The sequence below is a fragment of the Taurulus bubalis genome, assembly GCF_910589615.1.
Source record: "Taurulus bubalis genome assembly, chromosome: 1".
Classification (NCBI taxonomy): domain Eukaryota; kingdom Metazoa; phylum Chordata; class Actinopteri; order Perciformes; family Cottidae; genus Taurulus; species Taurulus bubalis.
Genome location: NC_136589.1, coordinates 14,706,544 through 14,850,722, shown reverse-complemented (window position 1 = coordinate 14,850,722; position 144,179 = coordinate 14,706,544). Strand labels below are relative to the sequence as shown.

General features: G+C 42.9%; 3 protein-coding genes across 3 annotated transcripts; 2 read left to right on the top strand and 1 right to left on the bottom strand.

Moving 5' to 3' along the window:
* Nucleotides 1-12,966: 12,966 nt before the first annotated feature.
* slc7a14a (solute carrier family 7 member 14a) lies at nucleotides 12,967-20,451 on the top strand (the record flags this gene model as incomplete). Its single annotated transcript, XM_079224589.1, has 9 exons — nucleotides 12,967-13,273; nucleotides 13,605-13,841; nucleotides 15,736-15,953; nucleotides 16,091-16,237; nucleotides 17,856-18,064; nucleotides 18,177-18,324; nucleotides 18,786-19,281; nucleotides 19,368-19,604; nucleotides 20,156-20,451. The coding sequence occupies 9 exons, from the start codon at nucleotides 12,967-12,969 to the stop codon at nucleotides 20,449-20,451; spliced, it is 2,295 nt and encodes a 764-aa protein (XP_079080715.1).
* Nucleotides 20,452-29,051: 8,600 nt separating this feature from the next.
* Nucleotides 29,052-31,687, bottom strand: cldn11a (claudin 11a; the record flags this gene model as incomplete). The annotated part of the gene is made up of 3 exons (XM_079222666.1): nucleotides 29,052-29,317; nucleotides 31,072-31,236; nucleotides 31,462-31,687. The coding sequence occupies 3 exons, from the start codon at nucleotides 31,685-31,687 to the stop codon at nucleotides 29,052-29,054; spliced, it is 657 nt and encodes a 218-aa protein (XP_079078792.1).
* A 35,679-nt stretch (nucleotides 31,688-67,366) lies between these two features.
* Nucleotides 67,367-134,864, top strand: LOC306733493 (glutamate receptor ionotropic, NMDA 3B-like; the record flags this gene model as incomplete). The annotated part of the gene is made up of 12 exons (XM_079214741.1): nucleotides 67,367-67,900; nucleotides 104,132-104,832; nucleotides 111,397-111,893; nucleotides 112,778-113,049; nucleotides 113,658-113,894; nucleotides 116,528-116,674; nucleotides 116,940-117,085; nucleotides 122,673-122,788; nucleotides 129,859-130,010; nucleotides 131,249-131,413; nucleotides 132,783-132,850; nucleotides 133,895-134,864. 12 exons carry the CDS (start codon nucleotides 67,367-67,369, stop codon nucleotides 134,862-134,864), a joined length of 4,005 nt encoding a protein of 1,334 aa, XP_079070867.1.
* Between the last annotated feature and the right edge of the window lie 9,315 nt (nucleotides 134,865-144,179).

The following is a 144,179-nucleotide window of genomic DNA, read 5'->3' as shown; positions in this document are numbered from 1 at the left end:
GTAGATAAAAACAAGCCCAAAGAGTATCTAATTGATATGAATTAGTATCCAGTATGCTTATGAGGATATATGTACTGTATGCGCATATGTATCATGTATGATGTATGTGTAGATTACCATACAACTAGGAGTTTGAATATGTGTATAGGCGGATCAGTATGTAAGTATTATTCATAGTCAGAAATTCAGTCAATTGAAGCAGTGAAAATAAATTGTGTGTGGTTCTCTGTATTCTTATCATGAGTCCACCTTAATCAATTTCTACAATATAATGGTGTACTAATAACACTGTCATATACTTATGAGTGCTTTCAACACATCCTACGTTTTTTTAAGCGCTAAATAAACTTTACGAACAACACGGCCTGCAGCGGCTTTCCCGATGTTCTCTGCATCGCCGACACTGTACAAACATGTAAAACTCGCCAAAAAGCGCAAGGCTGTGATCCAGGCTGTGATCCAGTGTATGCATAAAGTATGTGAGATGGCCAATGGTGGCCAATGGTGGCGCTGTGTGTTCAATGTACGGCTCGAGAAGGTCTCGTAAATAAGTGATTCCTTGTCAGCAGAATAGATAGCGCTCGTACAGGAAGTCTTTATGACGTGAGAACGGATCTTGGTGATCTGGAAGATCTCTCTCCCTATAAAACTAATATAACTAATATCGCTCCTTCATCAATGAGGAAGGGAGCTGCCTTTTTTGTCCGGTGGGAGTGGCCAGCTTATCCAGTAAATTTTAGTTAGCCAGCGCTGGAGCAGGTTAAGGGATATGGATGTGTTGCTATGGTGATTTTTCGAAACTTGCTTTGTGGAGCCGAAAAGCCTGACCTGCCTCATCCGGCTAACTCACTAAGCCAGCTACGAGGAATAGGGCCAAGGTCTCAGAGGACTCTGAGTCCCATGAAGGGCAACACCACTGGGGCAGTTTGAGGTGTGGTGACTTGCACCTTGCTCAAGGGCACTTCAGCCGTGACAGTACACACAAATAGCATTGGCTGCTGTGTTCTTTTTTTTTTTTTTTACATTAGCTAGTAAAGTTTCAGAATGAACAGAAAATTACACATTTTTAAAACAGGTAGAGAAGATGGAGAGATGGAAAGTGAGGGAGAAAGATGAAGGAGGATGAGACAAAGGTCCCCAGCTGGATTTGAAGCAGGAAGTGGTCTGTGTTTTTAACTCATAAACAATCTTTTAAAGGTTGAATACATGCACAAACAAAGCTAAATATATATAATCTCATGATGTAATACATAACATTTTTTACTAAAAGTACCTGTTTTTATTATGTGATCCATATTTTTCTTTAACTCCTATTGCTCAGCGTCACAGTTCAAATATTTAGAAACAATGTCCACTCTTCATCGCTCGCCTTTGTTACTTTTGCTGAATTGTGGCTACAAGTTATTACGGAATAATAACAAATGCTCAAATTTATTCGAGATGGGTTACAAAGCACACAATCTGACTTTTTGCTATTTAGCACGTCAATGTAAACATAAGTTAACTTTAGTCAGCAGGAGCTAACCGGTCATACCAGACCAAGTAAGGCTGTAATGGTATAGTAAAGGAAGCAAGGGTTCTTTTTAAAGAGGACATATTATGAAAAACAATATTTTTCAGCACTTTTGCACATACATTTAGGTATCTGAAGTGCCCATTAACCCATGAACTGTGAAGTTAGACAATCCAGTCGGCTTCAGCCAAGATAAAAAAATATGTAATTCAATAAGCCATTCAGATTGGTCTCTCCCTATGTCACATGAAGGATAATTGGATTATACCGCCCCCATCTGGGTACCTCCACCCATGGGTGAGGTGTATGATGAGAATAATAATATGTTTTTTGAACATGAAAGCTTGTGAACATTATCCAGGAGGAACCCTAAATACAAGTATGAACACGAACATGAGTGTGGTATGTCCTCTTTAATGCTTATGAAGTTTAACTTTTTAAAGGAATGGATGTTGCTTCTTTCAAAAGTCATATACTGTAGTCTACCTTTTAAACTCGCAAACACTGTTTGGGATGTTTTTGGGCCACATGGGGCAACGGAAGCAAGTTGTGAATCCGACGTTGACACATCACCTTTTCAGGAAAACTTGTAATCAAACAAATATATGTTTACACATCCAGCAGAGTTACAGGACAGAGCAATATTTGCATTTTATTTTGCCTGTGCTTTTAAGCCAATATTAGCTCATTTAGCTCTGTTTTTGGTTCTTGACCAACTGCTGAGGGAAATATCTGTCTCTTTAGCCATTTAATGCTCTGCTGTGTTCACTGGATAACAGTCTGTCTGTAAACCACCTGGTTAGCACCAACCAGCAGAGGCTTTTTAGAGCATTTTCACTGAAAACAGCTGCCTGGCCCCGAAAAATGACACTATGAGAGCAGTGAGAACTAAATCAGTAGATTTGTAGCCCGGACAGCTGAACAATGAGCTGAAACTCACTGTAGAGGAACTCACTCAAGTGATAATTCTCTGCAGCTTCATCACAAAGAAAAGTAAAAAAAAAGAAGACAATAGAGCACAAATAAAGGCCTCATTGAGACGGTGATGTTTATGTTCCTCTTTGGCAGATAAATACTTAACATGTAGTGATGTGACGAGTACCCTCTTACTGTACAATATAGATGTGATTCATGCAGCACAAATGCACAAACATACATGCATACACAGCAATATGCCTTTTTTTTTTTACCTTTATGAATGGCTGACCGGCCCCCACCATTCTTTCTGCATCAGATGCTGCTCAGCACTGACGTCAGTAAACCTGCCTGCGCATAAAGGCTAATATAATCAGGACCACACACACACACACACACACATACACACATACACACACACACACACACACACACACACACACACACACACACACACACACACACACACACACACACACACACACACACTTCTGGTTATTGGCTCAATAGGACCTAAAGGGAGAGAAAATGGAAGGAGAGACAAACAACAGAGACGGAAGGAGACTAGAGGGCTGGTGTGTGGGAGGTAGGCGGCCGTGATCGTTATCATTACAATGTTATCCGATCACTGATATAAATTTGCAACTGCAGTTTCTTCCCTTCAGGTTTATCAGTATTGTTCTCTGCTACTTTTTTTGCCTCCATCTTTTGTCATTGTGTTATTAAACAAGATGACACTTTATTAAATTGAGATTTGGGGTCAGACAAATTGGAAAAGCGAACTTATTTTTTGAGCTGTCGAAATATATATTTTTCTTCCTCCTAAAGAGCAGATGGTTGTTATGGATGGTAGGTTTACCTTTGTTCCCTTGCCATCTACTGTGTTTATGAAAGGCCTGCACTAGTTGGTTTTCAATAGTCATTGTTATAAGCATCCTGTTTCATGGACAAACACTGTCCATTATTTTTGCACACAGTAGTGGTCAAAGTGATTGAGAGAAAATCGTTGTATGTCTCGGAGGCTTTGTCCCAATTATGCCCCTATAGGCCTCCTTCCCCTCATTTCAGTGTTGCCCTCAGTCAAAATAAGACTAACTCACTAATGGGAGGCAAGGAACCTCTCATAAAACAGGAATAAAGAAATTAAAACACACATAAATGGTCATCAATGTGGCTGGAGAAGATACAATTACACTAGTATTCTCCTTTCTTTTGGAGTTGATTGTGACACTTCATCCAGTTAAAAGCTCATAAAAGAAATGCAATCATTTGGAATGTGTTTATGTCCCACTTCTACATTTTTGAAACTAATGGACTCTCTTAAAGAATTACATTAGTGTCTGTAAAAGAGTGGACAGAAAACACAGTTCTGCAAACCAACAGTGGTCAGTATGAGGTTCTTCTTTTCCCAAAAAGGTGGCACCTTTATACTCTTACTGATCAATCCTCATAAAGAAAATACATTTTGCATCCACATTTGATGAATTTAAAGACTCCCAACTTGATTGAATATCATACTTCAAAATAGATCTGCGATGATAGACTAATAAATCTCACCATTAGCTTTAACAAGAAAAAAGAAAAAAAGCACAGACTGTCGGTCCTCATGTGCAGATGATGCTCATCTCAAATGGCAAACTTGTTGGATTGAAAAAAAAGCGTCGGTGCACAAACAATTGGAATTCGGGAAATTTTTCGACTGTGTTGCCATGGCACAGCGTAAAGAGCGCCGAGCCCCAGCCTCTGAGAAGAGACAGAGAAGAGGTCAGAGAGGGAAGGGGAGGAAGTGCCCTCGAGAATTTAGAGAGGTTCACAGGTGAAGGTGGAAAAGAAAGCAGACTTTATGAACATAGTGAGCAGTGCACACAACAGGAACCACACTAATATGTAGGCAAGCTGACAAACAGGTATCTGCGCTGACTGGGAGGAACTAAGAAGACACCAGACAGGAAGTGGCGAGGTTAGAGAGAGCAATGACAGAGAGAGATAGATGCTGTATGCGGCTCTCATGGTGGCATGCACGTTTCCCGGTTTGTCCTACATTATGTTTACTGGATAGGAAATTTGAAGCGGTTTCCTACAAAAGACATATTGTTTTGCTGGGATGCCTCTCAGCGAAAAAATTAATAATCTTGATGAAATTTAAAATGTAAAAACTGTCCTGCTTTGAGAGAACTTGCACTGCACTGCACATACATCACAACTTTTACTGTTGGCTTTCTTTTTATTGTTGTATTCTAATACTGTTGTTCCATTACGTTACTCCACCAAGCCTTTTTTTAACCCATTGAAAACTGGAGCCCATAAGGGCTCTATTGCAGATATTGCTATATCAACTGTATAATTCACTTCTTCCTTTACTCATAACCAGTAACATATAGACTGATATGTACACATCTGAACACACAACTCACACATACTCTTTTATTATAACACAAACATTATTCAAATAGCCTAGTGGTTGCAGAGATATACCTTTTATAGTTTTCAAGCAGAGGCCTAAAAATAGTTTTAAAAGCCAAACAGATAGCTACTGATATCTCTATCATAAAAGACCAAGCAAATGTATGTTTTATGCAGTGACATCCTCTAGAAAAAGCCCTTTTGGACACTGCAGAAGCACAACTGCAGAGAGGATGGGGATTAGCAAATTGGATCGAAAGAGGCCATACTGTGGGAAGAAATGTCTCTTGGCAACCACTGGCAATATTTCCTTTCTCCATTTTCTCTGATTGTCTCCATATATGTCAAGGTGTTGGAGTTCCTTGTCGAAGGATTAGTCAGGAGGATATTGATTAGCCAGTTTTTAAGCCGTCTCTAAGTCTAAACATCTGCAATTTAGGTTTATCCTTGTGCATTGAGTTAGGTGTGGTTCAGTGTCTTGAGTGTGAAATGACCCGATTGCTTTTTAGTGCTTGAAGGCCACACAGACGGGGAGATATAAGCATCGTGGCTGGTTAGCCAGAGGAAGAGATGCCGTTGTTTTTATTTATCTTGCAGTCTGGAGCCAGACTCACTGCTTCAAGCTTCAGGCTCCCACTGTGGAGCATTAGGGCAAAGATAGATGGGGATGGGGCCGGCCAAATTGTGAGTGAACTGGGCTGTCTGACGGGGTCAGTCATGCAGAGCAATTTGTCTGTAGCTTTGGCATCAGCAGCACCACTTTCCACTTTGGAAACTGGAAACACATAGGGGCAATACATCGGACAGACATGAGTAATATTTCTTCTTCACGATGCTACGAATATAGATATTAATGGTAAAAATCAAGTGAATCAGAGTCATTAGCAAGCCAGAATATGAGCCAGATATGTAGAGAGTACATGGCCATACAGCCAACCGAGTGGAGCAGAGGGACATTGTGTTTATATTGGTCTGGTGGCGGCCAACACATTACACTAAATGTTTCGGGATGACACGCTTGATCAGTGCTCAGCCATTAATTTGTTTATGCCAAATGTAGACTTTCTTGGACCAATTTCTTTCTGTTTTTTCCCTCATCTACTGGCACATTGATCATCGGCACTGTGTAGTTGTTGCTTTGACATAGTTCATGTTCCAAGGCCACTGAGCCGTCTGCTGGGATTCATTTAATTGAAAGGGACATAATCATGTTCATTTTCAGGTCTCTACTAGAACATGTTTCTGTGCTTTACTGTTCATTATAATACGGGTAGATCAAATCAAGCATTCTGATTGGTTGAGAGTGAGTCACAGGTTGTACTTTATTCAGCCATAAAGTACTGTACAGCCTGTTTACATTTAGAACGTTCCATATCAGTGCGCACTTAAAATAACAGGTAGATTTAAATTGTGCGACCGTTAGTTGTCATTTCTAGCTTAACAGTTACCAAACATGTTTTGTGTAAACTTTTATATTTTAGGGCGAATGACTTTTGATGAGAATGAGAGCAGACTAGTTAGTGGGGAGCAAGTGCATAAAACTGGAAACTAAGATGAGGAATGAAAAGGGTTTGATCACAAAATCGTGATAATTTCCAGTGCGAGATAATTACGTCGGTAATTTCCCGACGCGAGGCAAGTTCTCTAAACATCATGGAGGAGAAAAATGACGGAGAAAAGACGGACAGAAGCAGCGAGAGCACTTCTTTACATCGGTGGCTGAGCGTCATCCTCCACCCTGCTTTCAACCGGCCTGGTCAGTAAAGTCAGTTTTATAGTCCCGTATGTGTATGGCGGTTGCTATACGGGACTATAAAACTGACTATAAACTGACTTACATTATTGACGATACAGTACTGCCTCTCGTACCTTATTGCTTTAACAAAACACACTATTTTTCTCCTACTGTCTGTCTCAATATACCTGTATTCACCGTCGTTCAGAAACCCTCTGTTTTAGTACCTGTCTCTTTAAGAAAAAAAGCCCAGTCTGCTCTGATTAGCTGGCGAGAAAAATGATGGTGCACCTTTGCAAAGGTAATTCCCAAGCCTTGGGCGGTATATTCTAACGAGCCTCCATGTGAAGGGGAGTCAAATCTGAATGGCTGGTTTTATGATCCAGGTAGCCCACAAAAAAACTGACTGGCTTGTATTATTTCCCAGCTGGGGTTGGTAGGCACTCGAATGTATGTGCACAAGCACTGTAAAATAGTCCACTTACATTACACTACTCAAAATATAAACACACAATGTGCTTAATACCAATGAGCCATATCTTAATAATGGTGACTTGCCAGGTCATTGCTTTACAACTTCCTCTTTGATGGATGGCTGAATCTTTTTTTGCATCTCCTCATCAACAAAGGGGAGCTCCCTTTCTCATGTTCTTCTGAAAGAAGAGTGACTTCGTGGCCGTAGATGAGCAGAACATTACATTATGTGACTCAGGCAGACATGGCGGGATCACTAGGATCCTCCTAGTGGCTCCGATAGATTCAATCTCAACACAAACACATAAAACAAATTGTGTGTTTCAACTATTTTCTATGATCACATTAACACATTTTTACGCATTTCAACTTTGTACAATAATGTTGACAAAGAAAGCTTAGACACAGATTTCTTTATATCTTTAAATTAAAGATCTGCACTTGGGTGGGCGTCATGTGATTACCGTAATCATGCCCCCCCCCCCCCCCCAAACCCCCTCCCCCTCTCATTCGCACATAAAGAGGTTCCACCTGCTTGGTTGTTGCCGCTTGGCTCTGCCATGAAGATGGTTTGACATGAGTAGAAGAAACAAATAATCTTTCAGTAAATTACAGAGGCAGTTGTGCAGCCATCTCAGTGAAACCGATGGGAACGTCAGCTTTTCTTATTTAATGTTCAGCCTCTGAACACCAGACAGACAGGGATAGTTGTGTGTGTGTGTGTGTGTGTGTGTGTGTGTGTGTGTGTGTGTGTGTGTGTGTGTGTGTGTGTGTGACTGATGAGTCAGGCGGTGAAATCAACCTGGCAGGAGGCAATTTCTCTTTTGTGTCAAATGAGGAATCAGATTCATTAGGCTTGTCAGGCGGGGAGACTGTGGCCAGTCAACCACAGCACTGAATCAGCCAGACAGCCACCTAGTCAGTGGAGCAGAGGGAAATAAATGCAGGACTCCACATCGCCATGTAACAGCCAATTACTGCTGATATCCATAAGCCTCCTCAACCGGATCATGTATTTATTTTCACGGTTTTCTGTATCGTAAATGTGCTGCGTTGAAGAAAATGACAATAAATATTTTTCATGTTTATTTCTTTAATATTAACACAATAATAATGTCACGCCTTTTGCCTTTTAAAGAACACAATGTTAAAAATCTAGTCTGTTTCATACAGCGCCAGACGACATTTGATGTTAAGGTCTAATGAAAAGGACGGGATTAACTGAGAGTGGATATAATATGAATCGATAGCCATGCATTATCATGTTGTGGACATTAGGCTGTAGACTGCATGGTGCTCTGTGCAGCATAGAGGCGGGCCTCGTAAATCTTAACACTGAGAGGCAAGTAGAGCTGTGCACACTGACATGAATTATGCACTGTCGCTTTTCCTTTTTTTGACACGACTAGGGCTGTCCTACAAAAAAAGAAAATCTTTGTTGGCAATACAATTTTTTATTTAATTCGATAAATCTGTATTACTTTTTTTCCACAAAGAGTCACACCCAAGGTTCTTCTTGGTCTAACTGCATTAAAAAGCAGAAAAAAGAGGTGCTGTCAACCAACAAACAGCTCGATCAACATGCTGTTTGTTGGTTGAAAGCACCTCTTTTTTTTTATGCCGCACTATGACTCCCTATGGGCTAAAATGCAAACGTTAAGCAGTTCAAATATTCAGCACGTTCCACATCTAAGTTTAGCATGTTGGATATTCTCTTTTTCTCACTCTTTTTCTCAAAGAGTGAGAAAAAGAGGATAACAAATCAAGTGATTAAGTGAGAAAAATGTCCTTGCCTCGACGATGAGTCGGCTCCTTCCTGTCCCGTCTATTGGACATGTGAACTAGGGCATTTTGCCAGATTTAGATTTTCACAAAGGTCGGGTACAACGCGAGCCGGTTGCCAGGTTGGTTCTGAGTGAATCAGAAGGAGCTCTCAGCCTTATTAAACCGGTGCAGCACTTACTGTAAAAGCAATGAGAGCTCAATCAAGCTATTCATCCATTAATTCAGACGCTGGCAGGGGCGGACACAGAGACGGACTTTGTCACGGCTGATTAGACGCCAGGACGGATGTTCTGACAGCTCTCTCATCTGGAGAGGAAACACTAAAACGGAGAAGCTAGAGGTGGTGGTGATGATTATGATGACAGGGATTCAACTATTGATCTTTAAACAGCGGCACTAAGCAGATAGGGGGGGGGGTTGTTTAGTGATGTGATATTGAAGAAAGGTCTTGTTCGGGAATTCTATTACACTGCTTGTGTGTATGAAACATGGCTGCTGTAAACACAACAGCAGCTCACATGCTGGGAGATAACATTTACCAATTCTCTTTTTTATTTTGCCGTGTGTTTTTCTCCCTTCGTGCTGTTCTGTTCACAAATACGCTCGTATTTCAAACGTCTCTCTCTCTCTCTTGTAATGAAATGGCAGGAGCAATATGAGTAATTCCTTTCGCTCAATGTTTAAATATAAAATGTATTGCCCCTCGCCCACACTGTATTAAATAATTCAGTAGCTAACGGCGCTACTGGCACTTCCTCCATTTGAAGCTCAAAAGAACAAAACTGTGCACCATGCAGATGTTCCTATTGAATAAGTAGCACCTGCCACCGCACACACTTTGTGTGTTATGAGTCTAGAATGGGTTTGTGAAAGAGAGAGAGATGAAACTCGACCAGAGTGCAGTGATTTGGCATTTAGAAATGTTCCGACACCATTTCCTGACAGCGATTCCTATTCTAGTGCAGTTAAAAAAACAAAAAAACATGAATGATAATAGAGATCCCCAATCATGGACCGTACTGATTGTTTTTATGGTTGTTTTGTTTTAGCAGCTGGTAAGGCTCCATCACAAACAATAATTCCAATCATCCAGAAATTCAAAATGTTATCCTTTTATTTTGTTATTGTAATGTATTTGCATAAAAACCCACAATGTAAATGCGGGACAAGGGCGCATGAGAATATTGAACCACAGGTGCGTTGTGCTAGTTTTCACATGTGCGGTATACCAATCAGGGGTTGCATGCATGCAGCCGCTTTTTAAAATAAACTTTAAATATCAGTTCACTTAGTTTTTAGGTTTGTTGATGAGGTTCAGGCAGCAAAAGTACTCGGTTGGGCCGAGGAAAAGAAAACGGGTTGGAAATGTTTACTCTGCTGCAACAAGAAGAGGCCAAGCTTAATGAAATAGTTTGACTTTTTGGGAAACATTTGCTTTCATAGTAGTTTATTGATCCTCTTATCGAACTTGGCAAGAGGAGCAAAGCGTTTTTTTCCAAAATGTCCAAAAGTATAGAAGGTTGTCTGCACCAGCATCCGCAACATTACTCGTAATATTACATTTTATTATTGGAAATTATAAAAGTTAAATCTGGATGATGATTTAAATTGAAAAACATACAGTCACAAAACATCATGGGATTCGTTTTGTTTCCTCTGGTAACTGAAGTAGTTGATGAGAATATGATGTATACCTGGCTGTGGGTCTTGATCCGTACTGGATAGTTCAGAGTGCTGCAGCTCCTGACGACTGTAATACTGACCTCTTAATATTATTAGTTAGGCAATTTACATTTTTGTCCTTTTTCGTCCTTTCAATTTTATTTACAGTAAAACACGTTGGCTTTTTAGGTGTTTATTTATTATCAATTTAATAAAAAATGTTATTTAGTTTCAATCATTTAACTTTTGAAAAGTCCCTTTATAGGTCTTGTGTTCTCTAAATGTTAAATGCTCTTATACACACCTTTATCCCAGGGGAAAGACGGTCAGTAAAACGCAGTCATTTTCACAGTCAGGTGGAGCACCTGCTGCTTTGTGCAGCTCCGTTTTGTTGATCTACGACTATTCAAATAGCTTGCACTCCACACCGAGCAGGTGGTGATCACTGTCAATGAAAACTGCCAGAGAATATTAAAATGTCATAGATGTATTGGAAAAGACAAGCTGCTCGCATGCTTTGATTTGTGATATGGATTGATGACAGATCTCTGTGCGTGCAGTGCTTAATAGATATATAACAATAACATAACAATCTCAAAACGGAGACTATTTGGTCCCAAGCTGCCATTTTTTTGTTTGTTTGCAGAGTGTGATTGGATACGTGCGTAGGTGTCAGTTTCTTCAATTAAAGCTGTTGGTTTGGCACACACACACACACACACACACACACACACACACACACACACACACACACACACACACACACACACACACACAGACAAAGCCCAACTGGATGACAGTGTAGTGTAGTCCGTTTATAGCATATAACATTAGCTTTTTAATTCTCTGTTACTTCTTAAAATGTGGTTTGTTTGTCAAGATGATCTTACTGATAAATACATGTGAGTTATGTTCTGTCACTTTCTGCAATAATATATTATATATTTTATTTTCAATAAACCAGTAAAGACATTTTGTCTTCAAGTCAAATTAGTTATAAAAGCACGGGTGGAATTGAACCCACTGCTGATGGCTGCATCCCATTTCGGGTGGCCCCGGCTCTCGTGCACGCTCACTCACCGGCACGTTTCTGCTGATTCGTGAATTTGATTTCATCTCGCTGCAGTTAGGATGCCTGTGAGTTGGCCTCGTGACAGGTTAATAGCCCTTTGCCCAACCTCACGCTCGCCAGCACACACAAATTAAATCACCTTTTTGAGCTCCTTCTATCTCTGCACGTGCTTCCCACTCCCGCTAAGTGCAGAGACAACAGTGCCCCGGGCCCACTCTGGTTCAACAGCTGGGTAATTGCAGCCGTCATTTGAGTGGCTCATATTATAGCTGAGAGGCCGTGGCAGTGTGTGTTTGTTCAGCAACTTGCGCCTGTTGTTCAAAGTGGATGAATGGTGAGTGTTAGAGAGAGAGGGAGGGAGAGAGAGAGAGAGAGAGAGCTGTAATTGATGACTACAATAGCTCTTTTTTCAATAGCAGTTGCTCATATGACATCAGAGAAAAGTACAATAAAGCCTCTGCAGTTTGAGTATGTTCTATTGTTAAGAAAGAATACATCATTGTTGTAGTTGTGCAAAAGGTATTCAGATTTGAATTGTTTCACTGATTACCTAATATTCCTATTCAGCTACATGTTTTTTTTCCAACAGTGTGCTTCTTACTTATTTGGGCACACAACGCATTTTCGAGTGGTTGATTTCACTGTCATGATATGAGCTGATGAGATATTTAAAAAAGTGAAGAAACAGTTTAGTGGCTTTTTTGCATTGCAGCTACAATATGATATTACACAGTAGGAGACAAACCACCTGGTTAGTTGTTCTTATTTCGGACAATTTTGGTTTACATTTTACTTATGTATTGTTCAAAATTACCAGGATAAGTGTTTAATTTAAAAACCTGTGCTCAAATAAACTTTGCAGTTATGTGACGGTTCAGTAGACCTGCAAGTACATACAGTATGATTACACATATTGCAGAGAGGGAATCAAAAAAAAAGAAGAATTCAGCTCTATTGTCATCCACTAATGAGTTTGGCTACTATAGCAACAGGGCTGCAGGGAGAGGACTGATAATTAGCTGCTTCCTCATTCAGGTAGTATGCGTAATGCATCTCCACCGCCGGGCTCCTGTGTCTCGGCATGTGAAAACGCTGCAAAAATAAATCACACCACCCTTTTTGTTGTTGTTTTTCAGATAACTTTCTCTCTCGCCATGTGGGGAACAACTGAGACGGCGTTCCACTGAACCAGGACAAACGAGATAGAGACAAAGAACCCCAATCTTCTTCTGAATCTATACACCCGGATGAAGAACATCTCTTCTTCCACAGTGGCGTACACGATTGTTTTCACAAGAAAACAGTAAAAAAGTACAAAAGGAAAAAGTACAAAAGAAAGAACTTCCCACTCTTCCTTGTGAAATTCTTCCCGTTTCGACTCTTGACCCTTGACCTTTGGCTCTTAGCATGACCAGTCTGGTCGGGAAGCTCGACCCTCGGAGGGTACAATGGCGCTCGACGTGGAACACCTTCACGTCCCGCGTCCTGCGGACCAAACCCGTGGAGTCCATGTTGGATTCGTCCGTGTCGGGCACCAGCGCCCACGGGACCAGGCTGGCGCGCGTCCTGTCCACGGTGGACCTGGTGTCGCTGGGCGTGGGCAGCTGCGTCGGCACTGGGATGTACGTGGTCTCGGGGCTGGTCGCCAAGGAGATGGCCGGCCCGGGGGTCATCGTGTCCTTCATCATCGCTGCCGTGGCCTCCATACTGTCAGGTGAGCCGCTAAGCTCTCTCTTACGGTCTCTCTCTCTGGCACAAGGCTGATTATAACATTGTATAAGGCCACGGTATAAAGGTTGCTGTTGTACGGATCCCCATTACACTGATGCAGTATGATTTCTATGAACAGCCTTTTAATCTATGCATTTAGAACAAGGGCAAATACATTATACGGGCAAAGCTGCAATATAAAAAGCACTCAGGGGATATTTGAGCACCGTCTTCATGTGCCTATCAATACTTTCACGCAGCCTTTCATGCATGATGCTACAGCCTCATCAATGTGATGGACGCGTGTCTTGTTTTCTGTCTCCTCCGTCCCACAGGAGTGTGTTACGCAGAGTTTGGCGTGCGGGTGCCTAAGACCACGGGTTCAGCCTACACGTACAGCTACGTGACCGTGGGCGAGTGCGTGGCGTTTTTCATCGGCTGGAACTTGATCCTGGAGTATCTGATCGGCACGGCGGCTGGGGCGTCGGCTCTCAGCAGCATGGCGGACTCGCTGGCCAATCACAGCATCAGCAACTTTATGATTTCGCACATTGGGACGCTGAGGGGCCTGGGTGAGTCGGGGAGGACGTGTGGCAGCTGGAGTTTTACTTGGATAATGATTGCGATTTTCTCTTGATTTTGAAACCGTTAATTAAACAGGATTAATATGAGAGGGATGTAATGTGCTGTCAGTAATAGAGTAGGGATGGTCTTAGGAACTCATGCTGTTTCATAATTGATAGTCAGCAACTAAAGCTCAGCAAATTTACTATTTTCTGTGTTGCCTGCTGGGGGAAAAACCTAAAATACCTTGGAAATAGCTGACTTATAGCATATGGGCAGCAGTTTACAGCGAATAGAAGGTGTTTCTATCAACAGGGAAGAATATGACCTCAGCACATCTTTTATTTTGCTTGCTGTAGAATAATAATTGGAGCCTTTGACTTCATTTTTCTCCGCTTTTTTATCTACAGCTTCTATATCAGACAAAGTAAACTGTCGAGCAAAGCTCGCTTTAAAAACTCTAAAGAGACATTCAGCGACCTCTAGAAAGATAGGATCCCTTTTACTCACCCACCCTTCACAAGAGGGTCACAGATAGTTAAAATACTTTTTTTTTCTCGGTATCCTGAGTTCTCCTGGGTTGACTGACAGCTCTGTTGACCCAAAATAACCAGATTTAATAAACTCTTATCTTTGCCGTCGGCCCGTATTCTTGCAGTAATGATTGTAATGCTTGTCCTCAGTGTCATAAATTGACTGTATTTGAATGACAGCTCATGTTATAAAAAAATAAAGTAACATCATCTGGGAAATGAGCCAACCAGTATCAAACGGTATCAGTTTTTTTCCTTCCATGGAGCATCGAAACAACGTTTCACTGCTTATCTTGGAAATCACGTCGTTATGGAAAGTAAGAGCGGATGTCGCGTCTTGTATTTCTAAATAATTCAAACCGACAGTTTTCCAGGTCATAAAACCGAACCATAAGGGGAATGGCCGCTAATGTGGTGAAACACTATATCTGATTTGTGTGCCAGCTGTGTCTATCTGGGTGACACCGCCCTGACAGTCTCTTTCCTGTTGGACGCTGTCGAAGCGGTGGTCGCGGTCACATGATGAGCAGCTGTTCCACGCCATAATGGAAAGTTCCCTTTTCCTGCTAGAGATAAACGTCAGTTTCTCCACACAACGGGGGAACGTGTGGAATTTAACTCAAAATATGTCTCGTTAGTGTGTGTGAGTGTGTTTTTATGAAGACTGAGTTACTGTGCACGGTTGAGCCTGGCAGTATAATTATGTAATAATTCAATCTAATTCTTTAGTGTGGTTGAAAGTTTACTGTACCTGACAAAAATAGTTTTGTTGATGTTGCAAATATAAGTGTAGGTAAGGCTGAGACAAACCAAACAAATTCTTAGAAGTAAACACCACATTTTGAGAAACAGCTAACTTTTAAATACCAAACTTTTGCAAATTATCCATTTCTGCTGACTCTTATGCATACACTGGGTTAGTGACTGGACACTGGAAAAATGGCCACAAAAATAAATGAACAAACAAAGAATACGAGTGTGTTTTATGTCCATCCCAACAATGGAACAAGTCAAAATTCTCTGAAAAATTCTGAAATAAGATGTAGCATTTAGGCCTGTCAGGATAAACGGAGATCTGGGAAACAAGCTCAAAAGTAGGATTTATTTTTTCACAACAAAATATATTCAAGATGCATGTTGTGTCTTATACTAATAATAATTTGTTATTAGATATTTATAAGAGTAATCCGACAAATATACTTTTACAATTTGCTCAATTAACCTCCAACTAGCTAACTGAGCGGCTGCATTTACTGAGAAAAGGAGGGCGACACAAAGCCTTTAAAACTTGCATCGCCCACAACCACCAAGGTGCTTAGATTTCCCAGGTACAATGTGTCCAACTATAATATCTGTATTATATCTGTAGGTAAAGGGGAGCAGTCGTACCCGGACCTGCTGGCGCTGCTGATCGCACTGCTGGTGACGGTGATCGTCGCTCTGGGCGTGAAGAACTCGGTGGGGTTCAACAATGTGCTGAACGTCATCAACCTCATCGTGTGGGTGTTCATGATGATCGCCGGGCTGTTCTTTGTCAGCGGGGAGAACTGGGACGATGGAAGGTTCCTGCCCTTTGGCTGGTCGGGGGTACGCACACACACACACACACACACACACACACACACACACACACACACACACACACACACACACACACACACACACACATGTAAGGGAGGTTTGTGTCAGACATCTTTATTCCTTGTGCTTCTGCTCTGTTCCAGGTGATGCAGGGTGCGGCCACCTGCTTCTATGCCTTCATTGGATTTGACATCATTGCCACAACAGGAGAGGAGGCCAAGAGTCCCAACACCTCCATCCCCTACGCCATCACTGCCTCACTCATCACCTGCCTCACTGCCTATGTCTCTGTGAGTCTTTGCACAAACATGAATGATTATTGCTACATTTTGTTTCCCCTTTGTTCCGCATTCCGTGGCATGAGACTGCAAAAATTTATGCTCAAAGAATCACTACAGCTGCCATACACAGTTTTCATGGCTGATTTGAATGTTTTTTGCTGTGCACGCTGTGGTAATGAGGTGAGAGAATGACTTGGCAAAATTTTTGGAAAATACAATTGTTTTTATTTCACAGTTGAATGTGATTACATTGATTGTGGGAAGACAGCAGGCTACAATTACAGTTTGTAATTCTACACCTGCGTAGGGAAAGTTACATTGAATTCAACTGCATTTGAGTATATGTTTTGGTAATTTTCATACTAATTTAAAAAATGTTTTACTTTAACAATCTGCGTGTAACCCCAACATTTGGAGAAGTGTCGACACAAAAAGATCCTCCCCCCTTGCACTCCAACTGTGTGGGCGTGTTTCTCACAACTAATCTTTACATATTCAGCTCGCACAGTCTACCAGATTATTTGACTTTGACACGTTTGTGCTGGATGGTTGTTGCTATGGGTACAGTGTAGCAGCGGCCTATCGGGAGGGAGAGTTTTTCAACATTGCCTGGGGGCCAAAGCTTGCACCAAAACTTCAAAACTCTCCTAGTCTTTGAACGCCTCGTCTTTCTCGGTCTCTTTCCCTCCCAGTTACTTCTATTTCTTCAAATAACCCTTCTCTTGTGCTACAAAATCTAAGCTTCTCTTAATCTCCATCTTCCTTTGAACTGACTCACTCTTAAGGCATCTTCTGCAGTTTACGATCCAGGGTTACTTTAATCATGACGCACATTACACGTCACACACTTTCTCTAGTTGCGTTGGTTTAAAACAGTGGATTGAGAGAGCGTCACTTCAACCGAAATCAACAAAACGAGACCTTCCTCCAGGGTTTCCTTTAGCGCTTTTTCCATGTCGAATTCCCTCACATCCATGCTGTCGGCCTTAGGACATGATATTCTCTCAAGAGGGCAGTGAGGTTGGTGCTTTTGGAAAATCCCCATTCGCGTTGGGGAGCAACACGAATGTGCAAGCGGAAAATGAGCTGATGGCGAGCTAAAATGGGCCCCGTGGGATGCAGTTTTGAATCAGGATTGGTTTTAGGATTCCCCTTTTTAGCTTAGTACAGTCCCCTTTGACAAAGGGTTAAAGATCACCAGGCCACTACAGCAGGAGGAACATGATCTGTATAATTTCCTCTTTGTGAGGGTAAGCCTTTTTCTTTTTTCTTTTTTTTACTCCTCTCTTTTTCTGCAATCTGTTCAAGCAAAGCCCTCGCTTTTGCAGCACAGTATCCGTGACAGATGGCCCTGCATGACTTCACACGTCAGATGCAAGGATCAGAAATTACACACATGCACACATGTACACACATGCACACACACATGCACACACATTCACACACATGGACACACATGCTCACACAGACGGAGGGAAGCAGCACGAATGAACACTTTGCATGTGATGCTGAATGTGTTGCAATATCTCAGGCTGAACACAAGGTTCCCTTTTTTATATTGTTATATTGCAACAAATAACTCTTTATTATTGAACAAACTCTTTCTATCCAACCCTCTTCCGTCCAGGTTTCTGTGATCCTGACTCTGATGGTGCCATACAATGAGATCGATGCGGACGCCCCGCTCATGGAGATGTTTGCCGTGCATGGCTGCATGTTCGCAAAGTATATCGTGGCGGTGGGCTCCATAGCCGGACTCACTGTTTCCCTCCTGGGGTCCCTGTTCCCCTTGCCCCGGGTCATCTATGCCATGGCGGGGGACGGCCTGCTGTTTAAGTCAGTCCACACAGTTATTGAGTGCTCATTCATTTTCATGTCAATCTAAATGGCGTGTGCAACTGAGTCTCAATCAACTCTCTTGTGTGTGTGTGTGTGTGTGTGTGTTTAGGTTCCTGGCCAATGTGTCTTCCTACACAGAGACCCCTGCTGTGGCCTGTGTGGTGTCAGGCTTCCTTGCCGCCCTGCTGTCCCTCCTGGTCAGCCTCAGAGACCTCATAGAGATGATGTCCATAGGAACCCTGCTGGCCTACACCCTGGTGAGTTGATGATGATGATGATGATGATGATGATGATGATGATGATGATGATGATGTACACAGCTACATACGTGCAGACTATACGTGCAGGGTGCGGTGCAACTAAGTATCAAAGTATTAAAGACATTTTTTCTGAAATAAATCAATTCCTTCTTAAGATTTGGCGAAAAATGGCTCTGCTCTTTGAAGGAGCTTTTAATTATTGTGCACAGCAACAGGGAATGCTGGGAAAAACTAATCCCTCCAACACAATAATCGTACAGACTTCTGCTGATTGCTGTAAACGTACATAAAAAGCGGGGCTCAGCTGAGATGCCAAGAAAAACTAATGGATACTAAGAAAAGCACTTTCTGCTCTGAATACATATATGTATATATACATATATATATGTATATATATGTATATATATATACATATATATACATATATATATATATATTTACCCCCTCCTGGTCTGCAGGTAAGCCTGTGTGTACTCCTGCTGCGTTACCAACCTGAAGGCGACATCCACGGCTTCGTGAACTTCCTGTCCGAGGAGCAGAACAACAAGAAAAAGGAGGGCGTTCTGGCAGAGTGCGAGAAAGACGCCTGCTCACCAACCAGTGAGGCAGATGAGTACGGAGGCCCGGCCACCAACACCTGCGGAGCCAAAAACCTGCCGTCGCTGGACGACAACGAGATGCTGATAGGTAAACCGGATAAAACCGTCTACGCCGCCAGCCACCCGAACTACGGCACGGTGGACTTGACGTCTGGCATTGAAGCGGAGGAGTCAGAGGGCGGGCTGTCCCGGCGGTTGAAGAAGCTTCTTGGACCACGCTACTACACCTTGAGGATCCGATTGGGCCTCCCGGGGAAGATGGACAGGCCGACTCCGGCCACGGGGAAAACCGTGACCATGTGCGTGCTGCTCCTCTTCATTTCCGACTTTGCTTTCTGCTCCTTCATCATTTTTGGTGAGCACACTTGGACACATTTAGGTATTCACTGTAAAATGTAACCAGAAATTAATTGTTTCCTTTTTTTTTCTGTGTTTCCTCAGGAGCGAGCAGTATTGGGGAGGGTCGCTGGTGGGCTTTGCTGCTATTAATCTTCTTCGTCGTCTTCCTTGCCTCGCTCGTCATCATCATCCTCCAGCAGCCAGAGAATCCGAAGCGGCTTCCCTACATGGCCCCCTGTGTGCCCTTCGTACCCGCTTCAGCCATGCTCGTCAACATCTACCTCATGCTTAAACTGTCTGCCATCACGTGGATACGATTCTCAATCTGGTGCATTGTGGGTAAGCCACCACTTCACTGAAGGATAGTTTGTCTTGCGTTTATGCTTATGTGTCTTTTATTGCGATATTTTAAGATGGGCTTTAAGTCCTTACAGATGGGAACTTAAACCGTTTTTTTTCATTGGTTCTGAGTCAGTCAAATCTAATGTCTGTCTCAATTACTCACTGTTTTTTATTTATTTTTATAAAAAGTCTCATTTTTACTTTTATTTCCTGCCTCTATTTGTACATCTGTATTTGTCTCTGTGTGAGTAAATGCTCCGAGCACGCAGTTTATCTTACCATTTTGTCAATTCTTTATCGTTTTTATTGCTTATATAACGACAGAGTGAGTGTCCGGCAGAGCTGGTGGGCATCTGTAAAAAAATAAATAATAATTATGAGTAGGATTGCAGTATTCTTCTGACTCACTCAGAGAGGGATGAAGTGTGTTTTAAGATGACAGAGAGTTTATTCCTTTTAAATACGTAGTTGAGCTCTTGAAATAGCGCAGTCAGCTCTGGTTATGTGTGTCTATTTGTTGATGTTGATATTTGTCTGCGTCCCTTCAGGCGTGATCATCTATTTTGGCTACGGCATGTGGCACAGCACGCTGGAGATCACGGCCAGAGAGAACGAGGTGCACGCCTCCACCTACCAGCGCTACGACCAAGGTGTGGACGAGGGCTTCTGCGGCTTCGACGACGATTTCTACCCTCCCAACACCACTGACACCTGGGCGAAGCCGCATGGGGGCTCGGGGCGAGCCCCGCCGGCCAAACCTGAAAGCGACGGGGCGCCATCGAAAGGTGGAGGCAGGACCATTGCCAATCACGGCCTCGCGGAGGAGGATCCGATGGATTTCTGAAGGGACTGACTCTGTGTTACCCTGAATGTACTGCCTTGTCTGCTGCCTGCTGGGGAATGGGAAGGAAGGGGGGTGGGGGGCGGGGGGGGTGGGGGGGGGGGAGTGTGTGTGCATGAGTGATTGTGTGTGTGTGTGTGTGTGTGTGTGTGTGTGTGTGTGTGTGTGCATGCCTGCATGTGTGTGTGTACTTGTCTGTTCGTCTAACCCTTGGGCTAGATAGTTTCTTGGCAGTGGAGTGGCTTTTCATTCACCTAAACTCTAACAAGCTCGGCTTCCTTCAGCTCACACGCCAAACAAGGACATCAAGGTCAAGCGTCATAGTCACAGTCACTTGTTATTCACTTACTGGACTCCACATCCCACACAAACAACGACCAGATAGAAAAATGCGGACGTAGCAAGAGATGAAAATGTTCAATGTGGTTCACTGCACTGTGAAAAAATGAAACATTATTTATTGAGCAATCCGTTAACTGTTTTACGGGAGGAGGAGAAGGTGACGAGCGAGGGGACAGATGAATCAGCACCTCTCATCCTGTGTCAACGTAGACAGACAGGAAAGTGAGATGACAGCATGCCAAGCCTAAGCTATTTCCTATGTACAGGTCAGACTCTCTGCTGATACTCATTTTCTTTTCAGCAGATATGAAAAAATTGCTTTGAGTCTTTCTTTAAACATTCCCCCTGACCCCTAACATCTAGCCCAAGGGTTTCAGGACTGCATTGGGAAAAGGGTGTTGATGTTGTCTGTCACAAATAGTACTTGGACTTTGCTTGCAATAGTGCCTTCATCTACTGTACGTGTATGTGAGTTTACAGTCTGTTTTCTACTTTAATTTTGCCTGTTAGTGTGTGTGTGTGTGTGTGTGCGCGCGCAAGGATGTACTGTATATGCAATCAAACTCCACCTTTTACATTGATACTCATATCTGTGTGTGTGTAGATATACAGTGTGTTCTTTGGGTTGTTTTAATATGTACATGTAGGTATTTGTTTAGTTTTTTTGCCCCAGCATGAAGCTAAAAAAAATCAATCCGTCCGCAACAAAGCAGCTTGTGGTGCAACGCAACACATGCCACCTAAAAAGAGGAAAGAGTGGAAAGAGAGAGAGAGCGAGAGAGAACAGGTTGAATCCTAATGGACAACCTGCATGGTTTATTGTGGTGAATGTCATATTTTCTGTGTGCTGGTCTTTCTACTGATGCAGCTCACGCTGTTTAGGGAAGGAATTCATTTTCAGTTCATTCAATTCAGGAAATGGAGTAGCTTTTTCTCTCCTGGAGATGAAAACAAAATAAAAAAAAATATTATTATTGAGGAATGGGGGTAAGAATAGTAGCAGGATTTTATATTTCTTGCTGAAAGAACAGTAGTCTGACCTTTTTTGGATCATTTAATATATCTTTTTTTTCTTTGCAAAATAAGTTATTAGTTACTTATTATTTACCAAAATTATTTTAAGATATTGTGGGTGGCTATGTCAGGTTTTGTGCAAATCAAAAGGAAGGTCCAAATGAAGCATTAATAATGCTGTGGATGGCTTTTTCTGGTTTCAATAACCTTTGTACAGTCTCTAACTGAGAACAACTGTGCTGTAAACAAGTTGTTGAGTTGTACACATTGAGTGAACTGAAATACAATCCCTCCTCTTCCATCTCTCTCATTCTCTCCCTTCTTTTGCTTTTGCTATCTTTCTTTACATTTAGTTTATTCTCTACTTCCACCTCTCCTTTGCTCTTCAAGCCCGACTCTTCCCTCATCTGTTTCCCGCCTCACCACTCGGTGGATATTCATCTCTCGGTGTCAGCAGGGAGTCGCCTCTCTTCAATCACAACTCAGTCAGGATTTGAAACAAGCAATCTGCTCGCGGCCTGACGATACATCAGCCCCCGTTTCACCTCAGGGTGTCGGCTATCTCCCTTTTCTGATTCGTCACCGGCGCATTTAGCCGTCTCCCTGTGTGGTTCCACTCCAACCAGAGAAAAACAACCTCCCTATTGCCCCTACCTCTTTATGTAGCTACAGTGTTGAAGCCCCACTCTTTACATGATATTTACCCTGCTGCTGCACCCCGAAGAAACATTGTGAAAATCAATCAATCTGTAGAGCTCAGTGTGCAGGACGTGTGAGCTATGATGCTGCCGGAGGTTTAAAGGTTTGATTCTATACTAAGAATGTATGCACTCATGTTACACACACCAAATAGCACACTGTTATGCTGTTATGTTTAAGGTGGGGGTCACTTCTACAATAGCTGCTGCTGTATATGCCCCGGTGGTCCTGAGCTGTACCTTTTCCTCTTGCCCATCTGTTGCTGCATCTGTCCCTTCCAGGGAAGCCTTATTTGTCTAATGCACTAAATCTAAGGATGCCACGCTAAACCCTCCACCCTACCTCTGCTCCTCCCACATGTGTCCAAACTCCTTTGATGTCGTCCAGTGAAATGATTTTGATACCGTCCCCAAATAACACACAGCCCGCTATTGTGAGAAATTGTGCTTTTGGATGATTCTGCAGCTTGCCGAGGTGTAGTGGAACAAAAGGTTGTGGCCCATCCTTCCCATCAGAGACCAGCCATGGCCGTAGTTAACCTTTGAGGTCATGTCCTCTGTGTCTTTTCTGGAAACCCGGGTGGTATAGCAACAAATAGTGTATATTTTACAAGCTGATTCCAGTATTTTTAAACTCCATATATTTCAATTTGAAAACCCTTTGGCCAACAAAAAAAAAGATGTTATTTAATTCATTTCATGCAAAGACTTTGATGGCGCAAAATAAACATGTATGGAATATATCACAAGAAAAAAAGCCCTGAAACCAACAAATTTGTTGCCTTTATTTTTTACTGTAACTGTGATCTTTCCTATTTGTTTCAGTTGCCTCATTAACCAAAATTCAGTCAGCCGCCTCACACGGAGGAAGGGATTCCAGTGTGAATGTAAAATATGTTTGGCACAAAGAAATAACCAACAACGTAAGATGATCTTAAACCAAATAAAGTTGCTTTGAATGGGTGCCGCAGAAATAGATATTTAAATTTTTTTTTGCCATTAAATGTAATTGGAGGTTTTGCAGAATTGTCAAATATCAGCGGAGAACATGGTTGTGGGAAGAAAAAAAAACCCCAGCACATCCTAAAACGTTTGCACTTTAAATCTCACACACATCCAGACATATATATTCCATTGTATTACGAAACAGCCAAAATACCCCTCGTCACCCGGGTCCCCTCCCGACTCAGCCAAAAGAATCCAGCCGTTCTGCATTCAAAGCTCAGCCAAACCAAGATTCTGAATTCTCTGCCACTGGACTGTACAGTCAATTTACTATATAATCTGCTCTATGTGTGTATGCATACAATGTGTGAGTGCATGTGCAGTATGTGTGTGTGTGTGTGTGTGTGTGTGTGTGTGTGTGTGTGTGTGTGTATGTGTGTGTGTGTGTGTGTGTGTGTGTGTGTGCGTGTGTGTGTGTGTGTGTGGTCCATGCCTGCGCCTCAATGTGACCGTCTGGTGAATGTGCTGCATGCCCTCATGCACGAGGTCCAGACTGTAAATGTTGTATTGCATGTGGTGATTGATCGCTAAGAGACATAATAGAACACTGAACCAAACATCAGGCTTAGTTATTACACCTGTGAGCGTCGGCCTCTGTGCTCTGAGAGGATTTAACAGGTGTATTACAACCCAATCGGCTTTAAAAAAAAAAGTAATTGTTCCGGATCCTAACCAGTGAATTGAACCAAAAAGCTATTACGTTCACTGCAGACTTCGACCGTTTCTATTCAGATTCAAACCCAAAACTTTCTTATATTTTACAAAACTCTATAATATGTTAAGTGTGAAGTGAATTCTTTGAGCTAACGGAAGATGATTTGCTGGATCCTCTCCTGTATTTGTAGCATCATACCGTAATCTCCCCCACCCGAGTGGGAACCATGGGCTCCGTTGGAGAAGGGAGTAGAGCATGTAGCAAACACCCAGGATGACTCCTCTCTCATCCTCCCTCAGCCACTTACAGTGTGCCTACTTCCTGTCCATCCCTTCGCTCAACCACGACCTCTGCAAGCCAAAGTCTACGATGTTTGTTTACTTCTCACACACAGGAGACTGTACAGTTTCTACAGATAAACACTTAACAACAGAGCTAACCAATTTTTCTTGGGAGTCTGCTAATGAGCTACTAATGTTAGTTTATCCCAAGGAGACAGATTTTAATTTCGCTTTAGTCAACAGTGCAATGCTAATTTAAAAAAATCCAAATTGCAAAGTATTTCCTTGAAAGTATTAGTCTAGACATCATTGACTATAGCAGTTTGTCCGGCAGTGAAAAAGTACAATATTAAAAGGAAAAAAAAGTATTTTTCTACAGCTGTCTCCCAACCGTGGGTCCTCCTCGGGTAGGCATGCACAAAGGAGCTGGGCGGAGTTATCACAAAAGAGGCCCGGGAGAAACTGCTAAAATATATTTTTAACAACTGTAGTCTCTAGAACGATAACGCTCATTTATACACCTTAATCCTTTCCTTTTGAAGGATTTCAAAATGGTTGCTCTATAGACGTCAATAGGACCGTAGAAGGTCTAGGAGTAGGAGTACGACAGAAAAACGTGCAGAAACTATTTTAATACAATTCTATAAAGGGTGAACTACAAGCATAATCAAATATTGCCACTATTGCTTTTGAAGTCAGCTACTATTTGTTTCTTTAGTCTCGGAGAAGGCGTGTTCTCTGTGCTCTGTGTTCGCTGTGGCCAAGTGTCCAGTCAGTGTGTGTCTGACTCGTTAAAATTGGCTTCTCTCGCAAACAACTATAGATATTCCTTTTTCTCTTCTGTATATTTTGGCACAAAGCTGTACAATGTAGTTGTTTTTTATGTTTGATTTTGTTTTAATGGTTTCTTCCATATGTGTGGTTATTTATGTCTTTTTGCTGAGTTGTTGATATTGCTTCCATGCAACAATGAAAGCTATTTATTGCAAATACTACAAAGAGGCTTGCTCATTTTTGTTGGAAAGTGTCCTGCTCTGACTCCTACAATGAATATCATACATTAGGTCCAGTCACATTTACATACTACCCTGGTCCAATTTAATAGAAGTTAATGATAAAATGACTCTACTTCTCACTTGATTTATTACCGCCGTTAACAATGTAAACATGAGTTTATGGTCTCAATCGCCAATATCAGCCAATATCAAGTCGTCTTCAATACAGCAATTTATTAAATCATTGTCCCGTTTCGGTTAAAATGCTTTAGGGTGTTGCTGCTTTGTGAGTGACAGGTCGCTTTAACAGCAATGTCCAGTCTTATAACTTTTACCCTTTCACAGTGTATTTTCACCTTTTCGGTTGCCTAAAAATGACTAATTTGGTGTTCAGTGGTACTTAGCTCCACTCTCTCATGTCACCTCCGGTTGCAAAACAAAAACGAAATGGCCCATTTCCACTAGTACAATCAAATGGAAAGTATGGCTTTTCACCAGATAACAAGAAAAAGAAGAAAAAGCAAATGCACACATACTATCTCATAATTTTGACTTTCTATCTCATAATTATTACTTTTTATCTCATAATTTCCCTTTTTTCTTCTTCTTTTACTGCCGGAAATGGGCTTCCATACACAAAACGACCTTGAGGCTTCAAAACATCAGTCCGCAAACCTTCGTCTTCTTCTTCAGTCAATGGTTGCATCATCCACTTTGGCTCCCTAGCTTGGAGAGACGTTGTTACTAACGAGCCCAAGCAGAGTCATAGTTTGCCAAATATCCCACCAAGTTATGTTATGTTTCCAGGTCAAATTATAACCCAAAGATCAATTATACAGTAAATTGTACAACATCATCTTGACACATGTCAGCACATTTACAATGCTGTTCACAGAAAGTTCAAGAACCAGAGAACGGTTTTCTGTTGCATCTTTACAATGCAGGGATGATCTGAGGGAGTTCGTACAGCAGCAGTGCAGCTTCAATAAACCGGGTCACAACTCAGCCACGAGCAAATTGTGTTTTGATCAGGGGGCTCAACTGTAACTCAGTGTATTGCTCGAACGTTATTGCTGAAATTTATGTTCTCCCCTCCTATGCAGAAACACACACAGGCAGGAAAGGAAAAAGGGGTCACAAGGGTTTCTGGGTGTTGCTGAATGGTATTCTGGGAAATAAACCGGACATTTCCATGGAAGTAGAAACTGACAAGCCGGGTCGATGCGCGGTGGGTATGAATAAATACTTCATCGAAAAATAATTGCTTCAAGGATTGAATATCGCAGAGTATTAGTGTTGTTGTGTGATAATGTTCTGGAGCAGAAAACTTCCTCTTAGTCTAAAAAATTATTTTTATTGTCAGATAAAAAAAACGTAAGAACATCATACTGCAACACCACCAGTCTCTCACAGTAATAAAGGACAGTTTGGTTGGCCACGCCTCTCCCACTGGCCTCCTGTGAACTGGACGGCTTTGGCCTGGAATCACATTTCAGGGAATGATCACACACACACACACACACACCTGTACACAGACGTGGCAGGAAGTACACATCACATAATAATGTGTTAAAACCCGCGCATAAGGTTGTGTATGACTGCGTGTGTGTTAAGCTGAGGACAATGAGATAGCACCTGTTGTTTCCAAAGTATCATGTAATATCTATGATGTGGCTCTGTGACCTTGATAGAGGAGCACACAGTCAGCCACACACTAGACACAGTTATGCTACTTTGTTGCTTATATGTGTGTGTGTGTGTGTGTGTGTGTGTGTGTGTGTGTGTGTGTGTGTGTGTGTGTGTGTGTGTGTGTGTGTGTGTGTTCTGCAGGGGAGGACCGGTACAGTGTGTGGCTTTAAGTGTCTTGGAGACAGGATGCTCTGTGCTGACCTAACTCAAGGTCATTGTGTCAGATTTCAGATATAATTCATTAAAAACAACTTGTGTTTTCTCATTGTTCGCAGTTTATATTCACACACACGGAGACATTCCCCACACACAGATACACAATGTGTGTGTCACACACTTAAACTTTCTGTCTCAATCAAATGTAAGTGATGCGTGAGTTGAGATCATCTTATCGACTGAAGGCAATGGCACTTTTCATTATTTTGTCTTTATTACAGAAACTTCAAACAACAGCACATCAGTGACACAATAAATAACCAGCTAATATTGCTTCTATGTGGATCCGAGTTGGAAATTTCCATCTGTGGTCAGAGCACTTTTGAGATATTGAACATTCAAGTCATCGCGTTCTTGTAAGAGAAGCTATAATCTAAATAATACTGTGCTTTTTTTTTGTGCACGCTTGTAGAAACACAATTTCAGCTACAGAACTGTTGTATATGAAGAACTTAGACTAAGATGTTTAGAAGAAATGTATAATTCCACAGTTACAGGAAAAGATGCTTAAAGTTAGTCACATGAAATGAGTTTGATGAGGAAATGTTACTATTAGATCAGTGAGAAGTGAACAAAAGAGTAAGGGCGTGTACGTGTTTTTTGCCTAGTCAGTGCACACACTCAGGCTTGAATACAGACTGTAACTGCTGGTTAAATCTCCCCTGTGAAATATATGTTCCCATCATCCTGCAGTGGCTGGGAAAAAAAAAAAAACTGTGCTGTGTTTTTTAATCAAGTCCATCACTCAGGAGGCAAATGCACCAGAGAGTTGAACAATATACTGTCAAGTAAAAAAATCAATGTACATAAACAATGTTAATGAACATAATTCCAAATATAATACTGTCATACCCTGCTCTAATCAAAACAACAGATCACCGTATTATACAATTAAAATAACAACAACAGATTCATCAACAAAGGCACTCATAAGATGTCATCTGTAAGAGCATCTAAATAGAAAAATAGAAGTTATATAGAGGATCGGTCCACAGGCCTCTGCAGCAGCAGGTCCACCGAGTCCGACACCAGGAGGCTGGAAGATGAGCTCTGTGATACACTCAAAAAAGTGATGTTTTCAACTAACTTAATAAAATCATGGAAAGGATTTCCACACGATTAAACTGCTTTCTTTAAGCAATAAGCAATTATGTTGGTCCAATATAATTTACTTGTGCCGGATCAACTTAATTTATTAGGGTTAGTCAAACCTAATTTACTTGCGCTGGATTACATTAATTCATTTGAGTTGGTTCAAATTAATTGACTAATGTTTTTTTTTACTAATGTAGAATTTGTTTAGCCAACCCTATTAAGTTAAGTTGGACACAACCCTAGTGAATGCAACCCTAGTAAATTAAGTTGATCCCACTCAAGTACTTTAAGTTGGATCAAGATAATTGCTTAAAGAAAGCATTTTAATCATGTGGAAATTCTTTCCATGATTTTATTAAGTTAGTTGAAAGCGAGACGATCCATCGGCGGCGGAAAAAAAAGAGCTCCAACAAAAACAGTCTCTGTGTGTTTGGGTGTGTGAAAGTCTCTTTTATGTATGTTTGTGTGCTTGTTCAAGGACTGTATTTTTCTTGAACATGTGTTTACGTGTCTCCCTCTCCTCCGTGATTGGACGTGTGTGTGTGTGTGTGTGAGTGTCTCTATATACAAGTTTTAAGTTCCCGACACATCGGCTTCAAGAATCTCTCCTCGCTCAGACGTGGGCACTCTTGGCGTGATTGGTGGAGGGGGCGGCTGGCGGGTTCCCGCTTCCCTGCTTGGAGTAGTAGAAGCGGTTGTTGTCCTGGTAGGGGCGAGACGAGGAGGACTCCGAGGAGCAGCAGGTGAGAATGCACCCGCCCATTAGGGAGAAGATGCTGCCCAGCCATCCAGTGTAGAGGGAGAAGCCGAACGACATGAGGCCGCGCTCATGGTGAGCGCCGATGGGAAACCAGACCGTAGACACCATACCGCACATTGCTGGGAAGAAACCGGGAGAAGGGTTACATTGGGATCATAAAGCGGTGCCTCTGAAAGCAACATATGCACACATAAAGGCAGCTTTGAAGAAAAAGAAACCCCAGACTGATTTGATTCAATGTGCAATTCAATTGGGAATTGACTGATTGTATTACCACACAGTGTTAGGTTAGACTGGCAAATTACATAATACAACTGGGGATGCAAAGTTGTGTAAATTAAGGCAATGCAAGCGATGCAAATCAGACTCAAAAGTAAACTAAATTTGGAATGCAAAATGGTGCGAATAAATTAATAACAACACACCAAAGTGGTGTACCATGACACAGAGCTTTAAAAGACACATTACATAATAAAACAGGGAATGCAAAAGGGTGCAAAATGAAAGCAACCTGTACAAAAACACTCTCAAGCTAAATTAGAAACCTATATGTAAAAAACTTGAGTAAAATGGAAGTAAAAGGGAATACAAAATGATGTTGCCGAATATTATACCTACACACACACACACAGTACAGCTTAGCTTAGCATAGCACAAACAGTGCTATCTCTGAAGGAAAATAACACAACAAAGAGGGAGGCAACATGGTGCACATAAATCTTGCCCCTGTGCCAAAGAGTGCCAAAGAGACCAGATAACAGACAGTAAGATGGACACCTCACGGTGAGGATAGATGAATGGTTGTATTGTTTTTTTTAAGGATTTGTTCCTCAACAGGACACAAAGGGATGACAGAGTGGAAGAAAGAATGTGTGCAATAATATTATTTAGCAGCCAGACTTAATGGTGTTATATACGCTTTCCCTTGAACTGGAGGGAAGAGGCCTGATCTGAGACTTATACAAATACTGAAATCCCTATACAGCTGACATGCACACATTTGGTATATGTTGGGTTTGTGCCAGTATACACTCATGGTTAACACAGAGCAACTGCATGAAATCCTTTAACTACGAGTACAGTTTGAATATACTTCACTAGAAAGGCCAATAACCAAATCCAAAAATAATGTGTGGACTGAAAGTTTCCCAGCTGATGCTTCAGAGGACACAGTTGGCAAAAATAATTCAAACTTGGATTAAAACTAATTGCTACTGGGACGATTCCAGTGCCACACTAGCAGTGGAATCGTCACAGTAGCAATTAGTTTACTGCAGGCAATGTGAGGAATTCATTTGTATTCTGCTGTGCAACAAGCATGCAAACACACAAACAAATCAAAAATAGACAATATATTAACTCAAAGCATAAACTTATTCATATGGAAGTAATGGGGCTGCACGGAACATGTTGGGAATAGTTTCGCTGTGAAAAACGTGGGCAGTGGAAAAGTCAAACGACGGACACAAGTATTCAAATTTCATTTTAGGGACACATGCTTTGGAAAATACAAAAATATCCATTAGCACAGTAGACTGGACATATCAGGGAGTGAGTTTCCATGCAGCCCGGGACACAGGGAAGGTGTGGATGAGAGTAGGCGGAGGAGAGGAATGTTATGGGATCTGGTGGGAAGGAGTCAGTGGAACAGGCACACTATATATGAGTGTGTGCATATGTGTGCACCCTCTGGGAGGAAGACAGTCATATTCAACATCCTTCTCTCAGAGCAGCTTGTATATGCATTTGAGGAGGGATTAAAAGCTGTCACGGTCAGGAAGGTTGGAAAGGGACTATGACTATGACATTCAGTTTTTCTCCTCTAATTCATTACAGTTGCATTGAGCGAACAGGTTAAAGTTGAGTCTCTTACCGACTATGAGTATGAGCACTCCTCCCAAGATGATGCGCTTGTTCTTGGAGCTCTCGGGTTCGCTGCCACAGCTGATGCAGGGCATGGACATGAGGATCATCGCCACTGCGGGGAGACCGAGGATGGAACCCGTGATCATCAGGGCACGAGTCGTCTGGATGTAGGCTACGGAAGCACACAATGAAACATAATATGATGTTACTGCAAACTAATCAAACGTTGTGGGTGTTTCTCACGAAAAGGGTGATTAAATATAAAACCCAGCTGGATTCAGAAAAGTGATATGGAAATAGCATCCTGTAGGTGGGAAGTTGGGGTGAGAAGTTCAACTTAACTGTGTCTAAAGAAGACAACAACAGTGCGGGTGCAGGGATGCACACAGGACAGTACCTGGCAGTTCCAGGATCTGCGTTAGGGCGTAACAGTGGTAGATTCCCGTGGAGATGACGCATTCCGCCCAGGGTCCCTTGGCTTCCAGCTCATCCATCTTCTTGCATGTGTTCAAGCCGTATTTGCACATAATCACCCAATCGTTAGTGGATATCGCGATCACGATGCCCAGCCAGCCGACGCAGCTGACGAGGAAGCCGCTCAGTTGAAGACACGAGTTGGCCATGGCTCAAACTGTGTGTAAAGTCCTCTGATTCAGAAAACCGTTAAAAACCTGAGCACTTCAGTTAAGAGTGATTAAAAAAAATTGACAAATTTTAATTGTATAACTGATATTCCACCGTGCAAATTAATCCAGTGTTAGTTGACTTGTCCCCCGCAATTCGGTAAGTCCATCAATTGAGCCGTGTTGCACAAAAGAATGAAGCTTTCTCCTCATCACAGGTTTTATAGGGGAAAGTTCAGTCAGGGAAACAAAAAACTACTCTAAAAGTGACGACCAATCAGAAACTTAGATTCGGACAAAAAAAAGAAGGTAAAAAGGGAGAAAACAACACATCCCACTTTTATTGTCTCTCCCAAAAACTGCTGTGCACTGCCCCTTCCTTGCACCCAATGATAAAACACAGTGCAGTGATGAATGCTAACCACACATCTGCCGCCATCTACTGGCCAGATTGTATTTCATGAATCCTTTCTACAAAACACAGTCTGTTAACAGCAAAAGCGTCGCACAACAACGCAATAGAATGAAGGATAATGGGTCATTTTACCATTCGGCATATAAGTGAAAAAAAGGGGTTGCGTCTCCTTCGTTTACGCTACTGATTTCACACATGCGCAGCTGGCATACTCAGTGACTCAAATCAAACAAATCCACGAGGCTACAGGCGCGCGCTTGAGAGCTGACATGCGGTGAGGTGACTAACTTACTGCACGTGCACCGTCCACGAGGTGCTGAGCCACTCTGCCTTCTGCTGTTTGTGACAATAATCCCTGAGAGACATGTGACTCAGACAGTTTGAAGAGCTCAGTGGCCTTCTTTGCTTTCTTTATTTAATTGTTGTTGTTTTTGTATTTTATTGTACTTTCTTGTTGTAATGTTCTGGCCCCAGTTATAGTCACTTTATTTGTTATTAATTCATGGTTTTTTTTCGACTCCTGCAGCACTTTGTGACCTTTGTCTGTGGAAATGCTATAAATAAACTTATATACTTACTTACTTACGTTGAGAACGGATAAGATAACCCTGAAGCAGATTATTGAGAAGTTGGCCAATGGAAACAACTCCATGCAGCAGGTGATTACAACAACACACAACTAAAAAAAAACTTTGCTTTCATTAATGTGTGTTTGGGGGCTGCAGCTGCTGTGTTGGCTGCTTTTGATTGTTTTATTCTGACTGTTATGTGTTAGGTTAATTCTTAGATGTTAGATGCTTAATAATGTTTGTTGCACCCGCCACGGTTTGTTTATAGTTGATCATTATTTTGTGTATGTTTTGTACTCTTTTTGGTTCATTCTTGGAAGGATGCAGTTAGGAAGGTGATTATTTTGCTCCTAACTGCTAAACTGTTGCACAGGCTGCAAATGTCTGTCATATTTGTAGTTGTGCTCCCTAAAGAAATGTAAATTTGGGACTCCTCTATATTCCAAATGATCAACAGAGGGCGACATTGCACAGTGGTCCACAGTTGACATTCAGCTGTTACAGGACATCATGTTTCCTTCTTCCTGTCCTTGCTGGATGGAGTTAAGCAAGTCCTCCATCACTCACATCAGTCCAGTGATGTGGCAGCAGCAGAGCGATCCGTCTGAAAGGAGGACAGAGAGCAACACTTCAGATAGTTCCACAAGGTCACACTGACTGTACCGGCACGCTTGGCCCAATTCTTCCTCTCATGTTCTGCCCGTTGCTCTGCATGGTTTCCGGCTGTTAGCCTGGTCATAAATGCAACGATTACACTGACTGGTGAAAGTGACAATGGGATTTAAATGGGATTCAGATCAGGAACGTCTTATGAATATTTAAACATGTGAAAGCGTGTGATCTAGTGTTTTCAGTCATGTTGACAGACACAAATCTATGAGAATCGGATATCTAAAAAGGCAATATTGTTCTGAATGCATCGAGCAGACACATCTTTGCAATAGCTTGGAGTGCCCTTCATTTCTTCCCACTTCAGTAGTGTATCCCAAAATGGAACCTTGTCTACCTATCAAAATGTACCAGGCTGACTAATATATATATTATTCAACCAGCCGCACAAAGTAGAAAAAAAAAAAAAACTAAAGCAAAAGACTGCAATGTATCAGCGGGAGAGAAAGCTGCTGAAAACCCAAAAGTTGCAGCCAGCAGATTGGTGGTAACGACACAAGTATCTCGTTAAAAACATGCTCAGTATTTCCTGCAGCAGCTTCACAGTGAAAGCCTCACTGAAGAGTATCACTTGTGACTCTTACTGTGGATCCGTTGCGGGTGGTATACTGAGTTCAGCGTAGCCTCATTATGTCTTTAGACAGAAGATGAGTTGTATTCAAGTTGGCTGCTTAGATGGAGAGCTGCGGGCCCTAACTGGAGTTTAGGCAATTAGAAAGCTCTAACACACCATCTACAAGCTCCTGCCACGGCTCTGGTCAGCCCTCAGGCCCTGACGCCGGCCCCAGCTGACACTCCAGCATGGATGTTCATTATCTGTGTGCTTGTGGTCACTGATGGCTGTGTCTACTGTTTGTTCATGTAGGCATGCGGGGGTGTCAAGTGTCCACAAAGTAAATAAATAAATATATATATATAAAAAGTATATATCTCATTAATATTTGTACAAATTCTCATTAATATATAAATACATAGCTAATAGCGAGAAAGTCATAAGAAGACCTAGACTGAGCGTGAGCAGGGCATATCCCACTATGATCCCACTATGATTCCCAGAGCAGTTTTTCTGATACAGGAGGAGTGAGGCGGCAAGGGAATGGGAACATTATGCTAACTGAAGGGTGGGGGACTGCAACAGCGACGCTGACATAGAAGGATGATGGGATGTTAGACCTCCTGGGGTTAGAGAGAGGAGACGATGAGGGAATGTAAGTGTGTGTGTGTGTGTGTTTGTGGGGGGCATGGATGAGGCAAAGTTTAAAACCTTGTGGCGTGGGAGACGGAGGAAGCCCGGCGGACGGCCTTTCCTCTCCCACCCCTTCCTGTCAGAGCTGTCTGTCAGACATCTGAAAGAGATGAGGAGCAATGACATGCCCCTTTGTCTTGGCAAGGCAGAACCAGTGGTCCAGTTCAGAGGTGAGGTGAGGGCGGGTCGTCGAACAGACTGAGTCACAAGCGATGAAGGTGAAGAGGAGCGATGATAAAGTGATTTGGAGGGAGAAGAAAGGAACCTTTTTTTTTTTCAGGCCAGCCCACTGTGATGGAGTGGCAGCCATACTGGATGAGTCATCCTGGGCCTCGGGAATGATGGGTACTTTTTCAAATAGTTGTCAAGTCACATTCTGTGATTAACAAGAGGCAGGCGCCGAGAAGAGGAGGATCAGTTTATGATACAGTGCAACGGGGACGTGACTTGAACTAATGAGGTTTCTGCCGAAGCACGGCAGTTGATCCGTTGAGAGAGAATAAGAAATGTGTTTATTCAACGCGTAATTCGGAAGAACGCTTAAGATCAGCAGGCACTTCTTTTAAGTACTTGGTGTCTGATTTAGGGACACAGCAGAACGTGTACCTGCAGTTGCCATTAGTGTTTCTCGTAATGTGAAACAAAAATCAATTCAACTTGCAGGTTTTTCTTTTTTGTCCACATGAGGCTGTCTCTGTTGGGTCTGCTGGACATTCGACAGCATGTAGTTCACAAAGAAACAGCCTGTCAGTCATTTCTCTCGGGTAAAACTGGAAGCTGCATATTAGAGGGACGTTGGCATGGTTTTTGCTTACATTTCCATATTTGAATGTGAGGCCATGTCCCACATTAAAGAGTCAAAGGGAGCAAATTAAATCCTCTCTTCGCTCAGAGTTTTTCCCCAAAATTTCGGTTGCTTTCTTGGTGAAAATTATTTGGCATCCCTCGCTCTGTGTCTGTCTCGTGTTAACATGCGTCTCCTGTCTGGATTTTGTAAAGACACAATTTAAGATGGATTACACCATCTTTCGTGCAATATGCATATGAATTATATCGTTCACGTCACTTCCTGTGGCGATGTTGCTTGTACGTGAAACTTTGCACGTCATCTTATTTTTCCGGGGAGGAAACTTTTTTTAGATGATACCCTGCATCTTTTTGTTGTTGTTGTGCTTTTACTTCTGAAACTGTGGGTGCATCTCAGTTTCCCACAATAACAGAGCCAATACTCAAGAGTTAATTTAATTTGAGTAATCATTTAGTTTTTTAGCAATTAGGTTGTCAAACTGTGGATGTCCTAATTTAGAATAAAAGCCTCCAGCAAGGCAGCGAACTGGTGGCCGAGGTGCTGCTTTATGGACACACACACACACACACACCCACACACACACACCCACACACGCACACACGACAGAGCAGAAGGAGCGTGTTGCTGCAGTGGAAGCCGAGTTGCAACTTGATTTGTGTTCAATCCTCCAGTGTCTCTGCAGCGAAGCAGCCATCACTCACCGCTAACCGTGTTAGCCATTAGTATCAATTAATCTCAACAAACACTGTCGGCCATTACGCTCAATACATCACCACAGGCTCTGCTAACTACGCACCGCACAGAACACAACAGTCGCACGGCCCTGTTGCACTGTGGGAGAGAATGAGAGATCCATGTGTCATTCCCCATATGGCTAAGTGAGAGAAGGAGAGTTACAAGCAGGAAGCAGCGAGACAGACGGAGGCAAGGGGAGAAGAGTGAAAAAAGAAAGGTGATACATAACTCACTGTGGTTTCTCCAGGGACTGAGGAGTGTAGCCTCTGTCAACACGGTAAATATACTCTCAGCAATCGTAATAGTTCATTACTGCTGGGGAGAGATTTATGCAGGTAGCAGGGGTGAGAAGAGTGTATTAGGAAAAGAGGCATTTTGTTTTCCAAAATACATGTCCTAAAACGTGTTTTTTTCTTCCATAAACGTATTTCAAAACTTCCGACAGTTGGCACCTTACCACATACACTTACTTCCATTAAGCCCCCCCCTCTCTTATTCTCTCTATTTCTTCATCCCTCTCTTATTCTCTCTCCAGCAATTTCAAACTGCTTAAATTAGCCTCATCATTCTGCTCTTTATAATCCTCCTTCACTCCCCCTTTCTCCTCTGTTGTCACCAAGAATAGAATAATCTATTGCTCTTTACATGGCGGTCTGTGCATTATCTAATACAGGAGATTGGAATGTGTCGGGCAGAGAGAGAGAGAGAGAGAGAGAGAGAGAGAGAGAAAGAAAGGGAGAGAGAGAGAGAGAAAGAGAGAGATGGAGTTGCGTCATGACTTGTATATCATCTCGATGAGAGGCTCTGCAGCACTGGACCGAGTTTAACTTGGGCCATGTGTGCAAGACTGATATCAACCTCATGTCTATGTCGGGGTAACGCCGAAAATAAAAACAAAAATGCCTCTACAGCCACATCTCTAAAGCTTATTTAGACACCTGATCATGTTTTTTTTTAAGCCATAAATAAAAATAAACATACAATTTTTTGTTACATCTTTGGCTGTGCCACAGGTTGCCAGACGCGATGAGCACAATTTTCTGTTGTCGTCTCTGTATGAGCATGATGATCCCAAACCTGGCAACTTTACTGTCTAACTAATCCGAAAATCTTAAATCATCTATATCTATTGTTTATCTATCGGATATAAAAAACAAGACAAAATACTTACATGTGTCAGTTTTAGAGGCCAGTGGCCCCGTCTGCCTGCTTTCTTTATGCTAAGCTAAGCTCAAGACAGACTCCTTTAGCTAGGTAATTCTTACACATCTCATCTCGGAGAGCAAACAAGTGCAGGACTCTCTCCTTTAAATATTTGAACTCTTTCAATTAATATTTTCATGTTAACAATGGTTCATGGGATTATATAATGTGGAAGGTGATGAACCCACGAAGAATATAATTTAGCTCTGCGGTTCCCTTCTGCTCTATGAAGTGTTAGGTGTCTTTCAGCTCATTGCTCTGGTTTTATGGCTCACACCTTTACTGTTTGGTTCTCTCTCGCTGCTCCCATCAATCTCATTTCCAGTTGCAGCAGATAAAGTCACCGTGCGCTGAAATCCCTGCACCAAACAGTCAGGCGTGCGATAGCCAAACGTGTGCTACGGTCACTGTGGGTCTGCTGGGTGGTTTGAAAAAAGATAATAATACACTTTATGTGTAATATGCCTTTTTACATGCAGAACAAAGTGCTTTACAAGAAGGAAAGATAGACATAGAATGAACTTGAAAACCAACTTCAGTGGAGGTCATCTGAGGCTTATTAGAAGTTAACTCTGAAAGTTTGATGCCTTGTGCACAATAAATATTCGATACCTTGGCGTCTGAGTCCAGACGAACTTGAAAAGAAACTTCAGTGGAGGTCATTTGAGGCTTATTGAAAGTTAACTCCGAAAGTTTTACGTCTGGTGCACAATAAATATTCGGTACCTATATAGGCATCCGAGTCCAGAGGTAAACACAGACCCTCTCAAATTTCCCGCTGGACATAAATTCACGACAGGAGTGTAACCTCACAACAGGTCTTCTGTGTGTTGCGTACAGACGGAAAAGCGCCCAGTGTGGCGCTGTGGGTGGGGGTTCCCCAAGCTCACACAGCAGTCTTCAACACCCATATTTGTCGCAATCACATATGGATTCATAAAATCAAGTAAAATACAGCATTTAAAAAAGAATAGCTGCAGTGAAAATCACATTTAAATCACAGCGAGCTAGCGGGCTAGCCATAGAATAATCAATAATATATAGCTATGTGCCACAAACTATGGAACACTTGTGCCACTGACAGGCATGGCCCCCTAGCACCATCATATTAATGTTCTTTATCACTTTGTGTTGTGTCCATTTCCCTTTTCTGTTGAGAAGATAACTGAGACTTCTGCTAGCTTTGAGGCACTGCTTATAAATGCTGTGATAAGCATAGAGAGTCTTCACTTTAGATTAGGTCACAGAACATACTTAACTAATACTTAACTAACGAGTAGTAACTACCAGAATTAATCATGAATTGCAGCATTTTTCAGCATTTTTTTTATCATTTACTAACACTTTACAAACAATCTTATTAATCATCTATAAGTCCTTAATACTTAATTTACAAATGGGGAATCCATCATTTATAAAGTATGAAAACCCAAGCTTATAATCAGGAATTACACATTTATAACTGTGTTTATGAATTACATATTAATGCGTTACGTTGTTGGAATAATGCTTTATAAATGACGAATTCAGCGTTTATTCATGCTTTACTAATGCTAAATAGTGTGTACTTATTAAAAAGTGCTACCTTATTATTATTTTAATTTAATTTTAAATGTATGTCATTTTTATATTTTATTATTATTATTTATTTTTTATTGGGTATCCTTAACAAAATGGCATTCTGCGAGAAAACATTTTATTTTTGTATTCTCAAAAAAGTGCATTCTTCTGATAGGACGTTTTGCTCTTCGGCCAGTGTTTAGACTTTATTCCGCAATGCAAAAAGAACTCAGGGAGCAGTGCTTTGAAGACAGACAGGAGGCTGACGAACAGATTCCTCGGTCACTCATTCTCTCACAGCAGCTGTGCCCGGTCTGTGGGAATCAACTGGCTTTTGCTGCCTTTTTAAGACACTTCTTAGAACGAGTGCTGACACATTGGCAAGAGCGCTGATCCGTCGCCGGATCGCCTCATAGGTGAATTTCATTATTTATTTTTCACATTAGATTAACTATAATGGACGGAGGTCAATGACCCAAGAAGATCATTACTTATCCACTGACTCAGGCGCCGTCCTATAGCTTGCTATTCCTCAATTACCAGCTGACAGACAGTGCACGTTGGAAACCGGGTCACGCCAAAGCCCCAGCCTCCCCACGTATATTAGGCAAAATCTCTTTCCTTCTCACCCCGCTACCCTTCTCTCCCTCCCTGGGACTCTCCGGGGAACGTGGACGAGATTGAGTGCTCCATTGTTTCAGCTAATGCGGTTTAGCTGCCTGTCAACGAGGCAGTTGGGAACCGTTTTCTTTACCACCAGCTTGTGTCTCTCACTGGAGAGTGTGTGCCTGTGTGTGTGCGCCTCTGTGTGTGTGTGTGTGTGTGTGTGTGTGTGTTTCCTACATGTTACTGTAATGTGCTTGAGCTGTTTCTGTTAAATTACTTGCAAATATTTATTTTACCGCCAACCTTCTTATCATGGTTTACTCGTGGTGCTTTTCTATGTTCCTCTGCCTCCTTTTATCCTTCTTTGCTTAACAACTTGCATGTATTCCATATGTATGCTTCACCGTAGAAATGCATTTAAATGTATTTACCCCCTATCTGCCTTTGCTCCCTGACTGCCAACCCTGCTTTCCCCCTCTTAAATAAACCAATTTAATCATGGAGGCTTCTTTGCCCTTGTGCATTTCTGTATGTGTGTGGGTTTGTGTGTGTGTGTATGTGTGTATACGTGTGTGTGTGTGTGTGTGTGAGTTTGCTTGTTTTTGCCTAGAAGTGACTGTGTGAGCGAGACTGAGAGAGAGAGAGAGAGAGAGAGAGACAGAGAGAGAGAGAGAGAGAGAGAGAGAGAGATATCCCCACAGGCCTGTGTGTGTGTGTGTGTGTGTTTGCAAGTGTGCACGTGCATCCTCCTTTTCCTGTCAGCGGTGGGTTCAGTGATGCCTGGCATCCTCATCCAAAATCTGTGTGACCTTGCCAGTCAGCCAGTCAGTCAGCCGTGGCGGGGCATCTCGTACACCTGCCCTCTTCTGCCGTTTGTGTGCGTGCGTGAGTGCATACAGTGTGTGCACGTGCGGATGCATTTTCCTCCTCCTTCATTGTCTTATTTGTCGAGCTCTGACTGTTACAGGCAAACAAGACCTCCGCTTTGTCCCCCATGATCAGCTGATTAGCATCTGATTGGGCCTTTAATCCTAATGACTTTTTCCACCACACGCTTTAAGATCAGACTGCCTTTGCCGCCCAGCTCCAGCCAATAAAATCACGCTCCCTTCAGGCCCGTTCTAGGGTGACTGCGGTGATTGCGTAATGTCACATTTTGGACGTGTTTGAATTCGGAGAGTCGCCACTTAAGATTGCGAGACGAGCCGGGATACCCAGGCGACAAAAATGGAGAAAAAAAAAATGTATATGCTCTCCTTTCCCATCACAGCTACTATATTAAAAAAGTCCTGAAGCGTTTGTCAGGTGTGTGTTTGACAGTTTATAACTGTAATTGTTCTTGAAAATGCTTCGATGGGAATGTTTTAACTAGCTATAGAAATGTGAAGCATGAGGGCTACCGCAAAAAAGAGCCTGAGTGCTGAGCAAACCTTCCCTGGATAAATGGAGATTAGACACACACACACACACACACACACACACACACACACACACACAAGATACACCAGGCTCGGAGGCGAATCCCAAACAATGCAGCACGGAGCTGCTCTACTGTCATTTCAGGACAGGCCTGAGTAATTCAGCCAAAGGAAATCCTGATCGAGCATCTCATCAATCATTTCCGTGCGAACAGCAGCACTTGTGTGTGTGTGTGTGTGTGTGTGTGTGTGTGTTTTCATTCTGTTCACTTCTGTTAACTTCCTGTCTCCTGTGTAGAGACGTTGAGCTTAATTCATTCCTCTAAAGAAGCAATCTGGCTCCGGGCCGCGAAGTAGAAAACCGGCGTCTCCATCATCTTAATATCAAAATGGCCTCCAATCCCTCCCCTTCTGCCCCTTATGGCCCCGGGGCCATTTGTCACTTGAAGGCAAGGTTGTCAGTTATCTGACGCATTTCACTACACCGTTACATAATTGTGGAGGCTTGTCCGTCAAACAACCTGCAGAGAGGAGGAGTGAGTGAAAACCCAGTGGGTCAAGGCAGGGACGGAAGGAGTGATGATGTTTTACGATCCTTCATTTCCTCTTTTTCTCGGCACTTCACTTTGCCGCCAACATCCTCCCTCTCTTCATTTTTTTTTTTGGTCTTCGGAATATGCCGATCGAAGTATGACTAGTTCCCTGTTGGCTCAAAACCCATTTGATATGGAGGCTGGACGTGTCCCCGGATAAGACATCAGAGTTGATATTTCATTCTCTAATCTTGAAATTACACTTGGCGAACTAAAACACTAGTGGAGCATTTTTATAAACCGATGACCTCTGATGTTTTTATCAGGTAACAGGCTTGTCAAAAACTACCGATCCATACTTTTGGGATCCCTGCAGCGTCTTGGTTTGCTATTTTATTTTTTTATTTTTCGTGTATGGTGCCAATGCAGTATAGAAACCTGAGGAATCAGCATCACCGTCCTGGTGGCAGCTGACATATTTTGATATTATATTATAGAAATTATGTTTTCTTTCTTTCGCCTTTGGATTTTCTTCTTCGTCCCTCCTGCAGCCTGAGATACATGTTGGGAGGTGATTTAGTATCAGAGGAGCTGGTGATGGGGAAGAAAAGGAGTGAAAAGGGGGAGGTGCTTAAAGGGGAGTAATAGATGGATCATGAGGGGAAACAGGGCCGAATCGTCTGAATCAGGGTTTCTCAAGGACCTTTGTAATTCACAGCTTGATCTTGGCCAGGGTGGAAACAAATGAAGTAAATGTGGAGGGGAGCAAAAGGAGGGATGTGGAAGAAAAGAAGGAAAAGGAGGAAGGCCCTCTTACATGGGGCCGAAGAAGGAGAGAGAACAAGCTGGAGTTTTTAGGAAGGGGAGATGGATTGTTATCTGATGGAGGGCAACTCCGATGACAAATGGGCCCTGTTGTTTTCAGAACCACGGAAAGCAGCCAGGGTGATATTTGGTGCTCCTCTGTTATAAAAGTGTGTGGGGAGGTGGCCTTTGCTGACAATTAATGAGACAAGGGGGACTGTCCAACAAGGGAGATTAATGTTGGATATTCAGGCTCACGGTGGATAAATCAAGCCTCAAGCTGCCGGTTTGGAAGCACATAAATTACTGTTGGATAAATTCACGATTTAGTAAGAACACCTCAATTGTTTCTTGGCAAACCTGTTTCAAAAGCACTCGTTTAAGTGGCCACAGTGACAACAGGTGACCCGTCATCATACTAATTCAATAGGATTCTCTGTGCCGCAGCAACTTTATTGATTGTAAAACAACACATCACTAATTGTCTCTTCAATTTGGAATGCATTTAAGTCTGGAGAGGACCGCGTCCTTATCAGCGCCGAGCCAGGCACCGGGAAACAGGCGTTGGAGAAGCACACACAGAAGCATACACTCCGATGGGGTGTGTACATGCATATTAATGCACGTGGGCGTGCACGCGTGTTCACACAAGTGCATTCATATGCAGTATGGGCACACAGGAAGACATGCATGATCACACACACATGCAACCCTATACCTGCAAGGCAGATCGCCCCAGAGGCCGCTTCATCCATCCAGCCATGTTTGTGTGTGTGTGTGTGTGTGTGTGTTTGAATACCTCAAAGACGCCGTAGCCCGCCACTCCGCTCGCTCTGCAGCCCTAAGCCGCGGGGGGGTAGAAAAAGAAAAAAAGGATTTGCCAGTTCACCACCGGCTGCTGCAATGACTGCGATGCTTTGGCGAGTTCCGCCTGTGTGGGATTTAAGTGGCTGAGAAATTCGTGGACAGTTTTTACTCCTCCTGATTCAATCCACTGACTGATCTGTCTTTGGCAAACTTAATGCACAAATGTAAGATTTAAAAAGCTCAGGGGCCGAAAGAAGCCCCTTGACTACTTCCTTTTTCAGCAGGTTGTAATAAAAAGTGCCATTGTGAGGGGAAACACTCTCCATGGCCCCGAGGGTGCAATTTGCAATATATTTGAATATCACAAACCGTGCACATGCGGCCAAAACTCATCTCGAAACCGCAAATGTGTAACACTATGTGTTTACGAGGCAACTATATTATAGGTTGTGAAATAGCAGAGTTAATCATTTATGGTTGCAAAAGTTGTATATTACAGTTTTTTTCTCTCCCTAAATCTATCCAAAGTGTCAGTTCCAGTGGTTTCCTTTTGCTTATCCTTAAGCCAGGGCCGGCTTATACTGATAAGGGAAGCTAGCCGAGGGTCATCAGCTGCTTAGCCTGGACATGCCTGTGTGTGTGTGTGTGTGTGTGTGTGTGTGTGTGTGTGTGTGTGTGTGTGTGTGTCCATGGGCGCATCCTTTCATTTCAATATGATGCAGTATGTGCATGTTTGGGTGTGTGCATGTGCATGTATGTCGACATTCATTATGAGTCGACATTCATTATATGCCAGCATGTGCAAGAACATTGTGTGCTTTGTCAGCGGTGCTGATGTGGGCCGTGCATATGCAGAGGTATTCAGACAGGCCTGGGATCTGCTTTATCTCAGCTCTGTATGAGAAATCCCCCCCACATCCGGGGGTCAGTCATATACACTGCTTCTGCACCTGCACCAAGATATGGTCACACAGCTAAATGATACTATGGCTGTGAAAGTATCCTGGAATGTACTGCTGCGTGCACTCCTCCATATTACTCTAATTGTATTCTGCTCTTTAAGACCTGCTTAACTGTACTTTTAATTCTACTTACTTAAGTTTCCTTATTCCACTGTTTTATTATACTATAATAAATTATTCTGTATTCTAATCAAGTTGAATCTAATCTTGTCGTTAGTACTTCAGTCTGCTCTGTTTATTGTAACAAAATTCAATCAGTGTGTAACAAGATGATGTGGATGACAAGAAAACCGTGACCAACGTGGTGAAAACATCTCTAAAGTGTTGAGAATGGCCACACAGTGGCAATTACGACCAAATGCAATACTTTCATTTGGTGTATTTATTGCTCGGAGACACCAGATTTGATTTTGTTTGCGGTCGGGATATAGTTAATAACCATACAAGTTAGTTAGAAAAAGGGCAGAGACACAGTTGGCTGTCTTGATTCCACAACATTACCATTATGTGAGGAGGAAATTGCTTCTTTTTTTTTTTTTTTTGCACAGTGGAACTAGTGTCCAGCAATGCAGTAGCTTATTAACTTAGAGCCAATCAAATGGCTGCACGAGGCCTCATTATCCTTTTTGTTGTTTCTTTTGTCACCAAACATTTGTTTCAATATAATGATCAAATGATAATCATGAAGAATGTTCTCTTTGACTTAAATCAGCCTCAATCCCTTTCTCATAATTAATGTGAGGGAACAACTTGAAAAGGCTGAGATGGTTACTAATGTGCATGAACAGCCTGTGACCTGAAGCTGTAAGTACTGTAAATGTTTCTTTAAGGGGGTAAAGACACAAAGCTGCACTGTGACCTGCTCGATAGCGCTCCATTTAGCTTTACATTAGTCTGGTAAATGTTGTACAACACCCGCCTGAGCAAATAGAGGAGTAAAACATCGCGGTATCCATGTTTTAAGCAATGTGTACTTTTCAAATAATAAATATTTAAAAATGTGGCTGCTCATTGTAGCATTAGGGTTATTCCCGAACGTAATTTGTGTTGACAAAAAATTTGTGTTGACAAAAAAATAAGAATTGTTGTGTTTTTGTTCCCTTAGAATGAGCATTTTATGCCTTCATACGAGCTGCACTGGCATGTTTCTGCTTAGATGGGACCATGTGTGTTTGTGCACCAGCCACATACACAGGAGAGGTTTCAGTTTGTTTCAATCTGCAACCTCACTGCTATATATGCCGGCAAAATCGTACACACCGGAGCTTTAAAAGTTGTTTTCCACTCGTTGTGCAGAGCGGTAACCGGCTGCTTCATATTTACCGTCCAGACATGAGAGTATTAGTCAGCTAATCGACTCTCTGCAAGGCAGCCCACAAGAGTATTTCTGGAAATGTCGAACTAAAAGGGATTTTAGGAGATAATTTTGTTCTCTATTTTACTTGGAAGAGACGAGAGGAGAGGGCCTAATAATCTAATGAAGAGCAGGGACCGCAAGAGAAGGCGAAGCTGCAGTGGTCGTAAGGGAATTATATGGCTTTTAGATGATTTATAGTTCTCTTTTTTATAGTATTGCAGGACAATCGGATCTCGTGTAAAGGTTGTTTACAACACACTTGTAAATGTTGTTCCTTTTGTATTTTCAGATAATTTACTGTGCAAAATCATCCAAGACTCGAGTTTCATTCTGGAAAGGATTAATATGAAGGTGTTACGAGTGATGAGCTAACTTCCCTGTTAGCCGGGCTAACCTGCTGTTTGGTAGCACCGGGCATAAATAACATCTATTGTGATGTCCTCGGGGGCACAAAACACGCCGGCGTTAAGCCACACGCGAGGGTTTAATAGTGGAAGTTTATGCCCGTGGTTAATGAAGCAAGTCTCAAAGTGGCTGCAACTATTTCTGAACTGCAAGAATTAATTGGATTGCTGCAAAATAGTTAAAGTGCACGTCAGCCAGAGATCTACTTAATGATCTTTACAGTTGGACAAACGTTTGCCTTTGATGTAAGAATTTCCATGGCGAGATTATTGATTCCCTTTAACTCTTTAATGTGAATGGGGGTCCAGCGTGGAGGGAGACTCATGAATGAAATATATGGAGAACTTTTCAATGCATACAACTCAATCTCCTGATTTTCAAGCAAGCCAGAATTTCCCAAATTAGATTCACCGGGAAGGAATCACGTTTCTCATTACAAGCAACTTTTATCAATCAGGATCAGTTTTTTATTCCTGATTGTCTGACAGAGTGAGTTCACACCAGCGGATCAATACAGGCCTCTGTTTTACTGTGCGAAACAAACATACCCAGCAGGCCATTATTCCGTCCCTCAGCGTGATAGTAAAAAATACATCATAAACATCTTCCAGCTGGCCTGGTGCCTTGAAATTGATTATTGCTTCATTGTAGCATGTCATAGCGATGGTAACGATACAAGGATTATTAGGTCCTCTCACAACAGCCAACCATCTGTTTTCAGATGCTTGACCGTGACTTGCATGTGGACAGTATGGTCACAGCTGACAGAGAGTGTGGACTATTTTTTTTTCCTCCCGTGAGATCAATATCCATTACTTGTCAGTTTATAGCTTAATTGTGAATGGTTCTAATTTATGTTTTGCGTGTATGATGGATGGTTGTCATTGTGTGTGTGTGCGGCGGCATCTCGTGGCTATCCCTGTGACCCCAGTGCATATTCTGCCTTCTGCAGACTGCTAATCAATTATCTAAATTGTCTTATATAAAAGGAATGATGCAGCGGTGCCTGAAGGAGATGCATCATAAGTGGAGCTTGCCAATGAAAGTTTGTGTATCTTTTTTTGTAATTGATTTATTTCCAAATTCAGATATTCTTTATTGGCAGGACCATAAGAGAGTTGTGTATGAGGAGATATTTCAGGCATACGGGGCACTTCATAGGGGTGAATGTGCGTTAAAATATATGATATTATTTACCCAAATAAAAGGTATACTTCTGTAGTACTTCTGGTCCAATTACTGAAAATGTTCCAGCCTCATCTTGTGACATTAGAGGATGGAGTCGGATGATGGAGGTTTTTCCATTGTTATCAAGTGATCCAAGTAAGATGTCTGGATTTCTATATTATTACTCCTGTCTCTGTTCAAGCATATAGACTAAAAATGCAAAGGTACAAGCTTGTGTCCTAAATAAGTCACCTGGAAGCATTACAGTTAGAAAGATTACTTTGCGGAAACTTGCCGTCACATTCAGACGTCTGCATCATTTCCCTTTAAGATTCTGGGTCTCTGTTGCAACTCTATTAAATACCATAACGCCAAAGCAAGTTGTACAAGGTTGACAAATGCTAGAAAGAACCACAGTAGAAAAAAGATGAAATACAAAGAATAAGGAAGGGGACTGGACGCTATGATGCCTTCATGTTCGTTTTGCCCGAGTTCCGATCCCAACAAGCGTTGAAGGGAAAACAAAAAACATTAACCTCCTCCAAGTGTGCCTCTTGACCAAGTATGTGGAAGGCAGGCTGTAACTTTGAGAGGTAAACAAGTTAATGGGGTGACATGGGACCAGCACCCAGGGGGGTGTTGGTTCAATTCAGGTATTTCGTGCTCTCCACTCATTCCACTTTTTTTAGCATTTGACTCAAATCTCCTGCAGCTCCAGCACAAAGCAGACCTGAAATCCTATTTGTCTACAAAACGTGGACAAAGTGTGTGTGTGTGTGTGTGTGTGTGTGTGTGTGTGTGTGTGTGTGTGTGTGTGTGTGTGTGTGTGTGTGTGTGTGCGCGTGTGTGTGTGTGTGTTTCTCCAACATGTTGCTTCGCTTATAGGATAATTGTCCTGGGAGGTTTCTGATCTATTTGGGTTAAATGGAAGCGCTGGTCTTCAAATGAACACTGGCCGTTTGGTTTATTCTTCCATCTCAGTAAGTTATCAGTCCCCATCAGCTGTCCCTAGAGCACTGTGGCGGGGTGGAGAGGTTTCATTTGGTGTGTGTGTGTGTGTGTGTGTGTGTGTGTGTGTGTGTGTGTGTGTGTGTGGTTATTGACACAAGCGGAAGGACAAAAACACCCCCGGGTTATAAGAGGATGTAGCATTCTCTGATTTATTTTCATTTCTAGACCATACCTCATAGGAGTACCTCACAAACACTCAGATTCATTTACAAAGACGGCCACACACGCGTGCACAACACACACATGCACATGCACAGCTTCGCGAAAATCCCAGGATTAAAAGCTTCTGTTTGGTCACAAATTAAACGTGTGTGCCTTCCTGCGTGCGCGCTTGCGTGTTATTAGTGTATGATCAGAGAGAGGGGGGGAGGGGATTTTTGGCAGTGTGCTGAGCAGAGAGAAGGTTCAAAGCTGTGGGCTTTTTTTCTTTTTTTTGCCGTCTCCCTGCTTCAGCATGAGCGCCACCAATGACCTCAATTAGCTCTGCGTCTGATAGACACACACAGAGAGCATCCTTAGATCACACACACACACACACACACACACACACACACACACACACACACACACACACACACACACACACACACACACACACACACAGGGATATAGTTTAGAAAGAGAGGGGACAGCAGTGGGATTAGTGGAAGAAGAACATTTACATTTGCTGCTCAAACATACTCTTGGACTCCATTTTTATCATGAAAGGTAAACTTTGGCTGTCTCCCGGTCTTCAATAGAAGGATTGTGACACAGAGGGAGAAAAGTGACAGAAGAAGAGGAAGACGGAGAATCACAGACCCTATCTACAAGGAGAGGGCCGAGACAGTGAGGAGAAGTTGGCTCCAGATCAAAGAGAAGCTGTAAAAACAGAGAGGAGACAGAGGTGAGACTCACACAGGCAAAAAAGAAAACTAGAAAAAGCAAAGGGAGTTCTGGTTCAAAGAAAAAAAGAAGGAATAATAGCACAGAGGAAGAGGACGGAGGAGAACTTAAATGCAGGGAGGAAATTGGAAGACGAATGAATGAAAGGGAAGCAGCGAGCAGAATGAATGAAAACCATGAAGCAAGACATGAAAGTGTGAAGAAGGGGAGCGGGAGGAAGCGGGTCGTGCACAGATGTAGGTGGAGGAAGCGAGGATCTGTCAACCGGCAGGCGCGCTGAGAAACTGTGCTCTGACCTTCACGAGACAAGCTGCTGCCACCGACAAGAATTTACGCATGCTCCCACTTTGTATTATTGGCTTAGAACGGAGAGAGCGTGTATATATATATATATATATATATATATATATATATATGTATGTGTGTGTGTGTGTGTGTGTGTGTGTGTGTGTGTGTGTGTGTGTGTGTGTGTGCACAGCCATGCAGGCACGCGTGGCCATATGCGTGTGATGGAAACTTAGTGTGTGAGTGAACACGAGTGTGAATGTGTGTGTGGGCGTATGCCAGCCACAGTGGGAATAAGGTGTGAGAGATTGAGAGCTTTCACCTTCTCTCTCTCTCTCTCTCTCTCTCTCTCTCTATCTCTATCTCTCTCTCTTGGAACTCCATTAGACCTTGCACTATGTTATCTTATCCTGGAAAAATAGCCAAACCGCCTGCGGTTCAGAGCAATTATTGTACTCCATATCTCAGGAGGTGTTACAAATTAAACATGGCTTGGGTCATGCACGTGTTTTATTTAGCTTTAAGCAAACGTTCATACCACCTACACCGCATCACCCAGAATCATAAGTATCCGATCCCAACGGTTGTGCCCACTTCCCTCCTAAGAAATGTTTCGATTCGTCATTCAAGCAGGAAGTTGTCAGCGCCTGAGGTGTAGCGTGTAAGAAAAGGTCATCCTATAATGTTAATGGAGTTACAAAGAAGCCAATCATGCATCATCATGGACGAGAGGTATTGTTAATATAAACTAAAGATTAGCGGGTGAGGCGTTTAGGAAATGCTGTTAGTGAGTGAATAATATTTTACTCAACACTTCAAAACCGTTAGACAGTATATCCATTCTCTTGCGTCACTTCTGGTTCCCAAAAAAAAATCAAAGATGGCGACGGCCAAAATGCCAAACTCAAGGCTTCAAAATGTCCAAAAGTAGAATGGGTGACGTCATTCAGATCAACTTCTCAGACAAAACATCAATCACTCTTCTACTGTCTAACGGTTCTAAGTGTTGAGTAGATTGATTTTTGAGCATTTTGAAGCCTTGAGTTCGCCATTTTGGCCGTCGCAGCACTACATCCGAATGCTGAATACAACATTTTTAGGCGACCAAAAAAGGCATTTTTAGGCGACCAAAATGTTTCACAAATTAAGTTTTATGAACTGAAAACTCACTGTGAAAGTGTTCAATTAACCCTGAGTAACCACGCCTTAAATCATTTACTGTTTTATGATCTATTTTTACTCTAAATAGATGATAATTTACTAAATGAACATGCTGTATTAAAGAAGTCTTGAAACTAACTATTGAGACCATACACATCTTGCAAACATATTTGCTGAGGTAAAAAAAGTGAGAAATAATTTTCTCATTGACTTCCAAACAATCGGTCCTCTTTTAGCAACCATATCATGTGAACTCATCTCATACATATTTTTTTAAATAAAGATAAGGCTGACACATTACAGAAATAAATAAGGATCTTCTCTCCATTAACAAGTGGCTCACATGTTGTGAAAGCTAATCAGTGAACCAGTCTTCCAAGGTATTTGGGAACCGATCATGCATTGTGAATACTTATTTCTTTCCGTGTATTAAATTGTGCGGTATTCTTGTTCTTAATTTGTCGTGTGAAATGAGAGGCATTCTTTCAAGCTTATTCAGCTTTTTCCTTGCGTGTTTTCAATGGCTTTCAAGGTTTATGGACAGATACTTTTCCAGCTCAACATTACATAACTGAATTAAATGCGGCCGTTGGGGATGAATACAGATGAGGTGGGAAAGACGTATTTCGACTGCTGTACTTACGGGGTGAATGCTGTAGCCAAAACAAATTGCTTCCTTGTAGCTATCCTGCAGTACTAATGCGGGATAGCTGCACGCAGGGCGGAAATTCTACAATAGCCACTGCTGCAGGTTCATTTTCATAGAATTTAATAAATATATGTTGTGCAGCTCAAAATGTCAGGGAATTTAAATAAATGTACACCAAGGAAGCAAAAAAAAAAAGTTTGCAGACTCTGCTTTCTTGTATTTGTTTATTCCCTCTCCTGGTATCTTTTCTGATCCGAGTGCGCACGTGTGTGTGTGTGTGTGTGTGTGTGTGTGTGTGTGTGTGTGTGTGTGTGTGTGTGTGTGTGTGTGTGTGTGTGTGTGTATGGGACTCGGGGTGTGTTATGCAGATTGCAGGAAGCACGCGCTAGCAATCTGGCTACTTGAGAAGCGACTGCAGTTATGACGGCAGTCGTCCACCTGTTGTTCAAGCCAACAGTACAGAAGGCTTTCCAATATTTTGGAGAGAGGGGAGGGGGAGGGATTATCACAAACACAGACTGATAGCTTCTGATGTCTGGCCATGAAGCCAGTTGGAGGCTCATGGCCACGCCCCAACATGAGACTGGCTCAGTTAGAGGACACAACTTTTAGCCTCTTTTAACTTCTTCTAAACTCTAATGAAAATTCACACACACCCACACACACACACACACACACACACACACACACACACACGCACACACGCACACACACACACACACACACACACACACACACACACACAAATAGGCCAAAGGCTGTTTTCTGACGTGATTGTCGAAGACTCCTAAAAGTTAAACTGGCCTGTGGTTACACACACACACACACACACACACACACACACACACACACACACACACACACACACACACACACACACACACACACAGACACACACACACACACACACAAGTTAAAGAGGTTTTTCTGCCCTGTGGTTGTCCTTGGGCAATATCATCACAGAGAGAATCAATAGAGCCATCGCTCAGAGTGAATGGACGGAAGGAAAGAGAGAGAGAGAGAGAGAGAGAGAGAGACAGAGAGACATTGGGAAATATATAGGAATGGGGGGTGTGCAGAGAGAAGTGGGAGAGAGGGAGAATAATAGATGTGAGGCAGTGGATGTCAGGGAGAGCCGGAGCAAGGAGGGGAAAGAAAAGCCAGACAAGTGAGTAAAAGAGTGCATCATTAGAGGGAGTGAGAGCAGGAGCGCATCACAGAGGGATAAGAGGAGGAGTGGAGTAAGCAGCTGGCACGGTGTTTGAGGCAAAGGAGTACAAAAGGAAGCCGAAGTCAAAGTGACAAGGATGGATGGAGGAAGCAAGTGAAAGTAGAACAGATGGAGAGAGAGAGAGGGAATAGAAGAGGGAGGGAGAAAAGGCACGAGTGAGTAAGCAAAGCATGCGAGTGAAGGAAAGATGGAAGGATGCAAGAGCAGAAAGTCCGTCTGCGATATTCAGTAAGCAGAGAGGCGTGAGGATGTAGGGAGAGTGGATAAAGAAAGGAAATCAAAGTCAAGGTGGAGTGACTGAATCTGAGTGGGTAAATAAAGATGGAAGAAGACCGGAGGGGGAAAAAGAGATGATAGAAGTGAAGAGCGTTTGTCTGAGCCAGTGATTAAGTGAGACAAAGAGTGACCCTGCGATCAAGTTTTGTCAGACTTACGACGTACTGGACATGAATGACACTTTATTATGACGGCCGATGATCAAATTGTCACGTAATCGCTCTCGTCAACATGGCCGATCAAAGCGCCGGGGAAGCAATACATTCTATACAATAAAAAAACTGAAAGTGAAAACCTGCAGCCGTGAGTTTGGTGTGGAGCTTTCATCACACGCTGAAGTCATGAAACATTCAATTCCTTGTGTTATTAATCTTTTAAAGCTGCTCTTATCGATAAATATGTTTTTCTTCATATGAACAATGGATTGAATGTGTAATGTTGAAAGGGGTCACTCTCAAGGACCAACACTGAATTATTATCACTCTCGACCCACAGTTCTCCTCTACAGAGCATGTGTTCTTGGTTCCTGGCTCTGGTTTACTGTTTCCTGGTTCCTGTTTACTGTTTCCTGGTTCCTGTTTACTGTTTCTTGGTTCCTGGTTCCTGGCAGGTGTTTTCAGCAACAACAACAAAACCTGCATCAACTAGTTGGCGAGCATATAGCGACACATTTCAGGCTGTTCTCGTACACTGTCCGTAGCTGTGCCTATGGAAAATTATTCATATATAACTCAAAAATCAAAATCCATTTCGATGTAATCCATGTAATTGTGTACCAGGAACTATAAAGAGTGACAAACTGCATGAGGAGGAAGTTGGGGACCTTGACGCTACTTCCATACTTATTTTATTTTTTAATATTTTATTTAACAAATTTCCCCATCTATCTATCTATATATTTTGACCAAGTTCAAACCAAGTTAAGCCTAAACCTAATCTATACCTGTGAAGATTATTCTGAAAAAGGCTGTTTAAGCATGTAACAAGCGGGAATTGACACGTATTGCTGTACATTCGAAGGAGAAACTCCACAAAAACTTTTCAGAAGATTTCAAGATACAAAATATCTTTTGAAGCTGCGCATTCAGCACGTAGAGACCAGGAAGTTTCTCTCAGGAGTTAGTTGAAGACTCGAACAGAGATACAATGAGAGTGGAAGCAGTGTTTCACTTCGTTCTCTTGTTGAACTCAACTCTCACCTAGCAGTGATGTACGTGTCTGGGTTCTGGAGTTCACCTGCACATCATGCAGCAAGGTGGTCGCTGGAGGGCAGGAAGAGTAAAAGCCTTCAGGAGATGTTAAGTTACTCTTTAAAGGTCCTAAAAAAGCCAAAGATGGCTGATTATACAGGAACGTGTGCTATAGGCTGCTATTACTGGCCAACGACTGGCTTTTTTTCACTCATAGCTGACCTTAAAACACAGGACTGTGAAAAAATCTGTGGTCTGAAAAAGAGTTTCGAGGAGGAGGAGTGGCTGGACAGAGTGGATGGACTTCTGTGAAGGCATAATTACATCAGACTGGTCCCGGCAGCCTGTCTGTCGTCAACTTCATTAGCCGGTCCCATGTTAATGCATTGACAAATGGCCTACATAGGGAAGAGGCTGATTAGATTGGAGTAGATCATAGAAGACACAGATTAGCTCATATTAGCCTCATACAGGACCTCTCATTATTCCCCAGCTGGCCTGTGCTCCTGCTCGGAGGTGAGCTCCCCCACACCCCACCCTCCTCCACTCTCCACATTGCAAAGTGCTGTGAACGCTTAGGGAGAGGCATAGTGGCCTATATTAATGTAATCTCCTGCACCCAAGTACTGCCGACTCAGCACAGTGCAGCCTCCTCGACGACAATGGGGAGTAATGGGTAGTACGGCTCCGACGTATTATCGCCGCTCACTTTTAGCCAGGGAGACATTAACCTGTGGAACTCAACATGTACATCTTTCTAACCATGACAGTCTGCTGCAGCCTGATTCATTATTTATTTTTTCAAGCTCAGCATGACGAAACTGATCCAGGATTGTTTAATGTGGGCTGCATCTTTGCTGCTGTTCCAAGAGAAGTAGTACTGGGTAGATTTATTTCCCAGCAGCAAAGAAAAATGTGGTTGAAAAACAGTTGCGATGTTGAGCTAATCTTTTTACTCTGTAATTTAACAAAAATGTAATTAACCCACACATCCCTCAGGCGTGCAATGAAGCACACACACTTAGTTAACACGTATCAGGTTGATCGAGGACATTTTGTTTGCTCCGATCTTAAAGATACAAGTCCCCTCCACTGAAACAGTCTTAAAGCTTAACTTTAACTTGCTCAATCAATCTGCAAAGATTGTATGGAAATGTGCAAATATTGGACGGATCAAAGGCTTCAATGCAGTGATGAAATGAAGAGTCTGATGTTGAAATTAAGAAATTAAGCTTATTCAGAAATATAAGGCAAGTACTCAAGTCAGCCAAACATTTTTTTTTTAGAAAGATGAAACTTGAGGAATTTTAGACCAAGTGGACTCATCACAAAATGATAAAAACATTTTCTGGACTGTATCTTACACACTTTACAGATGCTGCATGAGGAACAAACGTTAAAGAGTGTGAAGTAACTCTGAAGCACTGCTGTAAATCATTACCCACACAAATGAAATCACGGTTGAGAGGATCGCTGTAGACTCCGTCTCTTTGCTGCTAGTCTTGTTGCTGCTCGTGCTTCTCTAAATTAACATCACGTTTTACGTAAACCTCATTACTTACTGCAGCAAAGCGGCGTTGCGACTTCTTACTCCTCCTCTTGCCTGCACATTTCTTTTTTTAATGTTTTACTTAAGAGGATACATATGTTGGATGTGATTCTTAAGCTTTTCATTCATTCTGCATCGGCCATCTCGTGAAACTCTGAAGACTTTAATTAAGCGTCAGCCTCTTTTTAGTTATGTGCTGTAGAATAAGTTGTCTGTCAATCTGACCCAATGACACTTATAATGAAACAATGTTCTTGCACATGTTCCTTATTTTCAAGACAGTAAGTCTAATTTCTAAAATGTCCTGTCTTATATACACGTGTGATATCAAAAAAATCTGTTTGGATCGCTATCCAGAGACGTGAAGAAAAAAGATCAGACAATGTTGCTTTTTTAATTGTATTATTCATGCAGGGGGACCTTATGCATGATGGTTACCTTATTTAAGATTGTTTGTTTTCACTAAAAATGATGTTCACTTAAAAAAAAAAAAAGAAGATGTCCCTGTGATGCAACACAAATGTCAGGTAAAGTGATTCAGGTATTTTTGTGTGCCATTTTAACCTTTTAAGCCATCCAGGCAAGGGAGCGAACCCTCCTTATTCAGGTGTTGCGTCTTTATAGCTGCCTGTCCCGCCAGGCTCAAGTGTGCATACTCAGCTGACGATGCACAGCCTGAAAGACAAACACAGCAAACAGGACCCAGACCGCCAGTGGAAGGGAGGGGTCGTCACACACCTGAAACAGACCTGGAGCAACATTTGCACTAATTAGGAGTCCAAAAGAGACCAAAACAAGCTCAAGAAGGCTCATATGCTCTGTAGTGGTGAAGTGACCTGCAATCATTTGATCAATCATAGTCATAAAAAAAATATTGAATATAGTAGTTTTAAAAAGAGCTTTAAAATCACAACTGAAATATCCTTGATTTAATGAATGAAACACGTGAAATCCCTGTTTGCCTTGTAAATGTTGCATTTGTGTGTGAATTGAACTGTAAATTATTCAGTAGCTGTCATTCAATCCCCACCAGCAATGTCATGATTAAAAAACAACGATTAATTCCATCTGAGCTACAGTTTTCATAATGCGGTGGAGTGCGATTGTCAGAAACTGGAGCCGCCGTGGGAATTTATCAATTCAGTAGCCAATAAAATTGGGTTTATGACAAAAGTATGGAGGAATACAATAGATGTCAACTGCTGTGATGTCAGTGCTGTGCCCCGAACAATCTCTGTGTCATATTACTGATGACACAAAACATGTCCCTACTTTGACAAGAAGCTTAGTTGTTTTGTTTTATTTACATATTTTTTGACATCTAGCTTTCTCCGCAGATACAAAAGCATTTTCAACATTTCCATCCGTTTTTCCGGCACCACATAATCTGTTCCTTCTGTGAAATTACAGAACAAACAAGCTGTTCAAGAACAGGCTCCGTACCACGAACAGCATCTGTTTGTTTCTCACCGACCTTTGTTTTACATCAGCGACAGGTGTCCCGTGCATGTGTCGACGGAGATAAAAGGCAGAGGAAGGCGTGCAGATGTCAGCCGCCAAGCGTGCGTCTCTTCGCTGTTGCTCGCGATTAGCACCAGTTCCTAATGAGTGCTGTGCCCCCGAATGCGACGATGAAAGAAAGAGCTTAAAGAGGAAGAAACACAGCGAGAGAGCCTCAGGCAAAGCCCAAACTTCCACCATGGGAAAGTTTAAATGATTAAGAGGCTCACAGAGTAGCCTGGCTCATTATGCGCCGTGTCCCACTATTGGACCTCATCATTTTCTATAATTGCCCCCATTGGCCGGGCTCTTATCTGGCCTATTTTGTCCCATTCTGCTGAGAAATTAAGGCATTCCTCCAGCGACCCTGACCTGTCCCAGGCCCTGTCGTGTGACTGGCAGCCCATTAGAGGACCATTGATTGGTGGAATCTTGGAATGTGTGAGCCAACCTAATTAGGGCCGAGTCCCTCCTCTCCTTGCTGAATGTCAATTGAGACCCTTGTAGGAAACAAATGAGGCCTTTCTAATCCTCTGGATGGACGCTGTTGTTTTTACTTAACAAGAATCAGTGTAATTTACAGTATAGAAAAGCCTCAAAGAGCATGCTATTGGATATTCAAAAGAATGCAGGCACAGTTCAATATAATATGCACATATTAATCAGTCATGTCCAAGCATGCGAGTAAGCAAATGTACACTCCCTTGGGTGTTGACTGTATCGTAGCACTTAATGCACATATATTCACAGAAACATTGCCAGGGGTTGTGATTAACGGGTTCACCCCAGTCACCTGCACACACCTACAATGTCTCACAGGGAGGTGATTCAGCAGGCACGCACGCATTTGTATGCATACACTCACAGAGGAATTGAAACTTTCTGTCTCTTCTTTTCTTCTTGCAAACACAGCCGCTCTGTTTGAACACACACACGTACATGCTAAGACACAGCCGGCTCACTGAGATGGGGTACGTGCTTGCAGCTGTTTTTTTCCTGCAGCACGCTTGGAGACTGTTTGGGCTAATCAGGGCAGTGCTCCCCCACAGATGGTCCTTGACTGGATATACTACCGTCACGACATCTCGCCTCCTCTTTATCCACGCAACAACAACAATGTATTACACCCGAACCCTTATACCTTGGTGTTTTAATGGGTTTGGGAATTCAATCATGAAATCGGAAACCACTTGTGTGGTCACAGGAGTGCTCAAGAGACATTTTTTTTTACTCCAGGCGAGATACTAATGAGATGTGTTGTTGATGTTTTTTAATTTTTTTTTATGAAAAATGGGTGCGAGTGTAAATGAGTTAAATATGAAAATATATCAACTTACTGTATAGTTCTAGTATATCTCTGGTCGTGTTGCAATGGTAAGACTACGTGTGGCAGCTCTTTGTATCGAGCTACATCTGAATGTTTTTGTTTTGTTTTGTGTCTGCAGGTCCAAGGTCTTTTTAAGGACACCAACTTAACTCAATTTGCAGATCAGCCACAGTTCTCCCCGGCAACACAGGGAAAGATTAGAGCAACGACTGATCAGAAAGAAGAAAGAAAGAATGCGGACAAGGGCGTTGGTAAAAAAGTACCGATTCGACTTTTTCAGTCCCAATACCGCTACCTGGGGGTTGGTATGGTCAGTGTTATAAGTGTGTAATAAGCTGTATGCCTCACTGTGTGGAATATTTCCCAACAAAATAAAATGGCATAAGCGCATGTCCGTGAATGGTACATTGTGTCAGTAATGTGACACAATTCTCGAGTGGCATAAAATATTCACCCCCCCAATTAAAAAAAATACATAAATATGAAGACTAAAATGCATCATTGGCCAACTCTACTCTGAATATTTCAGCATCATATTCAATTGTTAAGAGCTTTTTATGTGAAATAATTTACTGCCTAAAAGGATTTCTTTGTTCTGATCGTCAGAATAATTTTAGTATCCCGTGGTTGAACTGCTGCAAAAGCTTTTTCTGTCCCGCCAGCGGAACAAAAACAGCAAATAAAGCTAATTTAGTTTAACTGGGGATGTTGTTGCTGTGTGGTTGGTGTTGCTGTTGCTAGGGATGAATGTGAAGGTCATCATGCTAACATGCTAACAGTGACTATACAAACACGCTAATGTTTAGCTGAATGTTTACAATAATGTTCACCATTTCAGTGTTAGCGTGCTAACCGTTGGTAATTAACACCTCACAGAAAGTGCTGCTGAGGTGGAGAGGAATGCAATGTGCAGATATTTGAACCTCATGGTGGCACAAGATAAAAACAAGTGATTGGCAAAGCTAAAAGGAACATTAATTACAACTCTGTCTACACTCAAAATCACAAATGTCAACCTCATGGTTGCCCTTGAAAGGAAAAGTCAGCAAAGTTAGGATACGTCATCTGGGATCCATGAATTCTTTTTTTTTAATCAAATGTTGTGCCCATCTATCCAGTAGATATTGAGATATTTTACTGGATGACTGACTGAAACTTTGATCTGCTGATGCATGTACAACATTTCATGACAATCCATCCAATAGTCAGTATAAAGTATTGGATTCTGGACCAAAGTTGTGGACAAATCAACCAACAGACTGACAATGCCATAGATGTAAAAGATAGCTTCCATTGTTTTCAGCTGCTTTGTGATTGACAGGTCGGTTCCACCGCATTGTCTGGTCTGGAAGTTTTTGTGTTTCAACTTTAAATCTTTCAACAGTGTGTTTTCAATTCATGATATTGCCATGTTATTGTACTCTGCTCCACCATCTCATATCACTTCTCCACCCTCTCGCATCACTTCTGGTCCGAGTACGGCAACGGCCCAAAAGCAAGACGGCAACGGCCCAAAAAACAAAGAAAGCAACGGCCAAAGACCAAAGAAGGCAACGGATGAAAACCAAGACGGCAACGGACGAAAACCAAGAAGGCAACGGCCAAAAACAAAGACGGCAATGGCCAAAAAAACAAATAAGGCAACGGACGAAAACCAAGACCGCAACGGACAAAAACCAAGAAGGCAACGTCCAAAAACAAAGACGGCAACGGCCAAAGACCAAAGAAAGCAGCCAAAATGCAGAAACTCAAGGCTTTCAAATCCTAGCCCACAAACCATTGGGTGACATCACGGTGACCATGTCCACTTCTTGTATACACTTCTTAAAGACTATGATAACACCACGAATGAGAGTGTTTTTAAACAGCCTTCACAAATATGATAATGAAACCTGTAACCACCCGGGTGCCACATGAGCAGTGGCTGGAAAACAAAACAAGGAAATCTTGGCAGAAAATGGACCACACACACACACACACACACACACACACACACACACACACACACACACACACACACACACACACACACACACACACAAGCCCTCACAATGCGTGCACTTTGCCACACACATGTGCAGTCACAGACAACACATATAGACCTCACACACATATGCAGAGTGCTGCTGTTGCTTCCAGATAAGTCTCTCTCCATAGACCAGTGTCTTTGTACATCAGGGGGAGCAGAGGGTGAAAAGAATTGCGAGGAATGAACTCATGTTGTTAATTTGTTTTAACTCCGAAGACAGAACACACGCCAACGCCGGATCTTCCCCAAACATTTTCACTTCTCACAACCCTTTCCAGCTTTGCTGCACGTGATTATTATTTATCCGTCTTTCTTCTTTCCTTTCCTTTTCTTTCCTTTCCTTCCTTGCTCTGTGTCTTTCTTTCTCGCTGCCCTGTGTCTTACCCTTGTTAGCGAGCATTGTGCTAAAAGATGATATTAGTGCCTTTAGGGCTGTGCCAGGAATACTAACTCACAGCTCCCTGGCATTTCAACAGCCTCTGTGCTACCTGGGTTTGCACTGCCAGATTATTTAGGATTACATTCACACACACACACACACACACACACACACACACACACACACACACACACACACACACACACACACACACACACACACACACACATGCATCGACACAGAGTACAGAGTAGCACGCACCGTTACTCAAATTGGCAGTTGTTGTTGGCTCACCCCTCAGCTGAACCTCTATGTTCTCCAGTAGTCTTCCACCAATGTAATTGCGGTTTCGGCTCAGGAATTAATCACTGATGTGGTTTTAAAAGGTGTGTGTTTTGTATTTTGGGGGCAAATGGGGAATGTTGTTGTCGACCCTCAAAGAGGCACAAAATATAGAAGATGGAGTGGGGGAAAAAGATCAGAGGAAACAGGGGATGAAGGTGAAGGCATGGACCAAGGGGGTGGAGCCGAGGAGATAAATGGAAAAAAAGGGGAAACGGTTGAAGAGCAGACGTGTGCATATTTAAAATGCGAAGACTGAAGGCAGGTAGAGAGCGGTATGCAAGAAACAGAGGGCAGGAGGTGACGAGCGAACAGGAGGAGGGATCTCGCACAGTGATACTGAGACGCGGCCCCCGCTAGCAGAGATGAAGGGCTACTTTAATTAGGTTTCTGATGCCTGCTTAATCCCATTCTCCATATTAATCCCTTACAATGTACATAATCAAAACAAACGCATCCATGGGGACGAGGCCGTTAATAAGGAAACAGTATTACAGATATTGTGTGCATGCGGGACACCTGTACACAACCTTTGGGGACAAACATGACGTGGCCCAGCCATCACTCTCCCCGTGCGGCGATCGGAAGCCAAAGAGGGTTTTTGCGATCACACTCGAGAGACTTTATTATCATCATCATCATCATCATCATCATCATCATCATCATCATCATCATCATCATCATCATCATCATCCTCCTCCTCCTGGAATGTGCTGCTGCAATGCAACCGAACACTCCATCTATTCCTGAACACGGCTTGATCTCCATCCAGGCATGAGAGCAACAAGTGGAAACAAGTCACCTTGCCCAAAAATAAATATTACTTCTGGGTCTATTTTTTTCTCTCAGTTCTGTTTATACTTATACTGCTGAAGAAAATATATTCCCAGTGCTCCCAGTGTTTCAATTCGTCATACAGCCACTTACCAGCCTCTCGAGTTGTTTTAGTGTCTATACTTAACAATGCATATAATTCATTTCACAGCTAATTCACAGCTAACTCTCATGGTGGATTTGATTTGGAATGCTTTCTGTAAGCAAGCCAAGCTCAATGACTTTTAATAATTTTAGAGCGGTATATGTGCATTGTGATGGCTATCTATAAATACATAAACAAATATGAGGGGTTTGAGTGTGATTTCAGTATACAATGTTAACTCTCTTGTTTATATTGCTTATATTGTTTGTCTTTATCATGGAAAGTGTCTTGAGTAACTTTTAAAGCGCTATACAAATAAAATATATTATTGTTATTATTAACATACACAATACTCAGAGCTTAGCGTAGCCACTGTAAAAGGGGCATCTTGCCCTGTGAGTCATTTTGATTTTAGATGTCTATAGATTTTATAATTTAAATAATAAATGCCATCTAATGAAGATAATTGCTTTATTGATTTCTCCTTTACAGAGTGAAATAAATTGTTTTTAAAAGGTCATGTTCATTTAGATGGGCTACTTTAGAGTTAAGGCATCAGATATAAACAAACACAATAACAAACAATATTTAAATTGTGTCACCAAATCGCTATTTTAAAGAGAGGTCAGCGTCTAAAGTATGGTTTATTCTTCAATGATCTTTTATTTTTTTAAACCTATTGGAGTTTATAGTATAGGGGTATAATAGGGTTTTCCTTTTGAGCAAACAAGCTTTCCATTGAAACACGATATAATGATGATTATATCCTTGTTATTTACCCTCAGGCATGTTTCTATGTTCTTTGAGACCTTGCAAGGCCGAATCTCTATAGTAATAATAGTTTAATCTGCACTTAAAGTGACACACTGCATTTAGCATAATGTATAATCATTCTGTTATTGACAAACAGCCAAAAAGTAAATCTGAGCCCTTTTTTTTTTTTTAAAGTGCCTTCTAGATAATAATATAATGTGACCCCAAATGTGATTATACAGTAAGACAAGAAACAGTTCCGGTATCATTTGATTATGGGCATTTTCTGGTCTTTGTGGCTACAATGTGACATCTTGGATATAGAAAATGGCTTCAGCAGCCTGGTACAGTCAAACATGTGCTTATATTTTGTATAAGGCACCATGTGATAAACTTGACTTGACCCAACAACCGTCACCGTGTACGACATATGCAGAGAATAATACATTTGGAAACACTTAGTTGGTTCTTGTTCCTGCCCGGCTTCAACAGGTACCTGAGGGAGAATGTGTGAGGAGCCATGCAAGTTTAATGTTGCTGGTTTCTGCAGCAGAACAAAGCCCAAAGTGTTGGTTTTCATCTTTGCTCTATGTGGAGCAACTCGAGCATGAGCAGAAAGAGGAAAGGTAGGAAAACACTCAGATTTGTCAGTAAACCGTATACCGATATCACACCGGGTCACCCAGTAGGGTGTGAAATGACTTGTTGATCCTGGGGAATGTGTGTGTGTGTGTGTGTGTGTGTGTGTGTGTGTGTGTGTGTGTGTGTGTGTGTGTGTGTGTGTGTGTGTGTGTGTGTGTGAGGCAGCGAGGGGCAGTGATAGCTTTATCTGCAGGTACGTTTCATGTCAGACCTCACACTGAAATGGCCCTGCAGCTTTCGCTGCAGGGAGCGAGAAAAAGAAAAACAGCGGCGGCAGAAGAACGGCGGGCCAGACATTTGAAGCATCAGCGGTGTCTTGACAAACAAGGAGTTATCAGAAAAAGAGAGTGTCGGGACCCCCAAGGGCCACACACCACTGTCCAGATTTCTGCTCGACATATACTGAATGTTCTGCTCGAACAATTGCAAATTAGACGGGGGCAAAGAGAAGTGGGTGCAGAATGAATGGCTGGAGGGAGGACTGAGTGCTGTCCCCTTGCATGAAGGCAAATTAGCATGCACAGTAGATCTCTTTTATGGCATTGGCGCTGTCCGTGGTCCTGAAAAGATATGGTTACACAACGGATAATGTTCCGCTTGGAAGGCAGAAAGGAAGTGCGAATAAATCTCTGAGGAAAATTGAGATTTCAGCAAGCTATTAGTTTTATGCTGGCCAACCTGGCAGGGACATGGTGGTCAGAGCTGCAAAGGTGCGTATAAGTGTCCCATTACCTCACAAAACAAATGGCCACCATTTATAACATCATCTAATTCTCTCCCCACATTTTTTGGGAGAGAATTTCTTTTCTTTTTTTTTTTTTTTTACTTTCAGCATACTTCTTCTGGTCTCAATGTGTTTGCTTTTAGAAAGATATGTGCAGGGTAAAGTTGTATACTTTAAGAATATTGAGGTATTGGTAGATAATGTGTTTATTCAATTCTGGGACATGTGGGTGAGATACATAAAAGAGCGTATTTTGTGGAATACTTAATAAATGACCATGTCGCCTTGCTTTAGCTGAGTAAACCATATTGACCTCAACCACACTCTCTCAAGTCCCCCTCCTTCTTATGTGTTTTGTGCAGTGGCGGGCCGTGGATTTGGTACCCACTCAATACACGGCACGTTCATACAGTCCACCATGTGTGGAAAGCAGACACCCACTCCGCGACACGGCACCACCACGAGCATGGAGAGAGGTCACACGGGCGTGGGGACCGACCAGTGGAGCTCCACCACTTTGACAGAAAAAAAAAAGAGACGGCCGACGCTCCCGTTCAGCAATAAGCTTTTACAGAGTGCCATTCTGGACTCGGGGAAAGCTCACATGGGGCACGTGGACCGACCCACGAAGCCACTTCAACCACCAGTGGACACCCCCGCCAGGGGTTATAGCCGAATTCCGGTCACAGTAAACAATGGCGACCAAGTTGGAGCGGCTGCATTTGGAGTTGGAGCTCATCAATATTGAAGAGCAAATGTTTATATTGCAAATGTTGAAGCGCAGGCGACAGAGAAGACGTTTGGTGGTCTATACGACCACTAAACCGGTCAAGGCTGGGAAAAAGCAACTGCTGGAAATTACGTTCTGTAGCGTAGCTACGGCGTAGGTATGCCGTCGACCTGACGGAGAACCATAAATTAGGCTTTACGCAGCGCCTCTCGGTCGGACTCCTCTGACCTCTCCTCTGCGATGTTGTGCGTCCTGACTGACACACCTGACCAGCCAACCCCGTAAAAACAGCACCATAGACACATCAACACAATGCCACCGCAGATGAAAAAACACAAAAAGCAGGAAACTTACCAGATGCTGTTCATTAGAGACAAAGTCCATCCGCTCTCCTTAAAAAAAGTTCAGTGGCGCGGTTGTACAGTTTATCGGTACACTTCAGTTCCAGTAACAGGTGGCCATGTACTCCCACTGAGTGTGTACTGACACACTGACCAATCACAGCACACGTTAATGGTCACGCGGGCTGTGACGAATCACAACGTCCATCATGCTAGCAGATATTAATGCTAGCTAGCTGGCCGTTAGCATGTTGTTTAACGCACTAGTCTTGCATAGAGAAAGAAAAAGTGAAATCTGATTGGCTGATGAGCTATACTTAACCAGCTGTCAAACAAGCAGTTCTGCTGACCTGGGCCATATTCTTCATAGCTAGCTTACAGAGTTAGCTGGCTAATTTGCAGGATAAGATGACGTAGGTCAGGCTTTTCGGTTCCTCAAAGCAAGTTTAGAAAAATCACCATAGCAACACAGCCAAAAATGTAAACCTGCTCCCACAGGCTTACTGAAATTCATTGGATAAACTGGCCACTCCCACCGGACAAAAAAAGCACCTCCTTTCCTCATTGATGAAGGAGCGATATTAGTTATTTTAGTTTTATAGGGAGAGAGTTCTTCCAGATCGCCAAGATCTATTCTCACATCATCATGACTTCCTGCAAGATGCGCTATTGATTCTGTTGACAAGGAATCATTTATTTACAAGACCTTCTCGAGCCGCGGACATTGATCACCCCTCGCCCATTGCCCGTCTCACAGACATAGACTATCACCCGCTGCATGCCGAGCTGTACTTAAGTTTATTTAGCGCTTAAGAAACTTATGGATGTGTTGAAAGCATAATTATATGGCAGTGCTATTAGTACACCATACATATCATTATTGTAGAAAATCATTAAGGTGGACTCGTGATAAGAAGAATACAGATAATCACACACAATTTATTTTCACTGCTTCAATTAATTGAATTTCTGATTATGAATAATACATACAAACTGATCCGCCCATACACATATTCAAACTCCTAGTTCTATGGTAATCTACACATACATGTATATACACATATATAGTACATGATACATACGCACATAGAGTACATATATCCTCATAAGTATATATTTATTCGTATACTGCCAGCAGGCACATTTAAAGAAATATAATCTGACTAGGGTGATGAGGCACTTAAAATTAGGATACATTTTCCCAAAACTGACGCATTTTACTTGTCTGATATATTTGCAACGCTTATGCGGTGCTAAGATGCGTTCACACCAACAACGTTGCAAAAACCTTGTGAATTGTTTGCTGTGAATGCAGCATTAGATATTGCCATGATTAAGGTATTGAATTCCTCATATGCGTTCATGATCATCTCCTGTTTCTCAGTGGAGAAATAAAAAGAGGTTCCTCTGAGTTTATTTGCCATTGTACTGTTAGAACTGTTAGCGCTTGTGCAATACGAAAGCTAATAGGGGAAAATAATTATAATACATAGTGTCTTTGTGAAAAACAATTAAATTATAAAATAGCTGTGATTCTGTTTAGGCCAGCAGAGAAGGCTTAGCTGGCCCTGTCGGCCAGCCACTGGTTTTGTGTGTTTTTGTGTTTATGTGCACTCTCCCGAAACTCTTGTACAAAGTTACCGAACTTTGAAAAACTGTGGATGCCATATATGCTGGTACGAATGTATACTTTGTAACCAAAGCTACTGTCCAAAAATAATTAAAAAGAAGAATATTGAGGTAATTGTGAAATTATCTTCCACTTAAATGCAAAAAATACCAGACTCTGGTTCCTCCCGAGGATGCAGACTCATTTCTATATTGGATTGTCTTTCATGCAAGGAGAGTCATCACATAATCATAAGGACACATCTTTGATGGCTCGTAGTTTCAATTCTGAATGAAAATATTAAGTGCAAATTCTCTGTGGGACCCGAAGACGCGAAAGGAAATGTTACCCGACGAATTTTCATTAAAATTCAACAAGAGGCAGTCTCCGTGAGAGGTTAGTTTATTGGCCGACAGGCGCATGGACACACACACACACACACACACACACACACACACACACACACACACACACACACACACACACACACACGCGCGTTCTCTCTCTCTCTCTCTCTCTCTCTCTCTCTCTCTCTCTCTCTCTCTCTCTCTCTCTCTCTCTCTCTCCTCACAGCTGGTGCGCCTTCCTCCAGCAGAGACTGACAGAAGCTGGGTGACCGCTCTAAGCTGCGCGCTCATATCTCGTCTCCTTCCCCAGCGCGTCTTTTACTGTTGACATAAAAACTTTGAAGAGGTGAGATCCGACACGTCCGAACGCCGACAAATCTCAGTCGACAGCGCGCACCTCAAAATAAGGAGAGGAGAGGGAAAGAAAAGAAGCATTAAGTCTGAGGAAAAGCGTTGGAGCCGGGAGAAAGAGGGAGCTATGCCATCTCGCGCCGCGCGGAGCCCAGTCCTCCTCTGTTGCGTGTCGGAGCTGCAGCATGGTGTCTCTCTCTGGACTCTGGACCTACTGCCTCGCCCCCGGGAGACCTCATCTCCTCTTCCTATCCGCCAGGCCGCTCCTGCTGCTTCTTTTATTGGCCGTCCTCTGCTCCCCGGAGTCCTGCCTCCCGCACCCTCAGCCTTGCCACATCCTCGCCCGGATAGGACACACCGTGCGCCTCGGTGCGCTCTTGCCGACCCGCCAGCCGGCCCGGATACAAAACGCGCTCAACCGCGCCTTGGCTAGCCTCCGGCACCAGAGCACAGGGGCAGACTCCGCCACGACTGCCTCCCAGACACCCCCTCTGATGCCCTACAACCTGAGCCTGGAGATGGTGGCTCGGTCGCCCGCGGGAGGGGACCCGGAGTCGCTGTCCCGCAGCGCCTGCCAGGACCTGGTGGTCAGGGGGGTGTCCGCCGTGCTCGCCTTTCCCCGCTCCAGGGAGGAGCTGATCCAGGTGGAGTTCCTCTCGTCATTCCTGGAGATCCCCTTCATCTCCATCCTGGAGGACACAGAGCCTCTTGTGACTAAGGTATGCATAGTGTGTTGGTGTGTGTGTGTGTTCGTGTGTGTGTGTGTGTGTGTGTGTGTGTGTGTGTGTGTGTGTGTGTGTGTGTGTGTGTGTGTGTGTGTGTGTGTGTTTGTTGTGTGCTGTCCCCAATGCACCTGTAGCAGTCATCTTTAAAGGAGCAGAAAACACTGAAGGTTATTTGGGCACATGTGGTTGTTTTCATGCATTCTGCACCTTGCACTTCAATCAGCTGCAACCTCTGGCCAAACATATTTTCGTTTGGACCTTTATCGCAGAATTGACACTAGTGGATGAACCTTAGCCTGCCATCGCCTGTGGCAAGGATTTTGGTGTCTGAGCCGGAGCAAAACTCATCTCAGCAGTCAGATTTTTAAGTCGGGCTAAAGGCAAAGGAATAGTGCAAGAAAATATAATTGTAAAAGGGATAAAAAGATCAATTATTCCTAAGAATAATTAGAATAATACAATTAGTAACAGTATAACTGCATAATATGGATCATCTGAGGAGTATAAAGGAGCATTTAGGGTTCCAGACTCTAAAATTGCACCAATAAGTGTCTTCTCACTGCAAAGGCTGATGTTTAGATTGATCTCCGATTGAGCTCTAGTGGGTGAACCTGCAGGCCCTCCACATGCATGTTTAATATCTGTAGCTCAGTATCTGCTGAACACTTGAGCCCCCGAGCAGCAGAGATTTACAGTTCTTTTTTCTTCTCTTTTTAAGCCCTCTTCTTGTGTATGTGTGTGTGTGTGTGTGTGTGTGTGTGTGTGTGAGAGTGTGTGTATGTGTGAGTGTGTGTGTGTGTGTGTGTGTGTGTGTGCGTTAACAGTGTGTGTATGTGTGTGTTAGTGTTAACAGAGTGAGTTTGTGTAATTACGTGCACAGGAATGGGAGTGTGTGCATGTATGATTGAAGACAGCTGTGTTTTGGCACCTTTCAGACTGAATCATTCCAACAGTTGAGATACTGATAGATGGATTCTGTGGAGAGGTGTGGTCGTGTGTGTGTCGCTTGATGTGTGTGCACATTTGTAGGTAGCAATAAGCATGAGTGTGTGTGTGTGTGTGCGTGTGTGTGTGTGTGTGTGTGTGTGTGTGTGTGTGTCTCCGAGTTTGTTAGTCATGTTAGTATTCCCAGCAGCAGTCGAGCTGCTTGCCAATCGGTCAATCCAGCTCCAGTCATATCCGCCTCTATCCCACTGAGCAGCCAACTGCATCTCACAAACACACACACACACACACATACACACACACACACACACACACACACCACACACACACACACACACACACACACACACACACACACACGCACATAAAGAGGGTTTCAACTTTCACACATGGTTCATCTAAAACACACTTTAACACACAGGCTGTACTAAGAGGCGATGTTAGGGAGACAGGGAGGGGAGAGAGAGATGGAGAGTGCAGGGGAGGGGAAACATAGAGAGAGGGAGACAGGGAGGAGAGAGAGAGACAGGTAAGCGACACAGAGAGGGTAGAGAGGAACATATAGAGAGGGAGACAGGGAGGGGAGAGAGATGGTGAGAGGGGAGATATAGAGACATTTAGAGAGGGAGTCAGGGAGGGGAGAGAGACAGGGAGGAGAGAGACAGAGAGAGGGTAGAGAGGGACATAGAGAGAGGGAGACAGGGAGGGGAGAGAGAGACAGGGAGGAGAGAGAAGATGGAGAGAGGGGACATATAGAGACATAGAGAGAGAGAGAGAGAGAGAGAGAGAGACAGACAGAGAGGGAGACATGCAGGGAGGGAAGAGAGAGAAAAAGATGGAGGAAAAGATCTATAGTTTAAGTCTGAAATCTTGGTCCTGTCGCATCTCTTTGTCAACAATGGATCGTTTATTCGATTTCAATAAAGCGTGCATGAATGAGAAGTCACGCCACTTGACGAATGTGTCGGCAATGCAAAGAGATAAGCAGGGGAGAACAGAAGGAAAGGGAGAGAGGAAGGAGAGGGAGAGCAGAAGGAAAGGAAGAGCAGAAGGAAAGGGAGAGAGGAAGGATAGGGAGAGGAATGGCCGGGAAGGAGGAGAGGGCTTCTTCTTTTTAGCTGTGGGAGGCCTTTGAGCTCTTCAGAACTGTGCCAAGCAGTCAGTGGGCAAAAGAGAAGCAACCATCACTCTCCTTCTCTGTCTCCCTCTGTTTTCTCAATGTTTTTTAGCAATAATTTTCAGCATTTTCAGTTTGGTGGTTAGCTTTGCTGTTTAAGCGACAACAAAGTGCTTCAGCCTTATATTAAATTCATGCACTACGTTTTTTTCCTCAGTGTCGGGCTAGTCTTTCATGCAGAAGGTGACATGTTCTTGGTGTCTGGCAGCAGCAGCAACATCTGTTTGTAAGCCGCAGAGGAAAAACAGGGCAGGCCCGGTAGCACACGTGTAAAAGACAAGGGGCAGAAACCCATAATTAAAAATGGTTGATGATGCCACAGCACTGATTGCAGTTTGTGAGCAAGGAGAATGGATCTTTAGGAGAAAGAAGTGCCGAAAAATGGGTCGCACTTTATAATAACTACACACTATATAGTATAAGTAACTACCTGAATTAATCAGTATTAAAACACGTTTATAAAGCACATGTTAACCATTAGTGCATCATCTATAAGCCCTTAATAATTGGTTTGCAATTTATATTACTTAATTTACAAATGGGGAATCCATCATTTATAAAGTATGAAAACCCAATCATGAAACGCATAATAGTCAAGCTTATTAATCAAGAATAAAACATTTATAACTGTGAGGAATTACATACTAATGAGTTACATGTTGAAACAATGCTTTATAAATGATTAAGTAAGTGTTTACTCATGCTTTACTAATGCTAAATAGTGTGCAGTTATTATACAGTCCCACCCAAAAATGTAATAAAATACAAAAGGCATAAGACACTTGAATAGACTCTTGCATAATACAGTATAACATATCAAGAATCTGCTGCGTCTGTTCTTGAAATTGTGCATGTTATTGCTGGTAAACAATATACATCTGAAACTTGTTGGATTAATTGATTAATCAATCAGAAGAAAATAATAAACAACAAAAAGGCTAATTGTCCTTTATTAATGAAAGATGTCAAATTGTGTTTCCATAATCTCATATTTAAGAATTTGCAGTCTTTCTCCATTTATTAAGATCATAGCATTGTAAATTAGACATTTTTTATTAAAAAAAGTAGAACATATAGTTAAAAATGTGTTTTCTCACGATTATGTTGTCAAAGGCAAAAAAAAAAAGTATTTTTAGCCCTCAAACGATATGATTTTTTGGTAAATGGCCAGTGAAGGACCGTATTGCAGTCTCTCCCCAGGGTGCACCTCCAAAGACGGGGAGCACTGTGACAAACACACTGCAGGGAGGCTGGTGGGAGGCGGGACGGGATCTTCACACACACAGAGAGGGCCTTGCCGAGTGGGTTGGGTCAACAGAAGACAAATTATTACCCTGTGCAAACAGTGAACAGTACACTGGTTTATCCACTGATAGCAAAATACACAAACACAAGATATAATTCTAATTAAAATTGCTATATTTACATTGTATCATCAGTGGGTGGGATGGGGAGGAGTACTCCTGAGATGGGGGAAGGAGGGCTGGAGAAATGCAGAGACAAAACAAACGCCTCTGCCAAAAATTTGCCGGATCCGTCACAGATTGATCCAAATGGATGTTTTTTATTTTGAGTGTTTGTCTATGGAAGGAAAGCTTCCTCCCCGGAGTTTTTTTAAATTGTGGAGATATTTCTGCAGGGCATTGGAAATGGAGCCCATGTTTTTTTCTTCTGGTAAAAACAGATCCCTTCTCTGGACATCAGAAAAAGGTAAACATGAAGAGAGAGAAAGTGTGTGTGTGTGTGTGTGTGTGTGTGTGTGTGTGTGTGTGTGTGTGTGTGTGTGTGAGTGTGTGCGTGTGTGTGTGTTTGTGTGTGTGTGTGAGTGAGCGAGCGAGAGAGAGAGAGCAAACACTTGCTTTGCCTCCCTCCCAACTGTCAAGTACATTTTTACACATTTAAAAAATACACAAAACACAAAAGTTACTTGTTGATGGTGTTTCTATCCCAGGCCAAATAGACTATACTTCAAGGTCCAAAGAACATGCCCTTGAGAAAAGAACACAGTCTTTTCCAGGGATTAATTAAAATTGGGCTCTGTATTATTTTCCTGTTTCCTGCTCGGCAGAGGCATGAAGCGGGATGTCAAAGACAGCATTCGTGACATTTCTTGGAGGTTCGGATGATAGACGTTTCCTAGACTACTGTTCAGTCACCCCCCCAAAAAAACAACCCTGCTGAAGGGTGTCATCATTAAGCACTTGACGAGTGTATTTCTTCTCATTATCACAAGTTCGCTTCGCTGTTGTCAAAAACATGTGCTGGAATAGTGGGGAAAACTTCAGCACCGGTGGGAGACACGAAAGGACGAGGGACCGACAGGAGGACAGAGAGGCAGACGGATACAGAGGTCGGCTGTCTGCCTCTCCATCTCCCCCTCCCCTCCCCTCCCCCCTCCTCTACCCTCTCTCTCTGCTTAGTCAGACCGAGTTGTGGGACTCTGTGGTGCGTCCCAGCGAGGAAGTGCTTATTCCTCCCAACCTACTTAAGCTAATTAGAACCAGTGTGTGACCCCAAGCTGTAAATCTCTTCTGTTCATCTACGGCAAGGAGGATGGGGAGGAGAGGAGAAAAGAAAGAGAGGGAACCAGAGGGAGGAGGGGAAAGTAAACGGAAATGGCCTTTCTAATTCCCATCAGTGCCATTACGGCCATTTGGGCAGGTGATTTGTTCATCAGTAGCTTCCTCGCGGAGCGAGGGAAGGAAGGAAATGAAATCGAGGATATTTGATGTTTAAGTGAAGAAATTCAGAAGTAACCTTAATTAACCCCGAAAAATGAATGATCTGCAGGTTTTTTTAAATTGATGTTCTGCCAGGATGTGTTTGGTGGCGGCGTATAGTCATTATGGAAGGAAATAATTTAGTTTGCAAGCAAATTTAATTGAAAAAGAAAAAAAGAACATCTACGCAATCTCGGTCCATTACGAACGCAGCCGGCCTTTTTAAAAGCGCGGTCTTGCCAAACAATTCTAGATTCACTGATTTCTATCGTAGAAATTATTTCGTGGATCGTGATTTCTCTGCCGGAAATGTATTAGCAGAGAGAGAGAGAGAGCGAGAGAGAGAGAGTGAGAGAGAGAGAGCTGAAGGGAATGGTTTTGCTGATTCCTGAATGTGATTATGTGAGAGGGGTGGTACGGTGTGAATTCAGTATTTGTCATTCTTCACAGTGGAAGCTGTGTTTCATGCAGCTCAGGTTCTGTCATTTTACTCCCAGCTACTCATTTTTTTTTGCTGGAAATTCGTCCCATAAAGCACAATATGTACATAATTGTATTTCACAGAGTCTGATTCTGAACACCTTTGTAGTTCAGTTGGCTCCATTATTTCCACTTAAAAGTTCTTTCATAACACTCCCTACAAAAGAGTAGAGTGTTTTATTCGTATTTCACATATTACTGTTATTTTTTATAACAAGACCTTGATCATATCTGCTCATTATGAATACAACGGCATATTTGTTTGAATCCCCTTCACCTATCCATGTGCTGCTTTATTAGTAATGATGATATTTGATTTGAAACTATTTATAATTGAGCCTATTGTTCTGCTGCAGTCTGAGTCCCTCTGAATCACAGCATTTGCTGAGTACCAACACTGCAAATGTTGATGCCATTGTCATTAGCCTTATTCCCTAAACCATAATCACTACAATACACATTCAACAGTCATGAAGTTTTTTACTGTTTATGATTTGGAATAACCTTTATCGTCCGCGTGGGGAACTGCTTTCCCCTCTGCAATCTATATCCATCCTGCATTCTTTCATGAAGTCACTCCTTCTTTTTTCTTTTTTTTAATGACATACCTCGTACTGCTTAGTAAAATGAAGATTAGTACAGTAAAAAACCCAATTTGCGACTTTGAATGAAATTACATTTTAATCCAGGGACCCTGCTGAATAAGACGTATTGTAGCTCTGAGCTAGCCCCGCTCTCAGAGGACACACACACACACACACACACACACACACACACACATACACACACACACACACACACACACACACACACACACACACACATAACTACGCAGACACACTGTATTCAGAGAAGCACAAGCCACACACACACACACACACACACTCTCACACACACATACACACACACACACACACACACACACACACACACACCAATGTATACCTGCATATATGCTTCCCACTCATGCAGTGTCTACTCTGTGCCCACTAAAGGTTATTAAGCCTAATGAGGCTTTACAAGGCCATGCGGCCTTTAGTGTTTTCTTTCAGACGATGAGGGGATTTGTGCTGCAGTCCACAGTGGAATAAATGAGTGGAAAAGAGAGTGGGACAAAAACTAGTGCCGAGCCAGAGCCGCGGGCAAACTGACAGTTTCGAGACAAGCGGGCCACTTAATGCAAACAGCTCAAAGCTTTTTCTTTATTAGTGTTATGATGACAGTTCAGCGCGGTCTCTACTGAGCCAGATTAATTGAGCAGAGCAGAAACAGCAGAGCGTGTATTACCAAAAGGATTGTGAGCTGCTCAGTGTGGCATTTGAGTTTGTGTTCTAATGTTCGCCTTGTGTTTTTGCCTCTGGTAAAACAAATGTTACCAGTGACTCCACACCAGTTTCTAAATAATACAACAAAAACAATGTGTTAGTAGACCAGCGATGAAGATAGGCAGAATGGAAATGACGGGCTGCATGTATCAGAGCGAGAGGGAGGTGTGGTTGTCATTACGGAGAGTTGATTGAGGGATTGAGGGAGGTTTGTATGAGATCAAGGAATGAGGGATCAAGGAAGAAAGTGGGAATCAGTTGCCAGGGAATACTAAAAGGAGGGAGGAGGGAGAAGGGGGGAAGAAGAGAAGCAAAAAATTGGAGGAATCCAGCAGTTCGGTATAAGGTAACAAGGATGGACAGGAAGACATTCGATGCAGAATTGGGGAAGAATAAATTTTAAAAAAAAGAGGGATTTATATACAGAAGTGGGGAATGATGGGAGGAGGAAGGGAGGGGGAACTGAGGGAGTGGAAAACTAGGGAAGGAGGGATCTTGGGGAGAAGGAAGAGGAATCCAGTTGTACATGGGAGGTCGAAACATTAATATGCTGGTATTGAACAAGGTAAAAATCAAGAAAGAAATCAAGTAAAATAGGTGATAGGAAAGAAGGGACAGGGGAGAAAGGGATGAAGTGGATGTGAAAGAAAAAGGGGGGTCGTGGATAGTAGGGAAGGAGAGCAAAATGAAGAAAGAAACGGGTCAGATAATTAACATGGAAAGGGAGAAATAACGGGACGAATCAGGTAAGGCGGGGAATCAAGGAAGGATGAAAGAGTGACATCATCGCTGTAAATCTGGTGTGGAATGGGTGACGAAGGGATCAACAGAGGAAAGGATAGACCGAAAGGTTACAGGAATGGAAAATGCGATGATGGTGGGTGGGAGGGGATGAGGGGATGACAGGAGGCCTCGTGCTTTCCCTTCCATGGAGGAGTTTGATGGAGGCAGTTTTATCTAAACTGTGCCGGTTCATTAGAGGATTAGTGAGTGATAACTTCGTGCTATCTGTGATTGAAAAACAGCCCACACACCTACACGCACACTCCCACACAGATAAGTGAAGGCACACACACACACACACACACACACACACATACTCATCCAAACTTATTTAAAACACATGCATACACGGATGAAAAGACACATGTTGGCATACTTTCAAACTTATCACATCCTCGTAAAGTTACTCTCATCTTTCTCTTCCATAGAACTAATGTTGTCAACTGTGAGGCAGTTGTTTGTGTGTGTGAGTGTGTGTGAGTGTGTGTGTGTGTGTGTGTGTGTGTGTGTGTGTGTGTGTGTGTGTGTGTGTGTGTGTGTGTGTGTGTGTGTGTTTTGTGTTACTTAATGTAGCAACTGAGGCAGAACACCAGGAATCTAGGCCAGGTGGGCTTCAGCGATAACGGTAGACTTGGAGGCAACACACAAACACACACACACACACACACATATATATATATATATATATATATATATATATATATATATATATATATATATATATATATATATATATATATATATATATATATATATATATATATATAACCTTTATAGAAGCTTCCATAGGTCACAGGTGAAAGGCAGGCAGACGGGAGAGGCAGACAGGAGGCAAGACAGGTGAGACAAGGTGAGAGAGACATGTGCTGATTTGAGATTAAACAGATGCTGACAGATGGCGATGGGACACGGCTGAACGAGTGCCAAAGCGACAGGTTAGCCAAACACCCGCGGGTGAAGACAAAGAAAGTGGGGAAAACGACCAGAAAGGGCGAAGACAAAATGAAGGAACAAAGGATAAAGAGTAAGCAAGAGAGAGAGAGAGAGAGAGCTACAGAATGAAACAGGCTTAGAGAGACAGAGTGAGCGATTCAGACAAGTTGAGAGAAAACAAAAATTGAAACATAGACAGCAAAGTAAAGTGAGCAAGCTTAAGAGATAAAAGCAGGGAAAAAAAGGAGACCAGGAGGTGACAAAGAAAATGTGACAAAGTGTGAAGTTGCCAAAGATGAAGTTATTTGAGAGGCGGCCGAGGAGCAGACAGCGGGATTGAGAGATGGTTCGACCCCACGGTAACTTCTGTGTTCCTTCGGGGATATTTATGTTGGGAGTTGGCAAGAAAACAGGGATGATTTAGAGCCCATCTGGATGGGCATCAACACCACCTGCCCGCAGAGGGAAAGGCTGCCTGTAAGGAGACACATGCCGGTGCACCGTGCGCACTCACACACCGCGCCGCACCGTTTACATGAGTTACATGTGTAGAGACGCAGCCATTTCGCACAGTTTGGCTTTACTCCAGCTCGTTGGATTCAACATGAAATAATCACGCTACGGTTGAACTGTCGGCTTTTTTACGACAACGCGCCGGAGCATCGATCCCAGACACGCAGAGCGGGAAACCAACAGAGTTTAAAGGCTAAAGAGTGGAATAGACAGAGGGCAGAAGGACGTTTAGGACAGGGCTGACCACCTCACCAAGGAATAAACAAGGTGTCTATTCCTCACTTATTGTGGAAGTAAGCATAAACTATAATCATAGATCATACATCTGGTGTAGCTTTCCCTTCTTTTCCTTTTTTAAAAGAGGAAAAAACAAACTCAAAGTACTCGAAACTGCTTCTGTGGTAGTTCCTGCTCGCGTCTGTCTTCAGGACCACATTTTGCCAAGATGAGAGTTTGTCACCCTTATTATTATTCCTCGTCTTATTTGATTTGGGAGATAATCATGCTCAAATGTCTGGTACTGCAGTTCCAATAGTGGATGATGTTATCAAAAGAAAATGTGATGTTGCCATGGAGTCGGTTAGTAAGCTGTGGGCTACAACTAAAGCCGCCTTTCTTTGGCCTTTTCTTTTTTGAAACTGGCATCATTATCTGCCGAATTAGCAGATTCTGTTTGCAACATAGATGCACCGACAACTCTCTAGAAAACTTTGATCTTCAGGAAAACTTTCCAACAGGGAAAGTTCTCTGGAGTGTTCTGGGGTTATAAGGAGCGTCCTCTTTGCTATGGTTTCTAAATTGATGGATGATTATTCCCAAAAGAATATCACCACCTGCTTTCCCGAAACACTCCACACATTTTCCCATAGATAAATGCACACATGACAATGTAGAAACTATAGATTTATAATGATTTTCTATGCCTTACACTGTAAATAAAGAATGTCCATGTGTAAAATATGATACTTAAGAAAGAATATAAACAATAAGGGCGAGTGAACTTATGAAATTGTGTATTGTATCATGTGGAAAGTCACAGTTAGTTTAGTTAGTGTGTTCACATAGGAGATGTTGTAGGTAGGCCAGGAATGTGAAATGAAGATGAGCTCATAGTTCTCCTCAAAATGGGTGCCGTGCCAGGTACCCCCAGTACTGAAAAACAGCTTCTCCAGGGGAGGGAGCTTGTGCTCAGTTACAGAGTTACAGACGTAACTGAGCACAAGCTCAGAGAGCTTGAGATGACGTCAAGAACCAGGAAGCAAAGCGTGTTGAGGTACCACCTTTGAACCAACCCGAATGCTGCCTCCACCTCTGTTAAACTTATAACCAATTGCACGTTGTAATATTAAGTCAATGAGCGATGACGACGCCCATTATATTGATCTATAATATCAAATGTTTTACACCGATCGTGGTGCATCATTTTAAAGCTAGACAGTTAACTGCCGTTAGATATTCGGTGGTCTGTGGACGCTGTGTTTTTGTGCATCCTCGTGTACACTGTACCATCAACTTTTTATTAAATCCATTTTATTATAACTTACTGAATCCAGAACCTTTTCTTCGAATCTACCACCCAAAGATTATTGAACATAACAAAACACGCACGGCTTATCTCTTGTAACTGCCATATACCACGTAGACATATTGCTGTAGACGCGTTCACAGACACACAAACTTGGACCTGTCTGCAAAACGCAACAAAACACACTCTTAGACACACTCAGACGTGACAGTCACAGCTCCACCCAACACATGCATGGATGCTCATGCTCAGTCCGATTGTATGGGAGCATCCATCAAACACATAAGCAGTTGTCATTTGTAGGGAAGTCTTGTTTCCGTTCTGTGTTTCTCTCTTCCTTCCTCTCTCTGTCTCTCTCTTTCTTCCCCAGCTATCTTTCTGTATTGACCTCTGTGTTCGAGCTTCCTGCATAAAGCAGAACAGAGTGGAACGATAGATAAATCCTAAGTGATATCCCGGGCTGAATGCTGCTGCAGGGGGAAACATAAAGACAAACTGATATTCATATGCACAACAGCTAACATATAAACACTATTTATGGGCTTGAAGGAGACGTGCAGACACGGTACCACTGATGGAGAGTCACTGAGAGACACAGGCGAGCAGGGAGAGAGATTTGAAGGAGAGAGGATTGAAGGCAGCGGATGGGTGAATTAGGCAAGGAGACAATAAATGAGAGCATAAGGGTGTGGTGACACAAGGCGAAAAGAAGAGACAGAAGTAAAGGGTAAAAAAAAAGAGTGGGATAGAGAGACAAGAAATGGGATGTGATAAATTTTCCTTCCTCATCGCCCTTCATACTGAGGACGGACCGTCCTCCAGATAGCGCTAAAGCAGCTTCCATGTCGCACAAACCTCATGCCAAGTCACGCAACAGAGCGGAGCAATATTTCACTATAATTCAGGTCAGCAGCATTCATACATCCCATTCACTCTGCTTTTTCTTACCGTAAAATTAAAATTATTTATAACACTTTTGGAGATTTATTCTACGACCAAGATCCGCACTATTTGGAAAGAAGAAGGCGTCTAAGACAAATAGCACGGGACAGTAACAAATCTCTTTTTGTCTCAGAGGAGAGCGTAATGTCTTCATGGCTGAATGCCTGCAAGTCTGGGCTGTATTGAGTTAACTTCTTAGTTGGGTTCTTGGGGATGTCGATACCATATTGGATGAGGAACACAAATGGAGTGTTCCTGGCGTTGTAAAGACGCTGTTGCAGCAGGAAATGGTTCAGAAATGAGATGGATCAATAATTTCTGAACCACCTCAGACGAGGAAAACAGTGGTGAAGATTTTTGTTTAATTGAGAGGAAAAAGGGAACAGACAAGCACAGGATTCTTTATTTTAATAACATGTCTGGGAGGCAATGTGTGTGTTATTTCTCTGTTCATGAGCAGTCGAGTGGACTAACAAGGGTGAGACAGGTTGATGCTGTGGTTTTCCAGTCATGACACACTGGCTGAGGTGACCGGCCTTGAGGCACTCAGGTGGAATGGTTTGGTTGAAAGGTCCTTTTCAAGCAGGACAGCTTGGCAAAATGGTTGGACGGAGACGTCTTGTTCATGCCGCTCGCTGCATGGTGAGGGCTGCTGAGAGAGAGAGAGTTGTCAGCTATGAAATTGAACTATGGAGGAGATATCTCAATTTTGGTCACAGACTGGGGGATTCAAATCTATACTTTTTAACAGTGGGACGTCTTGTAAGAGGGTTGCCGTACAGCGTGTGATAATGTAACTGCTGCACAGTCTCACAAGTGTGGCTTCTTCCTTCACCCGGCTGTCGACATCAAGAAAAGGCATTCAGAACAGTAGTTTAAAACATATTTTAATCCATCCGATTCCGTGCTAGGTTTTGGTGAAGAAAGTATAAAAACTAAACATTTTTCAGCCTTCAGCGAATGCATCTTAGCACTTTTTCGATGTGGAGAAATGTTCTGTAGAAGGGAATACAATGCACACCTCTGTCCATGTCCAAAAGGGCCACCGTGCTGGGATATTATCAGTGATCAATAAATATAAATCGAATGATATTAGTAGTTACGCGTGTGCAGCAAGCAGTAAACTCATTATGGGAAAGTGCCCAATTTATATCTTGACTATGCTCCATTGGGAACAACACATTCGTCATCATAGAAATTAAGAAAAGAAACATTGCTGTCAAAAAGAAAAGATTATCCACTGACGAGTCCTTAGTATTCTGACCCTCTGAGCATTTATCTCGTGTGGAGAAGATTCTGTATTCATATTCCCAATCATCACAATCAAGGTTTCACACTTGATATTGGTAAATGAACTCATTGGTCACTGATTGATGCCGTGATCTTGATGCCCCAGTTTGAAATGAACATCTTCACCAGCAGCTGCCATTTTTATTTATTGTCTGTGTATATTTCTCACTCATATCCTAAGGAAAGGAAACTTTTAAACTATTTAATTTATACAGTAGCTTATTTAAGTTTCTGTGGATTGAGTCACTTTTAAAGGTTCTTTTTAGATTCTGGAAAATATATATATAATTATACATATTACAAAATGTTGATTTGAATATAAATACAGTGTTGATATTTGTCAAAAAAAAGATTGGGGACCCACACAAATGACCACCCTTGGGTTGAATATCTATCATCATCACTGTAAGTCAGTCGCATGCTTGAAGTTACCAAAATGCTAAACTACTATGAAACAGTGTTGCTGTGCCGAGGTTACATAAGGCATTATGCATTTATTACGAGGTAGCTTAAACGTTGAATACTTATACCATTTCTCCAGCTGGCATTTGAAGAGATTCAAAATTAAAATATTATTTCATGCTTTAAATTATTGTTACAACTGAATAAATACTTGGGTTCTCACATGCAAGTCAACTGTGGAGACTGGGGAGTTCCTCTCATCCGGCCACTGGTGTACATGGTTGTACAGTTATGCTGTGATTTATTTTGGCAGAAGCTTATGACTCAGCCAAGCAATCATTGTTTTGGACATTCTAGCGGCAGTCACTCCCAGACTTTTAATAGTGCTAATATTCAAAATGGAAGCGTATTACAGTTGACAGGCATTCATTGACCGCCTTGTCGGCTTTGGTTAAAGGACGCCTGGTAAACTGTGATGTGTTCAGTTCTCTGTTCATTCTTTGTCTCAATTGGACCATCTGACTGCAGCAGTGCTGAGCTGAGCAGGGACGGCCAAGGCTTTCCCAGCAGCGGTGGTGCTCTGCCAATGTTACTGTTCGTGAGCATGTGAGTCTTTTGTCATAATATTGGATGTGAAAAAATTCTTGGAGAGGTCCGTGTGTGTGTTCCAGTCGCGTCTCCCATCTGTCGTGCAAAAGTTGGGCTCGGACCTTGATCCAAGTTGGGAAAATACTTTGTTGAGTTATTTGAATGTTAAATTACAATTTTTGTTTTTTTGGCTGCAACATCAGCGTTCATCTTGTGTTTTTGAAAGTCCATTAGAGACAATGATTCTCTGTGGGATTTTCCACGATTGACATTGCATTTTATTCTAAACTATAATTTATTTCTAACTGTAGAACACAGTTAGTTAAATTTGTTGAAAGCAAAAGCCCTTAATATATTTCATAAAGGATTGAAAGCATTCGCATTTGATAATCCAATTGAGGTCTGCATTGGGGACCAGGTCTGGTTGAGAGTATGTACAGGTCCAAGTACACTATGAGGAGTGCCGGTCAGTTGTAATTCCTTGCCGGCACTTAAAGGATGAGATATTGATCCCAGCACACGCCACAACTTATTTTCCCGCTTCACGTAAATCACTTTGTGATTGACAGGTCCCAGGACCCGGAGCTGTCAGTCCCACTGACTGTTGATTCCATCAGCATACCAAAACCTCCGTTCTACATGGAAACCTTGTGGGTCATCCCTGCTTTCAAATAAGCATCAGCTGCTTCTCCGGCAGCTTGTATTAACAGTGGATATTTTCCAAAACCAAACAATATTGCTGGTTGTCTCTCTATAGCGTGCCTGAGATTGCACGGGCCTAAGTGATTAGTTTTGCAGCGGCACTAATGGCTTCGAGGTAGATTGTCAGCGGAGAGTGCCGGAGTGTCCTCGGGAGGAAAGCATTCAGCCCTCCGGCTATTTAATTATGAGGGCGGCAGACCCCTCGGTGCACGGCTTCATTCTCTCACAACAGTGGCTCGCTAACAAACTCCATTGAGTGCCTTTGATTGATCTGAAGCCATTTGGTGTGGTGGCCGTGGAAAGACAAAAAGGCAGCGACAGAAGGAGGGAAGGGTAGATAAGGGGGTAGAAAGAGGGCAGGGAGGTTGGGGGGAAGAAAGATGGAAGGAAGAAGAAGGGGACATGGTAGCGAGATGTCTGCAGGGAGATGCAGAGTGAGGGATGAAGGGGAGCGAGGCGTGGATGGATGACTGGAGGGATGGCCAGAGAGAGAGGGAGGGGTGGGGAGAACGAGAGAAAGAGGGAGGGAGAGTGAGAGAGGGAGGGTGAGAGACAGGGAGTGGGAGGGAGAGAGAGAGTGATAGAGAGTCTTGGCACAGCACTTTCCTGCTCACACAACTACACACGGACCTGTGGGTTGCATTGAGCCGAGCGCACATAGACGTAGAAACATTTACGCACACAAAAAAACACACTTGGTTAAAATGTTGTTAGAGCTTTCACATTATCAGGGGAGTAGTGATGTGGAGTATTTGCATAAGTGGGTATTATACTCCGAGCCAGTGGACAGTAGCGATGGCTAAAGTAGATGAGATAAAGCTTTCATTCTCTCGGCCTCTCCCTCTCCCTCCCTTCACCCTGTTGACACACACAAACTCTCCATTTACTGCTTACTCGCTTCTTTTTTTTCTTCTTTTCTTTTCCCCTCTCCATCTTTCACTCAGGACAGAAACCGTCTCTCTTCCAGCGTTCCACTCCTCCGTTAACACTGCCACCGACCCAACACATTCTTCCGGTATATTTGTTGTGCAACCGACATCCAGCTTCTGCCTCCTTATCTGCTCCACGGGAATCCCATCGTGAGAACTTTTTCAATTATCCCTGCCTCTACTTCTGTGGGTTAGGGACGCAGGCACTGTTTTGGCAGGATAAAGCGTCCGCAGGGGAAGGAGGGAGAGGTTTTTAGGGGAAGGGAGGGAGGGGATGTGAAGTTGAGGGAGAGATTCCGCAGTGACTCCGTTCCAACAAGTCATCTTTCATTTTTATGACTCCAATCAAGTGTCCTTGAAGCCTAAATATACTCAGATCATGCACTCTCATCCTGGCTCGAAGGCCGGGATACATTTAAGTATAATATAATACCTGCACTGTTCATTATGTGCACAGATTTTAACGACTGTCGCTCTGATGTTGTCATTTATTAGCAAACAATGTCCTGTCACACACTTTCCTCTCTCCGCCCTCTTGGTCATTCTCTATCTCTCTCTCTCTCTCTCTCTCTCTCTCTCTCTATCTATCTCTCTCTCTCTATCTCTCTCTTGTATCCCCTTCCACACCTTTCATTTTTCACCTCTCTTTCTCACACTCTCTCTCTCTCACACACACAGTCTCGAGCTTTCCCTTGGCAGGAAACCACTGCAGTTTGTCACACACTGTGCAATTTGGTGCAGATTGCAATCACTAAAAGAGTATTTCTATTTCTCTCCGTTTCTCTCTGTCCGACTTTCTGTGTGTGTTGTGTGAGTGTGTGTGTGTGTGTGTGAGAGAGAGAGAGAGAGAGGAAAAAAAGTGTAAACTTGCTGAGGAAGTAACCTTGCTCAGAGAACTCTTGCTGCAGAAGTCAACTGTCATCTGTGTGTGTGTTTCAGGACAGTTAGTTAAAGGAGTGTGTGATTCCATCTGCCAGAGTCTCGTTCACTGGGATGTGTGTGTGTGTGTGTGTGTGTGTGTGTGTGTGTGTGTGTGTGTGTGTGTGTGTGTGTGTGTGTGTGTGTGTGTGTGTGTGTGTGTGTGTGTGCATCAAAGAGCGCACACGCAGCAGGACCACCTCCTGTTCCTTCAGCCATTCCTGTCCCTTGTCCCATGCATCCTTCTTTTTCTCATTAAGACTTGTCCTCTCTCCTGTGCCTGTCTATATTTCCTCTCCCCTCCTCCGCCTCCACTTCTTGGTGTATTGGGCTCCCCAAACTCTCCATGTTTGTTTCTCTCTCTCTCTCTCTTTCTCTCTCTCTCTCTCTCTCTCTCTCCCTCTCTCCCTCTCCCTCTTATCGCTTTCCTTCCCTCTCTTCTCCTCCGACTCATTTTCCACCTGCACGGGATTGCTGTTCAGAGCCAGCGCGTGTAATACCCTGACCAGAGTTATTTAGCCTCGTTATGACAGGTAGGGAAATGAAATCACCACTCGGCTGTGTGCGTGTTTTTCTTCTCGTTCCCCTTTACAGTTTCTCCTTCCCATTTATGAGACCTGCTGCAGGGCTATTTTTAGTCGGCTGCCACCTTCTCACTGGCTTGTAAAACCCGACTACCAGAAGTTCACTTAGGCAGAAATTCTCTCTCGTGATTGCGGGATTGATGAATGATATCGTTATCTGCAGTTGTGTTTTGGCATGAATACAAATAAAATAAAAACATCTCCTGCATGGTCTGTAACATTTTATAACAACTTCAGAGAAGGACTCCAAACTTCAGTAAACCTGAGCAGACTTCCTGCTTTTGGCTGATGATAAATTGATCCGTTTGTTGATCTTCTAGGTCACTCACATGCATGTTAACGTGTTATTTATGTGTGTTTTTAGCCGTCGTTGCAGCTTGGCTCTGGGGGACGGCAATGTCCATCTGTCCGTCCACGGCTACTTTGATCCAAACAGTTATACAAACATTAATGTTCCCCAGATAATGATTCCCACTTTGGCGATCCCCTGACACTCACTCTACCCTGGGCATGAAGTTGACACTGAAATATCTTCACTAATATTGGATTTATTGCCATGAAAAAAACTGCTCCCCACCCCTTTTTTCCCTCTAGAATATTTACATAAAAATTTGCCTAAATTTGGCTTGCTGCCAAATACTAATTACATTCCCATCAGCCTCAGCTGTACTTTGTATTTAATTGAGGTAATTTGCAAATGTTAAACTGAAACACAGAGAACATGGTGAACATTATACCTGCTGATGTTACCATACAACTCACAGCTCACAGCACCACAGCGCCTGCAGGTACGGAGCTCGTTGATCAGCACCGATTGTTCTGGAGGGTATGTGAAAATAGTCCAAGGACATGCGTACCTAAATCTAATTCAAATAATGAGTTTTTAAGGTTTATGAACCACACAATAGTACACAGACTAACTCTATAACAATCCACATCTTTGTTTGCTCAAACAGCCTGAGGTCTGTGGCAACAGTTGTCTGTGGGCTGTTGTTATACAGCTCTTTCCAACCAGAAAACTACGCCTCTGATTGGATCGTACTCACTGAGTTATCCGAAAAAATTAAGTGGGATACGAGGGGAGACGAGGCACAGTTCTTGATCAATATAAAATGTGTCCAAAATGACATCAGATCAGCCAGAGGAGTAGCTTTTGTGGGCGCAGCCAAAGGCCGGATTCTTCATTCTCATGTGCAGCGTCTTGCACACAGTTTGTGTAATGATGGTCAGCCCAACCTTAAAACTGAAAATGCTGGATTATCACTCCGTTTTTTGTCCTAAAACAGAAAATGAAGCAGTGGTGGTGTTCTCATATTTCATTCAAAACCTTTCACACCCCTCTGATAAGGGGCTCATATCGGTCACAGTGCCATTAAACGTCAATGTGGATCGGTTTATCCACGCTTCCGTAAAGAAGTGGTTGTAGTAGCCTAAAGGTTGGAGAGAAGCAAGTGAGGATGTCATGGTCGCTGCTGGGAAAATGTGGGGAGGGTACACTGTAAGGTTCTTTTTAAGCAAAGTGGTGGAGGATGGAAGAGGAAAGTGCCAAACTCTGAATGTGAGCCAGGGCGAATGTGACAAAGCGCGTGCATGGTCGTTTGATATTCCCCTGGCAAAATTTACAGTTGAAAAGAAAGAAACTTTTCTGAAATGGCATCTTTTTTTTTTTGCGGGAACAAAAATACTCTTTGCTTTTTCTCTGAGATGGAAAAGAGCGCACCATTTCCATCTGCATGTGTGTGTTTTTTTCAAGCTCAGGGGCCCAGCTTAGGTGACATATCGGTCCCGAGGAAAAAGACAGACCGTCTGATGTTTGAGAACGGAAGACGTATGAAGTTCTGATCCGTAAATGTCATTTTATCTCTTGGCAAACTTTCAAAAAAGCATTCACTCTGTATCTCTCTTAAGGGTGTAGTTTTCCACACACACACACACACACACACACACACACACACACACACACACACACACACACACACACACACACACACACACACACATACACGTTTTCTCTATACTCTCTCATCTGTCAGATGCCTAATCTGATATTAAAAGTACTCCCAAATGCTACACTACCCTTCAAAGCTCCCATTTACCTCTGAGACACGGGCATATATCTGCCAATGACACTCCCTCTTCTTGCAGTCTTTCCCAAACACGGACACACCCGCGGGGACATTGATTTGACTCTCTGATTGATTTTCTTCCCCCACCTTTTCTCTCTCACACACACACCACACTCCCTTTGAGCAGCCGCCCTACAAATGTCAGGTGGGGTCGGTGTGCAGGTGAGGGAAGGAGGAGGATGGATGGGAATTGAGTGGGGAATGCACACACCAGACACAAGGAGGATTTCACATTTGCGTGAAATCATGTTATCAGACCGGCACAGAGGGTACGCCAGCTGGGAGAAGGAAGCATGAGGAGGAGAGGCAGGGAGACAGAATGGGAGAGGAGGGGGGAAGAAATGTTAGACACTGTCGGCTTTCATATCCAGGCTCCCGAAAATTAATACACATTGAAAAGCAGGGAATATTTATTGATGAATTATTACTAGAAAGGCTCTCAATCTGTGCCTGGGACTGTTTTAAGTGTTGCGTGTGGATGTGGATGTGGACCGGCCAACGGGATTGGGTGTCAATTTCATGGTTACTTTGTCTTGTACACCAACCTATAAGCTTCAAAGAAATGTCTTAGATAGAAAGAGGAGCGTATAATCGCCGACATAATATGCGCTCACAGATGCTCATGCATACTATACACAGTGTTGGCATAATCTCCCCTGCTTTGGCACGTGGATGTGCACACCCAGGAGTGCTCACACTTTTATTCTATAGGCATCGTATTAGACGGAGCGCTTCAGTGCTTTGCCGCACACACCCACATGTGCAATATGGGAAGCGGAGACATTTTTAAGAAGAAGAATGCACACACACACACACACACACACACACAATCTCAAACCTACTGTGCGCACAAAAAACTCACACATTCTGCACTGTGCTATTTTTTATTTTGTTATTCTTCATCTTGTATGGGTAATATTAATTATTCATCGCCCCAAATATCATCCCAGGAGATTAATATGAAATGCATCTGTCCTACTTCCTCACACACTTGCACCCTAGCTGCACCTGACACTGAGCAAAAAAAGCCTGTTTGCTATGCGGGGGAACTTCTGTGGAGCACAAGACCTAAAGTTGAGTTAATTAAACAATAGGCATTAATCAAAATGAGATAATTAATCTCGACACGATTATCTGTGATATTTTGTAAATTATGTTGTTGCTCCTCGGGCATACTGAGTGGATGGGGAGCTGTTGCTGTTGCTGTTGCTGTTGCTGAGTGGATCTGGCATGCACACAGTCTGACAAACGTATATACACACAGCACAGACGGTTTACATAGCCCAATGTGTGCGTACGTGTGTGCGTGTGCATGCGTGCGTGTGTGCATCAGCGCTCATTGCTCTTTGATGCCCTTTACATGTTTCAATCAACATCAATCAACGCTTGCAATGCAGCTCTTCACATTAATTGAGACTGAAAAATGCAGCTGCAGAGAGGGGGGGATCCACAGATCAGTGAATATTGCTTTCATTCAGATAGAACATAATGGGGTCAAATGCCAGCGTAAACCACAGTAGCTTTGCTGACCTATGCACATCACACGCACATCACACACACACACACACACACACACACACACACACACACACACACACACACACACACACACACATCTTACTCACATCTGCTCCCTCCTAATTGAAAGATCACACATTTAGGAGGTGTTTGCCAGCTAAGGAAATTAAGTTTGGCTTCTGAAAGTCCCACTACTTAGGAAGATCTGACGCATGCAATCTTTTTATGAATCTAAATTGGAGGTGACTTTGTCGAGTGTTAAACTCTGAGCTGGCATTTACAGAAGGATTATTGCTTTCTCTATTTTTCCCTCTTTTTTTCTGTTGCTGCTCTTCAGCTTTGAGCGGCCGAGTTGGAGTTATCACTGGGTTTATTTTGTCAAGAGGGGGAACTGGGACTCTGGCTCCGAGGCCAGTCTGGGTCTTATCGCTGGCTGAGTTTGTTTCTGGATACGTCTGTTGCCATTCGGTGTACAATAAAATTGCACACAGAGTGTTGACGCTTTTTCATACAGTCACACAGACATCAAAGGCCCTGTGTTTTATCATACGCACATGGACACCCTGCCACATTACTTCACACACACAAAGTCTTACACTGTGTACATTCAACACCCAACTAAGTTAAGTACCCCTACATTTTGATCTAAGCTGACAACGGCTGCTTCGCTCCAAGTGGGCCACCCTCGCGCCTTTGTTGATGCCAACACCAAGTTATTTTCCACGACTGTGAAGCGCTCCAATTACACCCCCTGGCTAGAAGCACTAATGGCAGATAAGTGATTAGGACCGAGTGCAGAGATATGCCCCATTTACTTGATGCAGCAATTAATACTGAAACTGAGGTAGCAGAGAGCCAGATAAGAGACTTATTTTTTTCTGCAGCCCAAAAGTGAAGAGGCCAAATGCCCAACAATGGTATAGTGATTACATTTGTCAACAAAGTGGGGGGTCTTAAAGTCCTGTTGGCTTCGACTGGGGTAGATTCTGCCAGAAAGTTCTCTTCTGTGTTTTCTAGACTCTGCATCCAACGCAATGCAGCCTTTCGAAACCGTAACCGTAAAAAAAGAGAGAAACTGCAAAAGCAACTGGACTATACCGCACAACATCTCATCAGAAAATAAGCTTATTGGCTAAAACCTCCGGGGTTTCCAATTGCCCCAGGAAACCGTTTGTAGATTACATCGTTTTTGGCAATTTCACTGATGACAAATTTGCACGACTAAACAACATTATAAAATGTAAAAGTCATAAAGCGGCTTCTGAATTTGTATTAGTTTTGAGGCCCTTTTTTTGTTCCGTACCTTTATTGATTACGCTAATATTCTGCTTCCATGGGGGTGTTTCTAAATACATGTGTGGTTTAGATAAACAACCAAAAACACACAACAAACCAGGTAGTACAAGGGAATATAGCTGGTTTATGGGGTTCAATGTTCCTTGATGATGATTGACTGAGAAACACATTTTGGGTTTGGTTACAGTTTTGTTAAAGTTACACTGTGGAGAGTTTCACCTCAGTTAGCACTATGTATTTCTTTTACGAGCGAGTCCCCATTTTGTTTGTCACATGCACACGCACAAGGACGCATATATATATATATATATATATATATATATATATATATATATATATATATATATATATATATATATATATATACACTTTATTATAGCAATGCAGTAACAAAGAGAGGGAAGAACAAGACTGCAACAAACATGGATATGAAGAAAGAAGGTTCAAAAAGTTCAAAAAGTCTGATTTGTTATACGCTCAACACGTTTGTTAGACCTCAATGTGTATAATAATTATATTATATATATAATATTATAATATTAAATATATATAGAAATATTATACTATATATAATATATTATAATAATCATTGACTGAGAATATATATATATATATATATATATATATATATATATATAATATTATAATAATAGTTGTCTGAGAAGCGACCAGTGGTCTCTTGTTTGAAAGGCTGATGTTTTGTTGACCTTTCTAACCTCCCCGACCTCCTTTCCTCCCTCTGTGGCCGCGATACAAGTCTTGTCACTTGAACGCAAACACATTTCCTTTCGGGGTGTTTGCTGAAACAATTTCTCGGAGGAGAGTCTTTCTCTCTGTGTACCTGTGGTTCAAAACGGGCCCACAGCTCATTGTTGCCCAGAGGCCCAGAGGGCTTTATCCATGATGAGTGTCTCCCTCAGTGCCAATGTAAAAACAGTTTTACTGTAGGTGTATGTGTTTGATTCTGGTGTTATGAATGGAGATGAAACAATAGTATGTTTTTGTCAAAAAACCCTCTTTATGTGTTTATGGTAAAGGTTATGTCTGAAGGGAGAGGTTGCTTCATAATTAGACCTCTATATGGAGGTTGAGTCATCAGAATGACTAATGGCATATTTATCAGGGAGAAAGGGGCTCAGGGGCTATGTTAAGTGCAAAGTTCTTGTAACATTACTTGCGTTTAAAAAAAATCTGTATCATCCCCAGAGTACACCACTTAAACCCTGGAAGAAAAATAAAATCCTTGTTTATTTAATGGGTTTCTTAAGTGAGTAGAGCAACAGCGTATTATCCTGTTGAACACATCGGGTACATTCCCCATTTATACATTTAGATGGTGCACAAATCTGGTGTGACTTACTGGAATAACTGAACATGAGTAGGCAGGGATTCACTGCTCTGCTCTTGACAGGAAGGAGGATAAGTGCACAAAAAAAAGGAAATGATGTCCTTTATTCATCTCATAGTATCTGTAACTATTGGTGCAACTATGCTATTACAGCAACAGCAAGTGTAATGTTGCTGCTTAACAACATCACACGGCTTACATAGCATGTGGGTGAACCTTATTCTTCAGAGGTTTGACCCCTGAGATTAACATAAGCCATGAGTGAACTGCACTCCTCCCTGTGTTTGGATGAATAATCAAGCAACCTGCAAAACATATGACAGTTTACTATTATCCAAGGAAGGGAAAGGGGACGAAGTAATTTCCTCCTGAGAGTCATTTACCGCATTTTGAAATCTGCATTTGACAGCTGTGCTGCTGTTGTTTATGTTTCACAGTTTAGGCTCTGATGAAAAACATAGTGTGTGAGGCGTGCATAATCATAATCAAGTAGCTTACAGGCCAAACAGCTGGCAGCCAAGGTCAATGTTTGAATCCTACAATATGTGTGAATGCACACTTTCCCGACCCTAATAATTGTCCACTTGGACAAGGCACTTACTCCTGTCAAGGTTATTAGGATGCACTGCGCAGCTCTGACTGTGTGTAAATGTATAGCTGTTTATCAACCAGTGTGTTGCTGTAAAAGAACATGCATGCTCAGCAAGTCATGCCTTTAATAAAGGTTTAAATATAGATAGTGCAATGGTGGCTGTTGTAGAAAAAAGTGTTTACATCTATCTTGAGTTAGTGCTGCAGCAGCAACTATAAGTAATCCTCTCTTGAAAGGTACTAATTAGAACGACATTAGCCCAGTTTATTGGCAGACTGAGCTGATGACAGGCCCAGATGCACCACATGTATGTGGGCATATGCCTTATGTTTTCCTGTGAATGGAAGGGAAAGCCAAAGGAGAGCCTAATCACCAAACCTCGGTCGATCATAGGTATTCAACCAACTGCTCTCCAAACCTTAAAACAAAACAATTGGTTGGGTTAAACTGGATTTGGGTATAAACCAGTGGCGGGCCGTCAGGGCTTGCTAAGCCTTCTCTGCTGGCCTAAACAGAACCACAAAGTTTACATTTAAATTTAAATGTTGTATATATATATATATATATATATATATATATATATATATATATATATATATATATATATATACACACATATATATATATATATATATATATATATATATATATATATATATATATATATATACATATATATATATATATACACACATATATATATATATATATATATATTTTTTTTTTTATAACTAAAAGTTATAGCTATTTTATAATTCACAAATACACTACATGTATTATAATTATTTTCCCTATTAGCTAATTTTCTCATTGCCCAGCTCCTGTATTGCTCTGTTGTCTGCCTTCTCTTCAGCCTTCAGAAGCCTTCAGAAACCTTCAGCCTGCTGTGTGGCACAGCGCCGCTGCTTGTCATCCAATCACATTTCACCTCTGTTTCTCTATGCAATCGAGAGCTGGATAAACTATATGGAGAGGCCTGCTAGCATTATGAAACGTATGTTTGGCCACAGGGCCCGTGTGACCATTAACGTGCATTGTAATTGGCCACAAGGAACTCCTCAGGGACCGCCAAAATCTCACCAACACCACGAATGAATATGGCCAGTTGAGCAATATCTCTAGTAATGTCAGTCCCCCAAACCGTTCTGACTGTTGGCTCAATGGTTAGCATGCCTCTCTCTCAATCAGAGGATTGGTGGTTTAAACCCTGGTTTTGCTACCCTTTTTGTGTGTGGCTTTTCTGTAATGTTAACAGTAGGTGGCGGTAATGCACTTTGTGTTGGATAAATCTGCATTTAAAAAGAAGAAGAAGAAGAAGAAGAAGAAGAAGCAGCTAGAAGCTAGGAGCTGAGCTGAGAAACGGATTAGCTTGTGGCTGATTTATTATGTGGTGAGTGGACCGCATGAGACACGCAGCAGCTCATTTGGAGGAGACAATAAGGAGGACGTGACTCTGCGCCGGTGTGCCGGTTAGACAGCAGGCGTACGTCCAAAACAGCCCGCCACTGGTATAAACAGATCTCAGTCATTACTTTGGAGAGTATTTACCCCTTGCTAAGCCCTGTCGCCGCTTCTATAGGTCCACACTGTCACTAACGGCACTCCCGGAAGATCATTTTTTGATAAATAAAAAGGCAATTTCAGAGAGAACCAGACAGAAGGGTCTACAATATGCATTTTTAGCGGCAGAAAACGGGTTAAAAAGATAAATATAGTAGCTAAAGCCTACAAAGCATAGTGTAAAAGTGAACCACCACATCAACTGGCGATATAGACAGAAGACAATGAAAATATGGAACAACATTGTTCCTGTAAAATAGTTATTTATTCACGTTACAATAATTAAAAAAGCAAAAGCAGCACTTGTTTTACATTCCGTATACTTCAGTAAGCTAGTGTAGCATAGAAGTGCTAACGCTCGTTAATGATGTGCTAACGTACTCTGCAAGTGTTTGCTCAGGTTTTTACATATAAATGTACATCTCCTTCTAACCTGTAACAAGTATCACCATTACAAAACCTTTAAACGTGACTATCCCAGAATTCACAAAACCAGCCTGAAGATGAAGAAAATCTGAAATGACTACATTAGCGTCTTTGGAGCACGGTGGGATAGTTGTAAGACCCTGGCTTGAGCTGGCCGATGCTACGCTACGATTGCATCATAAATAATTGGCCAAACTACCAAAACAAGACCCAGGTTGTAATAAGCTGTGATTCTCCTTCTAACGCTCCTTTTGTGGGATCTTAGTGCAGCCATACTGCTTGCCTCTGTATGTATCTATGTCCTTGTTCCCGCTTTTCTAATACAGAGCTCATGTCCGTTTTAAAATTACCTCCTGAGCCATTTCCTTGAGTCTTAAACCAAAAAACAAAGTTGCCGCTGAGAACAAATCAGAAATCTCAAAGCAATTCCCCTGAGGGAGATGAGTGGGTTACAGTACACAGGACAGAGGATTGGGTTGATACAGCCACTGCAGACCACAAGGGCATTTTACTGCTGCATTTCATCTCCTGCAAAATGCTATATATTCATCTGGTAAGCGAAACAATTTGCTAAAAGGTATTTAGATGACTCATGTCGATGATGATACTAATCTAAAATGGGCCTCATGCTGATGCCTGGCATCATTCTTTCTTTTTAAGTATGCCACTGTGGAAGGAAACTCTTCCTTTCTACATATTTTGCTCACATCCTCACCAGAAGTGGGCTCAGGCCAAGCAACATGTTCATCTCTGCCCCAAATCAACTCACCCCGAATGGTTCCCGAATCGACTGGCAGTCACATCCACATCCACATGCACTTCTGGCGTGGACAGGGTGTCGTTTGTCACACATATTACCCCAGATTCCGATTGGAGTCTAATAGTCTTTTTTTGTTCACTTCTTCTGTCTCTGTCGCTCTTGTTCCCAATTTTTTTTTCTCCCTTGTCTCTAATTAGCCCCTTTATGCTCGCTCTTGCACTTGAAATCGTTCACTCTCTTCTGTGCATTTCCATCTCCTCGGTCTCTCTCGGCCGGCCTTTTCCCCGTCGCTCCGTCATCTCTCTCTGATAGAGATGGATGAAAGGGGATATCGGCGAGTCTGGGTGGAGAGCTCAGCTGATAGGCTAAATCAAGGCAGGTCATTTACTCACCGCGAGCCCATCCATCCTTAAGCCCTCACACCCCCACGTCCTCGACTCGACACACACATTCCTCGCACAAACACACGCCGGCCCGAAATGACTTCCATCTCTCTCGGTGCATTATTTTACTCCTGGGAAGTCTGCTCTGAGATTCAGTATTCAGCACCACCGAAGCACAGAGATCTTTTCCATTAGGGAAGTTGTTCGGTCACACATCCGAGCGGACGCGCTCACTAAAACAAACACGCCCAAAAAAATGCACACACACTCCGAGACTAAGAAATATCACACGTATACTCAGACACGCACCCGGGTGCCCAAAGCTCTAGACACCTCATTACTGGCATGGGGTGCTTTCACCGCTGGGGTGTTGTGAATAAATGTGTCCCCCCCGAAGTTGTTTCTGTTTGCGCCTGTGCTCCCTGTGGGCTGACTGTTAATGACATCACGCCACTCTGCATCTGCACTGAGGGAACTGTCGCTATATCGTTCCATCGGTAATTAAATAATGTTGGCGTCTCATTGGTCCAGCTGCCTGTTGGTGGAATTACAACCCAGCGAGAGGCCATTTTCTACCTAGACAGCCCTCCGCGCCACCCAAAACAGCTTGTTTTACCGCCAACGTGATGGCATGATTACTGCAAACGCTTGACGACACCTCCAGCAGGTTAGCAAGCCAGCTAGGGAGGAAGATAAAACCGGGTTGAGGGGAAAGAGAGAGAGAGAGCGAGAGTTATGATCGAGAAAATCATGGTGATGGAAAACCAAAGGAAGGTGTTCAAGAAAGGAAACAGGCACACGTCGCCGCTCCGCCGTGCAGCGTTCGTGTTTGACAGATGTGCGGCGTAATCAGAATACGCCGCCATGTATGTCCTACCGCGGGGTGGATGGATGAGTCAAAGGGAGAAAATGCGATTACAGCGGCAATCATAACTCAGATTAGTCTTCCGCTGTACCTCTCTCTACTGTTCAACACGGGGATCAATCACCATCACATTCAGTGCACCGCCTCATATCGCACACGGGGCCACACCGAGAGGACAAATATTGTTCTCTCCGGTGGGAAAAAACAACATTGTCTATTGAGCAAGGACGACAATCACTCTCTTTAATAAGTAACGGCAGCTATTTATGATCATAAATAGTGAGGGGGGGCCAGAGGCTGTGTGTAGGAGGGGAGGATGGTACATGAACCCATTCAGCATATTCCTGCTGTGGGCCTGTATCTCTGCAGCGGAGGGGATCAAAGAAACTCCTGACAAAAGAGGCGCCGATGCAGCGTGCTGAGATGACAGCCTTCACCCATGCTAGCAGTGCACTCAGCACTAACATTGGCTGACTAGAGACCTGACTACCCAGTCCAGAACAGCACATTCAGTCCCCCCTGCTGTTTCCTCTATCTGATTATTAGTGATGACATCAGGACATTCGCAGGCCCGCGGAGGCTCATTAAATCAGATGTCAACTGATAATGAAAGTGAACACTCTGCACTGGATTACTACATTTACTCCACACTACAGAGTCGCGGGGAAGCGCACTTTGATACGCATTCGCATTTCATCAATTCCCTCCAGATTGCCATTTGATTGTGACTTGAAATTGTGGAGCAAATACTTCCTCATAATGTACAAAAGCCCAAAGCACTTGGCTGGTTTGAGTATGTGATCAGTCAGTGTGTGTGCGTGTGTGTGTGTGCGTGTGTGTGTGTGTGTGTGTGTGTGTGTGTGTGTGTGTGTGTAGTTATCTGGTTCTCTCTGTTCTGCAGTTGCTTGTAATGCTGCAGGCGGGAAAACGCTGGTGTGCTCTGTGTCTTGATCGTTCAAATTAATTTGAAGCCATGCTGAGAACAATATTCCATCAAATGGTTTGTAAATCACAGACATCCACATTTACACTATCTCACACTCACACTCTCACACACACACACACACACACACACACACACACACATACACAGCACACAGATGCTCTAGCGGACAAATACTTTGTAAAAGTGCACGTTTGCCTTCGCACAGCTACACAAACAGATCCACCTCGTTACCTTTGGGTTCGACGCCGATGTACAAAATGAGCTAAATCCCATTTTCTCTCAGCCTTTTATTCCCATTCGGAATGGACCCCATAAACTCCGAGCCTGGAGGAAAAGGGGAGCCGTGGCCCGTTGAGTCGTTTATGGCTTTTCCCACAATCGCTCAGCCTTTACGATGTTACTGTACACCCACCCCTCTCTCCTCTCCTCTCCTACCCCGCCACACCACCAGGGAAACTAACACGGTCATTATGTTTCATGGACTCCACACACTCGTACCTCCGGCAGTCACCTCACCAAATTGACACAGCTTCGAGGGGCATAACCAACAAGCCACGATTTCCTTCCAATCAAAGCCTAATTGGGAGTGTGCTACACATATATATATGTATATGCCTGCAATTTCATGCATACTTTTCCACTCAATCATTTGCTGGGAGTTGGTGGGCGGAATGGGTTTGAGTCAAGGTATTTGCATACGTAATTTAGCGGTGACAATCGGAGACACGTGGCTCCGACTCCATCAACTGTTAACTGTGAAACAAGATTCAGCCCTATCTTTTCAATCTGTGGCCGGTCCTGCGGCGGCGCCTAATAGTGTGTATCTTAACTACTTATCACTCTGTTTCTCTGAGCCAACAGGCTGTTATGCTTAGATAACCACAGTCATTTGCAGTGTTAAGTGGCTGATTGCTCCGCAGTTGTGTTTTTGCGTGCATGAGGCGAGTGTGCGGTATACTTTCTTGCATGTGTGAGCACGTAAATGTAATTTTCTGCCCCTGCCCGTGTGTTTATTGCAGTTTTGGTGTCTATTTGTGTGTGTGTGTGTGTGTATGTGTGTGTGCAGCACATGTGTTTACCAGCAGCAGCCTATTTCTCCCACAAAGCTTAGCTGCAGTCCCTGGCAGCATGGCTGAGTAAGATTAAAGTCACCCACATTACACTTAGCGCCAGGAGACGTGGGGGAAATTGGGAGAAAATTAAACAATGCTATTTGCATACAATTACACAGCACGGCAAACAGCTTGGTGAGGCTTGCGTCTGGTCAGTGTTGCTTTCTTTTCTTATGCAAACAACTCTGGGAGGCCGAATTCAATCACAGCTGTTTATTTGGGGAAATCAGATGACGCACGTTCAACAGTTTCTTTATTCAAGGGTGTTTGTATGTTTTACTCCTTTTGACAGAAGCCTGTTTTGCACTGCAGGTTGCATCAAATTGCTCAGTCTGGATTTAGATCACTGCGAGCGTGCACGTGAGCCCACATCCACCGTGACATTTCAGTCTGACATTCAGGTTACGACAGGCTCAGTTTTCATCTCAGGTGTTTGAAATACAAGACTTGCACCCTGCTGAGGAAATCATTCTCTGTCTTCCTCAAGACACGAGCGCACCGCCATCACCGCCTCTCTTCCTCCTTTCCGGCTACATTCAGATGCAAACCATCCCCTTTCGCCTCTGTCCACAAATACGGATATTAAACCACATATCAATTTCTCCCTTCATCTTTCATCTCAAACATATATTCACATTCACTCCGTCTGTTTCTCTTCCTATCTCGCCCGGCATCCTCCCAATTCACCTGGTGAAATATTAATGTGTTCAGTGAAGTGTTCTTGTTTTGGAGCGCTGCCCTGGCCATGAGCTTTGTTCCTGGAGCCGAATAGGAAGCTCGGCAGCCACTCAGAGGCTCGGGCGGAGGTCTGGATGCAACAGCGAGGACCAACTCGAGGCATTGCCCTCGCCGTCTCCACCGACACTTTACTTGATGCAAACGATTCATGAGTGCAATAGTGAGCCCGACCGGGGCGACGGGGGGCTTTCGCAATGAGTCAAGCTGCAGCCTGTTAGAGAGATCCCTCGCCTGAAGCTGTGGAGGACGGACGTGAGGAGATACCCGATCATTCAGCTACTAAATTTTAGGCCAGCTTCCCTCAACCACCCAAACACACACAGGGACACACAAGTCCCGCCTCTTTATTTTTTGCTCCAACTTGCTTTTAATAAGCTCTGAAACTGCAGGTGCTGTTGTTTTCTCTGTGCCCCCTTCTTTGTACGGGGAAATCTTTTTTCTTCTTCTTTTTTGGCATCGTGCATTCGGTTGCACACCTTCCAAGTGTTGATGCTTTTCTTTTGGAGGCCTAAATAAGCAATGAGCTCAGGAACTGGGAACTGCTCCCTCCTGTTCTGATTCAACCCACTCCTGTCGGTTTGCTTACTCCACATTGCTCACAGATCCCTCTGGGTTTATGCTTGAGTATTCACACCATGGGGTATTTGTACTGTCGTCGCGTGTATTTGCACCGGTGACGACTGCATGCGTGTCTGCCTGCTGTCTGCGCGTGGGACCTACGGTGCATGTACTGTGCATGCGCACATGCAGTTTATTTGAAGACCTGAAAATCTTCGGGGGCCAGAACATCAAACGGCACTACAGATTTGAATAGTAGAGGCAGAGGTTCAGTTCAAGGCTCCTAATTTGCAGATGTGTGAGAAGAGGTATGGATTTTTATATTTCATACTGGAATAATGCTGACGGTCCTTTTAGCCATGCTTATCTTGCATCCTTAGTTCAGAGTCTTATATAAACCCGTGCTTACGGATAGAGCTTTTACCTGGGAAAAGAAAAAAGATAAGAGCATACAAACAAACAAACAAAACACACACACACACACACACACACACACACACACACACACACACACACACTGGAGGTCCTTACGGGGTTGAAAATGCCTCGCTGCTCAGAGAAAACATCAGTTATGTTTCTAACCAAGCCTGAAAAAGACCTGTGTAAAAGATCAAGCTGGGCCTGGATTGACCTGAGCAGCAGCGCTGGACTCAGACAGCCTCTTTGTGTCCAGCTAGTCCCTGAATACTGAAAAGAGACTTCTGTGTTTCAGAGGAAACTGTCAACAGTCTGTAAACTTTCCAGTTCCAGACAGCCCAGCTGCCCTTTATCTTGTCTAGACTGTGACATCTTAAAAAAAAAGCATTCCTCTAGAGAGCAAAACTGGACTCCGGTGCCCTTAGGTCCGCTAAAAAACATAAAACTACATTTTAAATTAAAATGGCGGGTAACCCTTACCGCTAAATTGAACCTGACCCGGACCCAATGCGAAAACACAGGATGTAGAAAAAACAAACAGACAGCCTCAGTGGACCTGAAGATCTGTTATAAGTATCCTCGCAAGTATGCAGACACATATTCCTACATTACACACAATATATAGTGTTTCACAGGGATAAAACACTGACACTGCCAGTTTATTCTTTAAAACATGCTAGATTAAGCTGGAGAGATGACTGGCAGGGATTTCATTGTTGTTGTTACTCTGAAATATTCAAGGATGCTAAATGTAGGATTTTGTCATTGTTTGAATAGAAATCATTTCAGTCCGTTTTGAGAATTACACTAGATTGACACTTTTATCCAAAGCAACTTACATGTTTTGTTCTATACACGGTAGACACAGCAACGGGGAGCAATTAGGGGTTAAGTGTCTTGCTCAAGTTCAAATCGACATGGGCTAGCCGAGCCGGGGCTCGAACCACCGATCCTCCGATTGAAATACGGGAATGCTAACCACTGAGCCACTGTCGCCAGAATGAATGGCAAACTAGAAATGACATGCCATTAGGAAGTGAGCACGCTCAGTTTGTGATTAGTCCGTAATGTAACGATCTTGAGATTATCCACTTAAAGGTACAGTGTGTAGCATTTAGCGGGATCTATTGTCAGAAATGGAATGTAATGTATTTTATTTAGTGTGCAATCACCTGAAAGATAGAATCATTGTGTTTTAGTTACCTTTATAAATAACACAATTAGCGTTATTTGTATCCATGTTTTCTACAGAAACACAGAAAGGTCAAACCAAACACTTGGCTCTAGATTGGGCCTTTCACCTACATGATTAGCACCAGAGGCAGGCCAGCAGGGCCTGATAAGCCTTCTCTGCTGGCCTAAACAGAATCACAAAGTTTAAATTTAAATTTTTTAAATATTTTTTATAGTTAAAAGTTATAGCTATTTTATAGTTTAATTGTTTTTCACAAATGCACTACATGTATTATATGAATTGTTGCCTAGCTTATTGTGTCATTGCACAGCTCCTGTGTTCCTCTGTTGCTCTGCTTCCAGACTTCAGCCTTCAGCCTGCTACATGGCGCGGTGGCCGCTGTTTAAGGATCTCCTCATCAATCACATTTCACTTCTGTTTTTCTATTGAATCGAGAGCTGAGAGAAGGCCTTCTATTGTTCTGGACGTTTGTTTCGCCCGCGTGACCATTAACGTGCGCTGTGATTTGGTCAGTGTGTCAGTACACACTCAGTGGGAGTACATGGCCACCTGTTACTGGAACTGAAGTGCACCGATAAACTGTACAACTGCGTCCCTGAACTTTCTTTTAAGGAGAGCTGATGGACTTTGTCTTTAATGAACAGCATCTGGTAAGTTTCCTGCTTTTTGTGGGGGGTTTTCATCTGCGGTGGCATTGTGTTGATGTGTCTATGGTGCTGTTTTTACGGGGTTGGCTGTGTCAGTCAGGACGCACAACATCGCAGAGGAGAGGTCGGAGGAAGTTCCAGTTGGTTTGTGATCTGTAACCTCACCAAATCCTACACACTGCACCTTTAAGCATGCATTCAGACAAAAAACAGCCCCACAAACAAACTCTGGGTTGCGTTGATGGCAGCTTGTTAAAGGCGTATCAGCTGCCTAAAGCACGCTGCAGCACATTATAAAACTGTGAACGTGAACTTGGAAAGAATTCAGAAAAGTTATCATGCCAGCAATCGGCCAGCAAGTTCAACTTTTTTGACTCACCACTTTGTGTTAAAGCCCTTCTAGCGTTGGCATCCCTGGCGCTGCATCACAGAAGTGGCCTCATTTAGATGAACAATACAAGTGGTACAGTTGCAGGCTCTCTCTCAGCTCAACTCAATATGAGCCTAATATTAAACTTAACACAAGTTGGAAGGTAGCCAGATCATTTCCCATGTTTACTCTGAAACATTTTTGTAATTTTTCCTATTTGGAGTTATTATTATTTATTTTTTTAGAAAGTATGTCACTTGTACCACTTGTACTGTATAAGCACAGGAAAAAAAGTTATTGCTCTAATACATCACTGGAATTAATTGTGCCAAAAACATTCAAATGCAGTCAAGAAGGGGACTCCAGTTGTAATAGGCAATAACTCCAGGGCTTTTTTTTCATTTGGGTCCACTTTGGTGCTTGTCACGTTCGATTGCCCACAGAATTTCTGAAAAAGTCCATCCTCCCCCAAAATAGCAGAGCGCTTCGCGGCCTTATGTGCTGGAACTCATGCCTTTACGAAAATCACCTTATCTCTTCCGCATCGCATCGCGGCTCCCACATCTCCCTGCTACATTCACTCTAATTTGCTTCATCTCCTAACAGCAGCAAGAACAAATACAACATCTATAATGCTCTTATTATTATTTTCCTCACGTCCCCGCTCTTGAAGTAATTCAACCATCATGCTCGTTGTGAGTCGCCCCGGGTAGAAGACGCCGGCTAAACGCCTCCAATGTAAATACAATTGTAAAAAATAATCTCTCTAAAAGTCAATCAAGTTTGCAGTCATTGTCGGTGCAAGAGAAATAATGAATTATCATTATTACATTAATTTGACAAAGATATATATGTTTTAAGATTCTCTTCTAACAAGCTGTATTCACTAGCATCATGATTTACAACTTGTTGTCCGTGACTCACACTCATCTGCTGTTTAGACCTGTCACGATGTCTCATTTTTGTGGCTTTATTTTTAATGCATGCATTGATATTTGGCCTTGCGTTAATATTTAAAGGATAGATGGCGGAGCTTACCCAGAGCCACGTCGAATAAGAGCAGATATAGATTTACATGCTAATTCCTCCGTCTGCCTCTGGGATCTGTTTTGATCTTTTAACGTCACATTTTGGGCTCCCCGGGGGACTTTGACAGAATATGCATGATGTTAGTATTATTCCTGATGGTAATATACTGAATAATGCTCACACCTGTAGCAGGCACCTCCTCCCTATCTCTGTTCGCTGCTGCCACCTGCTTCCGTCTCAACCAACAACACCCACCAACACACACCACCGCCACCACCTTTCTGGCCCCCCCATTGAGTTCAAACGGAGGGCCTATTTTCACTCGTCCCCTCAAACACACACACACTCCGAGCCTCTCTCAGGGGGATAAATAGACATGCTGCATTAATTCAGCTGTGTCTTTGCAGACTTCAGTCAAATATTTATTTTTTACTCTCTGTAGGGACTCGAGGACTTTCAGCAGAGGGTCCTTCCGTTTACTTTGTACTCCTGGGTGGGATATTTCCATCTGAATGAATGCCTGTGGTTTTTGGGGTTTAGACATCATCTACAGATACACGTGTGTAGACAATATTTGTATTCCAGAAGTTTCTCTATAAACATGGCATGTACCTCCATGGATTTACAGCATATGCACAGATTTAATGAAGTATTGTTTACGCATGCCTTTTGGAGTGTGAACTTCTGCTCATGAAAAATGATCTTATTGAGAATACCAAAAAATACTTGTTGTTACTATTTGTTAACGATACCTAATACATAATACAACAGATGAAAAATAAAGAAAATATAAATACACAAAGTGCAGATAGGAAGTTTTCCCCCACTTTTCATGGATAATTTTGCTGATAGGAGGTTTTCCACTTTGGCTATCGTTATGTTGTAAAGATGCTGAAATGTGTATAGAGCATAGTGTGTAGTGCATACCTATCGTCTCAGTTCAGTGAGGTTACTGCAAATCTTAAGTCATGTTAAGATAAACTTTGGGCTCTCTGTATGAAAGCAGGCTCCCCCCTGAACCTTGCCTGGAGCACTGATGGGATGAAAAATGGATAGAAGCCCCAAAGGAAGCAGGGGGAAGGTCCATCTGTGAGCTGCATTCAAGGACAACAGTGTTATCCATTTTGGAACAGTATGAAACAAGCCAGTGTTTTCAGTCGGGTTTGGAAATGCAGGCTTCTGGATGAACTGTGGATGCTACTGTTGTCTTGCCAAGTCAACTGTGATGCTGCAGATTAGATGTGAATCATTGCCTCCTTGTTTGTATCAGTGCGGCTCGTATACCAGAGTGAGAGATAATGAACGAATGTGACTGATTGTTTCTGATCAGTGTTGTGGTGAATTACTGCAGCAACAGGGATTGTTTTTGCAGCACTCGGGCGCTCATAAAAGCTCCTTTTAATGTGATTTACGTTATACAGCCCGGAGGTGTTTGGGTTTGGCTGCATCTATTAATCTCTGTTTTTTTCTTGTTTTCTCTTCCCTCCCGTTCTGTTCTCTCCTCCATCATTTTACCTTGGCTCCCTCCCCCTAACTTTCTCACTTCTCTCTTTTTTCTTTTCACTTCCTGTCCTCTCTAATAGAACCGATTCAACCTGCAGATGTCGGCCCGTGTGCCCCCGTCGACCCTGGGCAGCCTGCTGCTGGCGGTCCTGCAGGGTAGAGAGGGGGACAGGGAGCGAGGGACCCGGGGGGAGAGCAGCTGGGGAGGAGCAGCTGTAATCTGCCCCGGGTGGGAGGAAGGGGGTGAAGGGTTGCTGTCTCACCTGCAGACGCACAGCGGGTCGAACTGGCATTTGTGGGACATCATCAACCTGACCCTGGTCTCCGGGGGCGGGGACCGAAGAGGGGAGAGCAGGGAGGAGAAGAAGGAAGAACAGAGGGAAGAGGAGACTTTGAAGATCCTCTCCACCCGCTTCCTGCGCTCCCCCTCTCCTATCTCCTCTGTCCTCCTCCTGGGATCCGATCCCGAGTGTCTCTCCGCCGTCTTGCGGGCAGCTCAGCGGCTCGCGTCATCACTGCCAGCACTGCAGTGGATCATGGGATATCCCTTGTCTCCAGATTCGCTTCACACTCTAGGAGGCCCCCTTGGACTTTTAGCCTACGGGGAGGTGGGCCGCAAGCCAATCAGCTTCTACATTCGGGATGCTCTGCAGCTGATTGGCCGTGCGGTGACTGCGGCGACCATGGTGAGGCCGGACCTGGCGCTGATTCAGAACATGGTGAATTGCTACGACAAACCAAACAGACACGAGCTGCCCTCTTCAGGACAATATCTGGCCAGGTAAATAAATGCACACCTGCACTTCATACACACATTAGATAAAAAAAAGAGGCACACAATGTTCTTGTTTTCATCCAGCAGTATCTGTCTCTGGAGCTCGTGGATGGGCACTGGACCCGTGACCCCACTCATTTGTATAGTGTAGGATGTGCAGGCCATAGGCTCACCAACCTTTACTTTCTGGGAGGCGAAGAAGCTCCCACTCAAAGCTAGCTTGAGATATCTACCCACTCTCTCTCTCCAGTAGTGTGTATGTTTCCCTGGATAATCCACAGACCTCTTTGTCAACACTTTTAAGTGGGGGGCTTTTTCTTTGATCGAGCGTAGTTTTCAAATGTCTTTGTGCACGTTAGGTAAACCAGCCTTCAAAGACGACTTCACACAGAACAATATTCATTTTATGGCACTTTGCTAAAGGCCAAGAGAAAGGTCATCTCCAGAGCAACACCCTGCAGGTGGTGGAGATTTATTCAAGAAAACTTCAGCAGAGTGGACGATAGAGAAACTTATTCCCCTTCCAAAAAATGTAATATATCGTTTCAGGCGACATCGGATTAGTAGTGGTCTGGTCCGGAGTGGGCCACAATTACTCTCTGTAACCCCTTCAGCCAATGGGCCAACCGGTCCTCTCTGTTCATTTAAAAATGCTGAGCCGTGGTTTCAAACATCAGCACGTTTAAATCACCAAACGCTATGAAAGACAATGAGTTACTGCAATTACATTCCACAGGTCACACCACTAAATGTCTGTCAGCTCGTTAGCTTTCTGACGGACACTTTGGCGTGTCTGCGGGGAGTTGCCGGTTCCACTTGCGGTAACGTGCCCTCCGGTCGCCGCCCTTGTCTGTCCTCTGCGCCGCGGTGGTGGCTGCTTCTGAATAGTGCTGTCATACTGGAGGTGGGGAGGAGGTCTTTATGGCATACAGATTCACAGGCTGACACCGGGGAGTTTTGCCTGTTCCTCCTCGCTGTTTGCTGCTGCTTCAATCCCTGCAGCTCTTAAATGGGCTTGTGACAGCTTTCACAGGGTTCTGTCAAGGTGCGGCCTGTGATAACGCGCACACACACACAGTAAAAAAAAAAAGAAGCATATCGAAATACATAAATGTTTTCATTCAGAGCAGAAAAAAGGAAATCCTCACAAGTGTGTACAGCTAAAAGAAAAAAAACTCACACTCGCCTACATTACAACCCCTCTTTATGTGACGGGTACTGAGTGATGCACGGAAGCCCCGCGCTTTAATCTCACGATGAAGTTAAGTATCTCTACTCTGCCGGGTGACATAGATATTTTATAACGGTGCGATGGATAAAACAGCATGTAATCTACTTCTGTGTACTGGCGAGAGAAGGATTTGTGGTTTTGAGCGAGGCCCACAGAAAAATATTGACACACACGGTGCTTGCCAGCTGAGAGTGATCATCAACACCACCCACATAATCACAAGATGGGTTATCGCAGCGTTCCCTCCTACTGCAGTTAAGTTGAGCACCGGGATGCCAGAACAATTTGGCATGAAGGGCCAGAGGCTAAAATTGGGAGTTGGATTACAAAGCACTGTTATTGGACATTCATTACTCGAGTTAAAGCCAGTTGATTAGGTTTAATGTGATTCAATTGCTCCATTTGAACCACACTGGCAGTGTGCTTTTATGCTTAACGATGCCAGTCGGTCTAACCACAATATTTCAACTTTTTGGATGGATTGATTTAGATTTTTTTTTAAGTAATTCACAGTCCCCAGAGGATGAACCTTACTATTTCGTAATCCTTTAGTGGCAACATGAGGTTGACATTGCAGTTTTTAAATGAAACCTCGATCTAAACTACGTGCTAGAACGCCATGAAATTTTGTATTTATGTACCACACTAGATGAATTATTAAACGGTTGGTGAACCCTAAACTTTCCATCTGGCGCCATTAAATTAAATGTGTCCAATAATTTGGTTTATGACCAAATACCTGCAAATGAATGACCATTCCCATCATTCCTTTATGTTTTGTGATACTTAGCAAATCGCATGCTAACATGCTAAACATACTAACATGTCCTTCCTTCCTGCTGCTGTCAGGCTGCACAACCAACTGAGCTCTCAGTAGACCACAAATAACACTTCAAACACTTCAACCTGTGCAATATTAATATTAATACACTGTTCATAATACTAGTTATATTTGTATTCTGTCTGTCTGTCTATATATACAGTATATATACAGTATATAGACATATTACTATATTAGTCTCTTGTCTGCACTTTACCCTGTTTGCTGCTGTAATCCTGAAATTTCCCCATTGGGGGACTAATAAAGGAATATCTATATATTATACCTGCTAAAAAAAATGCACTGTCATCATGAGCATGTTAGAGTGCTGATGGTAGCAAAGCAACACTGTGCCTGAGTACAGCCTTACAGAGCTGCGAATGTGGCTGTACAATAAAGAAAACAAAAAGTTATGCTTTGAAACTGATGCAAACTTCATCAGGACACCAGGGAAAGTCACAATCTATCTGTGGAGGGCCAATTACGATTTAGTCTAGACTACCAGAATAGACTGTTTATAATAGAGTCCTCGACAATATAGTGTCAGTGACCTTTGCTTCTGGCCTGCAAGAAACAGATAAAACAGTTTGTTCTATCGCACTTTTCATATCGGTCCAGTTCGACTGCATGCCCTCCAGTGTGCTCCCTGATTCTTATCCTTCACTGCAACAGCCAGACATGCCATCGCTCCAGAGAGCCCTAACAAAGCTGAAGGAAGTAAGAGACTTCCACATGGAAAAGGCAATTAACAGCTCAATGCCCAAGGGACAGAGTGAGGAAGGCAGGGAAGGAGAGAGGCTGTCTAGAGATATAAGAAAAGGGAGGAAGGTGTGAGGGAGAACAGGAGTTAAGGCTGAGCAATGTTAGTGTTTCTGACTCAAAGCAGCGGACCAATGAGGGGAAAAAAACACAGTACGAATTTGAGGAACTAGCCACTTTTGATGTTGTTTTTCCAAATGTCCAGAATCAGAAATAATCCCATGGTGCGTATTCCCAAAAATACATTGGAGAAGATGAAATAGTCAAAGAAAAGCAGATGAAAGACAGGGGAAGGAGGAAACAGCAAACGGGAAATAGGAATAAAGTCAAAGAAAAAGGAAGAGGTAACTTGTGTGAGATGGATGGGAGGGTGTGAGGGGGGGGGAGAAAGGAGAGGGAGATACTGCATAGAAGGAGAGTTGTTGATATCAGAGTGAGATCTGCCACTCAGTGCCATCTCACATTGACACAGCTGCCACGCTGATTCCATCTCCCACCAAGAGATTAAAATCATTGAAACAAGCACGCTTCGTCTCATCCCAGACATGCCAACGAAGACGGGAGGGAGTACACTTTCCCCCAAAAGAAAAGGAGATGTAGTGATAAGGGAGCGAGACACGTGCCCACGACTCTCTTATAGAGTCATCATTTACCGGCCGCTCTGCTGACATTTAGCTTCAGAGTGTGCAAACCAGGGCCAGGTGTTGGCGAGGGGAGAACCATCCCTCTCTGACACTTCTTGGCCGATTTATCAATCCCGCCTTGACGTGGACGGTCAGTCTTTAAAACCCTAGAACACTAACGTCGGGTGCTTCTCACCGATGCGATTGTGGTTACGTTATTTTCATTGTCTTGATTTTGTCTGAGTTGCATGGGTCCTTGTGCAGCTTCATCTGCTCACTGACGTTATCGAAAGGCACGTGTTCGGGTGATTTTCACCTGATGTTAGTGATAGAGGGTGAAAAAATTTCGGGGGGTTTTACCATTGCAAGGAGACTTTTCCTTCACAGGAAAAAGCTCACATGTCCCAGGAACGGGTGGACCAAAAACAAGTTCATAGCTCCTTTATTTATATTTTTAATTATTTTTTATTGACGATTCCCTAATTTTTCACCCGATTTTGAGCCTTTTTTTAGGGTCTCCCCCATGATACATGTTTTACGTTTTATGAGAATTTCTAGAGGGTAAAATAAAAGAAGAGTACTTCAATTGGCCTTGCATTGTTGTATTTTAATATATTTTGATGAGAAGTATTTTTTATCGGGTGAAATATACCCAACGTTAGTGATGGTGGTACTATTTTTAACGTTAGTGTTCTAGGGTTAAAAGCAGCCTCTAGGCCGATGCGACACTACAGAAGCCGTGACTGGGAGGTGCCGCTGCCTAAAAAGTGTGCCTTGCTTTTCACACCCCTGCTCTTAGTATCTCACACTCTCTTCTCTCCTGGCTCGAATCCAGAAATGTTGCAAAGGGGAGCTATGCACTTCCCTGCTGGCATGAGAGAAGTGAAGCCTTTTTGGTTAATTTTTTCTTTTGTGGCCAGCCGCAGCCATTACGTTATGAGTCTGGAGTAGGTTGGCTTGATGAATCTGCTGTCAGTGGGATATGATGATTCAGCCGTGCTATTACCATGAGTAATTTCAGCTCAAGGCAAGCCTAGCACTTCCGCTTTATGGTCACAGAGACAGAGGGAGCTGCTGATGAGGAAACATAAGTTAACGTGGAACGGAGCGGGAATGACTTTCAAATCATGGCCATTTTTAATCAGCCCTTTAGAATTACTGTGCATGGAATGGGTTTATAAATTGATATTGTGCCGTTGAAGTAAATCGCAATGTCAAGAAAGAGCGTAATGAACAGAAGTTGTTGTGACATGTTGCATCGTGCGATATGTTGTGTAGACAGGCTTTAGTCCCGCCTATAGGCCTTTAGGGGAGGTTAATGACCCTCGTGATTAATTAAGGTTTTTTCATGTTCTCAGTATTTAATGGAGAAAGTTCCCCAGCTCATCAATTTGACATATGACTTGGAAGATGAAAGAGGGAGAAGAAGAAAAGAGAGAATGAGACAAAGTGCAAAAGGGAAAAGCTATTTTTTTTTCCTGCTCTGAGAAAAAGGCTGCAGCTTTCTTTACCGACCTTTTCCATTAACAGGAAGGAAAACTTGCCATTTTCTATCCTTGACCCAAACATAATCAACAGTCCTCGCACGGTTCAACGCCTGCTCCAGATGCAGTGATCCCTGCATACTTTAACATTTAAACATGTGATGCGCGGTGACCTCTCGACGATACCACCGCCAATCAAGACACGATCAAACAACGCTTGAATGGTGTCCCATTGAGACATCACCTGACAATGTCCACATGATCAAATGCTATAAGACGTGAGCTAACAATCCATGCACAGTTCAAGAGGCCAGGGTAGATTTTATGTGTGAACGGGGGATTGCTCTTCCTAATTTATTCCGCCGCCAAGACCGATGTGGGGCTGCCGGAGCGAGTGAGACGAATAGCAATGACTGTCTGTATGGACTGGCGGAGAGGAGGAGACCCTCACTGCACTGCATTAACTTTTAATTATGACTTTCTGGGAGATGCAATTACCCATCTGGGACTAGACTTGCTAAAGCTCCACAACCAGACCATGACCGTCTGGACCGTCGTTTGTAACTTTTCTTCTTTGCTTTTTCCCCCAGTATTTTTTCTTTTTTTTTTACATTTACTGCGGGCTTTATTTCCAAACTGCAATAAACCAGCAGGGGTCTTTGTTGTGTCTCATTTTAGCCACAACCTCCCCCCCACACACACTATAACCCACTAACATCTGGCTTTTGTCTTCAGTGGGAAAGGTTACAATTGGCATTCATTCCCGGGACAAATAACTCTGCAGTGCTCACATGTACTCATCGGCTCCAGCTCTAATCAGGAGGACATGACTGTCGGGTGTACGACTAGATCACGTGCGATGCTACGTGACATGCATTTGGACAATGTTTATAATGTAATAACGTACACAAAATACAATTAATATGCTCTCCTCTAAGGCACCAGACTCCAGTCAGGCAGGAGCGATTTTACCATGCTAATCATCTTGAAACATAAATCAAACTCGACATAAACAAAATAAAACTCCTAAAAATGGTCTTTTTGTTAGTATTTCTTAACTAATCCTGCTTTTGGCGCCGGCCAGTGTTCCTGTGACATTAAACACTGGCACACTGACATTAAAATAGACATACTTGTCTCCTGGCAATAGAAAAGGAGTTAGTCGCCTAATTTTAACAGATTTCCCCTTGTTTAAAAACTTTTCTGGTGGAAAAATAGTAAAACCGTACATCCCAGCTCGTTCACTCCGCTCAGCTTCTGCCAATCGGCTCGTAGCTCCGTCACTGCGAGCTAAACACTCAACAAAGTCACGATTGTTTGCTGTCCTGGCTCTTGAATGGTGGAATGAGCTCCCCATTGACATCAGGACAGCAGAAAGTCTCTACATCTTCCGCCGCAAACTACAAACACATCTTTTTCGACTATACCTTGAATAAGGAAAGTAGCAGTAGCAAGTTTAGTACCACTTAAATGGCACTTACTGATATCACTTTGTAGTTTGACTTTATTGAAGAAATTGTACTTTCTTGATTCTTGTTGTTCTGAGTTTGTGCTCATGGTTGAATGCACTTATTGTAAGTCGCTTTGGATAAAAGCGTCAGCTAAATGAAATGTAATGTAATTATTATTATTGTCTGTTTGTCGTCCCTCAAGGTTTCTGTCCAACACTTCCTTCACCGGGGCCACAGGCCTGATCCAGGTAGATGCCGGCTTGTCTCGGGTCCTCTCCTCCCAGCTGTTCCACGTGTGGAGCCTGAAGAGAGGCGCTCTCGGCCAGCCAGCCTGGGTGACTGTGGGCCAGTGGACCCGAGGCCGGCTGGAGTTAGAAGGGGGCATCCTGGGACTGGTGGGAGGGTTCAGGAGCAGCCAGGGACAAGGTCTTGGAGCTGGGGTGAGGGGTGGGGACGGCCAGGGGGACAGTAACGCCGGAGGACGCTGGAGGCCGGGAGAATCCGTTGAGGGACACCGGCTGAGGGTGGTGACACTGGTGGAGCACCCGTTTGTCTTCACACGAGAGGTGGATGAGGATGGATTGTGTCCAGCTGGTCAGCTCTGTCTGGACCCCAGAACCAACCGGTCAGACCTAATCCAGAGCCTCTTCAACCAGCTGCACAACCCAAACACTACCCTTGCAGACTGGGACAGGAATGGTGAGTTTTGTTTTGGCATTTGAGCTGAGAATACTGTGTTGGTGGAGCACTGTAATGCTTGTCAAAAAACATTTTGGCTTGTAAGAAGCATCCGTTCTGATACATGACAACTTCAAGCTTCTCTTACGTAAACTGTAAGATCTCTTGGCTTAGATCTCATTCCTGTATCACTGGCCATTTCTCTGCTGCTCCTCCTCAAGATTGAAGTGGATTTTAAAAGTAAAATCAATAAGGGATCGTGGCTGGTCAGTCCAGTTCAAAACATATACCAGATACAGTGTCAAGGGCTCATCTCTACAGCTCAGCTCCGGCTCTGCTTCATGAATAACGCGGATTAAAGGCATTAAATCAATGAGGGATCAGGACTACCGTGGCAAAGAAAGACCAGGTACTATACATCTGATGTAGAAGACTGTTGGCCGTCTATACAGGCAGCCCACTGTATGTATAGCAGTCCAATATAAAGCATTTTAATCAGCAGATAAGCAGGTAAATGGAAGCTAATTTAAATTTGTATTGGTGCTTGGACAGAACTAGCAGAGACCTTTTGTTCCGAGTTTCAAGAGCAAAACTTACATTTGGCTGAATATTGATTGACTGAGTGTGCAAGAAGAATCTAAATTGAAGAAAGTGTAAAAAAAAAAAATTATATAATGGCCTGTCCATCTTGCCAAGTGCAAGGGGTGTTACATTTTTCCAGCCCAGGTTTAGTGTGACTAAATATATTCCTAGCCAAGGCTCGGGGGTAATTAAAAACACACAAGCATGCGTGTCCTGTGAGTATCCGTGAACATTTTACATGATAGTCAACACCTGCGGACAAATTCCCTGCACATCCAAGGCATCCATATAGATTCATTTCACATTATCCTTGCTTCTGCCAGAACTACCGGAGGACCTGAGGAAGTGCTGCTACGGGTACTGCGTGGACTTGTTGGAGAAGCTAGCAGAGGACATGGGCTTCACCTTTGACCTTTATATCGTGGGCGACGGGAAGTACGGAGCGAGGAGCGGGACGGGGCGCTGGACGGGGCTGGTCGGGGACCTGTTGAGCGGAACCGCCGACATGGCCGTATCCTCCTTCTCCATCAACTCCGCCAGGAGCAGAGTCATCGACTTCACCTCGCCCTTTTACTCCACCAGCCTCGGCATTCTGGTACGATCGCTCAAAGTCATCGTTAGTTTGTCGGGGTTCTGGAGTTTGTTGTTTTAATGATTAGGAAAGCATTGGGAAAACACACTGCATGGTGAGTCAGTCGTCAGCGTTACTTTGATTTGTCAATCTCTCCCTCTGGCTGACACTATTTCTGTATGATTTGACGATATGGTGTGCAAGTCCTTATTTCATCCTAATACCGCTCAACCGGTCTTCTGGTGAGCAACACGGGGTCATTAGTTGTGAATAATTAGTTTGCTGAATCATGAAAGTTTAAAATAAAAAGGCATGTCTAAGAGTGTATAACGAGGCGTTTTGAGAAGCCTTTTTAGCAGAGTGCTCTCACATGCTGAAGTTATTCTTTGATTTGTTATCTCCCTCTGTGGCTGACAAACTGCAGTGCATAATATGATCTGACAATACGCTTCCAATTTGAAAAATGATGGATAGCGCAACATAAAATCCATGTATGCTTTTTTTTTTGTAAAGAAATTACGCCTCCGAGAACTTTACGGACAACATCCTACAAACTGGAGGATGATTTATAATCACACGTTTAAGCAAATATACAACACTTTTTTTGCATTATTTCTCTTTGAACCCACCAGGTCCGTAGCCGGGACACTGCAGCCCCAATCGGAGCCTTCATGTGGCCCCTACACTGGTCCATGTGGGTGGGTATCTTTGTCACGCTGCATCTCACCGCGCTCTTCCTCACCTTGTACGAGTGGAACAGCCCCTTCGGCATGACGCCCCATGGCAGGAACCGGCTGCGCGTGTTCTCCTACTCCTCCGCCCTCAATCTCTGCTACGCCATACTGTTTGGACGGACTGTCGCCACCAAGGTAAAGCAGCTCTCCCCTGTGTGATAAATAGGCGTCATGCAGGGTGGGTCCTGAAATAGAAATTGCAGTGAGAGGGGCCGGTGGAGGGGATGTACATTATTATGAGGAGTAAACATACAGTGAGGGCAAGTATAAAGAGGAAGTTAGCTGGGGCAAGGCCTGGAGAAAGATGATAGAAATGGCAAGAGCGTGTAAAAGATTGATAGGGGAGAGGTTAAGACGGTAGGCAGTGATGAAGTAGAGAGATACAGGGAGGATAATGCACATACAGGGAGGGAGAGGGGAAAGGGTAAGTGGGCCAGCAGAGATTGAAGGAGTTATGATGAGGGTGATGGGGATGGATGAAGGTGAAAAAAGCGAGAGCGAGTAGAGGTTAACTCCCCCCGAAGTAGTCAGACACAAAGTTGAAAACAAGAAGGCAGGTGGAAGAGAGCCAGTGGGGGGGCGGGGAGGTGAGAGGGCAAATTGGGAAATGGGCTTCAAAAAAAAGGTTGACAGAAAGATGGTGAGACAAGGTTTAAAGGGTAAGTGGGCAAGCAGAGAAGAGGAGCAGAATGAGGGCGACGTGGAGGTGGGCAGACCGAGGATGATGTAAAGGGGAGAGGGCAGGTGGGTGGGCACAGGCGGTTAGTACGAGAGAGAAATGTGTGAGACAAGTCTGCTCATTTAAAAAAATGTGGCAAGATGAAAAACAATGTATTGCCCTTCAAAGATATTTTAAAAAAAAATCCTCATTTGTTTGGTATGAATACATCAAAAGATTAAATGTTCCTTTGCAGGAACAGCATTCTTCAGATTTGACTGATTGTGTCACACACACACAGTCACGCTGCCGCACACACACACAACCACAAGCCGGGAAAATAAATTGTCTTATACCTTGTGTTTTTTAAAACAGCACACAGAGCCAGAATCTTCATAATTTTAACTCAAACTTGGTCTTCAAATGTTCATGCAGCACATTCCGATAAATATCTGAAAACAGAATTTGCTTGAATTAATCCAGTAACTCGATTTAGTGAGTGTGCGTAACGTTTCGTTAATCACACTTTGTCCCCAAAGGAAGGACTGCAAATGACTCTGGTGGAACGGAGGCCAAGTGATTAGACAGACCTTCCCATAATGGAAAGGTCACTGGTTTCATTCCCGCAACTGGCAATGTGTCAATTATCAGGTTGATTCTATTAGCAGCCATGTGACCTGTTAAAAGGCCCTTGAGCAACACTCTGGACCTTTTGTGTGATGGGTCAGAGCCAAAAAGTCATGTTTATTAAGGTTGTAAAAGGGAGAGGGGGTTGGGGGGGGCAGTGGGCAAGTAAATCCATTGATAAACTGCTAATCAGGGCTGACACGTGCCAACAAGAATCTGTCAATCAAGCATTTTCATTGGTCACACCGGTCTGACTGTGTGTGTGAAACCACGTCACGTGCTGTACATTGGATTTGGTTTAATAATAACCAAGCCAATGTTACCCGAAATATTGTTATATTTGCCAAAAGTTAGTCCGCATCTTCTTTTTCTCTTGTAATGTTCTAGGCTAAACATGCTATGTGAATAATATGTAGTCAAACTGTCAAGTTGTGTTTTAATCAAGTCTTACATTGATCTTAAGTTTTTTCCTTTCACAAGGATCTTATTAAAGCATTATCTCACATTTAACCATCAAGTGCACAATTAAGACCTTGTTTTAAAACAGGGTTCGCTGGAAACATTAATCTGGAGATAGTGTCGTCAATCAATTAATGACGCTAATTTTAGCTTCATTAGCTCTGATCAAATCTGCCAGTGACAGGTGTCATGTCACCTTAGAAGCCGAAAATTAGATGCCTGTTTTTGTCTTTGTATCCTTTACCAGTGCAAAAAAAGTACTTTTTACTAATTTTTCTAACACACTACTGTTTAGACTTTGAGCTAATCGTGTAAAAGATGCCATCCTCCCTTTCTCTCTTTTCAATTCGTCAACAAATTATGCAAAGAGTTTAAAACATACTGAACCCTTTCGTAATAATGGGTTACAACCTGTTTGTATAATTAATGTCTCATTAATCCCATGCTTTTAAACACTAGAAATTCATCTCTTTTTCGTTCGTTAAGGGGATTTTAATTGGTGGAATAAATAAATGATCACAGTGTGCAGGTGGATTCGTTCCCCTGAGCAAGACATTTCAGGGAAAAGATATTGCTGATGCGCCTCACGCCACGTTAGATCCACTCCTCTGCATCGACTTCTCTGCTGGTCTGTTTTGATTAACTTGATTACACTTGCTCTGGGTTCCATTGTGATTTTTTTAAAGGAGCATGAAAGTGAGAAAAAGTTGGGTTGAGAGCCTCGCAGGGGCTGCATTTACATCAACACCTGAAAGCACCTTTTCCTAAAACATGTGTATTTTTTATCGTTTTAACCCCGACAGTTTCCTCAATGCTGTTTGTTGTCGGTCTGTTTCATTTCTGTCTTGACATCATGCCATTTTTTTTTCAGTTTTGAGTCCAGACATTTTAAGATTCACACATCATCATCAAGAGCTGATATTTGTTCTCTCTTTTTGATCTGTGTAATTATTTTAAATAATAAGACGAAAAGCAAAACGCACCCAAAAACAGAAGATTCTCTCTTTGCATCTCCACTCTGCAGACTCCTAAATGCTGGACCGGGCGTTTCCTGATGAACCTTTGGGCCATCTTCTGCTTACTGGTGCTGTCCAGCTACACCGCCAACCTCGCGGCTGTCATGGTCGGGGAGAAGACCTTCGAGCAGGTCTCGGGAATTCACGACGACAAGGTCGGACTACACACACACAAGGACACAAAAGTTGCAACTGCATGCACTGCACATTATGACCACCCACAGCTACATACATACAAACTAATCTTACACAAGGACAAGCTAATGAGTATAGAGTGGAATTATTAGTTGAGGATTTCCATATCCATAAACCCTTTCGGGCTACAGTGAATTTGATATCTACAGTATACTCATCTCTTTATCACCTGCGTCAGAACACACACCCTCTCTTCTAACCATGTCTTCCTTGTCATTTCCTCAGCTGCACCATCCGTCCATGGGCTTCCGTTTCGGGACGGTGAGGGAGAGCAGCGCTGAGGATTACATGAAGAAGAGCTTCCCGGAGATGCACGACTACATGCGGCGCTTCAACCAGCCCACCACACCGGAAGGCGTGCATATGTTGAAGTAAGACACAAACACATACATGCACATGATGTGCATTTAAAAAAAAACTAATTAAAATGCAACCCAGACTTTAAACAATCCAGTCACGTTTACATCGCTTATCTGTGGTCGTCTGTATTCTGTGCACTTATTTTCAATGCTCACTGTGCATAGCAATTCAGTCTACAGGCAACTAAAGCAAACCTGGCCGATGTAAAGGATCTAAAGGCAATTTTAATTCAGAACCTACTGTGAAAATCTTTTGAAATGGAATTCACTTGTGCTGTTTCTCCAGTATGTTACACAGAACATTATTACTACAGTTCACGATGTCACCTGGAGATTTTCTGGAGTTCATCCATAGATAGTATCTGAATCCCCAGTTCCACAGCCTTCCATTGGATTGAAAATGTATATTTTAATCAAAACTTCTACAACTCCACAAATCAAAAGTCAGGGTACCATCTCCAAAATAAATGTGTCATTCTACAGCATCATCAATTCAGCATTTTGGACGCTCTAATTGTCCAGCTCAGGGAGTCTATTTTTCATGTTTGTATCTGACATTTCTGTCGAACATCAATGTGATAGCTCAGTGTAGCTCAATGTAATTTGTGTTTCCGGGTTGATTTTTTTCTTCTTCTTTGATTTCTCTCCACCTGCGGTCATGTGTCAGATCCATCAGCGGATGTTTTCTTATTATAGTGAACACGGTGTTTGCTTTTGCATCTGACAGAGATACCATCACATACTCATCATTTTCTGTGCTGCGTATCTTTACACTCTGCATTAGTGCAAGCTTCTGCTCATCCAGAGACACGAGATTGTAGCACGAGTTGTAAGTGAGGCGAATGCTTATGAAATAAAAAAGATTTAAAAGCCTTCCCCATTTGAGGGATTCATTTTTTGTTCATTAAAAGCGTTAAATGTCGAGTAAGGGCCAGGGACAAATTGATGGAATGAGGGCTGAGGATGAATGGATGAATTGGGGGTGCAACAGGGACTGTGAGAAGATGAAAGCAGGGAGGCAAGGCAAGTTCATTTATAAAACCCAATTAATTCACAAGAGCAGTTTAAAGTACTTTACATAATGCATTCAAACATGAGTACAAATCACAAATGTAAGGGATAGGAACAATTTCAATGAAGAACAAATAAATACCAAGTAGTTCAGGATGTCAGAGAATGGTTATGCATCAAATGTAGTGGAGAAAATAAATGTTTCAAGCTGGTTTTAAAAGATAGCTCAAGTTAGGGCAAGTCTTATGTCTTCTGGAAGTTTGCTCCAACTCTTTGGAGGACTAAATAACGCCTCTTCATGTTTAGTTTTGACTGGGAATGAATAGCAGACTGCTGCCGGATGACCTGAGAGACGAAGAAGGTCATGTTTAGGAGTACAGAGCAGAGAGATTTGGGATTATTTTAGTATGTTTACACGCACACGAGTGTCCCTGTTGTGTGTTTTAACCAATAGAAAACCAACCTATTTTTAGGCCCTTTCCTCGAAAATTGCATACCCAAACTAAAAAGGCTGTATCTCTGCAACCACTAGGGCAATTTGAATAATTTGGGTGTTATAATAAAAGGTAGACATGTGAGATTCTGTTCAGATCTGCAAATATCTGTATATATGTTACTGGTTAAGAGTAAATGAAGATAACACTCAGAAAAAAATGAAAAGGTTTCAGGTCCGCCTAGAAAAAAATGCATTTTCAGGATGATTATTTATTTGAAATGATGCAGCTGAAAGGTCCAACTCTAACCCAAATCATAGCACAATATGTGAGCATTCTCTCTGCAAAGGTTGACTTTGATAAAGTGAAACAGAACAACGTTAGAGGGTTTAGTACATGAGGTCTCCAAAATGGACATTAGGGCACATTTGCGCACATCTGTGACATTTGAATTGCTCCATGTACCAAACCATATATTTAGCTTGCATATTACTTATGGTGTTCAATACATACAAATACAGCAGTTTTGGGCTTTTTTTCATAAAACAAGCTATGATTTACAGTTTTATATAACAATCGCTCAGTCTGCCCCTTCTAGGATGGGATTGGTTTTTAAAAGGTGTGTTTGTCTTATCTAGGTTTTAAATGTGTAGTGACTGATCTCCGTCTAGTCACTCAGCTGGGCGCGGGAGAAGTCCTGTTTCTTACTCGCTTGTTTCAGGTGAGAGTTCAGGCCGTTTGTATCGTTGGGTGAGGTTCCCATTTAATTATATTGCAGGTTTATACAATTTGTACATTCTTGGTCTCCCGAAGTGTTGTTTGCGGTAAAAAACATGTGATCTCCCCGTCACCCATGCATCATTACCCACCTGGCTGTTTCCCCTGTGCCCCATATATAAACTATCATAATAAAATACACACTACCAAAATAAAATACACAGACATAACTAATGACTCCTACAAAATGCATTCCACATTTACCACAATTAAATACACAATTATGTTTGAATAGCCAGGCAAGCAAGGAATACACTTAAATCAACGGCTAATCACTTTGCACTTCATTCTCAATGTCAATGAGAAAGTAAAGTGTAACTCAATAGTAGGAGCCTAAAAGATTAAAGTGTAAGAAAGCCTTTCGATTAAGAAAAGTCTTCAAAATGGATTTAAAAAGAATCCTGATGCAGCGAGCCGGGAGTTCCTCATGCAAGTTTTTTCACAGCCGAGGCAAACCCTCGTTCCTCTTCAGTCTTTAGGCGTGAGGTGGGACAGTGAACACATTCCACCTCGAGGATCTCAGGCTGTGGTTCAGATACATATTCTTGGGCGAAGCCATGATGGGAATTAATACTAATAAGTAACATCTTAAAATCAATAGGGGGCACTGGGAGGTCATTCAAATTGGAGTGATGCACTCTCTTTCCTCTCTTCTCTTTTGCTGTCGAATTTTACACCATTTGCAGTCCATTAATTGATTCTGATTTATACCTGTTAAAAGACTATTATAAGAGTCCAACCGTGAGGAAATAAAGTGGCATTCAAGCTCAGCATGGTTCATATCCGAGCAATATTCCTTAGATGGTAGAAGCACGACTAGAAGACTTGAAGACCGTGTTAGTTTTTTTTGCTAAAGTTAGGTTATCGTCAAATAGCACACCCAGGTTCCGGACATTATGTAGGAAAATATTTTTGGATGCAGATTGTCAGGACCATGATAAGATCTCAGTTTTTGTATGACTTTAATCAAAGAAAATGTATCTGCTGGATTGGAAAGGGATGCGGTCTCTGTAGGCTTTACTGGGAGATACAGCTGTGTCATCAACGTAGCAGTGGAATAAAACTTTATGTCTCCGTACAATGTGGCCAAATTGCTGCATTTTGATGGATTGAAGTCAGATTTTTTTTTAATGTGTGGTTGCACACAGGCAGTCGACAAATATTCTGGGATGCAGCCAAAGGATAAAGAACTGAATTATTGAGAGCAACATATTTACTTCACAGACGAATTCAGGAGGCATTATACCTTGGGGAGCGTTTAAGGTTGGTTTTAAAGTTGGGGCAGGGAACATTTAAAAAAAGAATCAGGAGCCACACTTTTTTTAGATTTGATAACTCTCTGATTTTTTCATTGAAACAATTACAAATTCCTCACTAGATGACTTTCAATTATTACAATTTAGAGGAAGAGAAAGACCCACGGCGTTAAAACGAGCTCTCGGTGCTTATGCTTATAAGTATGAATTAAACAGAGAAATAAATGGCCATACATTCCTAACTGGTACGTTTAATTAAATTATCAACTCATTCATTTGTTGGTAATGTACCTGAAGCCTTATCTTCCTCCACCTCCATTCCACCCTTCTCCATTCTCCTTTATGAGTCTATGTCATTATTCATCCTGCGAGCCCATCCTATTCTATACGTTTAATTCTTGTCTTAATAAAAGGTGCAGCAGATTTTCAAGTGGATGTACAAAGGAAGGTGGAAGTCATCCATCAGCTTGTCCGTGTCTGAGGGATTGGGTGTATTATTTCTGGCGTGAAAATTGAATGACAATTTAGTTCCGGATTCCTCGTTGAAAGTGCTTGTTGTTTGAGTTTTGTTTACCATGCCCACTTAATTTTCATGTTAAGTACTTCCAAGCAACAGACATTGGTCACGTTGAAGGCACAGTTGGGGTTATTTGAAGTGGTGTTGTGTGAGGTACTTATCCATAGTTAGTGTATTACCTTCAGTGGATGGCAGCAATGGATGAGGGCCCCAGCAAAACCAATCAATCAATATCGGGATAACCTCAGTTCTGTAGGTGCAGCACTGAGTCAATAATTCTACATGCTAGAAAAACACAAATCATTCATCCAAGTGCCACACACTGAACACACACTCACAGCTAGAACAACGTATGTTTCTCAGACACAGTGAATACTCCACAGAGCAGCAGCAGAGATGCTGAGATAGTGCATGTGCTGACTGTGTGATACGAGGGGGAAGATACAAAGTGCTTGTTCAGAGAAAGCGGATGAGAACAGGGGAGATGAAGGTATGCGTTTGTGTGCGTGCGAGGTGAAGCAGAAGTGGAAGCTGCAGCAGTGCATGGAGGCAGTAAAATACTATGTTGGAAGAACTGCTGACCCCGATACTGCCCTCAAAATCTGAAGGTGAAAAAGAAACTGATAAGCTTTCTCATGGAGAGACGGATCGCCTCGGGCAACACATGGCAGCTGCCGATGAACACAAATATACAGGCACAGGGAAAGCCATGCAGGCAAAACCTACACACCGCTTCATAACTTACAGTTACCTACACACTCTGATGCACGCTCACACACACACTCCAGTCTCATCCCTAGGCCTGGCATGGGATAACTTCCAACCCTTTTTTGTCCCAAAAGAGTCCCAAAAGAAGTCTATTCTCTCTCTTCTCCCTGTGCCTTGTATTTGACAAGCCTAGAAAAGGAAAAGAGATGTTTCTGCTTCCCCGGCACAGCAAAGACTTTGTAAAGTTAACCTTTTGTTAAGAAGTAAACATCCTGAATAACAAGTTTCAGGTAATTTGATCAGTCTGCTTTTTTTTTTTTTTCCAATAGACTGACTCTGTGAGTGTGCATGCTTTTTCCAATATGAGCATTTATGCTTGTTTATCTGTCTGCTATTCAATTTTGTGTGTGTGTGCACAAATATGTTTGTGCAATTTGTGCATACATCCGGCTGTCTGTGTGTCTTCTTCTTTATCAATGTGTTTATGTGTCGGTTTATTATTCAAATCCAGTGTCTTGTGCCGTGAAACTTATCTCCCTTCAGCGGCAGAGGCTGCCCCCAGACGAGCGCTCTATAATTAGGGGTCAATTAGGGTCAGCTGGATCGATATTGCTGGAGGAGAAGAGTCTCCGGCAGAGTGTATAATGTCTTATCAGTCGGCCACAGTGGCTGTTGTTTTAGGTAATGATGTATGTGTTGACACAGTGTATTAGAATGCAGTTAATCTCATCCTGCTGTATAAATGACAAAAAAAGCGGGATGACAGACCCAAATACAGGGTCCCTGCATGGGTCTGGGGAATGTGAGGAAGTTTGAGGCTAGTTTTCTTTTTTTTAATCTTCAATTAATGCTTCTCTCTCACTCCTGTGCACTGTGTTTGTGTGTTGGTGGTGAAGGACAGATCCTCCTGCCCTGGATGCGTTCATCATGGACAAAGCCCTGCTGGACTTCGAGGTCTCCATCGATGCCGAGTGCAAACTGCTCACTGTGGGGAAGCCTTTCGCCATTGAAGGTGCACCCACACACACACACACACACACACACACACACACACACAGACCCAAGTGTTTTTATTACTTGTGAGGATTTGCTGTCATTCCCTTTGTGGCTGTCTATCTATTGACATTGTAAGGGGCCTTTTGTCCCCAGATTGGCAGGCGAGTCCCCCACAATCTGATTACAATCTCACAAAGAAATACACACACACCAAAATTGCTGCACACGTGTACATAAATACACACCTGTGCAAGGACTCACACAGGATAAACACTGTGCCATGCAATGTTTCATGCAACATCACACAAATGTGCACAAATGCATATATAAAGAAGCACGCACATGCAGAAAGGGGATCAACTACCATTCGCTACATGACTGACAGAATAACACATGGATTCACTGGATGAACATAAAACGCTGCAGGTAAAAGCACTCGATCATCAATTATTAACAACAATGACCAGTCAGAGAACTTTGGAATTGCCGCTTGCAGGTGAAATGAAATGCAGTATAGTCATGAAGCATATACACAGATCCACCGCCAGTCTAAAAAAAAGGCTAATGATCCACTCAGGGAGTTATCGTATTCACGTTTTGGCATACTGCTATAGTGTGTGTGTGTGTGTGTGTGTGTGTGTGTGTGTGTGTGTGTGTGTGTGTGTGCGTGCGTGCGTGCGTGCGTGTGTGTGCGTGTGTGTGTGCACTCCTGACGGTTGTATCCTGTATTCTTGTGCTATTCTTGAAGGAAATTGTTTCCCTTTTTAGATTTTCAGTGGGAGGATTTTTTTTTTAAGTAAAGTTATTGCTTCTACTTCTTCTTCTATATCTGAAAAAGAAAATCACCATATGAACCGTGTCAAGCACGGAAAAAGGAAAAGCCACAAAAGAGAGACAAGAAGCTTACAAAATTTGTTTTATCCTGTTGTCATGTTTTCATGTTAACTTAACAATGTTCCACCTGTTTTCCTTCCTCCTTCTCCACCTTTAACGTGCGTGTGTGTACTAGCAAAACTAAGAGAAAAGAAGTATACATTCTTACATTATTAATAGTTGTAAAAGAAGTTCTCAAATATTAACAGAACATATTTGCAGCATGTAGTGGAACATGCTGACCCACATATGTATGGCTTCAGTTACAATATCCTGGAAGCACTGACATGAAACCCTTGTGCATCACTGCAGTGTTGCTTTGTTTGTCAGGAAGTCAATAAGGTCTCATTTAATTCTTTATTTTTTTAGGTATGGGTACGTAGAGACTAATTAAACAGTTTCACTAATGAGAAATTACCAATAATAAATTATGTTTTTGCTCAAGTAATTAATCGCTTTGCGCAACCATTATAGTCAGATGTACTATTATGACTACAGCAGCAGTAATTACTGCAGTAGTAGTAGTAGGAGAAGTAGTTTCCTGCATGCTATGAACTGAATACTTATGAGCAGTGGATTTTCATTTGCAGAACAAGAGCAAATTGTATCATTTTTACAAATAAAGGTGTCTGACAAGCCGTCATAAGAACTTATGTCTAAAAAAGAAGCCCAGTGCTCTCTTCTATTGAGGAAAAATAAAGGTTATTACACGTTTCATTGTATTCTCCTCACATGTCTCATCATCTACGCCTCCTGAAGGTGACTTTGAAGGGACATTTCCGCTGTCAGAATACATTTATTGAATAAAACGAGTGTTTAAACCTCTAACCCAAACTCTTTTTACAGGTTTCAGAATTAGTGTGCGCACTCATACTTCCACGTGTATGTGTTTCAGTTCAGCCTTTTCTTTTCTCCTCCCACTTCTGAGACACATATAGACAGTAGATGGATGCTAGTAATGGTGCTACATGTGACCAACACCTAACTTTGATTCCATTTCCCTGTCCCTGCTTTGGCGTAGCCTCGGAAAGACCCCACTCCCACACTCCCTTCTTCACTACAAAAGGCAAAATGAGTCAAGGGACATTACTCATAAGTGTGAGGATGAGAAAGCAGGTCTCATTGGTATGTGCAGTGGGTCAGATTTGATGACTACATGATTCATTGTCTACATGAAAAAGGCAGACAAGGAATCCAAGATGCCTTCGCTAGCTATTCACCCCCCACAGCCCGCGTGAGGAAGAATGAGATGGGAGTGAATAACTCAATAAGTCTGAAAAGGAAGAGCAGGAAATGGGCCAGACAGGAAATGTGCGAGAGGAAAAAAAAACACAGGAGGCGGAGAGGAGATGGGGAGGAGAAAAATAACAAGAGAACACAAGATGGAGAAAGTAGAGAGGAAGCAAAACAAAGGTGAAGAAAGGGAGGGCCGGTGAGGGGGTGTGCGCGAGGTGGGAGTTGAGCATAAGAAGGAGATAGAGGGCTTTCATTTGCCCACTGCCAGTTTGCGCCTTTCTGCACAGCGAGTGATAAAAGAGCCAGCCAACAGAGTCTCCTAATCAAGACAAACCTTCACCCCAAGCAGATGGAGTGAGAGGGAGGGGAGAAAGAGACAGAGAGAGAGAGAGGATGAGGGGAAAAAAGGGGGGAGTGTTATTTGGTAGAGGATGGAGGCAGGATTTATAGAGTGGTTTGTGGTCAGGAGATACAGAGAGACGGAGGATTTGGGACTGTGGAGACGCTGCAGGCGAGGTGCTGCTGCAGAAATCTTCAGGCTACTTAAGTGGAGAGAGATGCGGCTGCGTTGTGCGTCTGTTTTCAATGAGTGCTGTTGGGAGATGTTTACGACAGCCCAGACACACCCCATTAATAATATTGCCACTGAACACGCTTGCCGCTTGCCGCTCGCTGCTTGTTTGTGTCTCTGTCTGTGTGTGTATTGTGTCTGTGTGTGTGTGTGTGTGTGTGTGTGTGTGTGTGTGTGTGTGTGTGTGTGTATGTGTGTGTGTGTGTGTGTGTGTGTGTGTGTGTGTGTGTGTGTGTGTGTTTTCTCCGTCCCTGTGTGCATAAGTGATCTGCACAGGTTTAGCCAAGCAGGACGGAACGCGTCTGAAGATCAAAATGAGGCTGGCAGAAAAGTTTGTTTGCCGGGGTGAAGCCATTGTTGGTCGGGCGGCTCACGTCTGACGTACAGACTCCTTTGTCTGCTTACGTGTGTGAAATAAACTTAGATTTAAAAAAATACATATATAGTGCTGGACAGTATATTTTCTATAAATATGTACTGATGGCTACAACAACAAATCAGTCACCATCTTTAATGGTTCATGCTGTAATTACAGGACAAATGTATCAGAGAGAAGAAGAATTGTTACATTTGTAATTTCAACACTAACACATAGAGTATACTCTAACTGCTCCATCACTGATTTAACCATTGTAGTCTTGCAGGAGAACCATTTTCTCCTGCAGGAATGGGGGGGCATATCCTTTGGTACACAGACAGCAGCAATGAATGAATGACCAGAGAAATAGTACATATGGATATTCAAACATTATTTAAAGAAAGAGTTAAAAATACTCGCCAGTATTTGATTATGAAATTACCTTTTAGAACTACAGCACAAACCAATAAATAAATTGGTGCATTGGCGCAAGGATCTTATAAAAATTATTATTCCCAATATAATAATGTTAAAGTTCTGAAAGATCATAACGTCTTTGCTCGGTAAAGAGTTCAACTTTTGATCTTCACTCTAAAAGAAGGTAGTAACCTTTTTATAGCCTATAAAAAGTGTTTTGGAATAAAAGTTAGCGAGAGAGGAGGTGTGTGGGGGATTTGAGCGACAGCTTTGGGACTCGTGATGGATGCATGCGGACGTCTTGGGGGGAAAGAATCAAAACAAATGACAAGTGGCTGCCCACTTGTACTTCACTATTTGACTGAGTGCTCTAAAGAAGTGCGTATGGAGATTGGCTGATGACAGAGAAGTGGAGTCTGTCTGGAGGAGACGTACGGAGACAAAGCAGTGGACTCGGGAGAGGAGCCGAGAGATAAAGACAAGAATGAAGGAAGGCAGAAATTGAACGAAATTGAAGGGGACGACAGAGATAAGGAGTGGACTAACAGAGGAAGAGACTACAGCGGCAATGGTGGGAGAGAAATGACCTCGAAGGGGAACGCGAGGAGAGATGAGAGGGACAAGAGGCGAAGAAGATGAGGAGAGTAGGTAGAGGAGGGCGGAAGCAAAGGGACAGAAGCTTAGACAGTCTTTGTCATGTACCAAGCGGAGTGTGACAGTTACGTGAACCTTTGCTATTCTCTGTTTCTGTCCGCAACCCCCATCAGGCTCACACACCTTGACAGCCAACACACACACACACACACACACACACACACACACACACATAAACTCAATCAAAAACAGCTGCCAAGTCCATGACAATCACGCACGAACACACCAAAACGCTGTTGGCACGACTGTGCCTTTCACTGCGGTGCAGATGGAATGAAACAAACAAACCCCAGGAGGTCTTGTGTATTGCAATAAATCTCCAAGAGGGTCTTTTTGATTCCAAGCTGAGGGATATATTTTTATCATTTTGCACCTGCAGAAATGTGGACCGAACAAAGCAAAACATTTCTCGCATAAGTGTTGAAGTTGCAGTGATACTCGAGGGCTGCCACTTTTGAAATTAAAGCAATGAGCAGCGGTGGGCAAAGTGCTTAAATCTGTTGCTTAATTAAAAATATTGTAGTTATATCCTTTTTATTAGTGTAAAAATATGTTCTGTCTGGTCTCAATTCTCCACATACTGCCGGTGTTTTTTCTTTAACAACAGGGAAATAAGGAAGTCCGAGGCAATACCAATCAAGTCATGCTGAGGCAATTTCTTCAAATCAAGCACAGATGAATATTTAATGTGCTATAACAATGATTTGCATTAGTGCCTGCATAATTAAAATACCTTTGAAGCCGTTAAATCCATATCTGTGACAGTGGCAGGTTGGAGCTCTAATTGCACATAATATTTTATTTCATGTAAACAAACTGTGGAAAGTAATCAATAACCGCAGCTGTCAATTACATGCATGAAGGGGTATAATGTGGTCCTCTGGTATTTGAAAGAAAGCCTCAAAACACTTTGTACTCAAATATAAAGCTAAAAACATGCCTGTTATCATATGAATTTAAACTAAACCGCTGTAAAACTCGAATTAATATGTTGTATTAATGTTACACACTAACAACAGCAACAATCAATACAAATCGCCATCAACAGAGGAACAAAAACACACAAAGATCCACAGAAGAGCTCTAATGTCAGCATGTTGTCAAGTTCTCCTGCAGATGGAGTGAAACTGGCCTTTATTTGGCCTTTGTTGAGAACGGAGTCTGGCATCTGTAACCGGAGGGCATGAGTATGAAGCGAGCGTGAGAGGATGCTCCGCGTCATAGAGCGATAAGACGGCTGTGGTGATGAGGTCAGGGCGGGTGAGAGGTGGGAGGTTCGCTTTGTTGTTTGATGCTGTGTGGGGTGATTTTTGTGGAAACTGGATGTGTGATGACAGAACAGATGGTATTCTCTTTTTTTATGTATTTTTTTTTCTCAAAGTATGTCATAAAACTGCCAGTAAAAAATACATTATATTGTCTATAGCTGTTATATAGATAGAGCTAGATAGATGTATACTTTATTCATCCCCAAGGGGAAATGTGTTTGTCACAGTAGCAAGTTACATAGAACAAATATCAATAAGGAAAAATACTCAATATATACAACAAAACAGCAGAGCATATTCATTTAGGAAATAAAACAGTAAAGAAAGTGCAAAAAATGCAAAGTATATGCAGTGTAGATGAAGTGTATATAAGTATGTACAGTGACTAACAAACAACAAAAGCAACGCAAGGGCTGTTGATGTATTGATGTCTGAACTGTTATGAAGTGTCATATACCGCTAAACATTATCCAGGTGAGTTTCAGGGGACCCTGACTGACACTAACACTCATGGAAATGTAGTCAACTAAGAAATTAGATAACCAATCACACAGATGAAAAAAGAGCAATTCAACTAAAACTAAATAAAAATGCTACATAACGGCAAAAATACGCGACTGTTGAAATCTTGAGTCACGTTTCGTGACTCAAGATTTCGGTGCTGTGCTGTGTGTGTTGTGACCAACTGCTCATTTTCACAGAAGTAATTTATGTTACGCTAATAAATCACCTCAGGGTGCCCACATCCATGCGAGGGCATAACCCAAGGTAAGGTGCACAGTCAGGTAAAATATGAGCACCCTGTCCACTGAAGGTCTGGAGTCTGAGGGGGGCGGGGGGGGCGACTTGATCCAACTACAACCCCCCCGGAGATGAGGTTACATCAGCCCAAACATCTGACGGATGCTGGGAATGGTAATGGCAATTTGGCATACCTTTTTGCATGCCTTGTAAATCATAACAGACAGCGGGCTGTCCTCTCATCTTATCCCGACATTAGAGATGCCTACGATTATTATTGTGAGGAGCCTCTGTAGCTGTAAGTATTGAAAGTGATAAAGGGAGGAAATAACCGGTCAATGTCAGAATTTGATCCACCACAGTTTGTACTCCTGTACCACAAGGGGAACCTCCATCAGCTTTAGTGGGTTTGTGCTTCGTTTCCCAACACAAATACTGCACCCAGCTAAAAATGTATTTGCCCTGTATATTATGGACTGTACCTGTTTATTCTGAAGCCTGTAAAATCATAAATCTCCTTTTTCCAGAGGGCATCTGCCCTTTGGCTAAGCGCAGCTGGCTGACTGTGGTTTCTTACGCACATCGATGGCCGAAGAGCAAAACCTCCTATCTGAAAGATTCCCTTTCTAAGTTGCTTTCTTGCAGAATTAAATTTTTTAAGGATACCCAATACATAATACAAACAAATACAGTGTAGATAAGAGGTTTCCCCCACTTTTCCTGGATTATTTTGCAGATAGGAGGTTTTGCACTGTCCATCAATATACAGCAAGTTAGTTTCAAGTCTCTTCCTCAGGCACGGCTCTCAGACTCAGACTGCTGCATGTGGCATATGTATTTACACCTGTGTGTGTGTGTGTGTGTGTGTGTGTGTGTGTGTGTGTGTGTGTGTGAGTGTGTGTGTGTGTGTGTGTGTGTGTATACGTGTGTGTACGTGTGTGTGTACGTGTGCGTGTCTCCTCTTTTAGGCTACGGGATAGGCCTGCCCCAGGGCTCTCCTCTAACCCGTAATGTGTCTGAGTTCGTGAGTCGCTACAAGTCTGACGGCTTCATGGACATGCTACATGACAAATGGTATAAGGTGGTGCCCTGCGGGAAGCGAGTCTTCGCAGTCACTGAGGTAAGTCATCGGCGAGCAAGGCTCGTTCATGTATTGTAGACGTGTGCGGTGTGTTAACGCTGAAGGTTTCTGCCTCCTGCACTCCGGTGAATGAGTCTCACTTTGGGACACGGGGGCGGAATTGCCTGCGAGCTATAAGCTCACATGCGACGACACATTCACACTCACACACACACGGGCAAACACAGACAAACACGTAAACGTGGGCCTATTTGCTGACCTTAACCAGAGTTACAGGCACACACTGGCTGAGTGTCGATACTTATTTGTGTCTTACAGCAGAGAACTCTCAGTTCTCGCCCCCTCCCTTTTCTCTTCTCTCCTTTTTTGTGGAGAGCTGGGGCTCTCTGGACAGAGCACATTGTCTGTGTCTATATAACTTGTTTGTGCACAGAGAAGCCATTCAGCTCCCTTCGGCCATTCCTTTTAAAACCTCTACTTCAAAGTTAAATCACATTAGAGCAATAAACGATATTAAACAGTCATCGGTGGCCACGGCAAAATGAGTTCCTCAACTTCAACCGGCATCAGGAAGTTATTACTATTCATCCCATTTGAGGCCGAGAGAGCAGGTTACTCTCAAACAATGCGGGCGATCTTGCCCTCTGGATTGGGAGCAAAAGGAGGTCAGCATTGTCACTGATAGATTTTCCGAGTCAGCAGGGGGGCTAATTGCCATCGGAGGCAATGCTGAAATGAGGCGGGTGAAGGAAACATGATTAGAGAGTATTGGAAAAAGCTCGCTACTGTCTCTTCCACTTCCTCCAGGCCCGTGAAAGCCTCATAAGAGATAGACATTATGTCAAGGGGAATGTGGGCGAAGCCAAATGGGAACAAACTGCTCTTCAATTAACCATCGTCTCTTTTCACCGTCGCCCCGCTAACTGCTGTTTCTTTCAATTACTCTCAGTTGTGCTTCCCGTCTGCTCTTTATGCTTTTTATTCCTCCACATCCTTTTCTTTTTCAAACATGTCTTTTACGCTGTTGCCCTCAAGTCTTTATTTCTATTATTGTGGGCTTTCACAGGCAAACCAGATATGCACAGCGGCAGAATATCAATTCCATATTCACAAAAAGTGGCCTAAATGGCAATTATGTAAATACAAGTCATCAATCCAGTGTTGGCTTGAGTCTTTACTAATCTGTGTCTCTCCCCCAAACCCCTCTCTCTCGCTCTCTCTCTCTCTTTCTCTCTCTTTCTCTCTCTCTCTCTCTCTTTCTGCCATCACACTCTCAGACTCTTCAGATGGGGATCCAGCATTTTTCGGGCCTGTTCGTGCTGCTGTGTATGGGGGTGGGCGGGGCCTTGTTGACCTTGGCAGGTGAACACACCTTCTATCACCTGGTCATCCCTCGCCTCCGACGCACGCACACACTGCAGTACTGGCTGCACACCAGCCAGGTGAGTGAATGTGCACTGTACGGATATATGCACACACACACACACACACACACACACACACACACACACACACACACACACACACACACACACACACACACACACACACACACACACACGCGCGGGACTTACTGCTCATCTTGCAGGGAACCTGCGCCCTCTACTGTTGGAAACTAGCATTCAAGATCAAGACTCATATTTGACTTAAAACCTCATCATATCATGTTTTATACTACATATTTCAAATGATCAGTTATACAACTTTGCGCTAAATGTATTGCTAATAAGCCCTTTGTTAATTAACTCATTCAACTTCTAATTGTGCCCTATAACGTTTCCGTAATACTTCAAATTAATGAGTTAATTAAGTTAAGAGTTATTAAACTGTTACGATTTGCAGTGCTTAGTTTGTTTCTATTGTGAGGCAAGTGATTTGTAAATATCTTCCACAAATATATAAATCTCAGAAATTAAATATATATATATATATATTTATATATATATATATATTTTAAATCTACCTTTTTATACAAAATATTGTTTTTATCACGTTTCGCTGCATGCAACATACTTTAAATGTGCTTTATTTAACATACATCTTAAATCTGTAGTTTTCTAAAGAAAGGGATACAAATAAAAATAATAAAAAGAGATCTGTAGCTTTTTTTTGCAATAAGGCTGTTAGAGAATTGCTTCCTTTATTACAATGTGCACCACGAGAGACACAAATTGGGCATTTAAAGGTCATAGTTTGTTTTTTTATGAAAGTCTAGCCGTTACCAAATGAGGTGCCCATGGCAATATTTTTGAGTGAATAATGGAAATCAAGACTGCTGTTTGTTACAGCTCCTCTCAAAGGGCAACCACTCCTGGGCGGCCGTTAGCATTCATCACAACCTGCTCTGCTATTTGAGAGGATGACATCTGAGTTAGTCCTTCAGGATAATCTTTACCTGAAGTGAAAGTCTCTCTTTCCCTCAGATATCTTCAGGTGAATATATATCAGGAAGAATTAAAGCAGAGTCATGCCTTCTATCTCAAGAGGTTGGTTATAGGAGAGGGTTTTTTCTCTCAGTTAAAGCTTGGTAAATCAAAAAAAGGCTTTACTGATGCCTTGACCTCTTCAGGAGTTTTAAGCATTAAAAGAACTGTCTCTCACTGAATTTACAATCATTTATTAAATTATTTAGAACAGGAATAGCTGTCACTGATGTTCTGTACAACTGGGTCGAATAATGATAATATCAGAAATTCCAAATGCGTCATCTCTCCCGGTTTATTTTAGCGCTGGGAGCTGATGAAGTGATAAACACATTTCACATTACATTAGTTATCTTATATATTTATTTCTTTCCTTGTCTGCTTGCAGAAAATTCACAGAGCCCTCCACGCCACGTATGAGGACGATGGGAAGGAGCTGACCGACCTCGACCAAAAGTAAGGAAGTCACTCACTGACTCGATTGTCACCTTCCATTTGAAACGCCCCGAATAAGTTATGTAATAAGTTATGACACACAAATAACGCTATTTGTCTGGAAAGTTGTTTTAAGATCGGATCAAATGTAACTTTCCTGTCGCAAGTGCAAAAAAAAATACCTTGAGTAGAAACTACTTTTAACTTATTAAAACTTTAAAGGAACAGTTTGACATTTTGGGTCCAAAGATAACAGCATCTGTCTACCAGCAGCTCTAAGCTCTCTAATTCACACGCTACATCCTGTTTGTTTAATCCGTTCTCGCCTGCTGACGCCTCAACATCAACGTACAGACTGGTTATCGATCTTCTCATCTAACTCTTTGCAAGACAGCATCGGCATATTCCCAAAAATGTAAAACTTAAACAGATTTTTTTTCACTTTCATAACTTGAAAGAAAAAGTGACTTTAGATGGATATTTCTTTCCTCATGTCCTTAAACAGACCTGACCTTTTTATTTAGTTGTATGTAAAACACAAACTGAAGTGACATCGTCAGGATTTAAAAATCTCATATTGAATTTCTGAGATTATTATCATTATTTGACCCAGTTGTACAGAACAATCAGTGACAGCTATTCCTGCTCTGAATCATTTAATAAATTATTGTAAATTCAGTGAGGCAGTTCTTTTAATGCTTAACATTCTGGAAGAGGTCAAGGCATCAGTAAAGCCTTGCTTTGTCTTTTTTATTTATTATAAAGCAGGTCTAGGTGCTGTACAAGTACACAAAAACTAAATCCACTGAAAATTGCACACAGCCCGTACTATGCTTTTAATTCAGTCAGACAGTGTGAGAAAAATATTGTTTTTTAATCAGTAAAGCATGTGAAAATGAGCATGATAAGTCTTATTTAAGTAAGATAGTACTGCTTAGTCTGCACTTAATAATAAATTGTATATATTGTGTGTTTGCTAATATGAAAATGTATCCATGTATACTGCTGTACAGTATATCTCACTGGATATATACCCTTTGCTGTGATCTTCCTCTCTTTCACTAGCCCCTCCTCTTGTATCTCAGAGAACTGCACTCTCCACAGGAAGCAGCATCAGCCTCCTCCCCCGTCTCCTCCCACATCCCTCCCTGCTTCCACTTCTGCTGGAGACACCTGCAACTCCTCGCCCTCCCACGAGCCCAAGGAGAAGCGTGTGCACTTTGACCTGGAAACCCTGCACAGCTACCGCCTGCGCACACACACCGCCTCGGTGCGCGGCAGGCCCGGCATGGTCGGTCGTCCCGGCCTCGGCCTGGGAGGCTGGGGGCTGGGAAGCCTGGGGGGTTTTACCTCTACCCCTCCGCAGATTAGCCTCCATGCCAACGGGGGCCCTGTCTCTTCACTGGCTTCCGCAGGCTTAGTGCTCTCGCCGCTGGGGAGCAGGGCCGCTCAGACCAGCCTGTGGGAGGGGGAGCTCCAGGACCTGCAGGGGAAGATCGAGACGTTCCGCACCCAACTGAGAGATGCCCTGGCCAGAAGAGCGGAGATCCAGAGCAGCCTGGAGAGAGAGAGGTGCGGCCTCGTGCGCAGGGACACCAGCCTGGAGAGGGAGAGGGACCGGCAGAGGACACAGACTATTAACACAGACAGAAGTAGCTCCACTCAGCCCAAACTCCCCGAGAGAGACAGGACCGGCCAACTGCAAACCCTCAATAATCAACAGACGGGGAGGGATAACCAATCAGGCGGCCCCTGGCCTCTGGAGCACGGGAGAAGCAGCCAATTGAACACAGTGAACAGTTTGGACAGAGGGCGAGCAAACCAGTTACGCTCCGTAAACACTCTGACGGGAGAGAGGACTGTCCAATCACGCACCTCCACCAGTTTGGAGCGGAGTCGTGTCAACCAACCAGCAGCCGGGAACATGCCCGTCCAATCGCGGAACACTTCTAGCCTGGACAGACAGATGGCTAACCTATCACGCACTCTGAACACTCTCGAGACCAACCAATCGGGTGTCGGCAGTGAGACTTAGAGGAGTGCAGGTGGTGCTTGCATAGCCGTGGGAAGATGGCTTTGTTGGGAATGGGTGAAGTTTACGGGGACGCTCGCTGGAAAATGGCAGTATATGTTAACTCACACCATTACTTATACCACACATTTTACACACAAAATTCCAACTAAAAAACTTTAACTACAATTAAAGAACTCGTTAAATGTCTACATTATCCATGAAATCATTATTAATAAGCAATGTATGCTTGTGGAATGAAAGCCTATATATTTTTCAGAAAAAAAACAGATCAGAAAAAATCTATCTATATATATATATATATATATACATATATATATATATATATAGCCATGACAATATGGTTGATGCTAAAATGAAAAGCCCATCATCTGATAATAATCTGGCCTATTTTATTGGCTAAAGAGGCCGACAAGCACATCGAGACATCAGCGACAAGAGCACAGGAAAATAGCCCAATGTTTGAAAATAAACTATTTAGAAATACACATGGAACATCTGTGTTGACAGAGATAAAGATGCTATATATTTTAAGTAATTCAAGTAATAATTTCCCAAAAAATGTGAATGATAAAGGAAGAAAACTGTGAAAAAATAGTGGTACAGGCTGAAATTAATGTACCTAAATAAAAAAAACGTGAATTCAATAAAAAAAAAGGCCTTTTGTGTGTTGACACCTTGTATCCTTGTGTGTATCCTCCCGCCATCAACACTGCAACACTAATACTCACAACGTCAAAAACCCATTTTCGGATATTTTTATTGCAAAACCCAACCCTCGTAAAAAGTGTCAAAACTAAAAGATTTGCGAGCCCGTCCAAAACAGATGCTTTGAGGCGGTAATTACTCCAGTGATTTGATTGTTCCTGAATGAAATCATCATATTATGCACATTATGATGATCCACATTAAATGCACATTAATGGAAAACGTGTACCCAAATACACACCTCCAGCCCATGTCATAGCAGCAACTCAAAGTACCATTGCACTTACATAGTTTTGCCCACATTGTTACCTCTGTATTACACATCACGTTAACTACTCATGCGGGCGTGACTCCGCCTGTGAAAGCAATAGTCTTCTGGAGCTCATATGTCCGAGAAAATAATACCTGGTGACAAATAATCATTTGGAGATCTCTTTCTAAGGACTTAAACACAGAGGTTGGTGACCCTCCTCCACATGAGGTCTAATAATAAGATTCTATGGGGGAATGTATATCCAATATTCTTTTTACGTTAGAGACAAACTGCAACTTTATGGAAGTGTAAAACTAAATCACTGCAATACCCCTTTAATTGAAGTATGATTTTTGGGGTTGGAAACACAGCGGACCCGTCCCATTACTTGCAGGACTACTTTAACATTGAATGTGTTCACCTCCAGCTGCAGCAACAGGGGTCAGAGTCGTGCTATTTGGGTGTCAGTGTGCTGTAGTTGATGTCTAAGTGGCATATTTTCAAAGATGGTGCTTTATTTTTATCTCCTTCAGACTGTTAGAAATAACAATCCAACATTGTGTTGGTATGAAGCCATGAAAAAAAACACAGAAAAAACATTGCGATCTCAAAGTATTTTCCCTCAACCTTCAATTATTATCTCAAACAGCTCAAAACAGTTGTGTGTGTATATATATATATATATATATATATATATATATATATATATATATATATATATATATATATATATATATAAATATATATATATATCTGCCAGTAAACCAGTGCTGTCAATTTGGAATTAATTTGTTTATCATATTCATTACTGAAGGTACTTATCGGGAATCTGGCAACAATTTTTGCGCTCAGTGAGTGTGTTGCGCATGGATTCACGCTGATTATAATTTAACTGCAGATCTGAGAGAACTCGTGCTGTTTTTGGGGGGGCTTTTTTTGTAATCATTATTACACATTAAAATAGATGTACTATGCTACACCATTTCCACTCAGATAAAGCCTTTGTTATTTATGTTTTGCTTTCTAATAAAACAAAGTGAAGTAAGAAGAGAGAATGAATGATGAAGAGAGAAGGCCCTTCAGAGGTTAGCATATCGGGACTCTCATTCAGTTATTCAGTCAACCACCAGAGGGCGCTGCATCCCTGCTTCCCGCGGCTATGGACAATGTTTATGGATTGAGGTTTTATTTCAACAAAACTACTCAAATTAATGTGACAGATGGAAGCTGCATTTTATGTTGTTGTTCTCATGCAATAGCAGAGGACCTGGGGAAATAAGGCCTTTATGAAACCACTGCGGCACTATACAATGCAATGTCACCGAATAGTATTGTGAAACTCAATCTTGTGGCAGAACACTTTGAACAGGTGTTGTGAGTTTCACAGGCCCACAGGTGTGAGACGCAGACGCTGACGTACTGATGTACATTTAAACGTTTCAAACTTTGCTGTGGTGTGAAGTGGTTGTGTTCACATGCCATGGTGTTTATGAGGAACAAAATATATATTTGAGGTCTTTAACGAGAAAGAGCTTGTGGTATTGGATATTTAAACAAATACTTTTCAATTCACCCCTTATAAAAAATAAATAATGTATAAGCATATTATTGAATTTTATCATATTGATCATTCTCATGTTTTTGAAATAAACATTTATATACTTATTTACTTGCATAATCTCATGTGTTCAGTGTGAAGTGCAGAAACAACGACGATGCTGTCCCTGTAGGCTTTACCTTCAAGGATAATTTAAGGATAATACACCGGAAGTGAACACACATAAGCACAAATCAGCCCCAACACTATAGTGTATATCTGGTATTGTGATGTGTCCATTCATATAGAAAATATGTAGTTTAAATTTTAAGCTAGATTTTATTCATTTATTTTTTGCTTTTTGAATATGGCTCTCCGCACCTGTTATTAATGATCCAGAGCAAAAATGTAAAAATGTGCTCCTCCTCCTCTCTTTAGTGCTTGTGAGGATCAGAGTGCTGATGGATCTGTATATTTTGGGCACAGTAGTAGTGGAGTATTGAAGAAGAAAAAAAACTCTGGTCGCACACACTAGTACTGAATGACTGTGTTGGCAGGTTGTTGTTAACATGCTCTGTGAAATGCAGCTTCAAAAGGGCCAATCCTCTGCTACACGCTATTGCTTCATGATGCAAAACAGGATTATGTAATCAAGTGATATTGTAACTTATTGAAATCCATCTTACAAAGCAGTCAAAGTATGGGATTACATCACACAAAAGGAGAGAATATCGGTTGTTGTTGTCTCATTTTGGCTCAAGCCCCGAGACTTCTCTAAACAATGCCTTTTATTCAGAGGCCACTCAGGATGCTGTAAGCTCCTCCACCTGAGGGTGTAATGGTCTTGTTTAAACATGTTGTGTAATGACAGCTTTCAGCCACGCAGAGGCACTTGAACCTGCCTCCTACAGGCACTTGGAGGCACTGTGTTGTTGAGTGGAGGTATACACCTGCAGAGAACCACATCCTGGTATGTTGCTGATGAGTGTGACAGAGACGAGCGCTCATTTCCAATAATTTTATCAGAAAGATAGCGAGTCGTGTGTGTGTGTGTGTGTGTGTGTGTGTGTGTGTGTGTGTGTGTGTGTGTGTGTGTGTGTGTGTGTGTGTGCCCCCCTCGTGTTGGCTGTGTCAGTCACACTTCAGTCGCCCCATGTCGCGGAGATAACACGGCAGAGCAAATCACTGTTACACAATCCATCTGTATTGATCTGCATCTCGTCTTTCATATATTACAGTGGAGTGTTTTCTTCCGCACATGACCATAGTAGTATAATTAATACTCTTGGTAATTGGTGAAGCAAATCATATGTTGAATAGAAATAGATACCACACACATATAAATCTCCAGAGCAGGTGAGAGCTAACAGCCTGTGGGGTGTTTGAAGAGGGAGAGGGAGAGAGAGAGAGAGAGAGAGAGAGAGAGAGAGAGAGAGAGAGAGAGAGAGAGAGAGAGAGAGAGAGAGAGAGAGAGAGAGAGAGAGAGAGAAAGAGAGAGAGATCGACCAAACTGTACAGAGTGAAGATAATCGCGCGGTGATGAAGCCAATCGATCACATGATCGCTGCACTCGCACATTCAAGGATTCTCCTTGTTGTAATAAAATAAACAATGGGCTCTTTGTCAGGTGACGGAGATGCACTGAATGGTTGTTTAAAAAAAAAAGAGAGAGAAAAAGAATCAATCAGAATTCAATCGCAGAATTGTGTGGGCTCTCATGGATGGATGGATGGACGAGTGTGTCGACATGCAAAGATCTAGCTTGTTTTCAATGCAACACATATGTGGAGTGTGTGCCTTACACTACACGCCTGGAGATCTGTATTTAGTGTATGGACGTATAGGTGTGTCCCTGGACGATTGCCTATTGCAAACATGCACGTGTGCTGCATGTGTGTGTGTCTGCATGTGTTTGCACACATCTGAGTGGAGATGGCCTTTTGCTCAGACTAGTAATGTCACAATTGTGAACAGCAGTCAAGAACCATCTTAATCAAACTGAAGAAAAAAAATGTACATCACCCCTGCAGCAATTTCCTCCAACTGGGGTTTAATAGTACAGAGTGCTGATAATGCACTCATTTCTGATAATACATGTGGCAACTCCTGCATCTCATAGGCACTGTGACCAAGTCCACCATGTTGAGAGGAATGTGAGTGTCTGTGGGAAGCAGGCAGAGTGTTCATGCACCTCCAACTCACATGGCTCTCTCCCTCCCTCTCTATAATGCTTTGTCTCGTAGGTAAATAGGAGCTCGGCACTGTGAGTGATGAGTTTATTAGCTCCTGCCAGCTGTGACCATCCCTTGGGTAATACTGGCGGGGTGGTGGTGGCGGTGTCTGGGCAGGGAGTGAGGAAGGTGGAGGACAGGGGGAGGGAGTCGGAGACGAGGGAGTACCCCATGAGAACCAAAGAAACTCCCTGGCAACCAGGGACGGGATCAACACTAAATGGGGCTCCCCCTCCCACCCGTCTAGTACCGAGCAGCAGCACAGAGCCAAATGACAGAGATTTAGGGGGGGCTGATAATATATGAATGAGTGCTGGTCAGCAGGCGACGTCCTCCTGCTCTGCGCCCTCTCAAATTAGCCCGCACAGATATTAACATGGCAGTGTCCCAGAATGTGTCACAACAACCCGGTTATAACAATGATTGACGTGAGAGAGAGAAAATAGGAGGGGTGGACACGTGGGCGCTGAATGGATGTTTACGTTCAGTTTTGAGCCCCATTAAGAATTGATAACTGTGGGAGCAAAAGATATATAGATATGTTGCAGACATGCATCTTCAGCTGCCACAGGACGTGCACGTGCGCCGACTCTCTGATGTTAATTGCCGCAACGCCTGATGAGTCAGTGGATGCAGAGGTGTCTGCATGTGATGCTCTATGTGATTGTGGGGCTGTTAACGGTCCGCGAGCTCCCTTGCTGGATCCTCGGAGGGGGGGGGGTGCACCACAGCCGACAGGCGCGTGCCACACCCCTCTGGAGTAAACAAAGGCAGGAGCATCTGAGCCCTCATCCCGGGGAAGATAGAGGAACTGAGAGTCAAATATAAACGAACCTGATGGCATTTAAAGAAGCACGAGGCGTGTCTGATGGCGAGCCTAATATTATAATTACAATGAAATTGGCTGCTGCTTATAGATGAGGGGTTGTCATCAAAACCGCCCCCTCGCTCTTACGCACACATGCGCAGGCCGCTTTTGCCACACACACACACACACACACACACACACACACACACACACACACACACACACACACACACACACACACACACACACACACACATTCCCAAATCTACCCCTTTGTCTCGGTCGCCTTACGGCCGTAGCCCCGGAACAGGAATTCAGCAGGGAAAGGAGGAAAGAAGTGTGTATGTATGGACCAGACTGTCTCCTCCCCCCACCATAAACGCACACACCACACTCTCTCCTCCCCCTGAACCTCCTCCTCCTCCTCCACAGCCATGCTCGCCTCCCGTGCCTTTGTGTGTATATGTGTGTGTGCGTGTATATGTGTGTGAGTGTGCCCGCTGCGTACCCGAAAACCGTGTGACGGATGCCTTGCATAGGAAATACGCTTCTTCTCTTTTTGGGGGCAAATTTCTCATCTATCCGTGTTATATGTTCTTTGGAGAAATAAGAAAACTCGCAGGTGAAAGTGAAAGGGAGAACCCGAGTGGACGCACGTGAGTGTCTCACTTATTCTCAGCTAGGAAATAGAAAGGAAGGAACGCGGATCCAGCAAGTGCCGCAAATTGGACTTTCCACCATCAGCAACCCTCTCGCTCTCTCTCCTCCTCCTCCTCCTCCTCCTCTACTCTCTCTCTCGCCATCCCTGCTCCTCCTCCGTAGGTCTCCCCACTCTCTCCCATCCAACCTCATCCTACCTGCCTCCTTACGGGATCCCGGAATAGCCTCACACCGGAGCGCTCCCTGAATATCGGTGGAAGGGGGCGTTTTGTGGGGGATTTCGGGGTGACTTGAGAGACGCCGGAGATGGATTAAAGGGACGCTGCGCCGCCAAACTGGAGCAGCACGCGCGAGCACGCCGGGGGGGAAGGGGGCGACGGGACTCGGTGAATTCACGGAGCCCCCGAGACAGAGGTGAGTGTCTCGGGCTGTCCGGTCGCTTCGGGGCTCTCTTCCCCCGCATGCATGCCGGCGAGAGCCGAGAGGCGAGCATGCAGGGGGAGAAATCAGCACATGGTTTTTACGTTCATAATTGATGATCTCATACGCAATCTGATGATTTTTGCTTTGCGTTAGAGTACTCGCTATGTTATCAATAACCATACGGCATTGGGCTCCTTTATTTCGGCTCTTTTTGCAGCTAACAGATTGAAACTATAACCGAGAGGGGGAGGAAACGAGGAAACGGCTATTACAACACAGATGCATGTAAAAACATGCTTTTCCCTCCTGCGGGAAACATGCAGCCATCATAACCATTTTTAACACATTGTTGAGTTTATATTAAAGGATGGAAATCAGATTTAAAATGAGGATTGCATTTTGAGGTGAGCTAAATTGTGTAAACCCTCCTCCACAGTAATTCGAGCATATGGCCCTTTATGTGTCTCTGGCTGCTCAGGGCCCACCATGAGCAGCTAGCTCTGCAACTTTTAGTTACATGGTGAATGGAAAATGAATAAACGGTTACACTTTATGTTCATTTCAATACTTTACAATGTGATGGTAATGGCAGTGCATACTATGCTATACTATATACTGTCTGGTAATATCATAACATAAATATTTTCTTGTACTTTTGTGGAATCTTGAATTTGACAAAATTCAATTTCATGCTCATCACTTTTCTGTGGGTGTGATAAAATAACAACTATGGTTTTAAAATAAAAATAAAAACATACATTCTTAAGAACATGTCAACTATTGTCCCTTCAAGATGTTCCTTGTTCATCAAAAAACATAATCAGCATAATAAATGGATGTGATGGGCATGTTTTTCCCTCTCCTTTTACATCGTTTTATCGCCCCTTTAAGTTCACATACTCCACTCTATCGTTCCATGTGAAGGCTGCAAGGATGGATTCTTTTTTCTTTTAAAAAATATCATGAAACAACCCAAAAATATCAAGTTTGCTATCATACAACACAAAGAAAACAGAAAAAAACTGAATAAATGAGCAGAGAAACCTCACAAATAAATGCTTCCCAACTTGGTGTGAGGAATTACTGAATGGTTTCTTGAGTATGAACATGATGTGAAGCAGGAAATAAGGCCTTTCGTATTACAATTAAGCCAAACGCCTATGGGACCCGCATGTCCGAGAGCAGTCTCCACCAACATCATACAACATAAAAATACAGATCCATTTTTGGAAGAATGTCGTTAATCCCTCCAGTAGACTTCCAAACACTTGGAGAATCTTTTTCAAGCTGAAGCTTTAACACCTTATGAGACATAGATAATTGGTTTTCTTTCAATTTGTCAACGGAAGCATGTATATTATGCTACACCATACCTCCATACTCTACTAGCCTGGCGTACAAAAACAACTTATTGAACTGCACTGTGCCATCCCATAATACACTCCTACCATACACTCTGTACCAGTCTAGCTCTAACACCTCCACCCCCACTCCTGTGCTGGTGGTCACTGAGTCTTGTATCTTCCTCTCTGCCTGACAGACTGACAGATTGTTTCTGTCCACCGCAGGCTATACAACCCACCTCTCACACACACACACACACACACACACACACGCATGCACACACGCATGCACACACACAGATGTGCATTGCTAAGACTATACACCCATGCAGACACCGATGTGATGCCTGCAAACACAGCACACACACACATTGTGCAGTCACAAACACACATATGCGTGTTGTGCCCCAAAGGACAAATGCTGGTGTGATAGATAAACGGGCCTCTTTCTTTAGTAAAGAGGCTCATTTTGTGTGTGTGCGTGTGTGTGTGTGTGTGTGTGTGTGTGTGTGTGTGTGTGTGTGTGTGTGTGTGTGTGTGTGTGTGTGTGTGTGTGTGTGTGTGTGTGTGTTGGAGTGAGGTTTAAGTGCTGACTAGAGTAGGTCACTGAGACCAAGTGGCTGGGAGAGTGAGACCCAGGACCCGGCGTCTTCCTAAGCTGCTTTCAGCTACACCAAAATCCATCCGTCCCAATACCCTCCCTCTCTCTGATACCAACCCAATACACAAACTGGAGCCACACTCTTCTGCTTTCATCATTCTTCTTTTTAATGTCTTTGATCTCCGCTTATCTTGTACCCGGCTCTTTCCTATTCTCCTTTCCTCTCCTCTCCTTTCCTCTCCTCTTCATTTCTAGCGGTCATGGAAATTAGACTGCAGAAGTCTTTGATTTTCTGTGCCTTTCACCGCCTCAGGGTCAAGCCCTCTTATCTCGGAGAGGGAGAGAGAGACGGAAACAGAGAACAGATGGATGGAGAGGAAAAGAAGGGAGGAGAGAGGTAGAGCGTGAGAGAGAGAGAGGTGTTAAGACAGAAGGACAGGTGGCGAGAGAAGGTGTAGAAAGGTCGAAGAGGCAGAAAGATGGAATTTGTCAGTGGAGATAAAACACAATTAAAAAACAGTGAAGAGAAAGAAAGGCGGAGAAAGTGCCAGTGAGAGAGAAAAGAGCGACGCTAAGCAAACAGAGCAAACGACAATACAATGGAGAGACTGGAGATGAAAGGGAGAGAGATGCCTCGACAGCTTTCAGCCAATACGACTTTCTTTAAGGGAAGTATTTTTGGATCGAAGCCTCAGATCAGCAGACTTTGTGCTCACATTCAATCTGCCTGAAATCTGTGGATTTGCGTGCCAAA